This window comes from Lissotriton vulgaris, chromosome 2_1 (genome assembly GCF_964263255.1).
Source record: "Lissotriton vulgaris chromosome 2_1, aLisVul1.2, whole genome shotgun sequence".
Classification (NCBI taxonomy): domain Eukaryota; kingdom Metazoa; phylum Chordata; class Amphibia; order Caudata; family Salamandridae; genus Lissotriton; species Lissotriton vulgaris.
In genome coordinates this window covers 1,114,409,701-1,114,553,879 of record NC_141687.1, presented here as the reverse complement: position 1 = coordinate 1,114,553,879, position 144,179 = coordinate 1,114,409,701, and positions in this window count along the sequence as shown.

The window sequence follows — 144,179 nt, the reverse complement described above, 5'->3', positions numbered from 1 at the left end:
AAAATGTTATTGTAAGTGGCCCTGTCCTATTTTAATTACAAAATGTATGTCCACCGATTCCGCAACTGTTAGACACCTTAGTTCTTGCAACCTAATGGCCCGCTCGTTACGTTCCTCTACAGTGTAAATGTCTCCTCATCATATACGATTTCAGTTTGCTTCCTGGCCGGCCCACGTGGTTATAGGCCCGTATTTGTATACTGACATTTTCACAATAAAGGTTTTTAAAACAAAACACGGTAGTAGTATTTACATTGGTAAAGTTTTTACTTTTAGTCACTGTTTTCGAATCAGTAAAAGGCAAGTGAAATAAAGCAGTCCAATTACATGACGGATAAAAGGTATAATATGTAGGAACGCAGTAAAGATAAATGGTCAAGGGCAGTTGTGTTTTTCATGCCTGCAACATAAAGTGATCGATAAGAATCTGATAATCAGGCGTATCGGCGACTAAGACAGCAGGCCGAATCTCTTTTACTCAACGGTTCCGTCATGGAAGGAAGAAACGCCCTTTTTCTCGAAAAAGGAATATATTTTACTTGCAAGACAGTTGTAAATTTTCCGGGAAAGTACATTAGCCTGGAATATTATAACATATGTTTGAAAAAAAAATATTGTTCGAAAACAATAAAAAGCGTAATTTTTAGGTCATATGACCAAGCTTTTCATCATTAAATTAACAAAAGTAAAATGAACTATTGGCGGTGTGATGGCCATGGACTCGGAGAAGACGCTTGGCTCCGACACCCTCCCCAAGTCTTATAGCACTGGTGTAGCCTGAGATCGCCCCCGACATAGGCGGCCGGCTCCCGGGGTCCGGCGGAACTTTTTGCCTTTTGATGACTCTTCAATTCTGGACCTTGTCCCACAATCCGTTTCACCTGAAGACAAGCTGTAGTGGGGCGCCCCTTTACCGTTTTAGTTGCCATTCCGCCCGCTTTTGCTACACTGTGCCTCTTCCGCCAATCAGCTGTTTACCGCCCGCTCTTGCGACTACAGCGTCGCGCTCACCATGTAGTTGAGTTGCTCCCGCTCTTGCGGTGCAGCGATAGGCGGCTGCCACATGGCTCTCAAAATGGCGGCCGGCTCTTCGGTTTTGGGCCTGGTCCACTAAAATGGCCCTGGGACACATTGGAACTCGGACGCTTCCCTGATAGGGCTTGGGTCCCATTCTCGAAAAGCGTCCCCTCAGCCGTGAAGATTATACAAAAGTCTTGGGGGCCTCCGACTCCCGCAGGCTTCTGGTGGGGAGTGGCTGCCATGATTGCTCGTGGAATGGCCACGACGGAGCTACGAGATGGTAGTGGTCTCATGCTGACGCCAGCTTTAGTCTGAAACATCCAGAAACACTGTAGACTAACAATTCGATCAGTTCCGGTAGCGCCCCAACATGACCCGGAAGAGAAGAACTTGCCCTCCCCTCTTTGACTGATGGTTCTTGTTGCCTGTCCCCTCTGTTGTCATTTAACAGAACTTTTTGGACTGCTGAAAGGGGTTGTGTTCTGAACGCTGGTTGGTGGAGACATTTTGACTATATTCTTGACCTACGTTGTCGCGTAATGCGTTATATGACACGCCGCGTTAGCGCACCCGGAAGTGATCCGAGGCGCAGCGCGCAGCGCGTAACGTAAGCATAACAGGTCATGTGACTTGTTAATAAAACTTTTCATTGGTTCATTTTACTTTTGTTAATTTAATGATGAAAAGCTTGGTCATATGACCTAAAAATTACGCTTTTTATTGTTTTCGAATATTTTTTTTTCAAACATATGTTATAATATTCCAGGCTAATATACTTTCTCGGAAAATTTACAACTGTCTTGCAAGTAAAATATATTCCTTTTTCGAGAAAAAGGGCGTTTCTTCCTTCCATGACGGAACCGTTGAGTAAAAGAGATTCGGCCTGCTGTCTTAGTCGCCGATACGCCGGATTATCAGATTCTTATCGATCACTTTATGTTGCAGACATGAAAAACACAACTGCCCTTGACCATTTATCTTTACTGCGTTCCTACATATTATACCTTTTATCCGTCATGTAATTGGACTGCTTTATTTCACTTGCCTTTTACTGATTCGAAAACAGTGACTAAAAGTAAAAACTTTACCAATGTAAATACTACTACCGTGTTTTGTTTTAAAAACCTTTATTGTGAAAATGTCAGTATACAAATACGGGCCTATAACCACGTGGGCCGGCCACGGAGCAAACTGAAATCGTATATGATGAGGAGACATTTACACTGTAGAGGAACGTAATGAGCGGGCCATTAGGTTGCAAGAACTAAGGTGTCTAACAGTTGCGGAATCGGTGGACATACATTTTGTAATTAAAATAGGACAGGGCCACTTACAATAACATTTTCTAGATATACATTTGCGGGCAAGGAGTTACGAGTCCCATTTAAAATAGGACAGGGCCACTTACAATAACATTTTCTAGATATACATTTGCGGGCAAGGAGTTACGAGTCCCATTTATACCGGCGCCATTTTGGGCGAGGCCGGGCAGGTCCAAGATATAGTCAAAATGTCTCCACCAACCATCGGCCAGACCAGAACCCCTTTCGGCCCTTTATGCTACAAGATGGTGTCTTCCATTCAGAAAATATTGTTGGCAGCATTTTGAAAGGAAACAGAAACAGCCGTTCTCCTAGTGAGATTCACATTGTCACATTTAGGAAGAATGTTGAAGAGTAGTATGTGGAAAATCTGAAGCCATTTTTCTACAAACTCTCAATCAGACTTGGATGGAAAAAAAAAACATGAAGAATGTACAAACTGAAAACCAATTTTTGTCTGTATAGCATCAACAGTAACGCTTGAGTCAGCTTTGTGTCAAGCCGCCATTTTCATTCAATCAATAGCGTCCCCCTGCACACATTCAGGGACCTGGTCGTGTCTTCAGATGAAACGGATTGTAGGAAAAGAAGCAGAAAGGAAAAGGCAAAAAGTTCCGCCGGACCTCGGGAGCCGGCTGCCTATGTCATGTGCGACCTTTGGCCACACAAGGGCAATAGTGAAGCTGCAGCAGATGCAAATAAGCTTCAGACAATCTTACAAGCACTGCTCAGAAATCTCAACTGAGGCACTCAACATCCAGGACTTGCCATTCGAATCTTGGCGCCTTGTGCTGGTTCCGACCTATTCACACATCGGTCCTGGATCTCGGCGCGTTCAACTCACTGTACCGCAACAGTGACCGCAATTCAGCTGGACAAGCCGCCATTTTCATTCACTCAATAGCGTCCCCCTACACACATTCAGGGACCTGGTCGTGTCTTCAGATGAAACGGATTGTAGGAAAAGAAGCAGAAAGGAAAAGGAAAAAGTTCCGCTGAACACCACCTTGGGCAATAGTGAAGCTGCAAAAGGTGCAAATAAGCTTCAGACAGTCTTCAACTTACTCTGATTCTTATAATAAACTTCAGATAGTCTTACAAGCACTGCTCAGAACTCTCAACTGAGGCACTCAACATCCAGGACTTGCCGTTCGGATCTTGGCGCCTTGTGCTGGTTCCGACCTATTCACACATCGGTCCACTACTGACATCACCTCATAAGCCAACGGGGCACCCCACGCCGACTTTCGGCGCAGCATTGTAGGATGGCCACACCAGTGCGGCAACTTGCTGGACACAACATCGGGGCCATCCAGATCTCGGCGCGTTCGACTCACTGTACCGCAACAGTGACCGCAACTCAGCTGGACACGCCGTCTTTCGGCGCAGCATTGTAGGATGGCCACACCAGTGCGGCAATTTGCTGGACACCACCTCGGTGCCATCCGGATCTCGGCGCGTTCGAGTCACTGTACCGCAACAGTGACCGCAACTCAGCTGGACACGCCGTCTTTCGGCGCAGCATTGTAGGATGGCCACACCAGTGCGGCAATTTGCTGGACACCACCTCGGTGCCATCCGGATCTCGGCGCGTTGTGCTGCCTTCGGCCTATTCGCACATCGGTCCGCTACTGACGCCGCCTCACGTGCCAACGGATTTTCTACGCTTTTTGTAGCCCTATGCCACATAACAGGTCATGTGACTTGTTTATAAAACTTTTCATTGGTTCATTTTACTTTTGGTTTCCTAAAGATGGAAGGCTTGGTCATATGACCTAAAAATAACACTTTTCATTGGTTTAGAACATTTTTTTTTCCCAAACGATGAAAGCCCCACCTTGTTTCTGGATCATTCAGACTGAAACTGGCGTCAGCATGAGAGCACCACCATCTCGTGGCTCCGTCGTGGTCATTCCGCGAGCAATCATGGCAGCCGCTCCCCACCGGAAGCCTGCGGGAGTCGGGGGCCCCCAAAACTTTTGTAGAATCTTCACGGCTGAGGGGACGCTTTTCGAGAATGGAGCCCAAGCCCTAGCAGGCAAGCGTCCGAGTTCCAAGGTGTCCCAGGGCCATTTCAGTGGACCAGGCCCAAAACCGAGGAGCCGTCCGCCATTTTAAGAGCCATGTGGCAGCCGCCTATCGCTGCACTGCAAGAGTGGAAGCAACTCAACAACATGGTGAGCGAGACGCTGTAGCCGCAAAAGCGAGCGCAACTCAGCTAGATGGCCGCCACCTGGGGAGGCCCGTTCACGCCGCCTCCCCCACCCCCGGGCCGCCGCTCGCCAATTTTCGGAGCAGCATTGTAGGATACCAAAACCAGTGCGGCAGTTTACTGGACATCACCTGGGTGCCTGTCGTACATGTTGTGTCAGCCATGTGACACTGGACACAGTCCCATCAACATCTCAACGCGTTCTGCTGCCTTGGGACTATTCGCACAACAGACCGCTACTGACGAGGCCTCCCCCCGCACCACCCGGGACGCCCCACGCTGTTTTTCTGTGCTGCATTGTAGGATCCCAAAACCAGTGCGGCACCCAGGCGACATCACCTGGGTGCCGTCCAGAACTCTGCACGTTGTGCTGCCTTGGGACTATTCGCACAAAAGACAGCTTCTAACCATTGTTGCTTTTTGTGTTGAAAAATGTTTAAATGTTTTTAGTTTTTGTTCCGTTCGTTATAGTTAATAGTTAATAAAGTTTTATAATCTTACTTTGTTGGAGTGTTATCTATTTTTTTAAAAACGGGTGAATGGGGCCTTGAATCGGGTTATTGTCATGTGTGGGCTTTGGAACTGTGCTGCTGCAGGATCGGACATTTCAAACTCAAATGCACGTTCTTTTTCTTACCTTTCCGAAGCATGGAGCGCAATAGCAGGCAGAGAAAGGGTGATGCACGTGTTGAACACTACCTGACCTGGCAAGTTGCTGGCAGTGCCCCCCTGCCCGCTCCTGAAAGAGGGCACACACACACCGCCGCCCCGAGTACTTCACAAATCTTTAAAAGACCATGCGCTTGTTCATGAGGCTTAAATGGTTTATCACCTCTTCTAGAACCCCTGCATCGACCCTCTGACGTTTCCTGGAAAAATTACCATGTAACACAATACCAAGCCCTGTCAGCTGAAACCCCCAAGGAATCGTGGGGCATATTATCAAGGGGGTTTATCTCCGCTTTTTTGGCTTTAAAAGCCAAGAAAGCGGAGATAAAAATATCTCCCTATTACCAAGCTGTCGCTAACACCAGTTAGTGACAGCTAAAAGGAGATAGCGACCATCTTGGGCCCCGCTTTGCATGTCAGTGATACTTATCACTAATGACATGCAAAGCGGGCGTGCCAAGATGTTAGCGACTGGAAACAGTCCCTAACATCGCTATCTCCTATTACCAACTTTTGGAGATATTCGCGCTAAGCGCGAATATCTCCAAAATCTAACACCTGCCCTGAGCAGTTCTTAGCCATGTTATCCAATGGGAGGTGGATAACATGGCTAAGAGCATTTGCTCGATAATACATGAATATCGCTGACTTTTCTGCGATAATAGCAAGGTTTATCTGCGATAAAAATCGCCGATGTGCGGCGATAATTTTTGTCTCTAAACAAATAAGAGACAAAAATTATCGCTAGTTGTTGGTAATATGCCCCCGAGTTTTTGCTTGCAGAAATCGGGAGGCGGGAGACTAGCACTGAAATCAGTAGTCACACGCCTGAATCGGGAGGGTTGGCATGTCTGAATTCTCTACAGCTGGGGCCATAAACTACATCCGCAGGGGTAGGTGATAGCCTAGGTCCGGCCTGGACAATCGGACACAGAGGAAGAGGAGTGTCAGAGGGTGCGGTAGTGAATAGGGTGAAAGAGAGGTGTCGGGAGGGCACAGGGTGTGATTCTCAGAGAAGAGCAGCGCAGATGGGGGGAAGTATATGGCCCATGCATGAGAGACAGAGCAGGGATGACCAGTGCGTGGGGGAGATGCTTGCGAGGGTGGGAAGCCATGCTGAGGATCGGCGGCGTGCAGAGAGTGGGCCTGGTCAAGGCATCTAAAATGGCTGCCGTGCACGACAAAATTGTGGCATTGGACAAAAAGGCAAGATGGCGCAGACAATGTTTTTCAATAAGGATTCATTTATAACAAAATATTTACTCGCAGTGACAAAATGGTGTTCAACACTTCCTGATTTCCATCGAATCGAACGTTAACAAACGTCACGCAGCAAAAAAAAAAAAAAAAAAAAAAAAAGCTCACGCACAGAGCAGTTTTTAACCATGTTATCCAATGGAAGGTGGATAACACGGCTAAGAGCATTTGCTGGATAATGCATGAATATCGCTGACTTTTCAACGATACTCATGCATTGTGGCCGATGTGCGGCGATAATTTTTATCTCTAAACAATTAAAACGAAGCACAAAATGGCGAATTCCCGTTTCGCTACCAGTTTGCGGCCCAGTTCGCGGCCCGTGAAGCGCTTCTACCGTGAAAAATCGTTTTTTTTTCTTTTCCCCACGGGACCCTTTAATAACCCCAACAACATTCCTAGGGGGTCAAGAGGGGGATACCTTGCCCCCTTTCATTAAATTCCCCTTTCGTTTTTCACCTCTTCTTCTCTCTCGATCCTACCGAGAGACAAGATGGCGGCCGCTCCGGACTGTTTAGAATGTTGACAGACACCGGAGAGCCAATCAGCTTTCTGCACGCAAAGTTCCGAAACGCGAAAAGTAAGCGGACCGGATCGCTGCCCGGAGCGCTGTTACAGATATATATCTTGATTTAAACGTTAATTTCTCAAAATCCACTGAAGCACATATATTGAGACCTAGCAAAGGCACATCGGGCTAACAGTCCCTACAATTTTGCCAAGTTTCGTGCAAATCCATTCAGCCGTTCGAGCTAAAAGTGAGTCCAACCGCCCTATGGAAAACTCAATGCATAAAACGCGTTTTGGGACCCCCCTTTTTTCTCAGCCCCCCCTTGACGAAACCCCACCAAATTTTCAGGGGCTGCTCAGAAACAAAATGTGCCATTTTCCTGAAAATTTCAGCCGATTCCGTCCACAAACGCCAAAGTTATTAGACATAGAATTTTCAGAAATCCCATAGGGAATTAATCCTAACTATATATACCTACTGGCGATAGCCAGTAGGTAATATATATATATATATATATATATATATATATATATATATATATATAGATATATATATATATATATATATATATATATATATATATATATATATATATATATGTATGTATATATTTCAACGCGTCTCTCCTTGTGCTCATGATTGAGGGCGTCCTGCACTAAGAAATAAATGCCGAATCCAATGCCACTTCGTGTCCGTGCCTGCTTTTCCATGGAATTTCTGTGGGAGTTGAGTGTTTTGGTTTATGTCAATTCAGCGTGAATGGTCGTCACGCTTTCATGGAACACCAGTCGTCTTGTGGCTCTCCTATCAGACCGTGTTTTTGGAGGAGTACTGGAGTGCTACCTGGGGAGCATCCAGCTGTGCATCCAGGATAAAGAACGAGGATGACTGCCGAGAGGATGCGTGTCTCACAGCGGGCGGTTTTCGCGACTGCCAGCATGGATCTGTACCTCACCGACAAAAAATGCCTTGCCTGGATTACTGGCTCATTCTGGTGACTGGGTACCGCAGACGCTACATCGCTGACGTGGTGAGGTGGTGATGGTGTTATCTATTTTGCGAATGGGTCTCTCTCTATCACAGGGTTGTGCCATCTAAATAATCGATGCTTGCCGTTTTTTCCTTAAAGACTATTATACTGCATTGTGGGATTTGCAGTCTTTAAGGGACAGCAAGCAAGTGCCCGTTTTTACGGTGAGGCAGTATTTCTTTAATGATGTAAAGATGTTTTCTCTTGCATGAAGAAAGTTTACCTGTCCGGGGGCTCCACGAAGCAACAACTGCTGAGAACTGCTGATATTGATGTGGCAGAGATTAAGCATGTGCTCAAATTAACTTTGAGGCGAGATATCACTAACGATGTAATGTTGTTACCTCCAGCGCTATGTCTGTTTTATCGATCCCGGGGCTCCACGCAGCAGCAGCTGTTGATTAAGATAAGGCAGCGATTATTTCTCCTTCCTGGACAATGTCGGATGTTGTGTTGTGGTGGGATAGATAACAGCTTGATTAAGCTAAGGGGGCATGGGACAGTCCGTAAGGACTCCTACAAGTATATGCGGCAGCAGTTTTACTTTTATTACTATTTTGTGAATTTTTTTTAAATGTATAGGCAACACTGGATGCGAGTTTGGCAGAACTGTTTAAGTCTTAGAATGGGGGTAGATGATAAAATATCATCACTTAACCAAACGCGCTGCTTTGTATTGGTTTACTGCTATTCGTATTTATTCAAAAGAAACACTAATTCTTTAGTTGCTTAGCAATGATCTCATTTTATTTTTCTATTGAATCATTTAAATGATTCTTTAATTGATTTTTTAGAACTTTTTTGTATTTTTGTTGTTATTAATATTTCTTTTCATAACAACCTTTTCGTTTTGTTACTTCTATCCAATGATTAACATATACATTACATTTCATACATAGTCAATACATAATATGATAAATGGCGATTGCTGTTTGTGATTGCCCCGATGCATTTCGGGACCGGTGTCCCTTCTTCAGGGGCCACTGTAAAAAGTAACAAAAACATTGTGTCATTTATATTATTTGCATGGTTTACGTACATTGTTTTTCACACCATCATCGTATTTGCTGTGCCACTATGGTTTTGAGTCTGCCACCCTATTCTGCAGTCTAAATTCATATGACCACTAATATTCCCCATGCTGACAATTGATATTCTCTATAACTGTTATGTGCATATATCCAAGAATACTCCATATTCATAACAAAGCCTGTGTATGTCAGTTTCTTTTCTAGAGCCTCTTCTTTCAGTTCTTGAGAAGTTGGATTTTTTCTTAGCCGAGAAGTCTAGTTTTTGCAAATCGTTTAGAACTAGTTTTTCGAATAGATCAATGGTTTTGTGTGACGCAGGAGCAGTAACTGTGCTTTTAGGTTTGAACTCGATGTATTCTTGAGATTCAGTTGTTGGTATGTCCGGTAAAATGTTTGTGAAGAAATTCTTTAATCTGATGTTTCTCATAAACTTATAAAAAACTATTTCTGTTTCTGGTAGATTTGAATTGTATGTGGGTACAAACGATATACCTTTGTTGAGGACTTCTATTTCTTGTTTGGAAAGTTGTGCTGAGGAAATGTTGATCACTATGTTCTCTGACTCCGAAGATTCGGTTTGTTCTTTTCTTTTGCCTTTTCCTCGCCTTATTTTGGTACGTTTCCACTTCCTTTCTGAGTGGCTTGATCTGGTGGTTGTGCAGGTTGTTTACCCTGTGATAAAAAAGACTCAGTTGCAGTTGGTACTTGCAAATTTGTGGTTTCAACTATTTCTGATCGGTTACCTGATGGTATTGATGTTGTTTTGGTTTGAATGGGGGCTCTGGATGCTGATACATCACCGTCAGATACTACGCTTTCTTCTGATGATGTAAATTGTTTTTTAGTTGGTTGGCGTTGGGCATACATCTCCGCCCAGGTGTATACTTCGTTCAGGCGATAATCAATAGTATCTCGTTTGAATTTTCTGGGTTTTCTCTCTTGGAGATCATTACCATAACTGTCTAGTTTGTTATTTATTTCTTCCAGATTTTTTGCCCATTCTTCTGGATCCATGCGTTCTGATAAATCCCTTTGAATGTTGAAAATCTCTTCTTCCATTTCTTTTATGGTTTTTGAAAGTTCTTCTACAATTAAAAGAATCAGGTCGAGAGAACATTTATTTAAAACCACATGCTACTTATCCATAAAAATGTTGTTATATTGAAGCTGAAAGAGGAGAGGTTTCATCGCAAGTCTTAGCCCTCTAGGGATACGTTGATTTTTATGGTATTGAATCAAAGTAGAGGCAGGAAGTCTCTGATTAAGTTCTCTGCACATAATAAATTCTAGGTGTCTCAATTGTTGGATTGTAGAACCTAAGTGCCTGCATGCTTCCCACTGAGCTGTGTTTCAATTTGTATACATGCTTCACCATATTATTTTTGTCTGCTTTATTGGTAACATTGCTACTTTGGTATTTGCACTGGGCACTATATATCAGTATGTTGCGTCTTACCTGCAATTATGTTTATGAAGAGCTTCAGACAGCGTGACCATGTTGCATTTTAGCTGTAATGGGAATTCACACGCTATAGTATGCTTTCCATGTTTACCAATTGGGTCAGTGGGATGGGCTATTTAACTCATCAGCTATGCATTGCCAAACTTGATTGACAAAGGCCTCTTGAAGGCTGAAACGCGTCTCTCCTTGTGCTCGTGATTGACGGCGTCCTGCACTAAGAAATAAATGCCGAATCCAATGCCACTTCGTGTCCGTGCCTGCTTTTCCATGGAATTTCTGAGGGAGTTGGGAGTTGGGTGTCATGACTGTGTGCATGAGTGTATTGGTGAGTGAATGGATATCTCAGTGCTACATGTCAAAGTAAGTACATATGTAAAACACAGTACATGTGAGAGTTGACATATATAAATAACTGTGCATAAGAGCCAGTGAATTTGTGAGTGGCTGTATGGATCATTGTGAACTTGTATCAGGGATTGTATAAGAGAGTAAATATGTGTTAGTATATGTTTGAATAAGTAAGGTGTGTATAACTGTATAGTTGAAGAAATGGAAGTGTGATTGATTCTTTGCATGACTGACTAGGTGTGTGAGTAACTCCATGGATGAGTGATAGCCTGTGAGTGTCTATTTACTCTGAGTGTATCTAAGATTATATTAGAGTCTGAAGAGGTTCACCGTATTATCACATGAATGATATAATCAGTGATGTGATCAGTAATATCAAATGAGATGTCATCAGTGATGTCATTTGAGATGTCATCCGTGATGTCATCAGTGATGTCATCAGTGATGTCACTGATCATGTCATGAATGATGTAATATGTGACATGATCAGCAGTGGATTGTGGGTGCCCGATATATAGTTAGTGCAACTAACTATATATGAATTTTCAATGGTTTTGTGTGAGTAAAATAAGGTTTTGTAAATGCTAATTCCTAACTATATATGGTCTATAACCTATGGTTTTTTCAGTGAATTTTCAAGGTTTTGTAAATGCTAATCCCTAACTATATATGGTCTATAACCTATGGTTTTTTCAGTGAATTTCAATGGTTTTTTAAAAGCAAATATCAAAAGCTTTAAAATGTCAAGTACGTGGAAGGTTAAAACATTTTCGTGTTTATGCACGCTGATGTGCTTTGAATACTGCCCCCCCCTCCTCTTTTCTTTTAGGAGTATTCTCTCTTTGCAGATAGTGAAGGGTAGGTAACACAGGCCTTTGCCCCCGTTGTAACCCGTCGTGCCTGCTTCCCTCTCCATTTGATTGATTGTTATCCTAGCATTTATTGTTTTGGAATTGGTTCTTTTTTGTTCATTCTCTATTTACAAACAAGCACAGAGTCGCAATACTCTGTTTAGTCTTTGCAGATAGTGAAAATTCCCTGAGGTAAATTACTTCACAAAGCACATATAAAGTGTTGGAATTGACAACCAATTAAAATGTTACTTTCAATTTCTACTATTATATCATGACATTTGATTGGTTATGTAAATGAATATATATTAAGAAAGAGAGAGAAACACAGCCATTTTGACTACTACTTCCTGAAGTGCATTTCAACTGAGAACTTAAACTTGTTTTTGAAAGGTAAAATGTTATTTTAAAAACTGAAGTATGTTGTGCACTTTAAGTTAATTAGGAAAACATTTTCTGATAGTTATATACTATCCCTCTGTAATAGTTATAGAATAAGATAGACTTCTCTGTTATAGTTATGGATGGAGTTAGGCTTGTCTTGTATAATTATGAATTTACTTAGGCTTTATCACATACACTTTTTTATATTTCTACTTCCAGTCTGATACCATACACTGCCCAAAGATAAAATCACTGTTTAAAAAACAAAACTACCTGTCTGTAATTAAACACAACAGTGCCCTATCTGTACTGATATATTTTTTTTAATTCGTTTTACAGCACAAAAATGGAAGGAGAGAACAAAACTAACTTGGAAATTGTTGCAGGAAGCAACACAGATACAAAAATTGACTGTAAATTCTATGATGAATCACGGGACTTTGATCTTCTGCAATGTGTAGAATCAGTAGATTTCCTAATTGAAAATGAAAAAAATTCTGACAATGATTTATGAGAAGTTCTTTTTAATTTTGAAAGCGAATCAGAAAAATAAATTTATATTTAATAATTCAAAAATAGTTTGAGACATTATTCATTTTTATATGTATTTTGTAAACTACTAGCAAATTGATTATAATGTAAAGTCAGACTTTAAATATACTGTGCAACTTTTTTGTGTTACATAGTAAGTTTGCTCATAGTTACTTCCTTTCTTCCACTATATTATCTCCAATGTGTATTTAACATCTCTTTATCATCTCCTGCCTCCATATTGTTTCGGCTTTCCAGACAGACTATGGTATGAATTCCATATACCACAATAACTTCTGAAACAACTTGCAAGATATCTACAAAGGAGACGGCGTTTATTTATTTTTAGACTCTGCATTGGTACCTACATGTTGCTACGTAAATAAAAATAAACAAAAAAAACAACAAAACGAACAATCAATAAACATACAATATTTAAAAAGTCTATCATTCTTGTTTTCTTATAGTACGCTCCCCGGACCGCTTTCCGGTGCGCGTACCGGGCGCACCCCACGCAAAAAAAACAATTTTTTCTTTTTTTTTTTGCCCCGTGGGGCCCTTTTAAAGCCTCCACATTAAACCTAGGGGGTCAGGGTGGATCTACTATGCCCTCTTATGGTCATTTGCGACTTCGTTTTGGCCTCCTCTTGTCTCTCGATCCTACCGAGAGACAAGATGGCGGCCGCTCCGGACGGTTTAGAATGTTGACAGACACCGGAGAGCCAATCAGCTTTGCTTCGCAAAGTTCCGTAACGCGAAAAGTACGCGAACCGGAGCGCTACCCGGGACGCTGTCACAGATATATCTGTTTTTTAAAACGTTAATTTCTCAAAATCCACTGGAGCACATATATTGAGACCCAGCAAAGGCATATCGGGCTAACAGTCCCTACAATTTTGCCAAGTTTCGTGCAAATCCATTCAGCCGTTCGAGCTAAAAGTGAGGCCAAACGCCCTATGGAAAAATGACCCTTTTTTCTCGGCCCCCCTTGACGAAACCCCCCAAATTTTCAGGGGCTGCTCAGAAACAAAATGTGCCATTTTCCTGAAAATTTCAGCCGATTCCGTCCACAAACGCCAAAGTTATTAGACCTAGAATTTTCAAAAGTCACATAGAGAAAAAATCCTAACTATATATACCTACTGGCGACCGCCAGTAGGTAATATATATATAAATATATATATTTTTTGGCGAAAAGCATCTGTCTAGGGTGAGGGGGGTTTGCAATAGAGGATTTTCTAAATCAGACACCTGCGTGCTTGCCGTTTTATCGAGCGTATTGAGTTGATAAGTGCTGCTATATATATATATATATATATATATATATATATATATATATATGAGAGAAAACAATCCTGCTTCAATGAAGAAGAGGCACGTACACGAGGCATGCATGGATCAGGCTTCTTTATTGATGTTTGGGTCTCCCACGACCCTGCAGTAAAAGAGAGACGCGTTTCGCCTGCACAGCAGGCTTTGTCAATCTAATTGGCGCCATAACATTATAGGTATATATAGAGAGAGAGCCCTCCTCCCTCCTTCAGGCATACATAGACATAAAGGATAGACTGCATGGTTGCCATTATAAACAGAAGTCATACTGGCCTTCAACATATGCATACCTTGCAAAGTGCAAGACATTCAAAATAAGTGCATATTGCACTACAGGCAAATAATGTCCACAATAAAACATGAACGAATTCATAACATATGAGCCAAAAAACAATTACATACAAGAGTCTGTTTAGCCTGAAAGTCATGAGGGCATGCCGAGGAGTTGTCAAAGTGAAACACCATACTGGCGCCAAATGCTCTCAAAATGCGTTGCCTTCCTGATAAAAAATCTACTGTGTACAGAAAGATTTAGAAACTGCGTGAATGCAGGTTGTGCTGCCTGTATTAAAAATGTTTACTCGCTCCCACTTCATTGTCTGTCCAGTACAAAAGACGAAGACATGCTGAATGACTGTTTCTGCAAAGCAATGTTTTACAAATGTGAGCGAAAATACGCACTCTTGATGAAGGCACAAAGAACTTATAGCGCTGCCACAGGGCTCCGAGTATATATATATATATATATCTTCCAATCCTGGATTCTTGTATCTGATATCAGGCGCTGACACCGTGGGATCAAGTTTATCAGAGAAAAGTATTCATTCCATACGAGTGGCTTGACGTGTTTCTTCGGCAAAACCACCTTGTTCACATTATCTAAACACTAAATGAAGCGTGCAATATATACAGGTGAGACGCTTGGTCGTGCAAAGGTTGGTTGCCATGGTGATTTCCCTCTCATAGATGCCATAGAAGAGGTATACTCCATCTACATATAGTGAGTCATGGTTCATACAGTCTTTCTTCTGTTATTTTTAACACACAAAGAAATATTTTTAGTTGCATCGATTTACGGACTTCACAATTAAAGTATAATTTGTAATTGCAACTGTAACGAATTCCATGTTAATAATCGCTGGAGCGCTAATGTTATAGTCACATTAAACAGTAGTTCACATGGATTTGGAGGAGGTACTCGTGATTTGGCATTCATTGGTGTAGAATTTTGACATGCAGACATTCGTGGAGTATATACAAAGCAGTGAATTAAATTGTCGTAAAATAAATTGTCATAACCCATGCAGACTTGTTCTTTTTCCTATTGTGCATCGTCTGTCGCAGATGGTACTACATTCCTTTTGTGTTTGAGAGGAGATGCCCCTGGATTTCGGGCCTGTTGTGATGCATGCCATTGTGGCCCGGCTGCCATTTCCTAGAGTGCATTAAATGTGTGCCTGTCACTGTTGCTAAGTAGCAAACCGGGAAATAAAATATCTATGATAAATTATATCTGTTTCTTACTGACTGGCAAGTCATTGGCATTACTCTGTTCGATGTAGTGCCAGACGCTGTGTACTTCAAGTGTTGCCCAAGTGGGCCTATGTGACACCTTGGTTCCACAATACGGCAGTGTGTATGGGACAATGGTGCAGGTCTGTGTGGGATCATCCATGATAGACCATGGGAATATGGGGCCCGATGTAGGTTGCCATTTACCGGTCGGTAACAGCCGAATTCGGTCGTTACCGACCGGTATTTGGGAATTGACATGCAGGTGGCATTTAATTTACAGAATCGGTATATTTACCGATTATGTAAATTTACCAATTCTGTAAAATACAGAATCGGTAAATTTACCGAATCGGTAAATACAGATGTAGGTGGCACTGGAAACAATGCCACAGGCCATTACCGATTCGTTATTTACCATGTAATACTATTACATGGTAAATAACGAATTCCAGTGTACATGCACATCTGTGCATGTACACCTGTGCCAAGTGGCAAACAGACATGCCCTAAGGGCATGTATGTGTGTCACATGGCACACAAGCCAGTAACAGGGGTGCAATAGGTGACACCCTGTCCCCCTTGTAAAATCGGTAATTTTACCGATTCGGTAATTACCGAATCTGTATTTGCTATTGAATCCTATGGGCTTCAAGGCCTATAGGAATCAATGGCAAATACAGATTCAGTAATTACCGAATTGGTAATTACCGAATCTTACCGATTCGGTATTTTTACTCAATTTCTTACCTACATAGCAATTACCGAATAGTAAATACCGAATCTGTAAAATTTGGTATTTACCATTCGGTAATTTGCTATTACCTACATCTAGGCCATGGAGTTTTCTGGTATGGGAAATGATGTGCCTTAAAATTACGAAAATGAAAGTTAACTAACCCATGTTACTTACTTCCACCAAGCTAAAGTGATTTATCAACAGTGCATTTAGAAAAGAATTAATTAAACAAATATTTCTATATCTGAGTGTTTAAGTGTTCCTAGCACTTGTGTTAGGATGTTCTTAGAGGAGTTGGTCCAGGGATGGGGAGGTGCATTGGGCAGGTTAATGAGTACTAGTTTTGGATATGTAGTGTGTGGTCCTAGAGGTGGACACTCATCGCTTCGTCTGCGTTCAGGCCATTTGGAGTCTTGGAGTCCAGCATGATAATGTATCTCGACTCCAATCTCCTGAGTGCTAGTTAGATAGGTAGATAGATAGATATTTATTTTTGCTTGATTAATTAAAATCTTTGCAAATACATAGCAAAATTCCCATTTGTCAACGGATAAATACAGTTAAAAGCAATTTAAAAACCACATAATGTTAAAACAAGGTCGTCAATTGCATATTCCTAGTTCATACAATTTAGCTGCTTTTCAAGGAAATTCTCATAAACTAATACATCTTAGTTAATACTGACAATAACTGCCACAACTTCTCAAGGGCGACGGCACAGCTTAACCAGGTCCATTGTCCAAGTTAGAGGTTTAGTGAGGAAGCGCAAGTACGACTAAAGCGAGATGGAGAGTTAATATTGCATTTAAAAGCATATTAGCATGTTTCAGATGATGACAGGGTTTTAAGTCTCTTTGTTGCCATCTCAAAAAATGTTGTTTGCCGACAATTGAGTTGGACGTCAGTGGGGTTAAAACAAAGCTTCACTGCCTGCTTACATGTCCGGATACCATAATGCCTAACGAAAGGACGTAACAAGGTGCATCTTATGTCCTTTAAGTTAGGGCAGTTGCAGATGACGTGGACGATGTCTTCCTTCCCACTTCCGCATAGACGACAAGTCTGAGTTCCTCCTTTCCTTTCCGGTGGTGGAAGATGGGGTTTGATTGCAATTACCCCCAAGCGCAACCTTAAAAATGTTTCCTTTCTGCTTATCTTAATACCAGCACTCAAGTAGGCTTGGGGATTTAACTTTACATAGTCACTGAGCACTATCCAGCCATGTGCCTTTTTAGTAAGACTTGCTTTGTCTTCTAAAACTGATAGCATAGATGTTGTTTTTCTTACTGCTTTTTTAAAGGTTAGGTGATCCGTTGGAACGGCCTAGAGTTTGGACCGGCCCAGTAGCTCAATTGATTCAAACAAATAATCCCTTGCTGGACATTGTTCTTGATTGTGCATGGATTTTCAAAGATGGGAGTTTAAAGATCCTGCCTCAGCGTTTCCGATTTTGTGCCAACATTTAACGTAGGTGCTCCTTCTTTCCACCACTTGTTTTTTAATCCTGAATTCTTACCGGATTTGAGCCGGAGAGACATATTTAGGTAGATGGAAAATAGCTCTGTATGAGTTGGCTATTATGACATCTAAAACTGCTGCATCTTTACCTTTTAGGGCCTCACTCCCGTATGACAATGTTGGCAGCAATTTAGCCCTCATGACCTGTAGGAAGGGATCAAGCGTAATGTCAGGTTAGCCGCCTCTTTAGTGACTTCAATGATAGATACGTTGTGGTCCCTTTTCTTCGCATGGCCTCTAACTGAGATTTGAAAAACCATTTGTCATCCATTAATATTCCCAGGTATTTATAGCTTTGTACTTGATTCAGACGCTGGCCGTCGAGAAACCAGCAACTGGTCTTCTTTTTATGGTAATTGACTGCCATAATTTTGGTCTTATTGAGGTTTATTTTAAGAGAATTCCGGTTAGAAAAACTGCTTGTTGTGTTTAGTAGGTGCTGAAGGCCAATTGGTGTCTGGCTAATTAGAACCAAGTCATCAATGTATAACAAGTTTGACATTAAGTTGTTTCCCAGTATTGGTGCGTGGGATGCACAACAGTCCAGCTCTCCAGATAAATCGGCCAAGAATAGATTGAAAAGGATCGGGGCAAGAACACACCCCTTCTTGATGCCTTTCGAGGTGATGATTCATTTGGAGATGTGCGTCCCTGCGCCTAATTTGACCCTGATCCATGTGTCTGTGTGCAGCTGTTTTAGCCGTTCCAAAAGTGTGTTTGGTAGACCCCACTTTTCCAGTTTTTCCAAGAGTTTGGAACGATCAACGTGGTCAATGCAGCTGTGTAATCAATGAAACACAGGAAGAGAGGCTTTTTTGATAATTTGGCTGCATCCATTAATAGAGTGAGAGCCAGTATATTAGTTGTAGTTCCTTGGTCACTGCAGAACCCAGTTTGATTAGTGGGGCTAATGAGGTTATCTGAAGCCCAGAATGATAGCTCCTCCCTGAGTGTTCCGGCGTAGTATTTAGCATCTATGTCAAGAAGGGCAATTAGTCGATAGTTATTTGGGTCATTTCTTTTGCCTTGTTTGAAAATTGGGCTAATAATTGATCCTTTCCATGATTCTGGAAAGGTGACTGTGGTGTTTAAGCCCTTGAATACTGGTATCAGAGCCTTGCTCCAAAAGACGGCGTCATGTTTGTACAATATTCCTTGCGTTCCAGGTAACTGCATCTGGTTAGCTTGTTGGGGAGGAGTTGATTATCCTATTCTTGGCTTTTTGCTAGCATCAGTAACTGAGCTTATAAAGTGCCTGGTTACACCAGCCAGTGTGTCCCCGCGTTGTACCGCTGAGGAACCCATCCTGGCCTGTTCCTGTTTTGCGCCCACTCCTGGGCAGCCCAAGGTGAAGCCAGGCATCCTTCGCGATTAGGGCTGGTGTAGAGATTAAGCAAGCTATTGCCCAGAGTTGCAGAGTGGGACCCATGATTAGAGTAGGCACCGTGGCGAGAATTATCGGGTCCGTGGACATTGAGTCCAAGACCCTGCTGTGACGTGAATTGAACCCTGGTCCCGGGTTAGATCTCTGCATCAGGGTCTGTCGCTCTAACCAGTGAGCCACACTTTTCCACAATCATCTCCATTGATATGAGAGTTTGGCCCAGAGCAAGTGCTGGTGATCCCCATTATTGGGATGCTTTCTGTGATTTTCCACCCTTGGCCCAGTCAACTGGTCTTTATTCGCTTTTAAGCTTCCTTGTTCTCTTTTGGACTTGGGCTTAAGCTTTGACTTTAGGGGAGTCTTCCTCACTCGGCCCAATCTCATATTTGGCTCAGTGGACCGTGACTGGTTTAACACGTGATATGTTATAAGTTTGAATGTGCTGTTTAAAACGACGTTTCTGTATGGAAATGAGGGTGTCTACTGCTATCCAAATTGCTGAAGCTGCTAGACACTGTTGCTTTACACTCCACTCGCTCCACACGCCCTTTGTTCCCCTCACACTCCTTTCTGGGAACCGGGAGATTCCTACCGCAGGAGGACCTTGTGCTCCAAGGTACTACAGCCACCACCCTTTTCTCGCCCTTTTCTCAGCGGACCAGTCCACTGCCTTCAAGGGTCAAAGCAGGTGCCTGGGATAGCAACGGCAATAGGAAAGTGTGGCGGGGAGGCAGCTGAAGCAGTCCGGCAACCCAGCAGTCCAATAAGCTGGCAGGAATTAGGGCCTGCTTATGCACAGTGTGCAATGGCTTTCAGCAGAGTTGATTGCTGCTCCCCCAAAGCTCAGTCTGCGCACTTGCACGGGCCAAAAACCCCCACAATTTAATGGGGAGCCAAGTGGGTCCAGATACAGAGCCAGTGAGAGTCAGTAATGAGGTAATGAAGTAATAAAGATTAAACGGTGGCTTCTCTCTTCCAAACCGCCCTGCAATCAGCGCGTCCCGGCAGTGGGGAGGGGGCGTGAATCTGGAGCCGGGATCCTCGTACAGCCAGCAGCCTCACCAGGTCTCACAGCAGCCTGAGGCCAGGGCTGGCAACTTGCTTCTCTCTCACCGCTCTCACGCCACCCTGCAAACAGCAAGCCGGGCCCGCCAGGGGGGACCGCTGGGAGGTGCCGTGAATTGGGGGCCGGGAGCCTCACACAGCCACACACAGCCAGCTGTAGGTTCACGGCCTGCCGGGAGGGGCCGCAAATCGGTAACCGGGAGCCTCGCATGCCCAGCAGCAGCCTCACATGCAGCTTCACAGGTGAGTCACTTCCAGAGTCTAGTTGTCTGTTTCCAGCTCTGGCGTTTTTCTTGACACTGTCAATTATGCATTTATGTGGCGTGCTACAGGATAGGTCTGGTCATCGTTACTGATCGCTCGTAAGTGCTGTAGTACACTTACATGGACAGGATGTATTGTGCTGCCCATGTACATTTTCTTGCATGTGCATTGTAAGTCAAAGATTGCAAAATCTGTTTTGCATGTGAAATTATCTTGTTTGTCTAGTGGAGTTTTTCTTAGTGGAAGCTGTACTTTGTTTGTGTTTACGCCATACTTGCAAGCTTTGCACTCAGTGCCTTTATGGAAACCATTCACACTCTTGAGCCAGATAGGGTTTTACTCTTTGTTGGGTATGTTGCATACCAATTCCTGTTTCATGGATTTAGCCCTTCTGTAGGTTATCTGAGGTAAATTTGCACATGAGGTACCTATTGTGGGGTCGCTGCGCACTAGGGGCCAATGTCTGTAAAGGATTTTCCGCACCTGTGTGTGATAGACATTATACCCTGTAATTAGTCGTGGTGTATCTGCTGATCTTGGTGGTTTAGGGGGTGCAGGTTGCTTAAAGATAAGACTTTCTCTGCTCTTGGTGTTGCTTTTCTGCTCTGCTTGTTTGAGAGTTTTTCTTTATACCCCCTGGTGCGCAGTCTGTTGAACAACTGCTGTTTCAATTTCTCAAAGCTTTCATGAGTACTGCAATTGCGCTTCATCCTGAGGCACTCTGCATAGGGGATGCTGGAGATGAGACTAGTGGGGTGAAAGCTGTCTGCGTGCAATATGGTATTACCCGACGTGGGTTTACGATAGGTTCTGGATTGTATCTTATTGTTAAAAATGAACAGTTCCAGATCCAAGAATATTATCGATTCTTTACTAGTTGTACATGTAAACTGTAGGTTTAAGGTGTTTTGGTTGAGTTTTTCTGCAAACTCGCCTTTCCATATAAAAAAATGTTGTCTATGTAGCGACTGTAAAGTGCCACATTCTCGGACATTTGTGCGCCATGCTCCACCATGAGTATTTGCTCCTCCCACCAGCCCATATGCAAATTAGCATATCTGGGGGCCAAGAAAGTACCCATGGCTGTCTCCTGTGTCTGTTTATATAGCAGTTTGTCAAACATGAATGTGGTATTGTCTAAACACCACTCTGTCATTTGTAACAACATTTGGGTATGCTGATAGAGTTCAATTTTTCTGGTTTCAAGGAAATGTGTAATGGCATTTAGACCATATCTGTGTCGAATACTTGTGTACAAGCTCTGTACGTCTAGTGTGACAAATACAAAATCATTCTGCCAATTTACATCATAATTTTTTTTCAAAAAGTCACCACTGTCCTTGATATATGAAGGTAGGCTTTGTACATATGGTTGCAGAAAAAAATCTATAAACTTGCTCGTACTTTCAAAGAGTCCACCAATTGCCAATATTATTGGCCTTCCTGGAGGGCATTGTTTGTTCTTGTGAATCTTTTGGATTAGATAGGGGTATGGGGTGACTAGATAATTGTTCTTTAGGTAATCAAACTCCTGTTTGTTGATGAGTCCTGCGACTTTCCAATCGTAGAGGCTTCTGTGATACCTTTCCTGTATGCTAACAATGTTGGTTGCGCTAATCCTTACATAGCAGTCCCTGTCAGATAACTGCATTAGTGCTTCCTTGTTGTACATATCCTGAGGCCAGAGGACCACGTTGCCCCCCTTGTCTGAAAACCGTATCATGTTGCTTCTGTCGTTGATTTTTTTCATCACCTTATCATATTCCATCCTTTCGTTGTGTCTCAATTTGTTAAAATTATTGCTACTTTCCAGCAATAATTGTTTCAAATCCCTGATTACCTTGACTACAAAGTTATCAATGTTATCTTTTGGCATTAATGGGCAAAATGTGTATCTTGGTCTAAAGGGAGTCTTGGAGGTCATTTGTATGGTAATGCCTGCTTGTATTGCTGCGTCATCTGAATCCATGGTTATTGTTTCATCCTCAGTGTCCAATTCTGCCCTTTCCCTAATGAACTCCATGTCTGCTACATTCCAATTACTGTGAGTGTCGCTCAATGTTCATACTTTATTCCACTTAATGCCTTTTTCACGCGTGGTGAAGAAATATTTGCACAGTTTGAGTTTCCTGGTGAATTGGTGTAGGTCTATTGTCTACTGTCCTACTGTGTATATGGTTTTCGTTAAACAGTACGACAGTAGACTTTTTAGACCTTAAAGTACCCATAGAAAACAATAGCCTGGTGACAACTCTGTACAGGAAAGAGACGGCCGGAAACAGCCTTCTCCATGCGCAGAGCTGTCATCCCCAGAATCTAATCAACTCTATTCCTTTTGGTGAACTTCTCAGAGCTATAAGAAATTGCACTAAACTGGATGATTATGAAAAAGAAAGAGCTATCATGTGTGATAGATTTAAAAGCAGGGGATACAGTAAAAAATGTATCGCAGAAGCTGTGCACAAGGTGAGGGACAGAGAAACAATCCAAACCTCAGTAGAAAAAGATGTAACTAAGGAAAATCTAGAAGGGGTGAGATTTATAACAGATTATAACTCCCAATCAAAGGAGGTCAGAGGAGCTATTAACAAATATTGGAGCGCCCTCAGAATGGACAAGGATATCCAACAAGGTATCCAAGATTTTCCACAAATTACGTACAGAACACTAAGGTCCCTTAAGGACAAGGTATGCCAGACCTTGGTAGCTAATAAGAGAAGAAACAATCCGGTTCAGGGATTTTTTGTGTGTGGTCGCTGTAAAGCGTGTAAATTTAGCCACAATACAAAAGAGATAAAACTGTCTCAAGCCAACAAGCCTTTAAGAATCATGAAACATGTTACCTGTCATACAGAGTACGTGGTTTATGCACTAAAATGTCCCTGCAACAAATGTTATGTTGGTAGCACCATTAAACCAGCTAAGGACAGAATTCTACAACACCTGAGAGCCATACAAAACCATGACAAGCAATACCCAGTGGCAAGGCACTTTGCTACTCACCACCAAAGCAACAGCAGCCTCCTCTCATTCGTGGTACTAGACCAGGTACCCCTGAGGGAAAGAGGGGGTAATAGATTGCAAGAGCTTAGATGTTTGGAGTCTAGGTTCATAATTAGATATCATACTTTGCAACCCCAAGGACATAATTGCGATGAGGCACTGGGAATACATCTAGGATGAATTGAGAATATGAAAACAATGCCTATGATGTTGAGCTGATTTCAAACTTTTATTTTAATTGTATAAATGTGTGAATTTCACGGTTGTATGTTAGATAATCACTGTATTTTTATCTTTTATCACAGGTACCGATTTCAATTAATGTTGGGAGAGAAGACAGAAAGTATGTGGCATGGTGTATCAAGTGGCAGAGTTTACTATGGGCAGTTGTGCAATGAGCGGTGCTACCTGGTATGATTCAAGACTTTCTGGATCACGAAAGTGACAGGCAAGAGACTTATAATGATTTCTAGCCCACTGGGGCTTTATTACTTGGAACATATTACGGCAATTATGAAACTTTGATTTGCCTCGTAATGTTCGGCAAAAAATAGGGGCACGGATCACAAATATACATTTAGAAATATCATGCAGTGTCCCAAGAATATCGTTGTATAACAGATAAATGGCACCAATGTTTATATCGAGTGTTTGAAACCTTTTGAAAGCCTACAGGCTAGGTACTATGGTAGCTCAAGCTGTTAGACCTGAAGTAAGGTCTCGTCGTGACTGTAAAGACGGGTGTTCAAGGCCCTAAACTGACTTTTGATTTAACGAACGGTGGAACTAATTTTGGAAAAGGACTAATTTAAAATTCATTTTGATATCTAAAAGAAATATTAATTTAAGAATATCAATGATGTATAGGCCATGCTTTGCCACATATTCCTGAGTAAGTACGATGATTCTGTTTTCTGAGCTCCAAATGAGCAATGAATTGGTAGTCTGTCCATTATGTTTATGGTAACCACGATCACATGATTTATCTTTAAATGCTGGATGTAAACAGACACATGTACTCATGAGCAAGGGAAGCTGTTCCCGAAGCGCGCCGAGTAGGGCTTTGATTAAATACCAGTTTTGAACGCAATTGCTGGCCTAGACATCGTTCTTTTCAAAGGTGAACGAGTGTGGTGGAATACGTTGGGATTTGTGATCCCGTCCGGGCCCGCCGCTGCAAGCGGCCATCAGAGATTCACGCCAAGCTCTTTGTTGGATATATATATATATATATATATATATATATATATATATATATATATATATATATATATATATATATATATATATATATATTCAATGAAAAAACCATAGGTTTTAGCCCATATATAGTTAGGGATTAGCATTTTCAAAACCTTATTTTACTCGCATAAAACCATTGAAATTCGCATATATAGTTAGATGCGCTAACTATATATCGCGTACCCGCAATCCACTGCTGATGATGTCACATATTACATCATTCATGACATGCTCAGTGACATCACTGATGACATCACTGAAGACATCTCAAATGACATCACTGATGACATCACTGATGACAACATCCAGTGACTGTATGTTTCTGTAAAGTTAAAATATGTCTTACATATTGAAGAATGAGTGGATGTATAAGTGTCTGGATGAAGGATTTAGTAGGTGCATGACTGACTGTATGAGTGAGTGATTAAATGTGTCTCACTGAGTGAATGGGTTATTGACTAAACTGTCTTAATTTGTGCATCATTATGTCTGTTGTTCTGTAAACTGCTGCATGTGTTGATCATTAGCTATATGAGTAACTATATGGGTTATTGATTGGTTGCCCAAGTATTTGTATGGGAGACTAAGTGTGTGTGGGTGGCTGGGAGGTGTATGACTTTGTGCATAGATGTGTGAGCTGTTGATTCACTAGATGTATGGGTTCAAAAGTGCATGTGGAAACAGCTGTATGGGCGGTTGACTGTGTGCATGAGTGTATTGGTGAGTGAGTGGATATCTCAGTGCTACATGTCAAAGTAAGTACATATGTAAAACACAGTGCATGTGAGAATTGACATATATAAATAACTGTGCATAAGAGCCAGTGAATGTGTGAGTGGCTGTATGGATCATTGTGAACTTGTATCAGGGATTGTATAAGAGAGAAAATATGTGTTAGTATATGTTTGAATAAGTAAGGTGTGTATAACTGTATAGTAGAGGAAATTGAGGTGTGATTGATTCTTTGCATGACTGACTAGGTGTGTGAGTAACTCCATGGATGAGTGACAGTCTGTGAGTGTCTGTTTACACTGAGTGTATCTAAGGTTATATTAGAGTCTGAAGAGGTTCATCGTATTATCACATGCATGATGTCATTAGTGATGTGCTCAGTAATGTCAAATGAGATGTCAAATGAGATGTCATCAGTGATGTCATTTGAGATGTCTTCAGTGATGTCATCAGTGATGTCATTTGAGATGTCATCAGTGATGTCATCAGTGATGTCACTGAGCATGTCATGAATGATGTAATATGTGACATCATCAGCAGTGGATTGCGGGTGCGCGATATATAGTTAGCGCATCTAACTATATATGCGAATTTCAATGGTTTTATGCGAGTAAAGTAAGGTTTTGAAAATGCTAATCCCTAACTATATATGGGCTAAAACCTATGGTTTTTTCATTGAATTTCAATGGTTTTTTTAATAACAAATATCAAAAGCTGTCAAATGTCAAGTACGTGATAGGTAAAAACATTTTCGTGTTTATGCACGCTGATGTGCTTTAAACGCTGCCCCCCCCTCTTTTCTCTTAGAAGTACTCTCTCTTTGCAGATAGTGAAGGGTAGTTAACGCAGGCCTTTGCCCCCGTTGTAATCCGCTGTGCCTGCTTGTCTCTCCATTTGATTGATTGTTATCCAAGCATTTACTATTTTAGAATTTATTCTCTTTGGTTCATTCTCTATTTACTAACAAGCACAAAGCCACAATACTCTGTTTAGTCTTTGCAGATAGTGAAAAATCGTGATAAAAAAAAAATAATCGAGCAAAATAAGTAGGCCACTAATGGGATCTCTTTTTGACCTCACTAAAATAGAAACATTAGGAACAACCCTTCATGAGAAATACGAAACTAGTGAGATGAACTGAGCTCCACACCATCATGGCTGCAAGACAGCTTGGCTCCGCCACCCACCCCGCCCAAAATAACGATAAACTCTATGCAAAGTTTCAAAGTTTCAAAGTTTATTTATTATGATACGGAACTCATTTTGAGGTCCACATAAAAACAACATATACATACAAAGCACAAATGTTAAAATAGAAGGAAAGCAAAAAGATAATTTCATCATAATCACAAGAAATATCTTAATACAAGTCCAAAAAACATTTAAAAAAGTTGTACAGTCTATAAACAAACATTTCATTAGGAGGTTTAATTAAGGCTGCCTTAAATGAAGACGCTGATAGTATATTAAGTTGTAAGCAGATTGATCTTAACCATCTACGCCTGCATGGCATCAGTGTAGGGCAAACGAACATCACGTGATCTAAATCCTGATCATGTAATTGGCAAAGATCACAGCGTGCCGAACAACCATACCAGCTGGCTTGTAAAACTTTTAGTGGAAGCAAATTATGTCTTAATAAGTACACCAGGCGTCTCACGCCATGGGAGATGTTCCAGTACATATATGGTTGAGCTTTCCGCAGGGCATAAGATTCAATAACAGGCGTACAACCTTTTTTCATTAAACAAAAGTCTCTATCAAGACAAAACCCCAATTCCCAAGAGGCTGACTTCAAAACTGTTTTTAATTGATGAGGGGAGAGAGAAAATAAAGTCTCCTCATCCAGTTTCAATTGCAACACAGCAAATCTGAAATTTTTTACAATTGAAGAGAAGCCATTAAAAGATCCTAGCAATTCCTTTTTTATCAGAGCTCTCAAGGTATTGGGTTCACCTTTAGATAATGCTACTACCCAACGTATGATACTAGCAAGACCTTGAACCCTACTGCTGCGTAAACCCAATTCCTGACGCAAGGAAGCAGTCGAATTTACAGTGCCAACAGACATTAAACTCCGAAGAATTTTTCCCTCTGCCGAGTTTAGAAAACTCCATTTTTTTGGATCAACTAATTCAATGCCATATAACAGGGAGGCTGGTACTTTCGCTCTAAAAACATCTAATAAAATAGAGAAATGCCTTCTACCTGTGGCTTTATATAGGGAGACTAGGCTCTTTCCCTGGGAAATCGCCTTCCGGGAATTATTGTCTATGTGTGATTTGTCACTTAGATTGTGAGTGACAATTTTACCTAAAAAGGTATAAGATTTCACACATTCTAGTTTTTCCCCCCCTACAACCCATGGAAAGGTAAAACATTTAGGTTTCTTTCTACCAGAAAAACAAATTATCTTGCTTTTTGCCGTATTTATTGATAGAAAATGACTTTCGGCGTATTTATGAAGTGCGTGCAATCGGTCATTTAGGCCCTTTGGGGTGAGATCCAAAATTAAGATGTCATCTGCATACATCAAGCATGCAATTTGAACACCCCCCAAAGATGGGGCAATACCGGCGCATGCAGAAAGAGCGATGGGTAAATCAGCAGTGTACAATGAAAATAGCAATGGAGCCAAAAGGCAACCTTGCTTCAACCCATTAGATGTTTGGATTAATTTGGAAGCGCCGCGATCACCTCCAAGTAAGACTCTGCACCAGGTGTCAGAATATAAGGCGCGGACCAAATTAATTAGGGAAGCAGGCATACCAAGATTAACTAACTTTCTCCACAGCAGATTTCTATCTACTTTATCAAAAGCGGTGGTAAAGTCAATAAAGGCGCCATATACCTGACCACCCCGCACTTTCACATATTTTTCATTGATAACTTGCAATGCGGTCAGGTTATCTAAGGTTCCATGATTTCGTCTGAAACCTGTTTGCTCCAGAGGCAGAATATTATGTTCAGATACCCAATCGTTAATTAAAGAAAGCACACACTTTGCAAACACCTTGCCGATGGCATCAAGCAGGGCAATTTGCCGATAATTTTGTGGGAGATCTCTTGCCCCTTTTTTATATAAAGGGACAATAATGCTTCCTTTCCAGGAGGGGGGGACTGTTCCGTTAGAAAAACAGAATTTAAACACGGGAAAGAGTATTTTACTCCAGAGTTCACTCTGCTTTTTTAATACTAGTATTGGAATTTTATCAGGACCCATCGCCCCTGAGGAACGCATATTCTTAATGGCACATTCGATTTCTTTTTCTGTCGGACCGTCAAGTATAGTCGCAGCATCTTTAAATTCAACATTAATACCTTGAGACTTATTATTACTGTACAACTTTTCAATATAGTGAACCCATACCTGTTCCTCGATGGCAATGGGCGTAGGACTGACTCTAGTACCGCATCCTTTGCCAATTAAGGACCAAAAGGTCTTACTTTGATGATTAAAAGAAGCTTCCCTCAATTGAATCCAGAGGGCATCTTCCTTAGAGCGTTTTAAGCGAGCCTTGAGTCTAACTCTCCTTCTTTTCAGGGTAGATAACCTAAACTTAGCTTCTCGAGTAAAACATAAAAATTGCCCCCTTATAATTTTATTTATTTCTCTATTTATAGCCCGCAGAGGGTAAGGAGCTACAAGGGACTGTTTCCCACCTGATTTCTCTTTTGCACAAGCTGTTACAGAGTCTAAAAATTTTACAAAACAATACAACTCTTTCCCCTCCCAAAGAGGAAGATTCTCGACAGTAATACATAAGAGAGGTGCCAGGTTTTCCACCGTGCTGATGTTCCAAAAGCATTTCCCTGTGCTGGAGTCAAAATTCACAGAGTCTATATCCAGCCTCCATGGAACCACTTTCTGAAGACTAATAGAAACAGAAAGCGTCAATACATTATGGTCACTAAGATTCGATTCAATGACCTTCATATCTTTTAATAGGTGAAAACCGGCATAATCTATCATGATAAAATCAATAATAGATTTTCCCTTACTAGATTTATGAGTAAAAGCTGCCGGAATATCAGACGGAAGCCTCCCATTTACAATTAAGCAATCCGCATTATGTAAACCATCTAAAATAAGTTTACCTCTTTTGTCAGTTTTTATATTTGGGGGAAATTGAGCTGGAGGTATATTCAGAGACTCTTCCAACGGAATATTTCTAAACAATTCCAACCCACTGTTAGATACCTTACAATTTAGATCCCCAAACATTAACACATGCGGAGTAGGTGAGGTCTCCAAAACTTTTGTTAAGAAAGTGAATAAAGTTTTTAAACCATTATTGAAACAACAATTGGGAGGAATATAAATATTTAGTACAATCAGCAATCTATTAGGGCAATCTTCAAAAACATCTTTCAAAGTTATTGCTTGAAACATTTTTCCTGGATCCAAATAGTGAGTAAAGTTCCATTGCAATCTATTAGATAATAAACATGCTAATCCTCCCTTAGCATGGCCTCTTCTAGTGCTGGTTGCGCTACAATCCAAAACAAAATAATCTTTATCCAAAATAACACTTCCATCAACCCAAGTTTCTTGCAAGCAGATTATATCTGCCTTTTGAGCATGAAGGAAACTCTATGCAAATATTATAAATATATACAACACACCAGCAAAGTAACAGGGTAAAACATTTTATTAAATAACTATTTATATAACTATTTTATACTTTTTGTTGCCTGATCCGGCTAGCTCAATCGATCGAGCATGAAACTCATGCATTCTGATAGCAAGCGTTCCTGCTGATGCTATGCAAACAAAAACTGGTTTTCAGTTTGTACATTCTTCAAGATTTTTCATCCAAGGCTGGTTGAGAGTTTGTAGAACGATGGCTTCAGATTTTCAACATACGGTGTGGTGGCGCGGACTGGGAGGGTGCGCTTGACTTCTGCCCCCTCCCCAAGTCGTGTTGCCCTGGCGTGGCCTAAGATCGCCCCCGACATAGGCGGCCAGCTCCCGGGGTCCGGCGGAACTTTTTGCCTTTTGATGACTCTTCCATTCTGGACCTTATCCCACAATCCGTTTGACCTGAAGACACGCTGTAGTGGGGCGCCCCTTTACCGTTTCAGTTGCCATTCCGCCCGCTTTTGCTACACTGTGCCTCTTCCGCCATTCAGCTGTTTACTGCCCGCTCTTGCGACTACAGCGTCTCGCTCACCATGTAGTTGAGTTGCTCCCGCTCTTGCGATGCAACTATAGGCGGCAGCCACAGGACTCTCAAAATGGCGGCCGCCTCTTCAGATTTGGGCGTGGTCCACTAAAATGGCCATGGGACACCTTGGAACTCGGACGCTTGTCTGCTAGGGCTTGGGCCCCATTCTCGAAAGCGTCCACTGAGCCTTGAAGATTCTACAAAAGTCTTGGGGGCCCCCGACTCCCGCAGGCTTCTGGTGGGGAGCGGCTGCCATGATTGCTCGTGGAATGGCCACGACTGAGATACGAGATGGTGGTGCTCTCATGCTAACGCCAGCTTCAGTCTGAAACATCCAGAAACACTGTAGCCTACCAATTCGATCAGTTCCGGTAGCGACCCAACGTGACCCGGTAGGGAAGAACTTGCCCTCCCCTCTTTGACTGATGGTTCTTGTTGCCTGTCCCTTCTGTTGTCATTTAACAGAACTTTTTAGACTGCTGAAAGGGGTTGTGTTCCGACCGCTGGTTGGTGGAGACATTTTGACTATATTCTGGACCTACGTTGTCGCGTAATGCGTTATATGACACGCCGCGTTAGCACACCCGGAAGTACTCCAGTGCGTGAAGCGCAGCTTCCCGGAAGGGATCCGGGGCGCGGCGCGCAGCGCGTAACGTAAGTATAACAGGTCATGTGACTTGTTAATAAAACTTTTCATTGGTTCATTTTACTTTTGTTATACTAATGATGAAAGGCTTGGTCATATGACCTAAAAATTACGCTTTTTATTGCTTTCGAACATTATTTTTTCTTAAACATATATGTTATAATATTCCAGGCTAATGTATTTTCCCGGAAAATTTACAACTGTCCTGCAAGTAAAATATATTCCTTTTTCTAGCAAAAGGGCGTTTCTTCGTCCCATGACGGAGCCTTTGAGCAAAAGATGCTCGGCCTGCTGTCTTAGTCGCCGATACGCCTGAATATCAGATTCTTATCGATCACTTTATGTTGCAGGAGTAAAAAACACAACAGCCCTTGACCATTTATCTTTACTGCGTTCCTGCGTATTATACCTTTTAACCGTCATGTAATTGGACTGCTTTATTTCACTTGCCTTTTACTGATTCGAAAACAGAAACTAAAATTAAAAACTTTACCAATGTAAATACTACTACCATGTTTTGTTTTAAAAACCTTTATTGTGAAAATGTCAGTATACAAATACGGGCCTATAACCACGTGGGCCGGCCACGGAGCAAACTGGAATCGTATATGATGAGGAGACATTTACACTGTAGAGGAACGCAACGAGCGGGCCATTAGGTTGCAAGAACTAAGGTGTCTAACAGTTGCGGAATCGGTGGACGTACATTTTGTAAATAAAATACGACAGGGCCACTTACAATAAAATTATCTAGATATACATTTGCGGGCAAGTACCATGGGTGACGTTAATTCGAACTTTCAATAGTACAGTAATCAATAACACATCAGAAATTAATATCAATAGGGATGTCGAAATATTCAATCAATTCTCATTCCTGCCCGCCATGTGCTTCAAAACTGCATACGAATCTCGTGATATCAAGGTTGTGCAACCAGTACACAACAAGGAGCTACGAGTCCCATTTATACCGGCGCCATTTTGGGCGAGGCCGGGCAGGTCCAGGATATAGTCAAAATATCTCCACCAACCAGCGGTCGGACCAGAACCCCTTTCGGCAGTCAAAAAAGGTTCAGTTAAATGACAACAGAAGACATAGGCAACAAGACCAACAGTCAAAAGAGGGGAGGGCAAGATCTAAAGCCATTGTTCTACAAACTCTCAAGCAGACTTGGATGGAAAAATCCTGAAGAATGTACAAACTGAAAACCATTTTTTGTCTGTATAGCATCACCAGCAACGCTTGAGTCAGCTTTGTGTGAAGCCGCCATTTTGATTCAATCAATAGCGTCCCCCTGCACACATTCAGGGACCTGGTCGTGTCTAAAGGTTAAACGGATTGTGGGACAAGATGCAGAAAGGAAAAAGAAAAAGTTCCGCCGGACCATGGGACTTTCGGCGCAGCATTGTAGGATGGCCACACCAGTGCGGCAACTTGCTAGACACCACCTCGGTGCCATCCAGATCTCGGCGCGTTGTGCTTCCTTCGGCCTACTGTAGCCGCAAGTGCGGACGCAACTCAGCTGGATAGCGAGTGAAACACCAAGGGGCGCCCCACTGCAGCCGAGGAGCCTCCATCTTGGGGGCAACGCACAGCATAACATTGCTTTCTCAAACAGCCCCCACTGACTGACGCGACCTCACAGGCCAACGGGGCGCCCCACGCCGAATTTCGGCGCAGCATTGTAGGATGGCCACACCAGTGCGGCAATTTGCTGGACACCACCTCGGTGCCATCCGGATCTTGGCGCGTTGTGCTGCCTTCCGCCTACTGTAGCAGCAAGTGCGGGCGCAACTCTGCTGGACGGCGAGTGAAAAGATAAGGGGCGCCGCACTGCACATCAGGTGCCTCCACCTGGGGAGGCGAGAGAGGCCAGTTTGCGCCACCCCCCCCCCCCCCGGCACCCCACGCCGACTTTTGGCGCAGCATTGTAGGATGGCCACACCAGTGCAACTTGCTGGACACCACCTCGGTGCCATCCGGATCTCGGCGCGTTGTGCTGCCTTCGGCCTATTCGCACATCGGTCCGCTACTGACGCCGCCTCACGTGCCAACGGATTTTCTTCGCTTTTTATAGCAGCGCGTAACGTAAGCATAACAGGTCATGTGACTTCTTTATAAAACTTTTCATTGGTTCATTTTACTTTTGGTTTCCTAAGGATGAAAGGCTTGATCATATGACCTAAAAATATCACTTTTCATTGGATTAAAACATTTTTTTTCCCAAACGATGAAAGCCCCACCTTGTTTCTAGATGTTTCAGACTAAAGCTGGCGTCAGCCTGAGAGCACCACCATCTCGTGGCTCCGTCGTGGTCATTCCGCGAGCAATCATGGCAGCCTCTCCTCACCGGAAGCCTGCAGGAGTCGGGAGCCCCCAAGACTTTTGTAAAATCTTCAAGGCTCAGGGGACGTCCGAGTTCCAAGGTGTCCCAGGGCCATGTTAGTGGACCAGGCCCAAATCCGAAGAGCCGTCCGCCATTTTAAGAGTCCTGTGGCAGCCGCCTATCGCTGCACCGCAAGAGTGGGCGCAACTCAACTACATGGTGAGCGAGACGCTGTAGCCGCAAGAGCGGGCGATAAACAGTTGAATGGCGGATGAGGCACAGTGTAGCAAAAGCCGGCGGAATGGCAACTGAAACGGTAAAGGGGCGCCCCAGTACAGCCGACGAGCCTCCACCTAGGGAGACCCGTTCACGCCGGCTCCCCCCCCCCCCCCCCGGGGCTCCCCACGCCGTTTTTCGGAGCAGCATTGTAGGATGCCAAAACCAGTGCGACAACTTACTGGACATCACTTGGGTGCCATCCACATCTCAGCGCATTCTGCTGCCTTGGGACTATTCGCACAACAGACCGCTACTGACGAGGCCTCCCCGCGCACCCCCCGGGACGCCCCACGCCGTTTTTCGGAGCTGCATTGTAGGATACCAAAAACCAGTGCGGCACCCTGGTAACATCACCTGGGTGCCCTCCAGAACTCAGCACGTTGTGCTGCCTTGGGACTATTCGCACAAAACACAGCTACTGACCATTGTTGCTTCTTTTTTCAAAAAAATGTTTAAATGTATTCACTGTTTTTGTTGCGTTCTATATATTTAAAAGTTATTAAAGTGTTATAATCCTACTTTGTTGGAGTACTATATATTTATAATGTGACACATAATTGTAAAAACTTTGATGTACAAAGAGGCATCCCTGGAATCTTCCGCTTCAGGCTCGGTCCCACACACCCTCACAGTGAGAATCCCCTCCCCAAGCACAATACAGAATGGTTATCAGATAGTAGGAACGCGTGTGGTGTGACAGATCTACTGTAACTCCTGTGAAGAGGGGTGATTCTCTACAGCTGGGGCCATAAACTACATCTGCAGGGCTAGGTGATAGCCTGGGACCGGCCTGAACAATCGGACACAGAGGAAGAAGAGTGTCAGAGGGTGCGGTAGTGAATAGGATGAAGGGTGGTGTTGGGCGGGCACAGGGTGTGATTCTCAGGGAAGAGCAGCGCACATGGGAGGAGGTTTCTGGCCCATGCATGAGAGAGAGAGCGGGGGTGACCAGTGCGTGGGGGAGATGCTTGCGAGGGTGAGGAGCCATGCTGAGGATCGGCGGCGTGCAGAGAGTGGGTCTGGTCAAGGCATCTAAAATGGCTGCCGTGCTCAACAAAAGTGTGGCATTGCAAAAAAGACAAGATTGCGCAGACAATGTTTATCAATAAGGATTAATTTATAACAATTATTTAAAACAAAATATTTACTCGCAGTGACAAAATGGCGGTCAACACTTCCTGATTTCCATTGAATCGAACGTTAACAGATGTCACGCAACAAAAAAAAAAACGCTCACGCACAGCCGCTGGAAGACATGTATCAACGTATATGAACCTCCTCAGCCACCCTCAGAAAACAAAAGGGGTCAGGATACGAATCCTGTACCCCCTTATACCTAGTAATTTAATGAAATCGAAACACAAAATGGCGAATTCACGTTTCGCTACCAGTTTGCGAACCGAGAAGCGCTTCTACCGCAAAAAATCTAATTTTTATTATTTGCCCCACGGGACCCTTTAATAACCCCAACATCATTCCTAGGGGGTCAAGAGAGGTCTACCTAGCCCCCTTTCATTAAATTCCCCCTTCGTTTTTCTCCTCCTCTTGTCTCTCGATCCTACCGACAGACAAGATGGCGGCCGCACCGGACTGTTTAGAATGTTGACAGACACCGGAGAGCCAATCAGCTTCGCTACGCAAAGCTCCGTTACGCGAAAAGTACGCAATCTGGAGCGCTATCTGGGACGCTGTCACAGATATACCTGTTTTTTAAACGTTAATTTCTCAAAATCCACTGGAGCACATATATTGAGACCCAGCAAAGGCACATCGGGCTAACAGTCCCTATAATTTTGCCAAGTTTCGTGCAAATCCATTCAGCCATTAATTTGCGAACCGAGAAGCGCTTCTACCGTGAAAAATCTAATTTTTAAAATTTTCCCCACGGGACCCTTTAATAACCCCAACATCATTCCTAGGGGGTCAAGAGGGGTCTACCTTGCCCCCTTTCATTAAATTCCCCCTTCGTTTTTCACCTCTTCTTGTCTCTCGATTCCACCGAGAGACAAGATGGCGGCCGCTCCGGACTGTTTAGAATGTTGACAGACACCGGTGAGCCAATCAGCTTCGCTTTGCGAAGTTCCGTTATGCGTCAAGTACGCGAACCGGAGCACTACCCGGAGCGCTCTCACAGATATATACATTTTTTAAAACATTAATTTCTCAAAATCCACTGGAGCACATATATTGAGACCCAGCAAAGGCACATCGGGCTAACAGTCCCTACAATTTTGCCAAGTTTCGTGCAAATCCATTCAGCCGTTCGAGCTAAAAGTGAGGCCAAACGCCCTATGGAAATTAACATGGGAAAAACGCGTTTTGGGACCCCCCTTTTTTCTCGGCCCCCCCTTGACGAACCCCCCCCCAAATTTTCAGGGGCTGCTCAGAAACAAAATGTAAGTGTAAGTGTAAGTGTAGTTGAGCTTATATAAAATGTGCCATTTTCCTGAAAATTTCAGCCGAATCCGTCCACAAACGCCAAAGTTATTCGACATAGAATTTTCAAAAGTTCCATAGAGAAATAATCCTAACTATATCTACCTACTGGCTATCGCCAGTATATATATATATATAGATATAGATATATAGAGATATATATATATATATTCACAGAAAAAACCATAGGTTATAGTGGATATATAGTTAGAAATTTGCATTTAGAAAACCTTGAAAATTCAATGAAAAAACCATTGGTTTTAGGCCATATATAGTTAGGAATTAGCATTTACAAAACCTTATTTTACTCGCATAAAACCATTGAAATTCCATATATAGTTAGAAGCGCTAACTATATATCGCGCACCCGCAATCCACTGCTGATGATGTCACATATTACATCATTCATGACATGGTCAGTGACATCACTGATGACATCACTGATGACATCTCAAATGACATCACTGATGACATCACTGATGACAACACCAAATGATTGTATGCATGTGTTGATCAGTAGCTATAAGAGTGGCCATATGGGTTATTGATTGGTTGCCCAAGTATTTGAATGGGAGGCTGAGTGTGTGTGTGGGTGGCTGGGAGGTGCGTGACTCTGTGCATAGATGTGTAAGCAGTTGATTCACTAGGAGTATGAGTTCAAGAGTGCATGTGGAAACAGCTATATGGGCGGTTGACTGTGCATGGGTGTGTTGGTGAGTGAATGGATTTCTCATTGCTACATGAGCAAGTAAGTACGTATGTAAAACACAATACATGTGAGAGTTGAGATATATAAATAACTGAACATAAGAGCCAGTGAATGTGTGAGTGGCTGTATCGATCACTGTGAGCTTGTATCAGGGATTATATAAGAGAATAAATATGTGTTATTATATGTTTGAATAAGTAAGATGTGTATAACTTTATAGTTGAGGAAATGGAGGTGTGATTGATTCTTTGCATGACTGAGTAGGTGTGTGAGTAACTCCATGGATGAGTGACAGTCTGTGAGTGTCTGTTTATACTGAGTGTATGTAAGGTTATATTAGAGTCTGAAGAGGTTCATTGTATTATCACATAAGTGATGTGATCAGTGATGACAAATGAGATGTCATCAGTGATGTCATTTGAGTTGTCATCAGTGATGTCATTTGAGATGTCATCAGTGATGTCATTTGAGTTGTCATCAGTGATGTCATTTGAGATGTCATCAGTGATGTCATCAGTGATGTCACTGACCATGTCATGAATGATGTAATATGTGACATCATCAGCAGTGGATTGCGGGTGCGCGATATATAGTTAGCGCTTCTAACTATATATGGAATTTCAATGGTTTTATGCGAGTAAAATAAGGTTTTGTAAATGCTAATTCCTAACTATATATGGCCTAAAACCAATGGTTTTTTCATTGAATTTTCAAGGTTTTCTAAATGCAAATTTCTAACTATATATCCACTATAACCTATGTTTTTTTCTGTGAATTTCATTGTTTTTTTAATAGCAAATATGAAAAGCTTTAAAATGTCAAGTACGTGATAGATAAAAACATTTTCGTATTTATGCACGCTGATGTGCTTTGAACGCTGCACCCCCCCCCCCTCCCCTCTTTTGTCTTAGTAGTACTCTCTCTTTGCAGATACTGAAGGGTAGTTAACGCAGGCCTTTACCCCCGTTGTAATCCGTCGTGCCTCCTTGTCTCTCCATTTGATTGATTGTTGTCCAAGCATTTACTGTTTTAGAATTGGTTCTCTTTGGATCATTCTCTATTTACAAACAAGCACAAAGTCGCAATACTCTGTTTAGTCTTTGCAGATAGTGAAAAATCGTGTAAAATAATAAAAGTAATCGAGCAAAATCAGTAGGCCACTAATTGGATCTCTTTTTGACCTCGCTAAAATAGAAATATTAGGAACAACCCTTCTTGAGAAATACGAAAATAGTGAGATGAACTGAGCTCCACACCATGAGGGCTGCAAGACAGCTCGGCTCCATCACCCATCCCGCACAAAATAACGACAAACCCTATGCAAATATTAAAAATATAGACAACACACCAGCAAAGAAACAGGGTAAAACATTTTATTAAAAAACTATTTACATAACGTTGGTTTATAAGATGATGTCAGTAGTGGACCGATGTGTGAATAGATCGAAAACAGCACAAGGCTCCAAGATCCAGATAGCAAGCTCCTGGATGTTGGGTGCCATAGTTTAGAGTTCTGAATTTCAGCCTTTTTCAATGCCTGTGCTTTGTTGAATCAAAATGGCGGCTTGACACAAAGCTGACTCAAGCGTTGTTACTGATGCTATGCAGACCAAAACTGGTTTTCAGTTTGTACATTTTTCTAGATTTTTCAATCCAAGTTTGGTTGACTTTGTAGAACGATGGCTTCAGATTTTCAACATACGGTGTGGTGGCGCTGACTGGGAGGGGGCGCTTCGCTCCTGCCCCCTCCCCAAGTAAGATTTTCATACGTGAAAGTACGTTAATGGTTTTGGTCCCTGAGATGCTTCGATGTTACTACCATTCTCAAATAGCATAAGTTCTGGATGTTGGGTGCCATAGTTAAGAGTTCTGAGCAGTGCTTGTAACACTGTCTGAAGCTTATTTCCACCTACTGCAGCTTCACTATTCTCAAAGTAAGTGAGTGTCGTTTGTGGACCTGACTGCATTAGAAAACAATGTGATATGTTACCTTCCTAAACAGCTTGACGGAGGCCCCTGAGGGGCGGTGTGATGGCCATGGACTCGGAGAAGACGCTTGGCTCCGACACCCTCCCCAAGTCTTATAGCACTGGTGTAGCCTGAGATCGCCCCCGACATAGGCGGCCGGCTCCCGGGGTCCGGCGGAACTTTTTGCCTTTTGATGACTCTTCAATTCTGGACCTTGTCCCACAATCCGTTTGACCTGAAGACAAGCTGTAGTGGGGCGCCCCTTTATCGTTTTAGTTGCCATTCCGCCCGCTTTTGCTACACTGTGCCTCTTCCGCCATTCAGCTGTTTACCGCCCGCTCTTGCGACTACAGCGTCTCGCTCACCATGTAGTTGAGATGCGCCCGCTCTTGCGGTGCAGCGATAGGCGGCTGCCACAGGACTCTCAAAATGGCGGCCGGCTCTTCGGTTTTGGGCCTGGTCCACTAAAATGGCCCTGGGACACCTTGGAACTCGGACGCTTGTCTGCTAGGGCTTGGGTCCCATTCTCGAAAAGCGTCCCCTCAGCCGTGAAGATTCTACAAAAGTCTTGGGGGCCTTCGACTCCCGCAGGCTTCTGGTGGGGAGCGGCTGCCATGATTGCTCGTGGAATGGCCACGACGGAGCTACGAGATGGTAGTGGTCTCATGCTGACGCCAGCTTTAGTCTGAAACATCCAGAAACACTGTAGACTACCAATTCGATCAGTTCCGGTAGCGCCCCAACATGACCCGGAAGAGAAGAACTTGCCCTCCCCTCTTTGACTGATGGTTCTTGTTGCCTGTCCCCTCTGTTGTCATTTAACAGAACTTTTTGGACTGCTGAAAGGGGTTGTGTTCTGAACGCTGGTTGGTGGAGACATTTAAACTATATTCTTGACCTACGTTGTCGCGTAATGCGTTTTATGACACGCCGCGTTAGCGCACCCGGAAGTGATCCGAGGCGCGGCGCGCAGCGCGTAACGTAAGCATAACAGGTCATGTGACTTGTTAATAAAACTTTTCATTGGTTCATTTTACTTTTGTTAATTTAATGATGAAAAGCTTGGTCATATGACCTAAAAATTACGCTTTTTATTATTTTCGAACAATATTTTTTTTTCAAACATATGTTATAATATTCCAGGCTAATGTACTTTCCCGGAAAATTTACAACTGTCTTGCAAGTAAAATATATTCCTTTTTCGAGAAAAAGGGCGTTTCTTCCTTCCATGACGGAGCCGTTGAGTAAAAGAGATTCGGCCTGCTGTCTTAGTCGCCGATACGCCTGATTATCAGATTCTTATCGATCACTTTATGTTGCAGACATGAAAAACACAACTGCCCTTGACCATTTATCTTTACTGCGTTCCTACATATTATACCTTTTATCCGTCATATAATTGGACTGCTTTATTTCACTTGCCTTTTACTGATTCGAAAACAGTCACTAAAAGTAAAAACTTTACAAATGAAAATACTACTACCGTGTTTTGTTTTAAAAACCTTTATTGTGAAAATGTCAGTATACAAATACGGGCCTATAACCACGTGGGCCGGCCACGGAGCAAACTGAAATCGTATATGATGAGGAGACATTTACACTGTAGAAGAACGTAACGAGCGGGCCATTAGGTGACAAGAACAAAGGTGTCTAACAGTTGCGGAATCGGTGGACGTACATTTTGTAATTAAAATACGACAGGGCCACTTACAATAACATTTTCTAGATATACATTTGCGGGCAAGGAGTTACGAGTCCCATTTATACCGGCGCCATTTTGGGCGAGGCCGGGCAGGTCCAAGATATAGTCAAAATGTCTCCACCAACCATCGGCCAGACCAGAACCCCTTTCGGCCCTTTATGCTACAAGATGGTGTCTTCCATTCAGAAAATATTGGTGGCAGCATTTTGAAAGGAAACAGAAACAGCCGTTCTCGAGTTTCACATTGTTACATTTAGGAAGAATGTTGAAGAGTAGTATGTGGAAAATCTGAAGCCATTTTTCTACAAACTCTCAATCAGACTTGGATGGAAAAAAAAAACCTGAAGAATGTACAAACTGAAAACCAATTTTTGTCTGTATAGCACCAACAGTAACGCTTGAGTCAGCTTTGTGTCAAGCCGCCATTTTCATTCAATCAATAGCGTCCCCCTGCACACATTCAGGGACCTGGTCGTGTCTTCAGATGAAACGCATTGTAGGAAAAGAAGCAGAAAGGAAAAGGAAAAAAGTTCCGCCGGACCTAGTGAAGCTGCAGCAGGTGCAAATAAGCTTCAGACAGTCTTACAAGCACTGCTCAGAACTCTCAACTGAGGCACTCAACATCCAGGACTTGCCATTCGGATCTTGGCGCCTTGTATTTTTGTTTTGTTTTTGATGGAGGGGAAACAACAAAAAACAGGCATTGAAAAAGGCTCAACAGTGCAGGGCGCCTTGTGCTGGTTCCGACCTATTCACACATCGGTCCACTACTGACATCACCTCATAAACCAACGGGGCACCCCACGCCAACTTTCGGCGCAGCATTGTAGGATGGCCACACCAGTGCGGCAATTTGCTGGACACCACCTCGGTGCCATCCAGATCTCGGCGCGTTCATTCAATCAATAGCGTCCCCCTGCACACATTCAGGGACCTGGTCGTGTCTTCAGATGAAACGCATTGTAGGAAAAGAAGCAGAAAGGAAAAGGCAAAAAGTTCCGCCGGACCTAGTGAAGCTGCAGCAGGTGCAAATAAGCTTCAGACAGTCCTACAAGCACTGCTCAGAAATCTCAACTGAGGCACTCAACATCCAGGACTTGCCATTCGGATCTTGGCGCCTTGTGCTGGTTCCGACCTATTCACACATCAGTCCACTACTGACATCACCTCATAAGCCAACGGGGCACCCCACGCCGACTTTCGGTGCAGCATTGTAGGATGGCCACACCAGTGCAGCCACTTGCTGGACACCACCTCGGTGCCATCCGGATCTCAGCGCGTTCGAGTCACTGTGCCGGAAAAGTGACCGGAACTCAGCTGAACACGCCGTCTTTCGGCGCAGCATTGTAGGATGGCCACACCAGTACGGCAATTTGCTGGACACCACCTCGGCGCCATCCGGATCTCGGCGCGTTCGAGTCACTGTACCGCAACAGTGACCGCAATTCAGCTGGACACGCCGTCTTTCGGCGCAGCATTGTAGGATGGCCACACCAGTGCGGCAATTTGCTGGACACCACCTCGGTGCCATCCGGATCTCGGCGCGTTCGAGTCACTGTACCGCAACAGTGACCGCAATTCAGCTGGACACGCCGTCTTTCGGCGCAGCATTGTAGGATGGCCACACCAGTGCAGCAATTTGCTGGACACCACCTCGGTACCATCCGGATCTCGGCCCGTTGTGCTGCCTTCGGCCTATTCGCACATCGGTCCGCTACTGACGCCGCCTCACGTGCCAACGGATTTTCTACGCTTTTTGTAGCCCTATGTCGCATAACAGGTCATGTGACTTGTTTATAAAACTTTTCATTGGTTCATTTTACTTTTGGTTTCCTAAAGATGGAAGGCTTGGTCATATGACCTAAAAATAACACTTTTCATTGGTTTAGAACATTTTTTTTTCCCAAACGATGAAAGCCCCACCTTGTTTCTGGATCATTCAGACTGAAGCTGGCGTCAGCATGAGAGCACCACCATCTCGTGGCTCCGTCGTGGTCATTCCGCGAGCAATCATGGCAGCCGCTCCCCACCGGAAGCCTGCGGGAGTCGGGGGCCCCCAAGACTTTTATACAATCTTCACGGCTGAGCGGACGCTTTTCGAGAATGGAGCCCAAGCCCTAGCAGGCAAGCGTCCGAGTTCCAAAGTGTCCCAGGGCCATTTCAGTGGACCAGGCCTAAAACCGAGGAGCTGTCCGCCATTTTAAGAGCCATGTGGCAGCCGCCTATCGCTGCACTGCAAGAGTGGGAGCAACTCAACAACATGGTGAGCGAGACGCTGTGGCCGCAAGAGCGAGCGCAACGCAGCTAGATGGCCGCCACCTGGGGAGGCCCGTTCACGCCGGCTCCCCCACGCCCCCCCCCCGAGCCGCCGCACGCCAATTTTCGGAGCAGCATTGTAGGATACCAAAACCAGTGCGGCAGTTTACTGGACATCACCTGGGTGCCTGTCGTAAATGTTGTGTCAGCCATGTGACACTGGACACAGACCGCTACTGACGAGGCCTCCCCCCGCACCACCCGGGACGCCCCACGCTGTTTTTCTGTGCTGCATTGTAGGATCCCTAAACCAGTGCGGCACCCAGGCGACATCACCTGGGTGCCGTCCAGAACTCTGCACGTTGTGCTGCCTTGGGACTATTCGCACAACAGACCGCTACTGACGAGGCCTCCCCCCGCCCCACCCGGGACGCCCCACGCCAATTTTCGGAGCAGCATTGTAGGATCCCTAAACCAGTGCGGCACCCAGGCGACATCACCTGGGTGCCGTCCAGAACTCTGCACGTTGTGCTGCCTTGGGACTATTCGCACAAAAGACCGCTTCTAACCATTGTTGCTTTTTGTGTTGAGAAATGTTTAAATGTTTTTAGTTTTTGTTCCGTTTGTTAAAGTTAGTAGTTAATAAAGTTTTATAACCTTACTTTGTTGGAGTGTTATCTATTTTTTTTAAAACGGGTGAATGGGGCCTTGAATCGGGTTATTGTCATGTGTGGGCTTTGGAAGTGTGCTGCTGCAGGATCGGACATTTCAAACTCAAATGCACGTTCTTTTTCTTACCTTTCCGAAGCATGGAGCGCAATAGCAGGCAGAGAAAGGGTGATGCACGTGTTGAACACTACCTGACCTGGCAAGTTGCTGGCAATGCCCCCCCGCCCGCTCCTGAAAGAGGGCACACACACACCGCCGCCCCGAGTACTTCACAAATCTTTAAAAGACCATGCGCTTGTTCATGAGGCTTAAATGGTTTATCACCTCTTCTAGAACCCCTGCATCGACCCTCTGACGTTTCATGGAAAAATTACCATGTAACACAATACCAAGCCCTGTCGGCTGAAACCCCCAAGGAATCGTGGGGCATATTATCAAGGGGGTTTATCTCCGCTTTTTTTGGCTTTAAAAGCCATGAAAGCGGAGATAAAATTATCTCCCTATTACCAAGCTGTCGCTAACACCAGTTAGTGACAGCTAAAAGGAGATAGCGACCATCTTGGGCCCCGCTTTGCATGTCAGTGATATTTATCACTAATGACATGCAAAGTGGCGTGCCAAGATGTTAGCGACTGGAAACAGTCCCTAACATCGCTACCTTCTATTACCAACTTTTGGAGATATTCGCGCTAAGCGCGAATATCTCCAAAATCTAACACCTGCCCTGAGCAGTTCTTAGCCATGTTATCCAATGGGAGGTGGATAACATGGCTAAGAGCATTAGGTCAATAATACATGAATATCGCTGACTTTTCTGCGATAATAGCAAGGTTTATCTGCGATAAAAATCGCCGATGTGCGGCGATAATTTTTGTCTCTAAACAAGTTAGAGACAAAAATTATCGCTAGTTGTTCGTAATATGCCCCCGGGTTTTTGCTTGCAGAAATCGGGAGGCGGGAGACTAGCACTGAAATCAGTAGTCACACGCCTGAATCAGGAGGATTGGCATGTCTGAATTCTCTACAGCTGGGGCCATAAACTACATCCGCAGGGTTAGGTGATATCCTGGGACCAGCCTGGCATCTAAAATGGCTGCCGTGCACGACAAAATTGTGGCATTCGAAAAAAAGGCAAGATGGCGCAGCCGCTGGAAGAGATGTATCAACATATATCAGCCTCCTCAGCCACCCTCAGGAAACATAGGGGATTAGGATACCTCTCCCGCACCCCCTTATACCTAGTAATTTAATTAACGAAGCACAAAATGGCGAATTCCCGTTTCGCTACCAGTTTGCGGCCCAGTTCGCGGCCCGTGAAGCAAATGGCGAATTCCCGTTTCGCTACCAGTTTGCGGCCCAGTTCGCGGCCCGTGAAGCGCTTCTACCGTGAAAAATCATTTTTTTTTTTATTTTCCCCACGGGACCCTTTAATAACCCCAACAACATTCCTAGGGGGTGAAGAGGGGGATACCTTGCCCCCTTTCATTAAATTCCCCCTTAGTTTTTCACCTTTTCTTCTCTCTCGATCCTACCGAGAGACAAGATGGCGGCCGCTCCGGACTGTCACGCAGCAAAAAAAAAAAAAAAGCTCACGCACAGCCGCTGGAAGAGATGTATCAACATATATCAGCCTCCTCAGCCACCCTCAGGAAACATAGGGGATTAGGATACGTCTCCCGCACCCACTTATAACTAGTAATTTAATTAACGAAGCTCAAAATGGCGAATTCCCGTTTCGCTACCAGTTCGCGGCCGCGCTTCTACCGTGAAAAATCATTTTTTTTTTATTTTCCCCACGGGACCCTTTAATAACCCCAACAACATTCCTAGGGGGTCAAGAGGGGGATACCTTGCCCCCTTTCATTAAATTCCCCTTTCGTTTTCCACCTCTTCTTCTCTCTCGATCCTACCGAGAGACAAGATGGCGTCCGCTCCGGACTGTTTAGAATGTTGACAGACACCGGAGAGCCAATCAGCTTTCTGCGCGCAAAGTTCCGATAAGCGAAAAGTAAGCGGACCGGATCGCTGCCCAGAGCGCTGTTACAGATATATATCTTGGTTTGAACGTTAATTTCTCAAAAACTACTGGAGCACATATATTGAGACCTAGCAAAGGCACATCGGGCTAACAGTCCCTACAATTTTGCCAAGTTTCGTGCAAATCCATTCAGCCGTTCGAGCTAAAAGTGAGTCCAACCGCCCTATGGAAAAATGAATGGGAAAAACGCGTTTTGGGACCCCCCTTTTTTCTCGGCCCCCCCTTGACGAAACCCCCCCAAATTTTCAGGGGCTGCTCAGAATCAAAATGTGCCATTTTCCTGAGAATTTCAGCCGATTCCGTCCACAAACGCCAAAGTTATTAGACATAGAATTTTCAAAAGTCCCATAGAGAAAAAATTCTAACTATATATACCTACTGGCGATAGCCAGTAGGTAATATATATATATATATATATATATATATATATATATATATATATATATATATATATATATATATATGTTCAAATCCTAGTCGTGATTAATTCATACTTGTATGATTCATGAATCTAGGAAAGGTCCCTAACGTTATGGTATAGATTTATGGAGTTATGATTTGTAAATGTGTATATAGGATTGTAAATAGATAGATAGAGTATATATTTATATATATATATTTTTATACTTAAGAAAAGAGTATATATAGATAGTATATTTTTCTACGTGTGTATACTTTATTTTATATTTCGACTCACCGATAATCATACACAGGACTTTATACTATATGTGTACATTATGTTATATCTCAACGTATTTGCATTCATGCAGCTATTTTGTTTCAGTGCCCAACTCACGGTTTTATATTTAAATTTGGTTTAAGTGGTGTGCACGTATATAAAACTACAATAGTGTGTTTTTTATGTCTATACACCATGTGACTCACAGAATAGGGGGAGCATCACGCAAAAAAATGTGTATAAATTTGTTGCTGACCAGGTGCGCGGTTTGTGACCAAGAGCACAAGTTGCTCGAAACGCGTAACCTGAGAGGTTTTAAATAAATCTCCTTTACTGCAGCCTATGGGGTCCGTGTCTTCATTTCTACAGCGGGAGTGTGCTGTTTGAAGATTTTTCCTATATATATATATATATATATATATATATATATATATATATATATATATATATATATATATATATATATATATATATATATATATATATATATATATATATATATATATATATATATATATATATATATATAACCATAATTACTCGAGTTGGTCTTTTAGTGTTCTTTACAATTGCACAGAAATATTGATAATAGCATTCTTCTTCAGGTCCAAAACTTGTCTTCCTGTCTTTATCTGTACTAATACTGCTTAGTACCTATTTAACAGTTCTGAACCGTTGTCCTCTCTTGTGCTCTGAGAGTCAAAATTATGACAACTACTCTCTATGCCCCACGCTCTGCAAAAGTCTCTAGAAGGGGGCCTTCAATCTGGAATGAACAGAACTATGTACAAAAGTCTTACTTGCAGTTCAAAAGTGAAAACTCTGTTACCTCTCTTCACCAAGTCCTTACTCGCGAAACTCTTCTTCTTGTCAGGAAAGCCATCAACCCAATAGAGCTGACTGTCTGCTCACAGAAGCTCAGTGAAGAGGAAGTGCGTTTAAACACTTCCAAAAGTGCCAAAGTAAACTATGAATTTACCCCTATAGCGGGGTCAAAATACTAGAAATACCGAGCGCTAAATTTCCAGTAAACTTCACGAACTTCAACTTCTCTGGAGGCAGCAGCGGGTAAAATCTGCCTACCTCGGTAAGAATGTCAATTGAAGTGTGCAGCGCTATTAGCTAGTGTGCGCTACAACAGCTGAGGAGAGAATCTCATTGGCAAACTAAACCGCCAACCTCTACAATGACAGCGGCGGCCATCTTGCATTTTCCCGAGGGAAACGTCTGAACCACAACACGACCTGCCTTACAGCGATTGCTCTCCTTATCCTGGTGTACAGGCAACAGGGATATCTTAGCCTAACAGACAGTTTATTTGCCCTACACTGGTCACTCCTAACAGTACTTCCCACAAAGGGCCCCTCTCATCTCCTCGAGGCGTATGTGGATAAGTAAGGTGGAACTCCTTCACCAATCTGGGGGCATGAATATTTGTCTCAGGTTCCCATGATCTTTCCTCTGGGCCATAATCTTTCCAATCCACTAGATAGTGTAATATGCCTTTCTTGCTCTTAGAATCTAGGATTTGTTTCACCTCAAACTCCTCTTCAGAGTGAACTCTAATGGAGGGTGGAGGACCCCATAATCTCAAACCTGGTGGACTCCTTCGGAGCAGAGAAACGTGAAACATGGGGTGTATCTTCAACTTAGGAGGAAGTCGAATCTTGAAGCATAACGGGTTCACCATTCTCTCTACCCGAAAAGAACCCGCAATATGAGGCTGAAACTTTCGATTCCCTTTCAGTCGCATATTGCGGGATGAAATCCAAACCATGTCTTCCAGTTCATAGATTGGATTTGGACTCCTCTTCTTGTCTGCCTGCTTCTTGTACGAGACTTTAGACTAACCCTGGGCGGAGTTCGCGGAGTGGGGCTTCACGGAGCTACGCGAAGTGGGCGAGAAACTACGCCCACCTCCGCACTCCGCGTAGCCCCACTCCGCAAAACCACTGGCCGCCAGCCCCGCCACCCGCCTCCCTCCCGCCCTCCCTAAATACTTTAAAATAAAGGAATGCAATAATTTTAAAAGCACTTACCTTGCCGCCGCTGCCCGCCGCGTCCCCGGGGCTCGCTATCTTCCGTCTTCTTCAATAATGCGCATGCGCGGGCGGCCGTGCATGTGCATTTTCTCATGAAAATGCGCATGCCCGGCCGCCCGCGCATGCGCATTACTGAAAAAGCCGGAAGACGGAAGATAACGAGCCCCGGGGAACGCGGCGGCCAGCGGCGGCAAGGTAAGTGCTTTTAAAATTATTGCATTCCTTTATTTTAAAGTATTTAGGGAGGGCGGGAGGGAGGCGGGTGGCGGCCAGCTACGCTCCGTCTGCGGAGCGTGCGTAGTGCCGCCTGGCTCCGCCAGCTCCGCAAAATGCGGAGTAGGCGGCACTACGCACACTCCGCAGACGGAGCGTAGCTGGCCGCCCACCGTTACTTTAGACTTGACTAGATTATGAGTAGCTACCTGATAAGCTTTTTACAAATCCCAAACCACTGACTGATTTTACTGCTGGGGAGTCACTCGCTTGCCTACCAATCAATGTGTTTGGATGTCTACCTGAATTCAAATAGCAAGGAGAAAACCCTGTAGCAGAGTGCTCAACATTATTATAGGCAAACTCAGCTGCCCAAACAAGGTTTGGCCAATCTCCTTCACGATCCATCAAGAACAAACTAGATATTGCTCCAATTCCTGATTTACCCTTTCCGTCTGTCCATCAGTCTCCGGATGGAAGCTACTAGACAGACGAGAGTCAATGTCCAATCTTTTTAAAAATGATCTCCAAAAATGGGACACAAATTGGGACCCCCTATCAGAAATAACTACCTTGGGAATCCCATGAACCTTTACTACATGCTGAGTAAACAGGGTGGATAACTGTGTAGCACTTGGAAGTGATTTCAAGGGTACAAAATGGCTCATCTTGGAAAAATGGTCTACTACTACCCAGATAGTGGTAAATCCTTGACTAGAGGGAAGATCCACAATGAAATCCATTGAAATAGTATGCCATGGATAAGGAGCGGGTGGCAAAGGAAGTAATAACCCCTGTGGAGCTCTCCTCAAAGGTTTACCCTTAATGGACTGCTCACACGATGCCACTCTTTGTCCCACCTGACCTTCCATTCATGGCCACCAAAATTCTTCTCTTTGAATAAGTTCCAGAGTCTTCTTGGTTCCCTTGCGAACTGCCATTATTCCATCATGAAAATGCCGCATTACCAATTGTTGTAGTTCTTCAGTAGGAACAAAAAGATTTCCTTTGAAATAAGGTTTTCCAGCCTTAATCTCTTTTTCACTTCCTCCTTTGACCCAATCACTAAGCTTATCCTTAGTAAAAGACTTCATCAATGTATTCTCAAATTATGGGTATAGAATGGTTCCAATGATCTCATCAAAGGGAATTATCAATCCTTTCTCTTCTACTCCATTTTCTTCTCCTGTGCTGAGTTGAGATAAGGCATCCGCCTTACCGTGAGCAGCACCAGGCATAAAGGTCAAAACAAAATTGTAATCTGCAAAGAATAATGACCACCTTAACTGTCTGGGAGTGAGAGTACGAGCAGACTTAAAGCATTGAAGATTGCGATGATCCGTGAACACAGTCACTTCATGTTTTGCCCCCAGCAAGTATTGCCGCCCTGGAAAGCATCCTTAACTGCCAACAATTCTTTGTCTGCAATGGAATATTTTATCTCTGCCACTGTTAGTTTTCGGGACTGAAATGCTACTGGATGAAGTTGACCTGTGTTCAAATTTCTCTGTGAAAGAATTCCTCCAATCGCCAAATTGGACGCATCTACTTCCTCAAAAAAAGATTCTTCTGGATTGGGATGTTGAAGCACTGGAGCGGAAATAAAGATCCGCTTTAAATCCTGAAAGGCTTTTTCTGTATCATCATTCCACTCGAACTTAACCTTTTTCATTAGCAACTTAGTGAGCGGACTCACCTTTTCAGAGAAATCGGAAATGAAACACCGATAGAAGTTTGCAAAACCAATAAAGCTTTGCACCTACTTAACACTGCCTGGAGACAGTCAATCCAGAATGGCCTTCACTTTGGCTTCATCCATTGAAACTCCTTCTGGGGTTAGTACAAACCCCAAAAATTCCACCTGAGCCGAATGAAAAATACATTTCTCCAATTTCACGAACAACTGGTTTTCCGGCAACTTGCTGAGAATTGTTTGCACATGTTGAACGTGTTCCTTCATGTTGGATGAAAAGATAAGAATGTCATCAATGTAGAACACTGCAACCCAATCCAGAAATTCTCTTAAAACATCATTAACAAAGTGTTGGAACGCTGCTGGAGCGTTGCAGTGTCCGACGGGCATGACGCAGTATTCAAATAACCCCAATCTAGTCCTGAATGCAATTTTCCACTCATCACCCTCCGCCATCCGCACCAGATGGTATGCACCTCTCAGGTCCTATTTCGTATACATTCTCGCTCCCTTACCTTGATCCAACAATTCCGAAATTAAAGGGAGCGGGTAACGGTTCTTCTTATCCACTAAATTTAGAGCTCGATAATCAATACACATTCTCAAATTGCCATCCTTCTTCGGAATAAAGAAAAGTGGCGAGGATACTGGCGACTGAGACGGACGAATGAAACTATTAGCTAAAAATTTCTCCACGTGGTTCTTGAGATGTTGATTCTCCACTTCGGAAAGGGTATAAATCCTACTGCAAGGTAGTGAGGCCCCTGGTTCCAATTCGATTCGGAAATCGTACTCTCTATGCGGAGGTAAATTCAGAGCTTCTCCTTCATCAAAAACTGATGACAAATTCAAATATTCCTTAGGAATCTCTTGCACCCCCACCGTGCAAATGGAACTGACCTGACTAGCCAACAGTGTGGAGGGAGAGAAGTAATTCTTTTTGTATTGTATTGTATTGTATGGCATACTTGTATAGCGCTAAACTGTCACCCAAAGGGTATCCTGACGCTTGACTTGATCATAATAAGTAATCAACTGGTAGGGAGGAGGAAAAAATGTGTCCAGTTATTTCCCCATGATAAGTATTCGGTTTATCAAAAAGAAAAAGGACACTTGTTACAGTTCTAAAACATTGGTTAGAAAAGTGAATGAAACACCCTCAAAAACTCAATGTTGGTCGTAAAAGCGGTATATATTTTTCATCCGCCCCGCATTGATGTTATGGCATTTATCATTAGTTGTTACAATACGTGCTCAATGCCAGCCTCATCCAGAGGCACCTCTGGTATAGAATGCAGTGTCCAGAGAATTGAGGGTTGCCCCCAAAAAAAGGTGTGGAGAAAAACAGGAATTATTAAAAAGAAGAAATATTAAAAAAGAGAACTCACCCAAATGCTTTAATAAGAGGTGAGGTTCTACTTTTGTACAATATATGGGTACTTTAAATAGATCGAGTTACTAGATCCATTAGTATTCTCAGAATAAGCTTGTCGACATGTTTCAGCTCCCCTTGGCCCAGCCGGGTCTGTGGAGCTTTCGTCAGGACTAACATACAGGAATATTTATACTCACACCACTTGTGTAGTACATTTAAGTGTCCACTTTATGGCACCTAGTTCTCGAACGTGCTCTCAGTGATCTGTAATATAAAGAAAGGAGAGACAGACAACAATACAAAAATTTTGGGGGGATTGTCTTGTGATTTTTGGGGGGGGCGAATTATTAGTTTAATAATCTTGTAGATTGTAGCGTTATTTGTGGCTAAAATGCAAGTGAGAAAGGAACCAGTTTGGTAGAGGACCAAGTTTTCTTTTGAGCTATATGTGATGAGAGTTACATCTTAATTTTGTGTTGGAGTAATGTTGAGATGTTAATAAGGGGGGGTTGGTAGGTTCTATAACATCGCGCTATGAACACATTATCACCCTTTGTGCTATATACCATCTTTATTGAGGATTCATTAATGTATGTGTAATGGTATATTTCTAAACTGTGTTTTAACATACAGAGAGGATTTGTGTGGTAATATGAACGGTAGTTACGGTTGAAACAATCAATTGCAATTTTATGCCCTGTTCAATTCGAAAGCCTGTAGCCAATACTGCTCTATTATAGAAATGTCATGCCCAGTGCGTTCTATTTTATTGTTCAACAAGATAAAATAACGAGCTTGATTGGCCGCTATGCTATCTTAATTTAGTGCTTGTTCCCCACATCGTGAGTTGCCCCAGGTCACAAAAAAGAATTAATTTACACCCGTTATCAAGAATTCTTGTGAATGATATGGAGTGAACATCATTCTAAGTTGTTTTGCCTCGGGCTACCGATCATGTCTTAATAGATCCTACCTGCACACGAAGAGCGTATTTCTTCGTCAGGAAGTTGCCGCTTAGCGAGCGCAGAGCTGTAGAGAAGGAGGGCATATTGTTAAGTTCACCCCTCCTGTACCTTACCGGTTGTTAGAAATCGATGTGGAGCCGCCATTACCCGCGTGGTTTGCAATGCTTTGGCTTGTGCTGACTCTGCCCCTGGACGTCAGGCGCGCGTGTTTGGCTCGTATTTAAAGGGCCATGAGCAGTAATGAAGGAATGTTTTTTTTATTTCAAAAACAACTTTATATTCCGCTTACTGAGATGTTGTGGCCAGTGGAAATTTTATTTGCACTTAAATGTACTACACAAGTGGTGTGAGTATAAATATTCCTGTATGTTAGTCCTGACGAAAGCTCCACAGACCCGGCTGGGCCAAGGGGAGCTGAAACATGTTGACAAGCTTACTCTGAGAATACTAATGGATCTAGTAACTCGATCTATTTAAAGTACCCATATATTTTACAAAAGTAGAACCTCACCTCTTATTAAAGCATTTGGGTGAGTTCTCTTTTTTAATATTTCTTCTTTTTAATAATTCCTGTTTTTCTCCACACCTTTTTTTGGGGGCAACCCTCAATTCTCTGCATTCTATACCAGAGGTGCCTCTGGATGAGGCTGGCATTGAGCACGTATTGTAACATCCAATGATAAATGCCATAACATCAATGCGGGGCGGATGAAAAATATATACCACTTTTACGACCAACATTGAGTTTTTGAGGGTGTTTCATTCACTTTTCTAACCAATGGTTTAGAACTGTAACAAGTGTCCTTTTTCTTTGCTTGACTTGATCAGCCATACACAACTTTTGTGCTATTTTAGAACTTTACGGCGACCTGGGAAAAAGGTGTGTTTTTAATCCTTTTTTAAGGGAGGAGAAGTCCTCCTTACTTCTCAATGACAAGGGTAAAGCATTCCACAACTTAGCTGTTTCTTGCCAATCTGACATTGACAGTGCTCTTTACAAAAAACAGAATCCATAATTATCGATCTCTTAGCCCAATCTATCCTCGGATTATGCTCAGTGAGCCAGGGCAATCCCAAAATAAGCTGAAATGAGGAGCGTCGATGAGGCTGAATTTTAACACACTGACATGTTGATCTGGCCCGGTCAATGAAATTTCTTCAGTGTCAAATGCTATGGGACCGGAGGAAAGATTGGTCCCGTCAACTGCTCAAAACCAACTTTGGTCTTTCTTTCTTGAGGAACTCAATACCTAACAATTTTGCAAATCCAATATCACAAACATTTCTAGTTGCCCCTGAATCAATCATCACTGAAATCTGATCAATCTCTGTGTTTCCAAATCTTATTAATCCTGATACTATTAGATGAGGGGCTGAGGATTGCAACGTATTGGCTAGACGTTGTTCTTCTGAAGTTGTCTTGTAAATCACGTCCACCAGGGCAACTCCCTCTACTGGTGGAGCCTGTCTGTTACCCACTAATTATTCGTGAGTTTCTTTGGACATTCTTTTACAAAGTGACCGGAAGCACCACAATATATACAAAGTTTGCCTACTCGCCTCTTCTCTCTCTCTTCTTTAGACAAGGGTCCTCGAATAGAACCTTTTTGCATAGGTTCTTCTTCCGAAACAGCCTCCTTGGACCTTGTATTCTCAGATATCATTCTGTAAAATCTGGGACGAATACTTCTCACTTCTTTTCTATGTTCTCCTCTTCTCTCAGACTGACGTTGATCTATCTGTAGTACTAAATCTATCAACTCCGAGATTTCAGTGGGTCATCGAGGAATTTGAGCTAACTCATCTTTTAATTTGTTCTTCAATCCTCGAAAGAAAATGGCTGCTCTCTTAGCCTCAGGCCAATTGGTTTCAACAATGAGCTCATTAAATTGTGCTAAATAAGCTACCAGTTTATGATTATATTGGGCATTCCACAAATTAAAAAAAAAAAAAAAACATTTTGGGCCTTGGGGGTCCTTGTGGGAATCCCTGAGCAGGCCGAGGGGGCAGGGTGTTTCTACCCTGCCCCCTTTACGTCTTTTGTGCACTTCTTTTACAGTTTTCTTGTGCCTCGGTTCTACCGAATCACAAGATGGCTGCCAACACTTCCTGGTTTGGAGTGTTGACAGTTGACAGCAGCCAATTAGCATGCAGCTCGTAATGGTACGTGCATGATCCTCGGACGATATGCGTACCCTACACGCCCATAGATATATCTATGATTTTACTTTTGATTTTCCCAGGAACTACTGCACGGATTTACACCATTTAACAAAAAGCGTGATCTGTGAACCAAACTCTACTGTGTTGCCAAATTTGGTGTAATTCCATTCAGTAGTTCGGGCTGTAGCCCCACTTATTGGTCCCTATGGAAAATTGCATGGGGAAAACATGTTTTTTGACCCTCCTTTTTTCTCTGTCCCTTTTTCCCCATGTTGATTTCCATAGGCCGATTAGGCACGGCTACAGCCCGAACCGCTGAACGGAATTACACCAAACTTGGCAAAATGGTAGGGACTGGTATGCAGTAGGGCCTTTTGTTTAAATGGTGTAAATCCCTCCTGTAATTGCTGAGAAAATCAAAAGAGAAAAAATATATATGTCTATAGCAGCTTACTTAAGATTACTGTAAGCTTACTGTACTCTGTTCCTTTCCGAGCACGAGCTGAATGCTAATTGGCTGTCAACTGTCTGTCAACACTCCAAACCAGAAAGTGTTGGCAGCCATCTTGGGCCTCGATAGACTGAGGCACTGGAAAACAGAAAAACAAACGTGTAGAACTCAAAAAGGGGCAGGGTAGAAGCACCCTGACCCCCTAGGCCTGCTCAGGGGTCCCACAAGGACCCCCCAGTCCCCAAAAAATGATTTTTTTTTTAAATCACGGTGTACCCGCACCATATGCATACAGTACAGAGTACAGTAAGCTTACAGTAAGCTTACCGTACTCGTACGGTGCGCGTACCCCACAATTAAAAAAAAATAATAATAATTTGGTGCTCTGGAGGGTCCTTGTGGGACCCCCTGAGCAGGCCTAGGGGGTCAGGGTGCTTCTACCCTGCTCCCTTTGCGTGTTTTGCACCTTTGTTTCACTGCTTACTTGTGCCTTGGTTCTACCGAGGCACAAGATGGCTGCCAACACTTCCTGGTTTGGAGTGTTGACAGACAGTGGCAGCTAATTAGCATGCCTTCCCGAGAAAGCTGCATGCTCATTGGCTGTCAACACTTCTAACCAGGACGTGTTGGCATCCATCTTGTGCTAGTGTTGACAGACAGTGGCAGCCAATCAGCATGCCTTCCCGAGAAAGCTGCATGCTCATTGGCTGTCAACACTTCTAACCAGGAAGTGTTGGCATCCATCTTGTGCTCGATAGACAAGGCAAAAGAAAGCAAAAAAACAAATGTGAAGAACACAAAAAAGGGGGCAGGGTAGATACACCCTGACACCCTAGGCCTGCCCAGGTGGCCCCACAAGGACAAAAAAGGACCTTTTTTTTTTTTTCAACCTGGTCTGTTTTTTAAAAAAATTACCCACCAGGGGGACCAAATCGCGGGGGCATAGTGATAAAGAAGTGTGGGGGGTCCACAATCCCCCCCCCCACACTTCCCTGGGGCAAAGCAACGCAGCCCCCTGGCACATACTGCAGGTTCCACGTAGGCTAGTTGGCCCCCAGGGACCCCCAGTATGCAAGGGAAATTAGTTCCCCCTCTGCAAACACGCCCGGGGGCTGTGTTGCAGAGAGGTGTAAAAAAGGGTGTGGCCTCATTACACCTCTCTGCAATGCAGCCCCCCTGGCTTATACTGGAGGCTCCTGGTGGGCTAGTTGCCCCCCAGGGACCCCCAGTATGCAAGGGGAATTAGTTCCTCCTCTGCAAACGCGCCAGGGGTTGCGCTGCAGAGTGTTGTAAAAAGGGGGCGTGCCCTTTGAACACCTGCCTGCAAAAATGTAGTAAATCAGTATAAAAAAAAATTTATACATTTAAAAATTGTCATTTAAAAAAACGTCGAAATCCAATGAATAAACCATAGGTTTCAGTCCTTATATAGTTAGGAATTAGCATTTAAAAAACCTTGCAAATTCAATTAAAAAACCATAGGTTTCAGGCCTTATATAGTTAGGAATTAGCATTTAAAAAACCTTGCAAATTCACTGAAAAAAAACATAGGTTTCAGGCCTTATATAGTTAGGAATTAGCATTTAAAAAACCTTGCAAATTCACTGACAAAACCATAGGTTTCAGGCCTTATATAGTTAGGAATTGGCATTTAAAAAACCTTGCAAATGCACTGAAAAAAAACCATAGGTTCAGGCCTTATATAGTTAGGAATTAGCATTTAACAAACCTTGCAAATTCACTGAAAAAACCATAGGTTTCAGGCCTTATATAGTTAGGAATTGGCATTTAAAAAACCTTGCAAATGCACTGAATAAACTATAGGTTTCATGCCTTATATAGTTAGGAATTAGCTTTTAAAAAAACCTTTGAAATTCACTAAAAAAACTATAGGTTTTAGGGGTATTATAGTTAGCTGGACATTTCACTCATACAAAACCATTGAAATTGATCCTATATAGTTAGTTGTACTAACTATATTTCGCGCACCCGCAATCCACTGCTGATGATGTCATATATTACATCATTCATGACATGGTCAGTGACATCACTGATGACATCTCAAATGACATCAATGATGACATCACTGATGACATCATCCAGTGAATGTGGTTTGCTTCGTTATTTAAATATGCATTATATATATAGCAATTTGCATTGAAGTATGAGTGGATATATAAAAATAAATATTTGGATGGAGGACTTTAACAATGTTTAGTGTCTCACTAAATATAGTGGATAGTGACTAAACTGTGAATATCTGTATCACTGGAGAGATTACGTTGGTGAGACTGTGTTTAATGTAAAGGGGGTGGCTATCCCTGCTGTGTGCCCGCCAAAGAAGAGGCTTGGGGGACAGCTAAAAACTTTGTGTTTACAATATATATATATATAAGAGTCTTCCCAAAAGCCTATGATGACGGACAAGGTGGAGGAACAAGTCCAATGCAGGGCAATAGTGACCTACAGCCAACAGCATGCAGATATCCGTAAGATTTTCACTAAAAACTGGAACTTAGTGCAGGGAGACCCAATCATTGGCAACCTTGTTAAGAGTAGGCCAGATTTAACCTTCCGAAAATCTCCCTCAATGGCTAATGCGTTAGTCAGTAACAACATGGACACCCCCAAAAAATGGTGGGATCGCATTACGGGTTTTAAGAAATGCCAAACATGCAAGGCATGCAAACATGGCATTAATAAAACCCACTATAGTAGCCCATTCCAGGATGGACCCATTGCGATTAGCAAGAAACTGGGATGCAAAACTGAATTTGTGGTCTACGTACTGCAGTGCCCCTGTGGACTACAGTATGTGGGAAGCACTCGGCTTCCCGCCCATAAACGCATCCTGCAGCATTTACGGGCTATCACAGGGAAGGATCAAACGTACCCTGTCGCAAGACATTTTGAGAGCTGCCATAAGAGGGACCCAAGCTTGCTCCAGTACTATCTAGTAGACTCTATCTTACCCCTGAAAAGGGGAGCAGACAGAGACGGAAAACTCCGTCTTTTGGAGACACGCTACATTCTGGAGTTCAATAGTAAGCAGCCTGGGGGACTCAACATCAGTGAGGACCTTTACACCTGCCTCTAACCACCTGAAATGTTCATGAGTGATAGAAGTAACAAAGAAAAAAGAAAAAAGAAAAAAAAGAAAAAATGAATAATAAAGAATAAAAGATAGATATGATGCATTAGAGGCCTGACGGAACAGATTTGGCAGCCTGCGATAATAGGTTTTAATATAATTCTTTTCTATATATTTTCTATCACTTACACTTTAAATTCTGTATTTTATATTTTCCCATAGGGAGGCATTTTTGTAGAGAGCAATCATAATGAGATTGATGGGCTGGTATAGAATTCTTGAATAACCCACTGTGGTATTACTAGAAACCAGAAATCTAACAGGCACTTTTGGGAATTAAATAGGCTATAACAGGATTGTTTTAAACAGAAACAAGAACATTTCTTAGGGAAACTTTTATTCCCTGTATTTATAATGGATTCATGGTGTTTAATGTTGGTTTTAAAGAAATTAGCATGAAGTTGGGAAATATTTTGTATGTGTAAATATATTAATTGTCGTTTTTAAATACCAGAAATGACATTTTGCACTTTATGAGGTTTGTACCTATACATTGGAGCTCCATGGAGTTTTGTATTCCTTTCCCCTTCGTGTTCTTGCACTTTTAGACTAAACATGTTTTTCCCAGTCTATAGGGACACTATGTCCTATATTACTAAACGGTCATCTGTTTCTTTTCCTGTTTAGAAACTATGCCAGTTTGCAATTGGTTGCCTGCACTATAAATGCCGTTTTCTATCTCCTTGACATGACATGTGATCAAGCCTCGGCTGAGGCGAAACGCGTCATGGCGACTTGTGGGCTTATTAATATGCACGAATAAAGGCACTGAAAGATCAGCACGGAGTTGGTGGTTCTATTCAATTTTCATCTCTCCTTGGTTTACCTGGGATTTTCGAACTCTTTGGAATATATATATATATATATATATATATATATATATATATATATATATATATATATATATATATATATATATATATATATATTCACAGAAAAAACCATAGGTTATAGTGGATATATAGTTAGGAATTTGCATTTACAAAACCTTGAAAATTCAATGAAAAAACCATTGGTTTTAGGCCATATATAGTTAGGAATTAACATTTACAAAACCTTATTTTACTCGCATAAAACCATTGAAATTCCATATATAGTTAGAAGCGCTAACTATATATCGCGCACCCGCAATCCACTGCTGATGATGTCACATATTACATCATTCATGACATGGTCAGTGACATCACTGATGACATCACTGATGACATCTCAAATGACATCACTGATGACATCACTGATCACAACATCCAGTGATTGTATGTGTCTGTAAAGTTTAAATATGTTTCACATATTGAAGAATGAGTGGATGTATAAGTGTCTGGATGAAGAATTTAGTAGGTGCATGACTGACTGTATGAGTGAGTGATTAAATGTGTCTCACTGAGTGCATGGGTTAGTGACTAAACTGTCTTAATTTGTGCATCAGTATGTTTGTTGTTGTGTAAGCTACTGCATGTGTTGATCAGTAGCTATAAGAGTGGCCATATGGGTTATTGATTGGTTGCCCAAGTATTTGAATGGGAGGCTGAGTGTGTGTGTGGGTGGCTGGGAGGTGCGTGACTCTGTGCATAGATGTGTAAGCAGTTGATTCACTAGGAGTATGAGTTCAAGAGTGCATGTGGAAACAGCTATATGGGCGGTTGACTATGCATGGGTGTGTTGGTGAGTGAATGGATTTCTCATTGCTACATGTGCAAGTAAGTACGTATGTAAAACACAATACATGTGAGAGTTGAGATATATAAATAACTGAACATAAGAGCCAGTGAATGTGTGAGTGGCTGTATCGATCACTGTGAGCTTGTATCAGGGATTATATAAGAGAATAAATATGTGTTATTATATGTTTGAATAAGAAACATATGTGTATAACTTTATAGTTGAGGAAATGGAGGTGTGATTGATTCTTTGCATGACTGACTAGGTGTGTGAGTAACTCCATGGATGAGTGACAGTCTGTGAGTGTCTGTTTATACTGAGTGTATGTAAGGTTATATTAGAGTCTGAAGAGGTTCATTGTATTATCACTTGAGTGATGTGATCAGTGATGACAAATGAGATGTCATCAGTGATGTCATTTGAGTTGTCATCAGTGATGTCATCAGTGATGTCATTTGAGATGTCATCAGTGATGTCATTTGAGTTGTCATCAGTGATGTCATTTGAGATGTCATCAGTGATGTCATCAGTGATGTCACTGACCATGTCATGAATGATGTAATATGTGACATCATCAGCAGTGGATTGCGGGTGCGCGATATATAGTTAGCGCTTCTAACTATATATGGAATTTCAATGGTTTTATGCGAGTAAAATAAGGTTTTGTAAATGCTAATTCCTAACTATATATGGCCTAAAACCAATGGTTTTTTCATTGAATTTTCAAGGTTTTGTAAATGCAAATTCCTAACTATATATCCACTATAACCTATGGTTTTTTCTGTGAATTTCATTGGTTTTTTAATAGCAAATATGAAAAGCTTTAAAATGTCAAGTACGTGATAGATAAAAACATTTTCGTATTTATGCACGCTGATGTGCTTTGAACGCTGCACCCCCCCCCCTCCCCTCTTTTGTCTTAGTAGTACTCTCTCTTTGCAGATACTGAAGGGTAGTTAACGCAGGCCTTTACCCCCGTTGTAATCCGTCGTGCCTCCTTGTCTCTCCATTTGATTGATTGTTGTCCAAGCATTTACTGTTTTAGAATTGGTTCTCTTTGGATCATTCTCTATTTACAAACAAGCACAAAGTCGCAATACTCTGTTTAGTCTTTGCAGATAGTGAAAAATCGTGTAAAAAAATAAAAGTAATCGAGCAAAATCAGTAGGCCACTAATTGGATCTCTTTTTGACCTCGCTAAAATAGAAATATTAGGAACAACCCTTCATGAGAAATACGAAAATAGTGAGATGAACTGAGCTCCACACCATGAGGGCTACAAGACAGCTCGGCTCCATCACCCATCCCGCACAAAATAACGACAAACCCTATGCAAATATTAAAAATATAGACAACACACCAGCAAAGAAACAGGGTAAAACATTTTATTAAAAAACTATTTACATAACGTTGGTTTATAAGATGATGTCAGTAGTGGACCGATGTGTGAATAGATCGAAAACAGCACAAGGCTCCAAGATCCGGATGGCAAGCTCCTGGATGTTGGGTGCCATAGTTTAGAGTTCTGAATTTCAGCCTTTTTCAATGCCTGTGCTTTGTTGAATCAAAATGGCGGCTTGACACAAAGCTGACTCAAGCGTTGCTACTGATGCTATGCAGACCAAAACTGGTTTTCAGTTTGTACATTTTTCTAGATTTTTCAATCCAAGTTTGGTTGACTTTGTAGAACGATGGCTTCAGATTTTCAACATACGGTGTGGTGGCGCTGACTGGGAGGGGGCGCTTCGCTCCTGCCCCCTCCCCAAGTAAGATTTTCATACGTGAAAGTACGTTAATGGTTTTGGTCCCTGAGATGCTTCGATGTCACTACCATTCTCAAATAGCATAAGTTCTGGATGTTGGGTGCCATAGTTAAGAGTTCTGAGCAGTGCTTGTAACACTGTCTGAAGCTTATTTCCACCTACTGCAGCTTCACTATTCTCAAAGTAAGTGAGTGTCGTTTGTGGACCTGACTTCATTAGAAAACAATGTGATATGTTACCTTCCTAAACAGCTTGACGGAGGCCCCTGAGGGGCGGTGTGATGGCCATGGACTCGGAGAAGACGCTTGGCTCCGACACCCTCCCCAAGTCTTATAGCACTGGTGTAGCCTGAGATCGCCCCCGACATAGGCGGCCGGCTCCCGGGGTCCGGCGGAACTTTTTGCCTTTTGATGACTCTTCAATTCTGGACCTTGTCCCACAATCCGTTTGACCTGAAGACAAGCTGTAGTGGGGCGCCCCTTTATCGTTTTAGTTGCCATTCCGCCCGCTTTTGCTACACTGTGCCTCTTCCGCCATTCAGCTGTTTACCGCCCGCTCTTGCGACTACAGCGTCTCGCTCATCATGTAGTTGAGTTGCTCCCGCTCTTGCGGTGCAGCGATAGGCGGCTGCCACAGGACTCTCAAAATGGCGGCCGGCTCTTCGGTTTTGGGCCTGGTCCACTAAAATGGCCCTGGGACACCTTGGAACTCGGACGCTTGTCTGCTAGGGCTTGGGTCCCATTCTCGAAAAGCGTCCCCTCAGCCGTGAAGATTCTACAAAAGTCTTGGGGGCCTCCGACTCCCGCAGGATTCTGGTGGGGAGCGGCTGCCATGATTGCTCGTGGAATGGCCACGACGGAGCTACGAGATGGTAGTGGTCTCATGCTGACGCCAGCTTTAGTCTGAAACATCCAGAAACACTATAGACTACCAATTCGATCAGTTCCGGTAGCGCCCCAACATGACCCGGAAGAGAAGAACTTGCCCTCCCCTCTTTGACTGATGGTTCTTGTTGCCTGTCCCCTCTGTTGTCATTTAACAGAACTTTTTGGACTGCTGAAAGGGGTTGTGTTCTGAACGCTGGTTGGTGGAGACATTTAGACTATATTCTTGACCTACGTTGTCACGTAAAGCGTTTTATGACACGCCGCGTTAGCGCACCCGGAAGTGATCCGAGGCGCGGCGCGCAGCGCGTAACGTAAGCATAACAGGTCATGTGACTTGTTAATAAAACTTTTCATTGGTTCATTTTACTTTTGTTAATTTAATGATGAAAAGCTTGGTCATATGACCTAAAAATTACGCTTTTTATTATTTTCGAACAATATTTTTTTATCAAACATATGTTATAATATTCCAGGCTAATGTACTTTCCCGGAAAATTTACAACTGTCTTGCAAGTAAAATATATTCCTTTTTCGAGAAAAAGGGCGTTTCTTCCTTCCATGACGGAGCCGTTGAGTAAAAGAGATTCGGCCTGCTGTCTTAGTCGCCGATACGCCTGATTATCAGATTCTTATCGATAACTTTATGTTGCAGACATGAAAAACACAACTGCCCTTGACCATTTATCTTTACTGCGTTCCTACATATTATACCTTTTATCCGTCATGTAATTGGACTGCTTTATTTCACTTGCCTTTTACTGATTCGAAAGCAGTCACTAAAAGTAAAAACTTTACAAATGTAAATACTACTACCGTGTTTTGTTTTAAAAACCTTTATTGTGAAAATGTCAGTATACAAATACGGGCCTATAACCACGTGGGCCGGCCATGGAGCAAACTGAAATTGTATATGATGAGGAGACATTTACACTGTAGAAGAACGTAACGAGCGGGCCATTAGGTGACAAGAACAAAGGTGTCTAACAGTTGCGGAATCGGTGGACGTACATTTTGTAATTAAAATACGACAGGGCCACTTACAATAACATTTTCTAGATATACATTTGCGGGCAAGGAGTTACGAGTCCCATTTATACCGGCGCCATTTTGGGCGAGGCCGGGCAGGTCCAAGATATAGTCAAAATGTCTCCACCAACCATCGGCCAGACCAGAACCCCTTTCGGCCCTTTATGCTACAAGATGGTGTCTTCCATTCAGAAAATATTGGTGGCAGCATTTTGAAAGGAAACAGAAACAGCCGTTCTCCTAGTGAGTTTCACATTGTTACATTTAGGAAGAATGTTGAAGAGTAGTATGTGGAAAATCTGAAGCCATTTTTCTACAAACTCTCAATCAGACTTGGATGGAAAAAAAAAACCTGAAGAATGTACAAACTGAAAACCAATTTTTGTCTGTATAGCACCAACAGTAACGCTTGAGTCAGCTTTGTGTCAAGCCGCCATTTTCATTCAATCAATAGCGTCCCCCTGCACACATTCAGGGACCTGGTCGTGTCTTCAGATGAAACGCATTGTAGGAAAAGAAGCAGAAAGGAAAAGGAAAAAAGTTCCACCGGACCTAGTGAAGCTGCAGCAGGTGCAAATAAGCTTCAGACAGTCTTACAAGCACTGCTCAGAACTCTCAACTGAGGCACTCAACATCCAGGACTTGCCATTCGGATCTTGGTGCCTTGTGCTGGTTCCGACCTATTCACACATCGGTCCACTACTGACATCACCTCATAAGCCAACGGGGCACCCCACGCCGACTTTCGGCGCAGCATTGTAGGATGGCCACACCAGTGCGGCAACTTGCTAGACACAACATCGGGGCCATCCAGATCTCGGCGCGTTCGACTCACTGTACCGCAACAGTGACCGCAACTCAGCTGGACACGCCGTCTTTCGGCGCAGCATTGTAGGATGGCCACACCAGTGCGGCAATTTGCTGGACACCACCTCGGTGCCATCCGGATCTCGGCGCGTTCGAGTCACTGTACCGCAACAGTGACCGCAATTCAGCTGGACACGCCGTCTTTCGGCGCAGCATTGTAGGATGGCCACACCAGTGCGGCAATTTGCTGGACACCACCTCGGTGCCATCCGGATCTCGGCGCGTTCGAGTCACTGTACCGCAACAGTGACCGCAATTCAGCTGGACACGCCGTCTTTCGGCGCAGCATTGTAGGATGGCCACACCAGTGCGGCAATTTGCTGGACACCACCTCGGTGCCATCCGGATCTCGGCGCGTTCGAGTCACTGTACCGCAACAGTGACCGCAACTCAGCTGGACACGCCGTCTTTCGGCGCAGCATTGTAGGATGGCCACACCAGTGCGGCAATTTGCTGGACACCACCTCGGTACCATCCGGATCTCGGCCCGTTGTGCTGCCTTCGGCCTATTCGCACATCGGTCCGCTACTGACGCCGCCTCACGTGCCAACGGATTTTCTACGCTTTTTGTAGCCCTATGCCGCATAACAGGTCATGTGACTTGTTTATAAAACTTTTCATTGGTTCATTTTACTTTTGGTTTCCTAAAGATGGAAGGCTTGGTCATATGACCTAAAAATAACACTTTTCATTGGTTTAGAACATTTTTTTTTCCCAAACGATGAAAGCCCCACCTTGTTTCTGGATCATTCAGACTGAAGCTGGCGTCAGCATGAGAGCACCACCATCTCGTGGCTCCGTCGTGGTCATTCCGCGAGCAATCATGGCAGCCGCTCCCCACCGGAAGCCTGCGGGAGTCGGGGGCCCCCAAGACTTTTATACAATCTTCACGGCTGAGGGGACGCTTTTCGAGAAGGGAGCCCAAGCCCTAGCAGGCAAGCGTCCGAGTTCCAAAGTGTCCCAGGACCATTTCAGTGGACCAGGCCTAAAACCGAGGAGCTGTCCGCCATTTTAAGAGCCATGTGGCAGCCGCCTATCGCTGCACTGCAAGAGTGGGAGCAACTCAACAACATGGTGAGCGAGACGCTGTGGCCGCAAGAGCGAGCGCAACTCAGCTAGATGGCCGCCACCTGGGGAGGCCCGTTCACGCCGGCTCCCCCACGCCCCCCCCCCGGGCCGCCGCACGCCAATTTTCGGAGCAGCATTGCAGGATACCAAAACCAGTGCGGCAGTTTACTGGACATCACCTGGGTGCCTGTCGTACATGTTGTGTCAGCCATGTGACACTGGACACAGACCGCTACTGACGAGGCCTCCCCCCGCACCACCCGGGACGCCCCACGCTGTTTTTCTGTGCTGCATTGTAGGATCCCTAAACCAGTGCGCCACCCAGGCGACATCACCTGGGTGCCGTCCAGAACTCTGCACGTTGTGCTGCCTTGGGACTATTCGCACAACAGACCGCTACTGACGAGGCCTCCCCCCGCCCCACCCGGGACGCCCCACGCCAATTTTCGGAGCAGCATTGTAGGATCCCTAAACCAGTGCGGCACCCAGGCGACATCACCTGGGTGCCGTCCAGAACTCTGCACGTTGTGCTGCCTTGGGACTATTCGCACAAAAGACAGCTTCTAACCATTGTTGCTTTTTGTGTTGAGAAATGTTTAAATGTTTTTAGTTTTTGTTCCGTTTGTTAAAGTTAGTAGTTAATAAAGTTTTATAACCTTACTTTGTTGGAGTGTTATCTATTTTTTTAAAAACGGGTGAATGGGGCCTTGAATCGGGTTATTGTCATGTGTGGGCTTTGGAAGTGTGCTGCTGCAGGATCGGACATTTCAAACTCAAATGCACGTTCTTTTTCTTACCTTTCCGAAGCATGGAGCGCAATAGCAGGCAGAGAAAGGGTGATGCACGTGTTGAACACTACCTGACCTGGCAAGTTGCTGGCAGTGCCCCCCCGCCCGCTCCTGAAAGAGGGCACACACACACCGCCGCCCCGAGTACTTCACAAATCTTTAAAAGACCATGCGCTTGTTCATGAGGCTTAAATGGTTTATCACCTCTTCTAGAACCCCTGCATCGACCCTCTGACGTTTCATGGAAAAATTACCATGTAACACAATACCAAGCCCTGTCAGCTGAAACCCCCAAGGAATCGTGGGGCATATTATCAAGGGGGTTTATCTCCGCTTTTTTGGCTTTAAAAGCCATGAAAGCGGAGATAAAATTATTTCCCTATTACCAAGCTGTCGCTAACACCAGTTAGTGACAGCTAAAAGGAGATAGCGACCATCTTGGGCCCCGCTTTGCATGTCAGTGATACTTATCACTAATGACATGCAAAGTGGCGTGCCAAGATGTTAGCGACTGGAAACAGTCCCTAACATCGCTACCTTCTATTACCAACTTTTGGAGATATTCGCGCTAAGCGCGAATATCTCCAAAATCTAACACCTGCCCTGAGCAGTTCTTAGCCATGTTATCCAATGGGAGGTGGATAACATGGCTAAGAGCATTAGATTGATAATACATGAATATCGCTGACTTTTCTGCGATAATAGCAAGGTTTATCTGCGATAAAAATCGCCGATGTGCGGCAATAATTTTTGTCTCTAAACAAGTTAGAGACAAAAATTATCGCTAGTTGTTCGTAATATGCCCCCGGGTTTTTGCTTGCAGAAATCGGGAGGCGGGAGACTAGCACTGAAATCAGTACTCACACGCCTGAATCAGGAGGATTGGCATGTCTGAATTCTCTACAGCTGGGGCCATAAACTACATCCGCAGGGTTAGGTGATAGCCTGGGACCAGCCTGGCATCTAAAATGGCTGCCGTGCACGACAAAATTGTGGCATTCGAAAAAAGGCAAGATGGCGCAGCCGCTGGAAGAGATGTATCAACATATATCAGCCTCCTCAGCCACCCTCAGGAAACATAGGGGATTAGGATACGTCTCCCGCACCCCCTTATACCTAGTACTTTAATTAACGAAGCACAAAATGGCGAATTCCCGTTTCGCTACCACTTTGCGGCCCAGTTCGCGGCCCGTGAAGCGCTTCTACCGTGAAAAATCATTTTTTTTTTATTTTCCCCACGGGACCCTTTAATAACCCCAACAACATTCCTAGGGGGTCAAGAGGGGGATACCTTGCCCCCTTTCATTAAATTCCCCCTTAGTTTTTCACCTTTTCTTCTCTCTCGATCCTACCGAGAGACAAGATGGCGGCCGCTCCGGACTGTCACGCAGCAAAAAAAAAAAAAAAGCTCACGCACAGCCGCTGGAAGAGATTTATCAACATATATCAGCCTCCTCAGCCACCCTCTGGAAACATAGGGGATTAGGATACGTCTCCCGCACCCACTTATAACTAGTAATTTAATTAACGAAGCACAAAATGGCGAATTCCCGTTTCGCTACCAGTTCGCGGCCGCGCTTCTACCGTGAAAAATCATTTTTTTTTTATTTTCCCCACGGGACCCTTTAATAACCCCAACAACATTCCTAGGGGGTCAAGAGGGGGATACCTTGCCCCCTTTCATTAAATTCCCCTTTCGTTTTCCACCTCTTCTTCTCTCTCGATCCTACCGAGAGACAAGATGGCGTCCGCTCCGGACTGTTTAGAATGTTGACAGACACCGGAGAGCCAATCAGCTTTCTGCGCGCAAAGTTCCGATAAGCGAAAAGTAAGCGGACCGGATCGCTGCCCAGAGCGCTGTTACAGATATATATCTTGGTTTGAACGTTAATTTCTCAAAAACTACTGGAGCACATATATTAAGACCTAGCAAAGGCACATCGGGCTAACAGTCCCTACAATTTTGCCAAGTTTCGTGCAAATCCATTCAGCCGTTCGAGCTAAAAGTGAGTCCAACCGCCCTATGGAAAAATGAATGGAAAAAACGCGTTTTGGGACCCCCCTTTTTTCTCAGCCCCCCCTTGACGAAACCCCCCTAAATTTTCAGGGGCTGCTCAGAATCAAAATGTGCCATTTTCCTGAAAATTTCAGCCGATTCCGTCCACAAACGCCAAAGTTATTAGACATAGAATTTTCAAAAGTCCCATAGAGAAAAAATTCTAACTATATATACCTACTGGCTATCGCCAGTAGGTTATATATATATATATATATATATATATATATATATATATATATATATATATATATATATATATATATATATATATATATATATATATATATATTACCTACTGGCGGTCGCCAGTAGGTAGTTATAGTTAGGATTTTTTTCAATGTTAAATCTCAAAATTCTATTTGGAATAACTTTGGCACCGGTTGACGAATCTGCCTGAAAATTTCCTGAAAATGGCCTCGTCGAGCTCCGGTTCTCCCTTGAAAGTTTGGGGGGGATACGTCAAGCGGGGGCCGAGATAAAAGGGGGGTCCCAAAACACGGTTTCCCCATGTTAATTTCCATAGGGCGGTCGATTTCACTTTTAGCCCGAACGGCTAAATGGATTTCCACCAAACTTGGCAAAATTGTAGGGACTGGTAGCCCGATGTGCCTTTGCTATGTCTCAAGATATGTGCTCCAGTGGATTTAGAGTAATTTAGGTTCAAAAAAATATATATATCTATAGGCGCTCTCCGGTGCGCGCACCGGAGAGCGCTCCAGGCGCGACACGCGACTTGCGCGCAGAAAGCTGATTGGCTCTCAGTTGTCTGTAAACATTCTAAACAGTCCGGAGCGGCCGCCATCTTGTGTCTCGGTAGGATCGAGACACGAGAGGTGGGCAAAACAAAGAGGGAAATGACCATAAGGGGGCAGGGTAGACCCCCCCTTGACCCCATAGGTTTGATGTGGGGGCTATAAAAGGGCCCCGCGGGGCATTTAAAATATTTATTTTTTTCATTTTGCGCGGGGAAAGCGCCCGGTACGCGCACCGGGGAGCGGCCCGGGGAGCGTAATATGAGGAAAAAAGATGACAGAGTTTTTAAAAAATGAAGTTTTTATTTAGAAATTGGAGGTAGTTCTAAAAAGAACTTTTTTTTTCTTCTTTTTGTTGTTTTATATTTTTTTTGTGTTTTTTGAACTTTTTGAACTTTTTTTGGCTTTTCAAAACAGTTTTATATTTTTTTTGTATTTTTTTAGGGGGAGAAACAAAAAAAGGGAATTGAAACTGGCTCAACTGGAGCAAAAAAATAAAAAACCCAAAAAATTACTTCTTTTTGGGGCACTTGTGATTATCACCTGCAAGGACGATGAGCTTAACGCTTTTTTCACCATAGGCGATAAGCTTGCCACATGCAGAACAAGTGATTTTAAAATCAGCAAATCTTGGCTGAATGCAAGGCATCATCTCGGATGTTTCTGGTCCCGATGAAGTCGGTTGGTTTGTTTGGGAGGTGGTCCTTGACGACTTGGGGAGGTTACTGGCCAGTTCCCTGAACTCAGCACGAGAGTAGTTGTTTGAGTGCTTTCTGGTCATATGACGAATCATGGTATAGTTACCAAATGAATATTTTTTGTTTGGGTTGCCCCGTGAAAGTTCATCATTGCAGATTAGGCAAGTTACCTTGGGTGCATTAACTTTTTTCTTGCCCTCTGGGATTGAAAAAAACTCCCATATAATGTGTGGCTTGGGTTTGTATGGAGTATTTTCTTCAGGCAGCCATCTTCTCCTCCCCTCCTCCTCTTCCTCTTCCTCCTCCTCCTGTTCTTGACCACCAATATAATCTTGAGGTGGTCCTCTTGGTGGTTGTGGTGGTGGGGCAGATGCACCAGCTGCTGCTGCTACTGAAGCCATTATTAATATCAAAAAGGTACAGAGATGTACAAACAGGTCTTCCTCAGTCAAAGGACAAAGTCAGAATAAGGAAAAAAGGTGGGGTCTTTCATCATTTAGAAAAAAAACTGTCCTGAACCAATGAGAAGTGTTATTTTCAGGTCACAAGACCAGGGGCTTCATCATTATGAAACTAAAACTGTTATGAACCAATGAAAAGTGTTATTTTCAGGTCACATGACCCGACGCGCTTACGCTACGCGCCCCGGGGCACGCCCGGGGGCGCTTCGGGTCGCGTAGCGTAAGCGCGTCGGATGTTTACGTTGCGCGATCGTATTCGCTCGAGTACTTCCGGGTGCGCTTACGCCGTGCGTATCACGCGGACGCGGCTACGCGATACGTCATGATCATGTTTTCGTTCGCGATATTGGCGCTTACGGGACGCTCCTCGGAGCGCGCCCGGGGGCGCTTTATGGAAAGGGGCGACCAACTCGGTCCCCCCGAATGTATGGCCGAGTGCCTCGATCCCCCCGGGAAGCCATTTTGGGCGGGAGGCGCGTCTCAGCTGGTATGCCCGAAGCGGCGTAGCTGGGGCGCGCTCGTTCCCGCCCTAGAGTGGGCTGGCCTAGACACTGACGCAGCCAGCCACGCCCTCGGGGCAGGCAGGGGCGGGTATACGCCCGCCCTGAAGACGGATAAAAAGGGACGCAAGACCAGAAGACATCCTCTTGTTCTTGTGCTCTGAAGCTGCACCTCCTCGCTGCACGTGAGCTCGGGACAGAACGAAGAGCCAATTTTGAGCGTTTTAATCTCTCTTTTTGTCTTCTAGATACTTCGTCTGAAAAGATGCCCAAGAAAGGCGCGAAGAGAATGTCGACTGACCAGTTGGTTCGGGCCCTCATGAAGGACATGTCCGAAATTAAGAAGCGGTTGGCGGAGCGAGACGGTGAGGAGGGATCGGGGCGTCCACCGGCCGGAGGGAAGCCAAAGAGGCCGAGAAGGGGGCCGGTCGGGGGAGACGTCCCGGTTCCCTGTTCCCCGCTCGAGGCGCCAGCCCCGGTACCGGCCCCGGTACCGAAGGAGGGGAATCCGATTCCCGTAGTAGTCACCCCGACATCCACTGAAGATATGCCTCCCGAGTTGGCGGCACAGTTAGCGGCGTGGTTGGGGGACAGTAGCGAGGGCGCCACGGCTGCCGAAGCGCAAGCACTCATTAAACAGTTGCGCGAGAAACGTGATACAGCCAAGGTGCCCGCGTCGGATGCGGTGATAGACAAGCCACGAGTGGCGGAGGCAGCGTCCGGTGCAGGTAAGCGGCCATTGCCGATCGCAAGGGATGAGTCAACACCCTCTCGTAGAGAAAAGTTGGGGCAACATGTTCCTTTGGCAATAAAGGAAAAGATTTGCGCGGGGGAATACGTAAACATTTTCTCCTTGCTCGTTGATCATTATGAGGTTGAAACTGTTAAGGGCCAAAAGGATCTGATGCATCCAAGTGTTTGGCGCGCAAAAATGGCCGCCTTTAAAGTGAATGAGAATATTGGTAACTGGGGTAATGCTTGGGGAATTTTTACGTCAATTTTGGGGGAACGTAGGCCTGAATTGCTCCCTGAATTTCCAGTATATCAGTCACGAATTATGGGGTACTCGACATCGCACCAAGGTAACCAATGGTTCTGTTATGACAACCTTTTCAGGAAAGCGATGGAGCAGAACAAAAGTTTAACCTGGGACTGTTACGATTCTTTGACATGGAATAAAATGAAAGAGTCGGGGATGTTGAAAGTGCCGTTGGTGGGGAGTACTGTTGGTGAGTCCTCCCGCCAAAATGGGGGGACGCCCTTTCGGTCGGGTACGGGTACAGACGATTACCCGAGACCCGCCGGCAATACAGGGAAGAGGGGTTTCTGTTTCAATTTCAACAGAAGTAAATGTACTAGGCCCCCGGGATCTTGTAAATTCAAACACGAATGTAGTGGTTGTGGGGCATCCCACCCTGAGTCCTCGTGCAGAGCCAAATCGGGATGAAAATGGGGGTAGAGGGGGCGCCAAACAGGTCTAATATAGTCCGAGGGGCGCCTTTACCAACCCCGATTGATACCCTGGCGATGATTCCCTGGCTCAGCGAATACCCAGATCGTACTTCAGCTGGGGTGCTACGAAACGGTTTTTCATATGGTTTCCGCATCCCGGTGGGGAACTTTCAGGGTGTCGGGTCGTGCAAAAACCAACTTTCCGTCTTGCAGCATACGACTGTAGTACAGGATAAGATCCGGAAAGAGGTTACCCGAGGTCGGGGTGCCGGCCCGTTTAGTGTTCCCCCGGTACAGAATTTTGTTTGTTCCCCTTTAGGGGTGGTCCCCAAGAAGGACCCAGGTGAGTTTCGATTGATTCACAATTTATCAGCGCCTCATGGCCTTTCTGTAAACGACGCAATTGATCCAGAGATATGTTCGGTGCGGTACGCATCATTCGATGAGGCCGTAGCCATTTTGAATCGCCTGGGGCCCGGGACGCTGATGGCGAAGTCAGATATCGAGTCAGCGTTCCGTTTGCTCCCGGTATACCCGGAAGACCAACGGCTTTTGGGATTCATGTTTCAAGGTTCGTATTACATGGATAGGTGTATGCCGATGGGGTGCTCTATATCTTGTGCATATTTCGAGAAATTCAGTAGTTTTCTACAATGGGTTTACACGAAGAAAACGGGTTTTCGAAATGTGATGCATTACCTCGATGACTTTCTGTTCCTTGGGGCCGCTGGGGATGATGAATGTGCCCGGGCCTTGACTGAATTTTGTGTTCTAATGAATCGATTTGGCGTGCCATTGGCACCAGGTAAAACTGTGGGTCCCACGACTTGCCTCGAGTTTCTCGGGATCGAGTTGGACTCTAGTGAGGGTTGTTTTCGTTTACCAGCTGCCAAAGTGTCGAAATTCAGGGCAGCCCTGCAAATGTGTATTATTGCATCTAAAGTTACGCTGCATCAATTGCAGCAATTGGTGGGGAAGTTGAATTTTGCCCTGAGGGTGATCCCGATGGCCCGCCCCTTCTCCCGTTCAATTGCCCAGGCGATGGTCGGCCTAAAAGAGGGTCATCATCGCACGAGATTATCGGCCGAGGTCCGCCAAGACATGCGTATTTGGTTAGCATTTTTGGCGGATTTCAATGGTCGAGTCGTCTGGAACAAACCGGCCTTGTCCTCTGAAGAACTTGGTCTATGGACGGATTCAGCGGGAAGCATGGGTTTCGGCGCCATCTTCGGCACAAAATGGTCGGCACAAAGGTGGCCAACATGGTGGCATGAAGAGGGGCTGACGAGTAATATTGCTTTCCTTGAACTGTTTCCCATTTTGGTGGCCCTCAGAACCTGGCCCGATGGATTCAAAAATCACTCTGTCATATTTTGGTCTGACAATATGACCGTTGTAGAATGCATCAATAGTCAGGCAGCACGTTGTAAAATGGTTTTAAGGCTGCTTAAAGAAATTGTCTTACTGTGTATGCAACTGAACGTGGTATTCAGAGCAAAACATGTCCCAGGGGTGATGAATCAGGCTGCTGATGCACTGTCTCGTTTTCAAATGCAGGCTTTCTCGGGTTTCCTTCCCTCAGCGGACCCAGAGCCAGCACCCTTTCCCGAAGCTCTCTGGTCTCTCGGTGCCCCGAACTTCGTTACCTCGTGGGAGAGAGTCTAGCACCAAGGACGAGGAAGGCATACGAAGGGGCGTTTCGGGCTTATTTAGCCTTTTTGGGGACTGAGAGAGGGGGGCTTTGGGGGCATGAGGATTGGGTAGTACATTTTCTGATGTCCTTGCGTAAGGCTGGGAAGTCGGTGGCTACAGCCCAGAGGCATCGTGCTGCCATTTCCTTTGTTGCCAGGGCTCATAATATCCAGGACCCGACAGCGTCTTTTGTGGTACAGAAAGCGCTGCGTGGGTGGCAACGCCTTGAGGGTCGCAAAGTAGATGAGAGGCGCCCGATAGGTCTGGATAGGTTGTCCCAGTTGCTGGCCACACTCCCCGCCACATGCTCGTCTCAGTTCGAGGCCTGTTTGTTCCGAGCTGCTTTTACGCTTGCATTTCACGGGGCAATGAGGATAAGTGAGCTGGTAGCAAGGAACAAGCGGGATGTGGTGGGGGGTTTGTGCCGGGAACACGTTCAGATCAGGGGTGAGACGATGACAGTATCCTTTGTCAAGTCAAAAACCGATCAAAGTGGGGTGGGAGACTGCATAGTCATTCGCAGGATTCCAGGGTCTTCCATGTGTCCGGTGAAGTGTTTAGAAGATTACCTAGCACGAAGGATGGCATCATGGGGGGGGACATTGTTGAGACACGCGGACGCCACCCCACTGACGAAGTTTCAGTTTCAGCAGGTGCTCGCGATGTCAATTACCGCAGCGGGCTTGGACCCGGGTGAGTTTGGGACCCATTCCTTTCGGATAGGGGCTGCCACTGAGGCGACAGCCAGGGGTCTTAATGTGGAACAAGTAAAACGAGTGGGGCGTTGGTCCTCCAATTGTTATAAGAGGTATGTGCGGTTGCACATGTTGTGAAGCTGTAATAATGTACTCACGCTTCTTGTTTTTTGTTTGGTTTTCAGTTACGCAAGCCTTCGAGGCGGGGCGGACTATGCAGTCGACCCAACACCAGGCCAGCGGTCAGACATCACCGGCTGTGAGAAAGGAGGTGTGGGTCGTGGGCCACTCATACGTGAGGCGTGCCGCAGACGTATTCGAAGCAGGTGACATGATTCACGTAGCTGGGGAATACGGGTACAGAATGTCCTTCTACGGAAGGAGCGGTCTCTGTATTGACCAGTTTCAGGCATTCTTTGAGGGTTTATTAGGGCGGACAAGGTCACCGCCGTCTATAGTCATAGTACATTTAGGGGGCAATGATTTGGTCACCACCGGTAGACGACTTCTCCTGGAGGCAATGCTTTCCACTGTAAGTTGGTTGGCGAGGAAAGTTCCGGGGTGCATAATTGCGTGGTCTCATATGATACCACGAAAAATGTGGCGGGGTGCTGTTTCGATCCCTGCTTTGAACCATTCTGTTAGAAAACTTAATAACAAAGTGAGTAGGTTGTTTCGTTCCAGGACATTGCATTCTATCTCGCACGGTTGTATTAATGATGACAGTATGTATCTAGGGGATGGTGTGCATTTGTCTCGGGTGGGAAATGAGTTACTCATAGGAGACTTCTTAGCATGGTTAAAAACGTTGGAACATGACCTTTAGCTAGGAGTTTTGTGGGGGGCCCGGATAGCCGGTCAACTATCCGGGCCTGTGGCGGTAAGGTCATGATCGGTGAGCACTAATTAGTAGATCCCTATGAGTGGGCGTCACCCAACACGGATGGGAGCGCTCGGGAGAGGTGGCCATTGGCCCCTCAATGGGGAGGCGGTCCCTTCTAAGGATGGGTCGCCGGAAGTAAAAGGAAAGGCGGTCAAGGCCCCTTCCTTTGTAGGAGGGGTTACAGCCCCCTCCTGGGGAATTTCCCGGGGCCAGTGACATCTGCGACGGCAGATGCGGTAAGTTGTGTGGGGTTGGGATAAGGTCTACGGTACCTTCTAGATACCTCACACGAGTATTCGAACGACCTTTAACTGGCGTCGAGTCTTTAGGTGCCCCCGTCAAGTCAAGGGAAATTGGTAATAGTTGCACTTGAGGTATGCCTCCGTGCTGTCGCCCAGCCCAAGTGGGAGGGGTAAGTCTGGTTAGGGATCTTGACACCGGTTATGACCTTGCCGTTGGCCCTTAAACGTTAGGTTGTACAATTTCAATATGTCAAGAAATGTTTTGTAGGATGCTAGTTCGGCTAGGAGAACCTCTGTATTAGAGAATCTGTTAAAGTTAGCCAAACATCGCAATATGGTAATGAAATTGTACATAACATGAAACGTTTAATGTTTTAATTTTGTTTTAATAAATACGGCCGGGATGGTCACTCCATCCCACTTCCAAAAACTTCAAGAACTGTTTCCGGTTTCCCTCCTTTTGGGGATTGTGTTGAGAGGGGGTGGCGGGTATCTCGGCCATATGGAAAGGGGCGACCAACTCGGTCCCCCCGAACGTATGGCCGAGTGCCTCGATCCCCCCGGGAAGCCATTTTGGGCGGGAGGCACGTCTCAGCTGGTATGCCCGAAGCGACGTAGCTGGGGCGCGCTCGTTCCCGCCCTAGAGTGGGCTGGCCTAGACACCGACGCAGCCAGCCACGCCCTCGGGGCAGGCAGGGGCGGGTATACGCCCGCCCTGAAGACGGATAAAAAGGGACGCAAGACCAGAAGACATCCTCTTGTTCTTGTGCTCTGAAGCTGCACCTCCTCGCTGCACGTGAGCTCGGGACAGAACGAAGAGCCAATTTTGACCCACCCACCAGCCCCTGAAGACAGCCAGTAGTGTATAATAAAGTTGATTAATTTTGCTTCGGTTTTCGTACACAGGTTGTAGTACCATGTTGATGCTGAGTTAATAAAGAATGGTCGTTTTGAGTATGTTTGCCATTAAAGATATTCAGTTTAGTGTTGAATTTTAATGCATGCTCTTTCGGTCATAGTGGCCAATGTATTCGTAGGTTAATTTGCACTGTCGTATTTATTTTGGTAGGCGGTAAGGTCATGATCGGTGAGCACTAATTAGTAGATCCCTATGAGTGGGCGTCACCCAACACGGATGGGAGCGCTCGGGAGAGGTGGCCATTGGCCCCTCAATGGGGAGGCGGTCCCTTCTAAGGATGGGTCGCCGGAAGTAAAAGGAAAGGCGGTCAAGGCCCCTTCCTTTGTAGGAGGGGTTACAGCCCCCTCCTGGGGAATTTCCCGGGGCCAGTGACATCTGCGACGGCAGATGCGGTAAGTTGTGTGGGGTTGGGATAAGGTCTACGGTACCTTCTAGATACCTCACACGAGTATTCGAACGACCTTTAACTGGCGTCGAGTCTTTAGGTGCCCCCGTCAAGTCAAGGGAAATTGGTAATAGTTGCACTTGAGGTATGCCTCCGTGCTGTCGCCCAGCCCAAGTGGGAGGGGTAAGTCTGGTTAGGGATCTTGACACCGGTTATGACCTTGCCGTTGGCCCTTAAACGTTAGGTTGTACAATTTCAATATGTCAAGAAATGTTTTGTAGGATGCTAGTTCGGCTAGGAGAACCTCTGTATTAGAGAATCTGTTAAAGTTAGCCAAACATCGCAATATGGTAATGAAATTGTACATAACATGAAACGTTTAATGTTTTAATTTTGTTTTAATAAATACGGCCGGGATGGTCACTCCATCCCACTTCCAAAAACTTCAAGAACTGTTTCCGGTTTCCCTCCTTTTGGGGATTGTGTTGAGAGGGGGTGGCGGGTATCTCGGCCATATAAAAGTACGCTTTTCGGGGCGCTCCCCGGGAAGCGCACCGGGTAGCCCTATTCTTAAGTGGTTTTTACGAAAATTAACTTTGATAAAATATATATTGTGCTACATTGGGCTATATATATATGCCAAAATGCCAAAATGTAACCCAAATGTAGTCCAATGTAGCCCAATGTAGCCCAAAGATGGCCACCAGAGACCAAAAAATGTAAATGTAGCCCAAATTTCAACTAGATGTAGCCCAACTGTAGCCCAATGACAGAATGTACCAGAGTGTTCTAAAGAACAACTAGAGTGCTAACAGTCTTATTTATAAAGTGAGACTTATAGTTAGGAATTAGCATTAAAAAAACCTATGAAATTCACTGAAAAAACCATAGGTTTCACACCAGTTATAGTTAGGAATTAGCATTTAAAAAACCTATGAAATTCACTGAAAAAACCATAGGTTTCACACCGGTTATAGTTAGGAATTAGCATTTAAAAAACCTATTAAATTCACTGAAAAAACCATAGGTTTCACACCAGTTATAGTTAGCTGGAAATTTTACTGATATAAAACCATTGAAATTCCCACGTTATAGTTAGTCGGACTCACTATAACTTGCGCGTGCAATGCACTGCTGATGACATCACATATTACATCACTCATGACATGGTCAGTGACATCACTCATGACATCACTGATGACACCATCCAATGAATGTGTGTCTTTCTGAAAAATAAATATGTTTTATATGTTATATGTATATGTAAAGGTCGATGGGAGAATAAATGTTTAAATAAGTGTCTAAATGGATGGTTTTAAAAAAAAATATATATTGAATAACTGGCTTATTAAGTGTATCTTAGTGAATACATATATTAGTGAGTAATGTTTAAATATTTAAATATATGTATCAGTGTTTCACTTTGTGTATAAGTGGCTGCATGGGTTGGTGAGTAGCTACATATGTGTGTATATGGGTTATTAGATGTTTTTTTTAGTATCAGTATAAGTGTCTGTATGATTTGGTGGGAGTGTTACTTAGCACATAGATGCATAAATGACTGACTCACTGTTTGTATGTGTTTTGAAGACAGCATATGTGCCGGACTGTATGGGTGAATGAGTGTGTATATGTATGTGTTAGTAAGTGAATGACTGTCTTACTAGTGTCTTTATCAGTAACTACATATGTTTTAATCTAGTATATGTGAGTATTGATGTATATAAGTGAGTATATATGAGAGTGAGAGATTGAAAGAATTCTTGTTTTAATAAGTATGTGTTTCTATAAGTGATTTTTTAAGAGAGTAAGTATGTGTAAGTTTCTTTAGAAGTAAGGTGGTAGTGTGTGTATAGCTGTATATGCAAAAAAATGGATGTTCAATAGTTTATTTGCATGTGTGAGTATGTGTGTGAGCAACTTTTGGAAGACTGTCGGTGTGTTAACGGATGTATAGGTGTCTCACTACATATGATGAGGGAGTATATGTATGACTGACTATATAGAACTGTTGATGAATGAGTGGATGTGTATATAAATGGTGGAATTACTAAATTGGTTGTTGTAACTGGTATAGGTATCTCCACTTTTTTGAAAATGTTAGTTTCTATTTTTGAATATGTGTTTCAAGGGTTACTTTACAGTGAAAGGAGGTCTGTCACTCTGTCACAAGGACGGTGTCATCAGTGATGTCATGAGTGATGTCACTGACCATGTCATGAGTGATGTAATATGTGATGTCATCAGCAGTGCATTGCACGCGCAAGTTATAGTGAGTCCGACTAACTATAACGTGGGAATTTCAATGGTTTTATATCAGTAAAATTTCCAGCTAACTATAACTGGTGTGAAACCTATGGTTTTTTCAGTGAATATATATATATATATATATAAATATATATATATATATATTCACTGAAAAAACCATAGGTTTAACACCAGTTATAGTTAGGAATTAGCATTTAAAAAAACTATTAAATTCACTGAAAAAAGCCAAAGGTTTGACACCAGTTATAGTTAGCTGGAAATTTTACCGACATAAAACCATTGAAATTCCCACGTTATAGTTAGTTGGACTCACTATAACTTGCGTTTATTTTTATAAAATAGATATTGAGGTTTTGCACATGATTAAACATGGATTTATCCAGTTATAGATCATTGTACAGAAAGGACTACATGTAACAGGCGCGGTTGGATTTATCCAACATGAAATGTTAAGTTACAAAACAAATATAAAATAGCGTTTTTGCACATAACATGTTTTTATTTATATTTACATGTATATAAAATATTAATGTGCAGAATCATTTAAACATGCCTGTATAATGCGTTTGTTGGTTATAGAGTAACAAACGTTGAACATCTAGTCTTTTGTTTATGCAGACTATCTTGTGACATGTGATGTCAATCAATGGGTGTGGCTACTTTTAACTTTAAAAGTAAGATGGCGTATGCACTAATTTGCACGTGAACAAGGGCTTCAGGGCTTGAAACGCGTTGTGTGTTTGGGTCGCTAAATAAAAAGAAGATTTCTTGCCCAGAAACTGTCCGGTCTGTGTCTCTTTCCTCGCCAAACCGCCATCGGGGGGATTTTGGAAGTGGTTCGAGTGTCCAGGAGAGATATATATATATATATATATATATATATATATATATATATATATATACATATGTATATTATATATATATATATACAACAGGAATCCCCTCAACAAGAATGGCCGAGGCCACAACAGGGGAGTACTCTGGAGTCCTTTATTCTCAAGTCAGGCCAAAAAGGGGCGAATGCAGCATTTCGGCTGTGTAGCCTTGTCAGCGCCCAGAAGTAAAACAGGAAGTGAGTGAGTTGCCACGAAATCCATAGTCCAGACCCACTTAAGCAACTATGGTTTGCTCCGCTCAAAGTGATGATCAATGTCACCTGCAGCCGTTCCTGGATGGTCACTGGACTGCAATTCCCAGCATGCATTGTTTTGCCGGTAAAGGGCCGCCGAGTGTTGGCGCAAGCAGCGGGGAGTCGTGTAACCCACCACTAGTGTCCTGCAGTGCCCATTGAAATGTCAAGGCTCCTTGGGTCCCCCAATTGCACCACCTCCGCTAACAGGTATTTGATCCGCCGGGGCAAGTACGGGATTCCGCCTCGCCCAGTGCAGAGTACAGTGACTCTGACACCGCTTCCATTCCTCCCGTATATATATTCACATCCACTCTGGTCCCCCAAGTTCTTCCGGCAAATCAAACCTGGTAAGAATTCTTGCCTTCTTGACTTGATCTAAGACATTTGAGAGGAGTGGCAAAGAATACCATTTATTTCACCAAAATAGTAACTACTGAATATTGTGAGGTCAAAATATAATAGTTCAGAATGGAATACACGTTTATATAGGTAAGCATTGGTTTACAAATGCTAACTATACTTAAGACCGCAAATTTATGTACTTTGACGATAGATATATCTTAAAGGGTACGTAGATGTGGAATTAGGAAGAGTAAATCTAAACGTATCTATAAGCACTTATCTTCTCGATATTGTGGCCATGATATTTTGGCCTCACAATATTTTCATCCTTTACAGTTTGTCATTAAACTGGATACCAATCCTCTATTGTAAACATAGTCAGTGCAAGATTCCCAATGCACGTCCTCATTTCCCCTCTTATGGATTTTTATTCCCTTTTTCTGTGATAGCATCGACTCTGATACAAGCAATCTGTGCTCTTAACTGTAAGTCACTCATGCAATCGTAGGGTCAATTTTGAGACAGTTGGGCAGCTTTTACTTTCTCAAAAAAAGTTGCTGTATGGGTGCTGAATGTCATCTGCAGTAGTTTGTTTCACCTGAATAATAACACATTGAATGAGTTTCTTCAAACTGCAAGTGCTTACCTAACAAGTTGAAGTACATAAAGATGAATGAATCCTGATTTGTTTAGCTGTTCACTCTATATGGGCTTTATACTTTTAAACCATGGTAGTCCCATAAATCGTATCAAAGTGTGTTTCATTAATTAAATAAAAACATGTTTTCCTGTAGCAAAATGTGTCTCTTTAATGCTAACCAGCAAGTGCTCTCACTGGACTCTTAATCTGTGAGCAAATGGAATATTAATGAAAATTTCCTGTTGCCCAAAGTCCAAAAGCACACGTACAAGAACTGGAGATCAAGATGGCAAAGTTAACACAGTTGGCACTTGAACTTGAACGTAAGCATTTGATTGGTTAACATTAGCCAATCTATGGACAACTTAGTTAGAAAACCTACCCAGCACAGCTTCTTCATATGTATTCAATTCCTATTTACTTCCACAATCAACTTGTACTGCTACTTTGACCTTTATCTCAACCTTAGGTTTTTGGTATAATTGTTCAACAAATGTCTGTTTTTGCACAGTAGAAGCAGAGTTTTTGCTTACTTTACCTCTGACATTCCTCCTTGTGTCGGAGTCTTCTGACTGGACCAATCTACATCGGCTCACAATCATCCATTTTTTTCACAGGTTTTGTTTTGTTCTCATTTGCAATCATTACCTTATGATAACTTTTTCCTTTTTCTGAACGTCGTTCATTCAACCAATGATCACATTTCAACACGAGCTCTCTTAACTCTTCACAGTTCTCTGGTGAATCAATCACTTGCATCAATAAATCATTTGATTCATCCTTCGAATCCTTTAAAATAGGGATGGATATTTAGTGTACAGCCAATTATCCTCTACTATCAAGTGATTGATGGCAGTCAGATAAGTTATCAAGTCCTTATTTCTCTGATTAAGGTTTAACAACTTTGTGTCAGTCACTTGGAGAATGGAGTACTTGTCAAATATTTTCATCATCACAAATTTAAAAGCTTGAAAGTCATAAAGCAATGGGTCATCCCTCACTACAAACTGCATGTTCCAGGAAGCATCTGAACCCTCTAAATAAGAGAGGACAAAGCCTACTCTTGGAACTTGGACTACTCATAAAACGGTGGTGATATGTTTTTCTTTTGTTTCAGAGTTTTATATAGTGAAAATTCGACCCAAAGAAATCAGGTATCAGAGGGTTTTACATGAGCACCAATTTCGTTACAGAGGGACACATTCAGTTTTTGTTAGGCACGGGGAGATTAAGTGATTTGCCAAGAATTACAGGATGTTGAGAATCCGGTTCCAAAGCTTCGAGGTCGACTGCTCAAGCCATAAGGCTACATTCTCTCCCCATATAAAACACCTGCAAAACTTCCCAAAAATGCTAAAGGCACTGCTGATGGAGTGACCACATACCCTACTGAAGATATGACCATGGCTGATGCTTAAGAGTCTGTACTACAAAGGAAGAAGCAAGGAATGCAATTGTTCACGTATATATGTATTTAACTCACATTTCAGAAATAGGGAGTTGAGTCTCCATAAAACAAAAATGGGGGACGGTAGAGAGATCTGTTTCCTAACTTGGAACATAAATGGCTGTAGATCTAGAGTGAGGCTCAGATTGATATTCCGGTATCAAGAAGAGTGTAGGCCCCATGTAATGGTTTTACAGGAGACCCACCTTACAACAAGAGAGAGTAAAGCACTGTCTCCGAATGTAGGTGGATTGGGAGCTCCACAGTCCCTGATCAGCTAGAGCTTTGTAAGGGAGTAGCTATCCTTTTGCGGAAAGGCTTGAAGATGGATATGTTATCATCTAAAACTGATAGTACAGGTAGCTGGGTATTGGTAGTTGTGAGATGTTCCAACTATAGATTCGTCTGTGGGGGCTTTTACGGCCTGAATGCTGATGATACCTTCATTTTCTCCACCTTGGAGTGGAACTTATTGGAGGCATTATCACCAATTTTCTTTTGGGGGGATTTTAACACTCTCTTGGATCCTATTCTCGATATATCCATTAGGAGGGATTATACCTATACAACTAAAACCAGACAGGCATTGAGGAGTATGAATGAATTAATAAAGCATTTTCATAGCGCACAACTAATCAAAGGAGAGGCCTGGTGCTTTTCGGCATGCCTAAGGTGAATAGACAGGAGATCATTGCCCATACTACCCCTTAAGGTCTGAATAAAAATGTTTACAGCTTCTTTTTAAATCTAGCTTCTTCGGGGAGCTGTCTAAGGTAATCCAGCAGCTTTTTCCACAGATTAGCTGCTTTAACAGGGAACGAGGAACCTACCCTCTGCTGTTTATGAAAATGAGGAGTCACAATGCAACCCGCAGAGCTAGAGCGCAACAGCCTCCCGGACAGTAAGCATCGACATGTTCATTCAGGTACCTAGGTCTCCTATTGTGGTGGGCTTGGTGTGCTAGGGTCAGAGCTTTATACAAAATAGGATGATATATTAGCAGCCATCGAAGTTTGCCTCAAAAAGAGGACACCGAAGTGTATTTCGGAATTTTGTATAATAAGTGAACTGCCATATTCAGCATGACCTGTAAACGTTGACTCAGATAATCTGGGAGACCAAGGTACAGTACATAAGCAGAGACCAATCAGATAAAATAAGTGATCTGACCACTGTTATTTGGGCCTCATGAGGAAGCAAGTGAAGAAACCTCCTCAACATGTGAAAAATACAAAACCAGGATTTCATCACTGCTGACACCTGTGCTCCGAATAAAAGCTGGGTATCAAACATCATACCCAATTTCTGGCCACCACAGTTGTGGGGGGCGGTGCAGGAACACTGTTGGGTCAGGCCCCAGCCCAGCCGGTACTGGGATCCCACCCAAATAATAAGACTTCCATTTTATCAGGTTTGCACTGCAATCTATTGGTTTTCAGGCAATCTAGAAGTGCCACCAGACAATTGGTGAAGGCTGCCCTCACCCTCTCATGGTCCCCATCATACTTAAACAGGGGTTGATCTTGATTTAATATGATTCCATCAAATATGCCAAAGGAGACATGTAAATGTTAATTAGTGTGGTACTAGGAGAGAAACCTTGCAGGACATCCCATTTCAACTCTTTACCTCTCGAAGCATATGTTTCAAGACATGGGAACAGCAGATGTGTGCATCATCAAATGGGTCAGACAAAGGGATACATAGAAAGAAATACAGCAATTTTTCTAGGCTTGATTATTTCTTTGTTGACAACACAATATCAGATAAGGTCAAATATCTCTCACCATTCAGTGGTCACCATGGTATTCCAGTGCACCTCTTGTAGACAGAATCCATGGTGGACGGTCAACCATGCCCTCCTCTCTGATGAAGATGCCATCTTGGCCCTGGAAAAAGCTAGTAGTGAATATTTTGCTGGTATTATAGGGTCTGCCTCCGCCACCATAGTGGGATACATTTAAGGCTTATATTCGAGGGGTCTTACAAAACCTGGTGTATGGTAAAAGTAGAGCAGAGAAAGTGAAGTGAAATGCTATAGAACAGGTAATAGGAGTACTGGAGCCACCCTTCAAGTGAAAAGTTAATCTTAAGGCAAGGGCCAAATACGGAAGAAATTAGAAGAAGCCCAGTTAAATTTCATGCTTGGGCTACAAATGAAGTCTAGGGATAGGTGACAGACCAAAAGCATGCATCTATTTGAGTATGGGGAGAGATCAGGAGCTCATAATCAACAACCAGGGAGCTACCTCTAGGAACACTGGGAAGATTTAGGGCAATTCAGTCTTCCTTTTTGCTGCACAACATACACAGGAGATAACTTCAGACCTTGATGGTCTTATGGAGTGGTTGCGGGACAGGGTTCTTTCGAGGCTTTCAGAAACAGGAAAGGAGTCCCTTGAAGCACAAATCATGGTGGTTGAAGTCTGGGAGCATTTGAGGCAGGCCAAGAAAGGGAAGGCTTCGGGGCCCGATTATATTACCTCGAAGTTGTATAAAAAACTAAAAAAGGTGGTAGTACAATTTTGGGCAAAGTTGTTTAGATCCATCTATCTTGAGAATGCTGAGATCCAGCAATAATGGTTGGAAGCTATAATTGTGCTGATTTGGAAACTTGCTAAAGATCCCCCACAAAAAGTTCACTCTTAAATGCTGACTAAGATTTTTGCCAGCATTTTTGCCAGAAAACATGCAAAGCTGGCTCCCTATGTAATTCACCCTGATAAGAAAGGATTTTTTCGTAAGCACCAGATACATGATCTCACCCAATAATAATTGGATTTATAAGTTTGGCTACAACCCATAAGATCCTATTGGCTGTTGTCACAGGAGACGCTGCTAAGGCCTTCAACAGGTCTGTTGAGTGTATTTGTGAGAGGTCTTAGCAGGAATATGGTTTATCCCATGCTTCATCTTGACCCTTCAGAGAATTTATGCAAATTCATCTGCCCGTATCTTGTTCAATGGAGTTTTGATGAGGAGTTTTGGGACTCCCCATCCCAATTGTCTCCTCAGATCTGGGACCTCTTGTCTCACCACAGTGCCGCGAATCAAAAGAGCCAGGTGTGGAGGCCGGTCGCTCTCCTACAACCTAGCCAAAATCGGGAACACTCTCCCCCTCTCAATCAGATCAGAGCCTAAACTACTTACCTTCCGAAAGCTCCTTAAAACCTGGCTTTTTAATAAATCACCTGTTCAATAAATCATCTTAAAAAATCCGTTTTAGTCTAGCGTACTCCGCTTAGCCCTACCTCTGCAGCGCTGGGACGCCCCTGGGTAGCCATCGCGCTTTATAAATTTTCTTTTCATTTCATCACCAGGGGCACGAGGCAGGGGTGCCCTCTTTCTCCTCTCTTGTTTGATAATTTGATATTGACCCATCTGCTCAGCTACGTAGTGGAGACTCCCGGGGGGGTTTGTTTCCCTTCGTGTCAATTCAGGAACAAGATAGGATTATACGCAGATGATATTATTATATATACATCTGATCCCTTTCAAACAATTCCTTGGGCGGAAAAACTAGCCGAAGAGTTTTGGGCACTAATGGGTTATATTCTGTGAATACGTCCTAGTCGGAGTTTATATGTTGGAATATCACTAACAGGGATCGGGTGGTGGAAGAGTTTAAGTATCTGGACATCTTAATAGTACATTTGTTGGAGATATTCCAGTGCATAATTTAAGGCAGGTGGCAAAGGAGATCGATTTACTTCTCATTAGGTGGAGGAACCTACCATTGTCAATCCATTGTCAGTTGAATTTGACTAAAATGTAAATTTTACCTAAGCTAACCTATCTCTTTAATTCTATTCCTTTTACATTTCCTAAAAAGGATCTGGGAAAGTTACAGGGGAAAATTATTAGTAGTATCTGGGCTTGCAAGGGGAGACAGCCTTTCTTGGAAAAAAATTAGGAGGGGCTGATGAAAGGGGGACTGTCATTACAGGATTTAAATCTTTACTGTATGGCTTATCCTCTTTAAGAACTATAGGGCTTTGCTTGGGACACTGGATATCTCAACCTGGAGTTAGATTTTACAAGAAATAGTGACAGGACTGGGACCCATGAACTTTCTTTGGGTATCCGGTATTACTCCGATTTCTCTCTGGGTACTCCAGAGTGTCTTATGGATGGGTTTAGTACCCCTGTGAGGGAGATTGGAATTGTTTGTTGGAGGATCTCCATACAGTGCAAGGGCTCCCACCTTAAAGGCAAGTAAGGCAAAGACAGGGGGTTTCCTCACTAGAGTCAAATATATGCAGCTTATGTTGTGGTATGTGAGTGCTAATTTGGAGGTTGGAGGCGCTTGGGAGATTGAAGCACTTTTGCAAAATATGCAGCCTATAAGTAAGGAGGTCTCCTTATGGTATAGGAAGCTCTTGGAGGCAGGGAAAGAAATTCTGGGAACCCTATAGGGCTTGGAAGGGAATGACCCCAGATTCTACACTCCCTCAGGTATGGCACCACTCTTTAACACTGCTGTATTCTACAGTCAAGCCAACCAATCTAAAAAAGCTGTGGTCTCCCCAAATCAAATGATGAGTATATGTTTGCTACCTTCCCCACTGTCTGCGGGGTCTAGAATAAAGTGAGCTACATTATTGCCAGTATTTTTGGTCTCTGAATTGTGTTAAGTGTGTAAATGTATGTGTAAATGTATAGGCATTTATATAGCGCACTACTTACCCGTAGGGTCCCAAGGCGCTTTGACCGCTGCGAAACCCTTCCTGGCTTCCCTGAGAGATGGTCCCTTTATGGGTATCTCCAGGGTGAGACCAGGCATCCCCGACGGTCTGGTGGGGCCGTTAGTGAAGATGAGGCAAGCTAATGCCCAGAGTTGCCGAGTGTGATCGCTATTCAGAGTGGGCACCGAGGCGAGAGAATTATCGAGTCCGCTGACCCTGGTCTAGAAACCTGCCGCGCCGGGAATCGAACCCTGGTCCCGGGCCGTCCTCTGCTCTCGGGTCTGCCGCCTCTAACCGGTGAGCCACACTACTTCACCTATATTGGTGTTGATGGGAAATGATATGGAGTTACACAGCCTTCTGGATAGGACGCAGAGGTTTCTAGTTTTTACTTTATGCTTCTAGCGAGAAGGGAGAACGGTAAACACTGGTTAGATTCTGCAACCTCTCGTCTGAAAGATTGGCTTAGAGCCTTGCACTGAACTTGTGGGATGGACGTGGCCTGTATCTCAGGGGGAGCAGATAATATCTGGACTGATTTTCTTTTAGATGGAGAGATGACCGGATTCGGAAAAATTTGCAGTTTCATGATTACACCAAAGCACCGATATGATACGGGTATAAACACACTGGTTGGTGTGGGGGGGCTACTGCTCGTGCATCAGGCGTGAGGGTGGTTCCATGTGTTTCACCTGGGATTGCAGTAACTTTTAGTGATATGAGGATAAAAAAAAGAAATGTAGCAAGATTTATTATGGGGCAGGGTCTAGGTTTGTGTTGTGACAGTGGTGTAGCTAGGCCTTTGGGTGCCCATGGCGATCCCTGTGTTTGCCACCCCGCAGCAGCATTGAAGAGCAAAGGGGGGTGCTGGCAAGATTCAGCCGACGATTGCCGACTCGCGACAGCCGCTTTGTAAGGGGGGGTTGCCCCCCCTGAGATGGCAAGTAAGTGCCAGAGAAGGCCACCACCCCCACAACTTGTGCTGGATGGGGTGGACCACTCTCCATCCCCCTTGCCATGCCACTGCTCCAGGATCCTGGGGGTTACCGGCACCTGCTTCGGCCTGCTAAAAATGTTGCGGAAGTTTCTGCCTCTCTTGTCTGAAGAGCACAAGAGGCTGACGGTGCAGGCCCTGATAGGCTCCAGGTTGGATTACGCCAACAGTCTGTACCTGGGCCTGCCAGAGTATTTGCTGCAGAGGCTTCAAGTTGCACAGAACGCGGCGGCCAGGGCCATCTTTGGCCTAAGTAGGCGCACCAGCGCCTCTGGGTTGCTGGTGACGCTGCACTGGCTACCCATCCGCAAACGGATTGCCTTTAAGGCTCTGACCTTGGCCTATAAAGCTCTCCATGCTGTGGGAGCTAAACATCTTCAAAAGAGACTTACTTTCTATCATCCTACTCGCTCGTTAAGGTCGGAATCTCTACTTCTTGCGGCTGTTCCGCGCGTGAAGAGGGCTCGCCTAGGGGGCCGCTCCTTTAGTCTGCTGGCTCCACAGATGTGGAATTCATTACCGCTCCCTCTGCGGGGGGCGACTACTCTTCTTGATTTTAGAAGAGGCCTTAAAACCTGGCTGTTTTCTCAATAGGTCTGCCAGTAGCTCCGTTTTTTCTGTCGACTTCTTAACTGTTTTTATCTGTGTTGTGTTACTCTGAATGTGTTATTCTTGAAACCTGTTCACCTTACCTAAAGCGCCGGGACACTCTTTTTGAGTAACCGTTGTGCTATACAAGAAAATAAATAACATAACATAACATTTTTTTTTTTTAAACTCTTTATTCGTGACTGTTACAGGATGTCTTACATTTCTGTACATTTTCTTATCGTAACATACATCAGTCTTTTCCATTTTCAAACCCAGAAGCTTGTGGGATCAGTGCATTTCAGTTTCAAATTGCTTATCAGAGCATCCCCAGGATGGTTCCCATATGTACTCCGTACCCTCCAGGATTGTGTCCGTCGTAAGTAGCATACCCCAACTGTCCCCTCCTCCCCAACCGCCCGCCCACCCCCTGTCTCCTGGTCGTCCTCACTCGTACACTCCACATCCCGGGTCAAGGTGGCACTATGTGTGTCTGAAGTGGTAAAAGCCGTAGGTCTGGTCTAGCCGATGTGAGTCACATTGGTGCCCTGTAGGCCTCGTCCCCCTCCCGCCATCTTTGCGAGTTCATCCCACCGGGCCTCCCGAGCAGTCCAGGTCTATCTCCTCCAGGTCTACCATCATTAAGTCCCAATCCTGAGCTATAGGATATTTGCGCAGGCCCTTGCTCTCCTCGTCTCGCAGCGCCGCGGATTCTGCCTTGCCCCACTTCAGCAAGTCGCTGCGCCACGTTTCTATCTGCGGGGCCCTGGGTGACTTCCATCTCATGGTGAGCACCCTGATCGCCAGCACCAGTGCCAGGTCCGTAAACCTCAGCTGTGCCTTGCATGTCTTGGGCCGCTTTCTATTCCCCAACAGGCATGGTAACGCTCCCTCAGGGATTCGGAGTGTTGTTATGGAGTGTAGTGTATGTTTGATCGTTCCCCAGTAAGAGTGTAACTTCGGGCATGTCCACAGCATGTGGAGAATATGTGCCTCATCCTGGTAACATCTCGGGCAGCAATGTGCGGTGGCAGGGAACATCCGATGCAGCCTCTGGGGTGTAAGGTAAGCTCTGTGGAGAACCATGGCCTGTATGAACTGAAACTTAACATTCCTAGACACCCGTCTATGATGGCCTAAAATAATTTTCCACTCCCCGTCTGTAATGTCTTCCCCTGAGTCTGCAGTCCAGGACTCCCTAAGTGTAGCAATCGGTGAAGGTACATGTTCCCTGATGCCAGTGTATAGCCATTTCACTAGGTGTCTCCCCGCTCCCATGTAGTGTAAGAGATGTACTAATTCATGCTGTTCCGGTTTCGTCCTTTGCGGGGCCCAAGCCCGTCTGACATAGTGCGTCACCGAGGCGTGTAGTAGGTAGAAGCGTGAAGGTGCTCCCGTGGCCTGCACAAATGAGTCATGTTCCAGCAAGGTGTCATCGCCGAACAGGTCTCCCACCCTGTCCACTCCTGTCTCCGCCCAGGGTCGCAATCTGCGCCGTGTTAAGGTCCCCTGCGGTGTCGGGAGTCCCAGTAGTGGTATGTTGTCTGCATATGGGGGGGTCCCATTCGAGTACGACAGCGCTTTCTTCCAGCAGGTCAAGGCCACGTGCAGGAGGGGGTGGCAGTCCCCAGGAATTCTAGCATTGGGCAAGAGGAGGGAGTGCAGGTCTCCCCGCGCCAGTTTGTCCTCCGTGTAAGCGATCTCATGCCAGTCCCTGCCCCCCACCCATCGGGTCAGCCATTGGAGTTGGCTGGCGTAGTAGTAACTGCGCAGGTCCGGCACTCCCAGTCCGCCCTGCCTAGTATGTAGTTGCAGTTTTTTAAGGCTGATCCGCCTCCTCCCCGAGCCCCAGATAAGGGTGATCAATAATGTATCCAGTGAGGTAAATATCTGACGCGGCAGCAGAACCGGTAGGTTCACAAAATAATACAGAATGCGGGGAAGGAGGACCATCTTCGAGACCGCCACTCGTCCCATTACCGATAGGGGCAAGGATGTCCAGAATCCCACGCTACCTCGTATGCCAGTAATGGCCTTACGGATATTACCGTCAATCTGGGCCTCCGGGTCCCGGTAGACCTGTATTCCAAGATACTTGAACGTGGTCGGTGCCACTTGTATGTCGTAGGCCCCGAACTGTATGAGGGGAGGTCGTTGGCCATCTCGAAAGAAGAAGCCCAGGGATTTCCCTGGATTTATAGCCAGCCCAGATATGTCCTCAAATCGCCTGAAGATATCCGCCAGAGACGAGTGGTCTCCCCGCAGGTTTCGGAGGAACACCAGGATGTCGTCGGCATATATTGAAGTCATGTGGTCGGTGCCCCCCACCGGTATGCCGTCCTCCGCAGCTCTGTTGCGAAGCGCAATAGCCAGGGGCTCCAGCGTCAACACAAACAGTAGTGGCGACAATGGGCAGCCCTGACGGGTGCCCCTGTGGACTCCATAACTGTCCGAAGTGTGCCTTCCTGTGCGCGCCCTGGCCGTCGGACCCGTATATAATAAACGGATCCATTTGATCAGGGCTTCCGGGAAACCAAAGCGGTGTAAGACTTCGAACATGAAATTCCACGTCAAAGAGTCAAACGCCTGACGGAGGTCTAGGGCTATGCAGCCCGCGTGTGGCAGATTGTGGGGTGTAGTTGTCATGAGGGCGTGGAGTCGCCTCGAGTTTTGGGAGGTACTCCTCTCCGGGAGGAAGCCGCATTGATCGGTATGGATCAGGCCAGGGAGGTGATGTTGGATCCTCAAGGCAATAGCTTTACTGAGAATCTTATACTCCGTGGAGAGCATAGAGAGGGGCCTGTAGTTACCTACATCCTGAGGGTCCCTACCGGGTTTCGGGATCGAAATCACCAAGGCCTGCATGGTGGTAGCCGGGAGATGGCCAGCCTCGTACGCAGTGAGGTATATTTTCTCCAGAACAGGGGCCAACACATCAGTATATGATTGATAAAATTCCCCTGGTAGGCCATCCATACCCGGGGTTTTACCCCGGTTAAGTGAGTGGATCGCTACCTTTATTTCCTGCTGTGTTATAGGCCCGGCTAGAGCCGCCTGGACTCCCGGGGCCAGCACTGGGAGCGTCAAGTCATCCAGGAATACCGTCATTTCGTCCCTGTCCTCGACAGAGGGGGGAGCATAGAGGGTCTCCAGGTGTGTCTTAAACACAGTATTAATACCCATTTGAGTGTGTATCAGATCACCTGCCGCGTTCCGGATAGACGTTATTGTAGGGCTCTCAGGGGCATCCCGGACCAGCCGGGCGAGCAGAGCACCGGACCTATCTGCCTCTGACTGTTGCCGTTTCAAATAGGCTCCGTAGTCCATCACCCTCAGGGTCTCCAGTAGTTCAGCATGTTCGATATTACACTGCTGCAGATCCGGTCGGCGGTCAGGGTCCTGCCCCACCGCGTTTTCCAGGTCACTTAACCGCGTCTCTACCTCGCACAGTTTACTATGAATCTCCTGTCTGGCTCCCACCAGGCGGCCTATAGCAGCCCCCCGAATTACGGTTTTCATTGCGTCCCACACCACTAAGTTCGAGGACGCAGAGTCCCAGTTTGTATCGAAGTAGCCAGTTAAGGCCTCAGCTATATATGAGTGAAACGGGCCATCCGCAAGCAACGCAGGGTTAAGCCTCCAGGTAGGGACAGGCGAGGGTATTCTACCCCAGTGTAGGTCGAGTGTCAACGGCCGGTGGTCCGAGAACGTTTTAGCCAGATAATCTGCTGCGTCGCATCTGGCCGCGAGGGAGCTGGAGCATACAAATCTGTCCAGTCTGGTGTGCAGGTGGTGTACAGGGGAGTAGTATGAATATTCTTTATGTGTCGGGTGCAATGTGCGCCAGGTGTCAACCAATCCCCAGCCCCGAAGCCATGTTCCAAACAATTCAGATAGTTTATGTGTTCCCGCTGCCTGAAGGGGGGGGTGTGACCTATCAAGGGTCACGTCTAAGACCATGTTCCAGTCACCTCCCAGGATCCAGGGGACGTCCGCCCAGTCCGCCAGAGCCCGGCCCATCTTAGCTAAAAACTTATCTTGGTCGAAATTCGGGGCGTAGATGCTGCCCAGCACTACCACTTCCCCGTCTAGGGTACCTCTCACTAGTACGTAGCGTCCTTGGTCGTCAGTCCGCCTCTCCAGTTCCACAAAAGGAGTACCATGACGTACCCATATCGTGGCCCCTCTGGAGAATGCAGAGTACGTGGTAGAGAATACAGTGCCTCTCCATTTCTTCCGCAGCAGGAGTGCTTCGGAGTGTGTCAAGTGTGACTCCTGCAAGAACACTATATGTGCCTTTTGTCGCAGCAGGAAAGCATGCACCCTGTGTCTCTTCTGCACTGCCCCCAGCCCTCTCACATTCCAGGTGACCAGCCTATACCTACCCTGTACGTCAGCCATAACCCCGTGTAGGTGTCGCAATGAGTGTTCCCATATGTCCCAGTGAGTGACTCGCCCGTGTCAACCAGGAGACAGTACCCACCCTATCCCAAACCCCAACTGTGGAGGCGCAGCCTCTGAACTCCGCTGTGCCGAACAATAAACTGTATAACATAATAAAACAGATAACGTTGCATACGCTAGTGGGGGGTCGGTCAAGCTCTGGCCGTGTCCTTAGTGCCATGTCCGATCAAGCCGCCGGCTCAACGGCGCCGCTGGGAGAGTTCCATCAGCATTATTCGACAAGTGTAGCCACATCTCGTGGTAGGGGGGGGGGAAGAGGAAGGGGGCAGGGGGGGGGGGGGGGGAAATACAGGGGTGGCCCCATACTGGTGCAGCCAGTGAACAGCTGCCAAGCGCCACAGGATCATAGGAGATACAGGGTTCATATCTCGCAGTCTTCACACCCGAGGCTCCCACCCCACCCAAGGGTGGGGCACGTAGTGTCCGCCATCAGAGAAGGGCCACCCATATTGCCAGAGCAAACACAGTCCATCTCTCTCCCCCTCCCCCCACCGCCCCCCCCAATCTGCACATAAAAGGATATTGTGGTGTACTCAAGCTTTTTAGGTCCAGTCCACAGGAGATATTACTCTTGGGCATTGTCCATGAGATCGTCCGCGGTTCCAGGTGTCACCGTCGGGAACAGGACCATACTATTGTCCGAGTCCGAGTGGACTGTGCTATCTTCGGTATCCGTATGAATTGTCTCCCGGTCCTCCCTGAAGGTGCCCACCGCTGCCACTGCCTCCATCTGTCCCTGCTTTTGCTGATGGGCAGTCGGTTTACGCTGTCTTGGGTGAGTGCGTCGGGCGCCGTCCCCGTTGTCTTCCTGATTCTGGCCAACTTTGGACTCAGCATCCGTAGAATCCTGTGTTGGGTCCAGCCGTTCCTCAATGTCCATCACCTCCATCCACTCTTCCACATCTGTGGGACTTTCGAAAAAGTGAGTTTTCTTGTCATGGATCACCTTCAGGCGCGCAGGGAACAGTAAGGCATACCGTAACTTCGCCTTTTGGAGTTTCTGTTTCACCTCATAGTATGATGACCGTTGTTTTTGCACTTGAGTGGTGTAGTCTGGGTATAATGATATTCTTTTATTCTCCCACGGTATGACCGATTTTATTCTGGCCTGGTTCAACAGCATGTCTCTGTCCCGGTAATTCAGGATCCGGACAATGAGCGGTCTTGGCGGTTGGCCCGGTTTAGGTTGTCCTGTTGGGATCCTATGGGCTCTCTCGACACAAAAGAACGGTGAAAGGCCTTCAGGGGCGACGTTATCTTGGAACCACTGTTCCATGAACTCCGCCGGACGGGATCCCTCGCTTCGTTCCGGCAGGCCAATAACGCGGATGTTATTGCGTCGATTACGCCCTTCCGCATCCTCCACGCGGTCCATCAGGGTCTTGACTTGACGCTGAATCAGCTGGATAGAGTCCGTGTGCTCCGCCACCGCCGGGGCAATTTCAGCCAGCGACAGACCATGATCCTCAACTTTGTCCGCTAATTTCTCATGGTCCGCCTTAAGCAAGGAGAGATTAGTGGTGAGGGTACCCATCTGCGTCTCCATCACAGCTCTGGAGTCCCTGATCTCTTTAAGTATAAGGTCCAGCTTATCACCTTGCTGACTCTCTGAAAGGGTGGAAGCCAGCGTCAGTGGCGCAGAGCCCCCGGGGTTCACACCTGGAGCAGGGCCCACGCCTGGCCCCTCCTTGCCCTCCGCGTTCTTCAAGCCTTTGCGCCCCATGTTAAGCGCCCGGTGTCCAGACGGCGGTAGGGTCGCGTCCGCAGGCGATCTCCAGCCGTCCGAGGTTCGTCTGTTGCCCCCCTGCAGGTCGCCCCCAGCATCCACTACCTGGGGTAGCCGGCGAAGGCCGCCTTGGCTCTGTTAAGGGGGGGGGGGGGGGGGGCTCAGCTAATAGGGGCGTCGGGGCCCACCGCAGCGCCGCTCACCCTGAGGCGCTATCTCCTTCTCTCTCCTGCCAGCTCACAGCAAGGGCCCAAGAACAGCAGCAGGATCTAGTGGGTGCCACCCCGTCCGGATCAGCCACACCGGTCCGGTGCCTCGTGATTGGGGCCCAGCCGGCAATGGAGTAGTTATGTCGCTCCGGGGGTAGGATCAGCTCCCCTCCAGGCGTCCCAGTCTCCAGCTCGCCCCAGGGGGAGGCCCAGACACCACCTCGCTGCAGCCGGGCTATCAGGGCGTCCCGGCCGGACCCGTTCCTCAGTCCAGGGGTCCCTGCCGAATGTAGTCCGCCCTCAGCTGGATGTGGGGCAGCAGCGCCACACCTGGCCCCTCCGCACCTCCCCGGACCTCTCACCTTCGGCCCTCGCGGGCAGGGGGTAGCTCAGCCGGCGGGAACACACGGGTCACAGCACTCCGGCGCCTCAGTCCGCCGCTCAAGGCCGTCCGCAGTCTCCGTCCTTTCCCCCGGCACCCGGGGTCGCAGGGTGTCGCCTGCCTTTCTCGGCTGTCGCGGGGTCGGGGTTCCCGATCCAGGGGTGCACTTCTGGTCACGGGGCCCCCGGCGCGCCGCCACCTTCCAGCCCTCGTCCTCCGGGCACCGCTGCTACTCGAGTCCCCCGGTCCGCAGCGTGACACCAGGCCTCACCCCCGACCACGGCGTAACTCCGAGGCACCAGCCGCCAGAGCCCCAGGATTTGCAGCGAGGCAGGCGGGGTGCAGGATCTGTAGGACACAGCTGCACTCAGACTGGATCGGCCCCTCGGCGTGGGCGACAGGATCGTTTCTCCCCCAGCGGCATCGGAGCACTAGCAAACTCCGTCCGCCATGTTGGCCAGCTAGCCACGCCCCCAACATAACATAACATAACATAACATCTGTCCTCTGATCTGACAACTAACCTAGCAACTTATATATCCTCTAACTTAATGCATGGTTAAGTTCTTGAGATGGCATAACTACCTGTTATAACTCACTGTTGTCATTTCAAAACTCTGCCAGCATTCTAACTAGGCCACTCATTGAGTCCATGTCACCCAGCAGGGGCTGACAATTGGGCTTATGATCCAAAGTATTAAACTGTTGCCTGTTCTGAGAGAGTGACACATCATCAAACAAAATAGAGTGACATGACTGAGTTGCAGACCGTGTATCCTGGAGTCACCCTGCATGTGGACCCTTTTTTTAAGAAGAACATGAGAGAGACAACAACATCAGACAGTGACATCAGACAGAGAAATGTCACTATTATTTGGCGGATTGCCTGCTTTCATATCTTCTACTGTCTTTAACATGGTTTACTCGAGGTTTGGGACAACCCTGTCCACTTTTTGTAATGTGGAATTATATACCGGATATTTGTAATCTTAATTTGATAAAGAAATGTGGAATGCTGCTGGATAATGTACTAATGGTTTTCACATCAACCAATTAATTTGACAGCTAGCAAGAATTAGGGCTAGATTTAGTTTGGAGGTTTGGTTAAGAATTCTGAGGCCCACTGATTCTCCCAGCCTAACTTCAGAGGTTAAGCAGATACTACAGGCTATACTGTTGGAACAAGGTTAGGGGTCATTATACTCACAGCTCAGCACAATCAAAATATAAAAGGATTAATGGACATGTTTGTCTAAAAAAATGAAGAAAAAACATGAAAGCACCAGCACATCTGTTCTCTAAACAAGTAGTCATGAGATAAGAGACAATAAGAAGTCTAAAGAAATCTCACTCACAAACCAAAGGGAATCAGATATCTGTAATGCATCTCCTAAAATCTAAGATTACCTAGTCGTCCTTCAGAGAATTACCCAAACAGAGCTGCTTAATAACATTGTTAGAACTAAACACCCTTCTTATTTCTCTGAGACCATTTCTACCACATTTGCCAAGTATATTATTGCCTCTATCAATTATTTCCTACTGGATCAAACAGATTGATACTTGTTCCAAGAAATAGCCTGTTTCACATAAAATAGACCAGGTATTATCTGGGTGATCCTATGCAGATCTAAAAAAACCTTCATCTGATAATCACTTTTACCTTCTTGGCAAAAATCCTAGAGAGATTATGATGCACCCTGTGGCACCAGAACGTCACTTTTTAAAAATTCCTGTGGTGCCTACTCCATATTTACCTGGCAACACTAAGTCACTTTTTTGGGCTTAAGGCTGCCTTGTAAATATTGTTCCCTTTAACGCAGTTTTCTGCGTTAATAGGGGGTGCAATGGGTGTTGTTGGGGACGTTTCCAGCAACATCCATGGCTTTTTTACACTGCCCCAGATTTATGAGAAATTGTACCTCTGAGGCAGCGCCAAAACCTTATGCTGTTTTTGAATTTTCCCTAGTGTGCGGCAAAAAGAAGAAAAAGCCTCTTGTGATTTTTTTGGTGCAGCAAGATTTCCCTTCCTGCACAAAAATAATAATCCCAGCAGCACAAGCACCCTTGCACCTTATTGCAAAGGGGCCTGCATTGGCGCTCGGCAATCCATTGTGCAACAGCACTGGGGATAAAGACAGGAATGCACCATATCTGATAGATAAGGAGCATTCCTTTTCTTTTGCCATAGGAGAGCGATGCAGGAAGGTGTGCAGTGCCTCCCTGTGGCAAAAACGCATAAATGAGGCCCCTAGTGTTATGCATATGGAGGTACCTGTAATGTATAATTTTGTGCTTAATATTATTAAACTGTCATTATAGCTCATAATTCTTTATTAAGGCTGCATTCTTTGAACTTCTTTTTTACGGACACAAATAGTGTAAAATACAACATTCTAGAAGTATTAAAATAAGCACATTCAATTTATGAAATAATTTTCTAGGCATGGCAAGTGGATTCTCATTCTAATTGATCGCTGATTTTCACTGACTTCACAAAACAAATGTTATTTCCATGGTGAAATGATAGAAATATTAATCAAGCCATGCTGTTAATGCATCTCTGCTAATTGCTTGTCTCGAGGGTTATTTAAATAAGTGAAAATAATCCCATTTGGGATTAATTATTAAGTCCAAGAGCTGAGCACAGATAAATTGTTAGATCTCCATCCCCTCAGCATGTTACTTTCAACGTCTTAATCATATTCTGTAACAGAAGTGAAATCCATGGTCTTACAATGGTTCATGGAAGTGGATTCAACAAAGAGCCGTTGAAGGTGGACACCCACATGGCATTGAAAGGAAGAATCCTTGTTCCACCATCCATCCCTCAGCAGCCTTTTAGGGCGCTAAGGAAAGGTACAGACTGAAAACAACTTATGCCAAACATGGCTCTAATGGTCCTGTTCACTTTCTGCTCCTGGTACAATCTTTATGAAATATGATACCAGGGGTAGAAAGGGTTGCAACAGGGCTAAAATGTGCTACCACTAATGGCTTCTACACAATGGTTAGGGGCAGATTTAGTAACATTTTCATGCAACGCAGCAAGGCATGTTGCTGTGATGCATTGCGTGGATACGGGAGATTTGAACAGCACTCTATTTACAGAGATATGGCACTGATCAGCTTTCTCCTTGCGCTCGCACACTTGGGACTTCCTGCACAAAAACAACCCTCGGAGGCCTGTTCCTCTTTTATTTGTGCTGAATGGAGCATACATTGAAAGAAGATAAATTAACATATTTCTCCTTGTTATGCCTCTCTCTGATGGCAAACCATTTTGGCACAAACCTAGGTTTACTGCCTTTGGTAAATTTGGTTTTGCATCACAATACATAGGTTGATGCATGGAAATGCCTATGCTCCATATGTGTAGCATCCACCTGACATAGGGTAAATTTAACAGAGCACAGCACAAGAGGCTGCATTACTTGTTTTTTTAAATGCATGGCGACGGAAATTGGCCCTTGCGTGGCTTTGGAAATCTTGTCTAGCAATTCACGTCGTGGCTGAGCCAAAAAAGTTGCACAAACCACAGCGGCAAATTTGAGTGAATCTGGGCTTTGGTACTTTATTTTCTCATGGATTGTTTAGAGTGGAGAGTTTTGCACATTTTCTCTGCATAATGCTGTACATTGTTCATTTTAATTTTCCATAAAACACAAATGAAATGAAACAGATGAAACTTTTGGATAACTGTGCAAATAAAGTTATAAGATGAACAAGAAAAAGTAAATCTGCATAATGCTGTTCAAGTGAACATTTTATTGCTCTCGAAGGCCAAACAAAAGGATTTGACACACAGTCCTTGAAAACATAAGAATTTCTGGAAACATCTATAACAAGTCATTTGCCTCCAGAAGGTATGTCAACAGTTGCCACGGCGATGGGGTTTTTAAAAATAGACGTTTTTGTTGCAGCCATTAAAGTCTGATGTTGATCTTTTTGTCAGTACTTCAAAATACACTGCATACTTGTGCTGATGCTCAGGAAACACAATGGAGGAAGTGGGACATGATGTATTAGAAGTGATTTCTCCTGTCATAACAAGTGTAGGCTTTGACACTATACCGCAGGTCGTCCATCATAGATGAGAAATGTGTTACAAAATCAGGTACTATTCAGGTTGACACAAGCTTTTCTCCTCCCTTGCTACGAGTAAGTTGGCCAAGCTGGCTGCCTAACTACTTAGCCTTTATCACACGCTGATTAGATCGTGTGACTCTACATGCCCGCATTGTGCGCTTATTGACATTGTGTGATTCTACACGCATTGCCTTCAAGGCTTGCTTAAATTATTCAGGCATGTGATACATGCAGTCCTGATGATGATCCCATTATCTGTTCATAGGGATCGAAACGTCGTCGACCACTTATATAGTTACACACAGTTTACCATTGTGTTCTATTAGTGTGTTAACTATTTTGGATAGCTCAGTTATGTATTACAATTGACCTAAAGCATCCTTTCCTCCATTGCCTGGAAACCCCTTTTGTTCATTGGTTTTTGTTTGTTATGTTTTCTTGTACTGGATACAGGAGTGTATCCCACTGTATTTTTTGTTCTTGAGGAATTCCTTTATATATCACATTGATAAAAATTCTGTGTCCGGCTGAACATCTTTTTGAATATAGCACTTATTGTGGGCTATACTTTATAGAATTGTTTTTACAAAATGTGTTAAGTACCACTGTTGTTACATAGATTTACAGACACTCATAATTCTTTTCACTTTTTTGCATTGCAATATTTTGAATGGATAATGTTGCATGGGTGCATGTGAATGGCCATTTTAAGAATAGTTGATTCACGTCTATGGCCTATTGAACTGTGGCCAATGTGAGCTGTGTTTGCATCAGACATTTTCTACCTAATAATGGGGTAATTTGACTGTTGGGATGGAAATCGGCGTGTCGCCTACATATTCATTGGTGGGGTGAATTTCGAGGGCTCGGAGGACTCTTGATGATGTATTTGTATGGGCTGATAATGTTGATAACTTTTTTGTTGATTTAAGGGTATTTTTGCTTTGCATTGTTGTTCACACTTATGTGAGCCTCGGCACGCATGCCAATCAATAATTAGTATTATTTGGAGGTTGTGCCTTTTTTCTTGATGTGGCTGCCGCGCTTGATTCATACTGTAAATTGACCCTCAATCAGTTTTTCTTGCACATGGCACAGTTTCAACTCATCTTGTATGTGTCACTTTGATAATACATGGACCTATGCCATATATGAGCTGGCAATCATTCTCCCCATGCCTGTATCTGTCTCTTGACCTCCCTTTGCATGAAACTTTTCTCTTTATGCATAGCATTCTGTTTTTTCTTCTTGTATATGTTCCTAGCAATTTCCACGTGTGTATGATTGAATCAGTCAGTGTTCTATATGTTGCAGTAAGTAGGAACATGTATGTATGTGTTCTTTTAAAAGAACCTTGTTTAAGTTCAAGATAAAGGTCTCTTCCTAACATATTTTACTCTCATGGTTCATCCTGTGAATTCTGCTTGTGAATTTAAAACTGATACGAGAATTTACTGGCACAAAGATAATTTGACAATTATCTATAACTAATTTGAAAAAAATTGACCAGAACACTTAGAGGTAGATTTAATATAAGAACATTGGAATGTTAGGAGCTCCATTGAAAATAATGCAGTGCTCCGGGCTTCTAATGGCCGAAAGAATCTTGCAGCTCCAACATTCTAATGTTTGTTCACAGCTGTTTCTGTGAACAAAGCCCTCACTGGGCCCAAGGACAATTCAATCCTCTCTGGCTCAGTGAAGCCATTGTTTTACAAATTAGAACATTCTGCCCTCTAGGCGCCGAATGTTCTAATAGCTTTAGAGGCCTGTGTAGCAGACTCTACCAACCTTTAACCATATGGTTGCTGCCCCGATTTCCCTCCCGTGCTGAACATTCCTTAACTGGGTGTGGTCGTGACGGAACCATTCCGTCATCAGCACAGCTCAACCGTGACTGATGGCGGAATGGTTCCGTCACAAGCATCGAAGGGGTTAATGGCCAGTAGAGCCCACTACGGCGGGCTCTAAGGCTATAGCATTTCACACCATGTAGCATACCAACCAAAACTGCTGCGCTGTGTGAAAAGGGAGCTAGGAGGCTAGCACCATATCTCTTAAGAAATTACACTGTTGCTCTCTTTTCTAGAGCTTCTGTACAATCAGACTGCCTAGCATCGTGTGCACACATGTGCACCACATTGCAAAAATGTCTTTGGGATGTCTAGCATTATTTTTGCACTTGAATGGTGTTGTTGCAGTACTATATACTATGTCTAGACAAATGTTAAGGCTTGTATGATTTTGAATATATGTTGTACAGTGCAGAACACATGCAAAGTCAGAAAGGCTGGAAAAATAGAAATGCCTGCCTCGGAGAGAGGTTACTTTTTTGTCACAAACTCCTGTCTACCATTTTTAGTAGGTAGAGCTTTGTGTCAATACACATGGATGTTTGCATGGGAACACATGCTGGAAGCAGAGCAACTGAAAGCAGTTCTAGGGAACCTTGTGTTAGTTTAGTTCTACTCTCCTGCACAAATTAAGTTTTGCTCTCGAAAATAATTCACAAATCAACACTTTTTGCTGGTTTTGTGAGACAAACCCAGTACAAAGTGTTATGAAATTGCTCCTTAAACTGTTTTGATGGGGCACTATCATTCCACTTGTGGTCTGCAAAATAAATGTTTTGACTTTTCCATGAATATGCAAAAGTATGCCAAAATTACATGTAATAATAAGAATGCATATTTACACCCGATCTGTGATTTCGTGCTATATGTTAGCGTGAAATGCATCCTTGTGTCAATTTTTGGTGTGCGCAAACATTTAAACCAAAGCTCTGAGAAACAACAGCTGCTCACATTCTGTTGTTGCTGTTGCTCATGGTAACTTTTTATCATGAATTGAACAATCGCAACAGTGAATGGTGCGTAATCACACAAAGATGCGTTTTCGAGAATTTCGCATAACAAGCATAATGCAAAATACCCTAAATTATGTGAATTAGGCTGCCATAATTTAAATTTTGCCCAGAACTACATTCCATCCTTTATTGCCCACTATTTTAAGATTGCACTCAATCTGCTTCTTGCTGCTCCTTTAATTCTAACTGCCAAATTTGTTTATGTTCTTACTCTGCCTCCTACAATTATGCTTTCAATATGTTCTTTTTAAAAGCCTAATTAAAATAAGCTGCTGATTAGCATGGTTCCGTTTTTTCCACTTCCCCTCTGACTATTTTGAGCTCTGTGTGGCAGAACACGTGGAGGAGTTGCTCCGCTGCCAAATTACTAATATAATTTGGTCTAAAGTTAGCCAGGTGTTTTAATGTTTCTTGCCTTTTTAACTGGATTGTCATTTTTGTTGTCGAGTCTATCTGACAGCGCAAGCCTGCTGGTTGCAAAAACCCTATTGTCAGCTCACCAAGATCTTACGGTGGGCTTAAAGCCCACTCATTCATTACCATTTGTTTGCTTTTTTATTACACACATTGGCTTCCTTCTTTTTTGATGACCTCGTTTGTCCATCTTGTGTTTTTCCCGCCCCTGGAGCTAAGCCTGTTTACCTTCACAGTTAAAGCACTGCCATACTAGAGTTGCTAGATGATGCTTCAGGCACTCCATTACTGAAAGGGCAGAAATGGAGACGTGGGTATTATGTTGGTAAGCGATATGTGCAGTGGGAATTGTAGTTGTAAAATATAAATATTGCCTCCTCCGGAGAATGTATTGGTTTTGAAATGTGAGTTTTTTGTTTCCTATGAGCAGTGTTTTCAGAGTGGATTAGCTAAAGCTGTTTTTGCCACCTTTGAATTAAAACCAGTTAATTAAATGTTCAAAAGCAAAAGGCAGGACAAAGTTCTCTGTTGTGGTTTACGAATATGCCTGGGAGCTGAGCTGCTTCAGGTGACTATGTACATTGACGTCAGCCACTGGATTCAAGCTAGCCGGGCTGATGTGTCCCAGGATGTTTGTTTCCGGTCAACAAAAGACATGGCTTCGCAGTTCGGGGTAGAGTGTTTCCATAAGGCACAGGGTCAAACCTGATTTGCATATAGCTGTGTCTAAACAGGGGTGGCGATGTGAGATAAAGAACGATGATGGATTCAACCCAGATCGGTGACTGGGGGGTGAGTGTCTGAAAAGTTTCAGCCTCCTTCCATCTCCTTGTGTTTGCTTTGTTCGCCCTAAGTTGTCAGGGTATGCCCAGACATGGGTCCCTTGTCACTTTGCCACTGGATCCAAACTAGCCTGGCTGGTGAGGGCTAGCAGCCCGAAACCAGACCCAGGATGCTTGTTTTCAGTCTAGGGAAGACATGGGTTGTCAGTTTGGGCTGGACTGTTCCCATGAGGCACAGGGTCAAGACTGATTTGCATAAAGCTGTGTCTGAACTGGGTTTGCTTTGTTCGCCTTAAGTTGGCAAGGTATGCCCAGACATTGGTTCCTTGCTCACTTTGTCACTGGATTCAAGCTACCCTGGCGGATGAGGGCTATTGGCCCAAAACCGGTCCCAGGATGCCTGTTTCCTGTCCAGTGAAGACATGGCTTGGCAGTACGGGCTGGACTATTCCCATGAGACATTGGGTCAAGACTTATTTGCATATAGCTGTGTCTGAAGTAGGTGGAGAAGTGAGCTACAGAATGATGATGGATTCCACCTAGATCTGTGAATTGGGGTGAGTGTCTGAAATGTTTCAGCGCTCCGTCCATCATCTCCTTGTGTTTGCTGTGTTCACCCTAAGTTGGCAGGGTATGCCCAGACATGGGTCCCTTGCTCACAGCCACTGGATTTAAGCTAGCCTGGCTGGTGAGGGCTATTAGCCCAAAACTGGTGCCAGGATGCTTGTTTCCTGTCCAGGGAAGACATGGCTTGGCAGGTTGGGTTAGTCCCTTCCCATGATGTACAGGGTCAAGACTGATTTGCTTATAGCGAAGTGAGCTAAAGAACGATCATCGATTCAACCCAGATCTCTGACTGAGTGGGAGTGTCTGAAAAGTTTCTGTGCTCCGTCCATCTTCTCCTTTTGTTTGCTTTGTTCACCCTAAGTTGGCAGGGTATGCCCACACGTTGGTCCCTTGCTCACTTTGCCACTGGATTCAAGCTAGCCTGGCTGATGAGGTCTATTACCATGAACATGGGCCCTGGATGCTTGTTTGCAGTCCAGGGAAAACATGGCTTGGCAGTTCGGGCTGCACTTTTTCCATGAGGCACAGGGTCAAAACTGATTTGCATGAAGCTGTGTCTGACCTGGGGTTGCGAAGTGACCTAAAGAACGATGATGGATTCAACCCAGATCTATGACTGTGGGTGAGTGTCTGAAAGGTTTCAGCGTCCGTATATCATCTACTTGTGTTTGCTTTCTTTTCCTAAGTTGGCAGGGTATGTGCAGATGTTGGTCCCTTGCTCACTTTTTCACTGGATTCAAGAAAGCCTGGATGATGAGGACTCATAGCCCAAAACTGGTCCCAGGATGCTTGTTTGGGGTTCAGGGAAGACATGGCTTGGCAGTTTGGGCTGGACTGTTACCATGAGGTACAGGGTGAAGACTGATTTGCTTATAGCTCTGTCTGAACTGGGTGGCTAAAGGAGCGAAAGAACGATGATGGATTCAACCCAGGTCTGTGACTGGGTGTGAGTGTCTGAAAACTTTTAGCGCTCTGTCCATCTTCTCTTTTTGTTTGCTTTGTTCACCCCAAGTTGGCAGGGTATGCCCACACGTTGGTCCCTTGCTCACTTTGCCACTGGATTCAAGCTAGCCTGGCTGATGAGTTTTATTAGCACGAAAATGGGCCCTGGATGCTTGTTTACAGTCCAGGGAAGACATGGCTTGGCAGTTCGGGCGGGGCTGTTCCCATGAGGCACAGGGTAAAGACTAATTTGCATATAGCTTGTCTGACCTGGGGTGGTGAAGTGAGCTAAAGAACGATGATGGATTCTATCCAGATCTGTAACTGGGGGTGAGTGTCTGAAAAGTTTCAGTGCTCCGTCCATGATCTCCTTGGGTTTGCTTTGTTCACCCTAAGTTGGCAGGGTATGCCCAGACCTGAGTCTCTTGCTCACTTTGCCACTGGATTCAAGCTAGCCTGGCTAATAAGGGCTGTTAGCCCGAATCTGGTCTCAGGATGCTTGTTTCTGGTCCAGGGAAAACATGGCTTGGCAGTTTGGGCTGGACTGTTCCCATGAGGCACAGGGTCAAGACTGATTTTCATATAGCTGTGTCTGAACTGGGGTGGCAAAGTGAGCTAAAGAACGATGATGGGTTCAACCCAGATCTATGACTGGGGGTGAGTGTCTAGAAAGTTTCAGCGCTAAAGCTAGCCTGGCTAATGAGGGTTATTAGCCCAAAACTGGTCCCAGGATGCTTATTTCGGGTCCAGGGAAGACATGGCTTGGCAGTTCGGGCTGGACTGGTCCCATGAGGCACAGGATCAAGACTGATTTGCATATAGCTGTGTCTGAACTAGAGTGGTGAAGTGAGCCAAAGAACGATGATGGATTCAACCCAGATCTGTGACCGGGGGTGAGTGTCTGGAAAGTTTCAGCACTCCGTCCATCATCTCCTTGGTTTGAATTTTTCTGCATAAACATAACAGATCTCCATTGAATTTCCAATACAAATCAATCAGAAATTATAGTAACTCAGGGGCCTATTTATTAAAAATGCATGCAGCGCAGCAAGTCACCTTGCAGCGCTGTACTGCTAATAAAGGGCCGAAATGCGCCATAGTTACTACAGTATGGTGCATTCCTGCCTTTTTTTTGCCCAGTACTGGCACACAATGGGTTTCTTAGCTCCAAAGCAGGCATCTTTTCACCATGGTGCAAGGGTGTCTGTGTTGCATGCAGGATTGTTTTTGCGCTCAAAGGGGCCCCTTCCTGAAAAAATGCAATCTCCTGAGGCATGTTCCTCTTTCTACGTGTGCTGCAGAATCCAGCACACACAGAAAGAGGAAGTAACGAGGTGAAACAAGTATATTTCGTCTTGTTACACCTACCCTAGGAAGGCATAGCGTTTTGGCACATTTATAGGTCTACCTGCAAAGGTAAATCTGGGAACGCATTAAAATCCAAGACAGTTGCATAGGAACACCCATGCAATGGCCATGGAATGACTCAGTCGGGCAGAGTAACACAAAACAGTGATTTGTGCAGCACTGCATTACTACTGATTTATCAAGCCACTCAGGGCCACACAAAGTGGCCTTGCATGGATTGTTAAATCACATTGTAGGGTTTGCATCGTGCATGCACGATGTTGCATGGTGCAAACGTGAGCAAACCCCTTGATAGATATGCTCTCAAATATTCCTGTTGATTCACACTAAAATTCTTTACACTAAAATGTTTCACATTCTTTCTAAGCATGGCTAAGGTTGTTCACATTATGCACAAATCAAGAGAAGTTGGTTTCTCTTTTGTCTCTTCTTTTTTACTTTGCTGCAGATAGTTCAGACACAATTTAGATTTTTCCTATTTAAATGTACTATCTTAAGAGGCTAGTCACATGATAACGCCCTCGAATCTGTTTTAGCTGATATTCAAGAGTTTGGGGATCAGGTTGGATCAAATAAGCTAAAAAACTAGCTGGGTGTTTGTTGTTATATTCTAATGGGTTATTATTGTTTTCTCTCTGAACTGTGAACTTTTTTATGGTGTTTTGTGTCCTGTTTGCTGTGAAATTTTATATTAGGATTTTATTTATTATCTGTAATGAAAAATTATTGTCCCTGTCCAAGAGAATGAAAAGATTATATAAAGTCACAAAACTTGTATAGGCCTTTTGCGTTCTATGAAGAATAAAACGATCATTACTTTTATAAAAATAACTAGTCTCAAGTTGTTTTGAACACTGTATTTAATGTTATGATAAGAAGAAGATCCTTAAGCGGTTGCTTTCCTCATAAAATAATACTAAGACTGTACAATTAGACATCAAACATGGTCCTTGTATGTCTGATTCAATAATGCTTGGAAGGAAATCGCCATAATTATTTTTGAGGTTCTTATATTCTGTCTAGAAGAGCTCTATACTACCCCATCTGTTCTTTTTTACTATAAAATGATATAGCCTCATCATTTTGTAAGCATGGCCACAGCATTTGTATTCAGTTCATGCTGTATAACATCGGTATTTCTGACGATGCTGTACAGCATTAATGAAATGCAATGCAGTCTAAAAGTTGAGACCTATTGGTTTTGGCAGTGCTTGTTACTTGTTCAGTCATCACAAAGATGATTCAAGCTGTTGCCTTTCTAAAAAGACTTGATTAGATGAAGTTGTCCATCATGTCATCGGACACTTAATTTATATGTTCATATAGAGGAATGGGGAGTTTTCTCAGGCCACTGTCTGGAAAGCCCACAAGTCCTGCTGAGGGGTCAGTTACCTGTCAAAATAACCATTTTCAAGGACATGTGTACATAATATGAGGATGACTTTGTTTGTGCCATAGCATCCTTTATTAGGATTTGACTACCTTAATCATTATGCACCAGTGAACTGGTAACATTTCACAAAATACTAGGGACTAGATTTACTTTGAGCCATGCAAGCACCTATTGTAAACATTTGTGAACAACCCCCTGATGTATCGACAGATGAGAGTGCAAGAGGCATTGTTAGTACCAAAAGTGAAAAGTTGTCAGGGGACCAATAACAATGAACTGACTACAGTGCCATATTCCCCCAATGAGACACTAGCTGACGTGATGTCCCTTCGCATACAGGCATGGGACAGGCCCTTTAAAGAACACCTTGATTGCCAGGAGGAGGAGCCCTAAAAGGAGTGGCCTGGGAAACTTCCTTTAACGGGCCTATCACAACCCGGCCCAGAAAAAAGGAGAACCCCGGAAGCTGTGACGAGTGCGGAGAGATGCTGGAGATGGGAGTACCATCGACTCACGCCGATTCCTGGGTGGAGAAGAGGAACGACTGCGGAGATGCCAACCCCGATGAGAAGGAGACGCCAATGGGACCACGCGCTGCCCAGCCGCTCTCCGTGGGGGGGGGTGGCTAAGCAAGGTACGAGCCAGGATCTGCAGGTTTGCTGGGCAAGGGAAGGGGATGGGGACCATTTAGCGGGAGGTCACTCTGTAACACAAGTGGTGGAGGAATTCGGGTGACACTTCCTTTCCACTCCCTTTCCTAAAACAGGAAGTGTTGTCTTCCCCAAAGCTGATATTGGTCTTCTTTTGTTTTTTTCTTTCTTCTCTGTTATGAGCCAAGCAAGAGGCAGTACGAGGCTAAGGGGTGATCTCCAAGGAACCAGGACGACCTACAAGAGCAGAGGACCTCTGTTATAGTCCTCATTTTTGTTTAAAGAAAACAAATAAAGAAACAAACGAAGCATCTAACCTGTATACTTAGCGTTATTCCCTGTTAGGTGCACTATTACGTTCCGCTGCCTGACTAAGTGGTGGAGAATGTGGGCATAGCCAACCAACCGAAACAGGATGGAGACTCTCATGCATCAGTTGAAGGAGGGCCAGGCGAAATTAGAATGGGCCATTGAGAAAAAGGCGAACCAGACGGAAATGGACTGAGACATGTATTCTTCAGCCATACAGACCCAGGCCGATAATCTGGTCAAGCTGGCTGAGGGTCAGTCACAGCTACTTCTGGACTTAGGACAAGGGAGGACACCCACCCCTCCTGGAACAGTACGCCCCTTACAGAACTATGTGTCGGGGGAAGATCCTCTGTCCTTCTTTTTGAACTTTGAGAGAGTAGCCCGAGCCAGTAGCTGGCCAAAGGATCGATGGCCCTTTTATCTCACTCCGTTGCTCACCGGAGAGGCACAGGCTGCCTATCAGATAATCAACAAAGACGGCACTACTGTATATGGCCTGATAAAACAGTATATACTGGACCGGTTAGGGGTTGATGATGAGGCACACCGTCTCAAAGTCAGACAAGAGAGAAGGGCCCCTGGGGGCACTCCGAAAACCATCTATTTCAAAATGAAGGATGCCCCTGACTGCTGGCTGAAGCCGTTGGATTCTACAATGGACGAAGTAAGGAGCAAAATCTATTTAGAACAGTACCTCGAGGCACTGTCCTATGGCGATCGCACTGTGACTTTGTGTTTTAAACTGACATCTTTTACTTGCACTAAATGTTTGTTGGCAGAGCTTTTTAAAAATCAGTAAATTTTAAATATCGGCACAAGCTTTGGTTCTCTGTACTTTCTGCCGATACCCGCCTTGGTCCCCGCAGCTGTGGCTGTTTGAGTGGAGGGCAAGGTTGTCGGCTCGCAGACCACTCACTGAGCTTTTCCGGGAGAGAGGGGGTGGAGTAGCTCTCCGCTTGGCATCCTACATAGCTGGATGCTTCAGTGTCCACGTAAGGGATTTCGGTGAGTAGGCGGATGCCTGACCTCATACACAATCGCACCGTGACTTTGTGTTTTAAACTGACATCTTTTACTTGCACTAAATGTTTGTTGGCAGCGCTTTTTAAAAATCAGTAACTTTTAATTACCTGCACAAGCTTTGGTTCTCTGCACTTTCTGCCGATACCCGCCTTGGTCCCCGCAGCTGTGGCTGTTTGAGTGGAGGGCGTGGTTGTCGGCTCGTAGACCACTCACGGAGCTTTTCCTGGAGAGAGGGAGCGGATTAGCTTTCCGCTTTCCACCCTACATAACTGAATGCCTCAATGTGCGTGCAGACGAACGCGCCGCTGGCGCGTCAAAGGCGCGCCAAAGGCAAGCCCGCCTGCGCCTGTCCGCGCACAACTGGGCCCAGGGGCAAGGAACCCTGGTCAACGGTGGTCATACACAGCAATAGAACTATAATCCCTATACTCAGACAACTTCACCATAAGTAGTAAAACACTAACTAAGCTTAGGCTGGAAAACATCCTAAAAAAGAAAAGTGGAGATAGCATTCTCATCTAACGGCCAGCAAAATGAGTGCCCCAAATAAACTCAACGGCCATAAATCAGACAAAACTGAAGGTAGCTACTCTCAATACTCAATCCCTGCAAAAACACCACCTCAAAGTCTTCACCCTCCTTCAGGATGGAGACATTGACATCCTGGCACTTACGGAAACGTGGTTAGGGGACACTTCAATCCCTGACATTATTTCGGCCCTACCTGGAGACTATGATGTCCTATGGCATAACTGTAGTGAAAACACAAGAGGTGGAGGAGTAGCCATTTTCTTTAAAAAACAGCTAACAGTCACTAAAATACTAGCAGAAAATATCGACAACGCAGACCTCCTCGGGGTAAAAATCTCCTCTAATAACTACTGTCTCTCACTTTTGGTAGTATATCGTCCCCGAGGCCAACCCCGCACTTCAATGACCTCTTTCTTGAAATAATCTCCGACCTTCGCACATGGTACAATAACTTACTTGTAGCCGGAGTCTTCAAATACCACTGGGACAAAACATCTAAAGACCCTGTGGCCCACCAACTGGAGACATTTATGAACACGCTGGGTCTCCATCAAATGGTTGAGGGTCCCACACATAATAAAGGGCAAACTCTGGACCTTCTCTGGTCCTCCCAACCCCAGTCCAGTCTCATAGACATTAGACCGTGTGTGTGTAGTCTGATCACTATCTAATCAGTTGCTGGGTTCCGATAGAGACCCATCTGCCCAAAACCCCTCACAAATGGAAAATGGTATGGAAAAGGAAATCTATTGAGCCTACAGCTTTTGTTGATACCCTCCTCAGGAACCCCCTCCCACAGTTGAAAAGGGAAATTTGGATCAGGAATGCGAAGCCCTTACTAACCACCTATGGGCAGCCATTGACCACGTAGCACCAGAGGGAAGGGAAAGGGTCAAAGATAAGGGGAAAGGTGCACCCTGGTTCAATCAATCACTAAGGGAAACAAAGAAAAAGCTCCGCCACGCAGAGAGACGATGGCCTAAAACCAAGGACCCAGCTGAGAAAGAAATTTATAAGATCCAACTCAATCTATACGTGCATTACCACCACCAAAGCTGAATACTATGAGATCAGAATCATTACAGCAGCCAATAGACAGGAAGAGACCATCAGAATCCTGAAGGAACTCAGCCAGAAATCAGAGCAGAAATCAGACGATGACTGCATTGACTGCAACACATTCCAAGCTTTCTTCCTGCAGAATGTGGGGGACATTCTCTCTGACATTGACAATATATCGACCAGTCATAGCTTCGCTCTCCCTGCCTCAGGAACCCCCCCAGAGCAAATACTTACCAGCTTCCCTAAACTAGATCCTGTATCCCTTCCTCTACTTATGAGGCAGATTAAAACAAGCTCCCTCGCAGACCCCTGCCCCCCCCCAGATTTTTCCAAATGGTGCTTCCGGGTTTTGAAAGCCAAATCATCACCATGCTTAGTCACTCTCTGGAGTCCGGGTACAGGCCATCTAACGTAAAGGAAGCTAGAGTCACACCCCTTCTACAGAAGTCAGGGGAGGACTCGGCCAACCCTAAGAACTATAGGCCCATTTCCCAACTACCTTCCTCGCAAAGTCCTGGAGAAACATGTCCTTAAAACACTCTCATCCCTGCTGGAGGATCACCAACTTCTCCATGCTCGCCAAGCAGGCTTCAGATCACACCACAGTACCGCACTGGTCATGATATCAGTACTAGACAAACTCAGAACCATGGCTGACAGTAAAAGACCCAGTACCCTGATCTTATTGGACTTATCAGCGGCATTCGACACTGTCAGCCATGCGAAACTGCTGACCAGACTTACAACCTTGGGCATCAGGGGTCGAGCTCCCCAATGGCTCGAATCCTTTTTATCAGGCCGGTCCCAAAGAATTCAGTTGGGTGAGCGGGTATCAAACAAGGGGAAGCTTAGCTGTGGAGTCCCTCAGGGCTCCGCCTTGTCTCCACTCCTTTTCAATATATACCTACAACCACTGATGGCAGCCCTAGCTAGCATGGACTGCAAAATATTCAACTGCGCAGAAGATACACAACTTCTCCTCAGCATCGACAACACCCCCCATACACAGGCCCACATACAAAACATCCTCAGATTCACAGTGAGTTAGATGTCAGCTAACTCACTGAAAATCAATCCAGACAAGACAGAGGTCATGGTCATCCCCACAATGAACTTCACCTGGGATGATCACTTCTGGCCCCACGAGCTAGGCCCGGCTCCCACCCCCGTGCCAGTTGTGAAGAGCCTCAGTATAAAAATTGGCTCAGAGCTCTCCATGGCCAATCATGTCTCTTCGGTGGTTGGCACATGCACCAGCCTCATCAGACAGATGCGGAAACTTGCCCCCCTTCTGTCTACCACTTCTCTTCAAATGATAGTCTCAGCTACTATCGTCTCAAGGTTAGATTATGGCAACTCCCTATACATTGGCCTCACACAGAAACTATCAAATAGACTTCAGGTGGTCATAAATAACGCAGCGATGTTGGTCTTCCGGCTCCCTAGAAGATCTCATGCCACCCCTGTGTTGCTCAAACTACATTGACTCTTTATTAGGCAAAGACCTAAGTTTAAGGGCCTCTGCATTGCCTATAAATCAATCTATGGCTGAGCCCAAACTTACATAAAGGAACACCTTGAGACCTATGTTCCTGGCCGCACACTGCGCTCATCCAAGGCCTGGCACCTATTCTGCCCTCGGTATAAGACTGCATCAAAAGGAGATAGAGCCTTCTCTGTCCTAGTCCCCCAGCTCTGAAACCAGCTGCCTGAACACCTCCGAAAGGAATCCTCCCTGTTTCAGTTCAGGAAACAGCTCAAAACGATCTTGCTGAGGGAATCACTAAGCACAGCCTAACTCACACTCGACCCTGTGGTAGTCTAGCTGCTTCTCCCACTCCCTCCCTAGCGCTAAGAGACTTTACGGTGATTTAGCGCTATACAAATATTAATTAACAATAACAATACCAACCCAGAGGTGGCTCCGGCAACACACCGGTCTGACGATTGAACATGCTGTAGAGATTGCCACCTCTTTCACTCGAGCACAAGTACGTCATGTGGGTAAAGAACCCAAGAGAGTGCAAAAGAGGCTTCCCCAAAGCCGTACCGACAGGAAGCTAGCAAAATCCTTCAGTGTCTCTTTCAAACTCCGAGACGGAAGAACCGAATCCCTTCCCTCCACAGGTCCCCAGTGTTTTGAATGTGGCAAGTGGGGCCATATTGCCAGGTTCTGTCGGAAAAGAAAGGAGAACCCTGAAGAGCAACCTATGGATGTTAGCTATGCTCCCTGATCCATTCTCTATGTTCAAGAAATGGGGCCAGTATACTACGTAAGTCTAACAGTAAACCAACAAACGGTGACATCCCTCCTTGACTCGGGGTGTATACACTCAATAGACAGGGCAGACATAGTACCCATGTCCCAAATCATTCCACAGAGGACTGTTAATATACGTTGTGTTCATGGAAACATTAAGGAATATCCAGTAGCCCGATTAACACTCCGCATGAAAACAGGCCTTGAAACGACTGCTGACGTAGGGGTTCTCCACTTGCTTCCAGAACAGCTCATCCTAAGTATAGACAACCCTTGTTTTCCCAGTCTTTTGGAAAATAACCTGAAGGGATATGCAACCGCACAAACGTCTCACAACACCCTCCTGACTGGGCTATAGACAACCACTTCAGTGTAGCCCAGATAAACGACACCTCCCTTATTAATGCCTGGCAAAGCGCCTGTGATACTCAAGATGCTTTCAGAAAAACCTATCATTGTTTTGAGGAGCAAAATGGTCTCCTTTATCGGATCGCTAAGGAAGGAGCAGGGTAATGCGGACTTCCTATTGTGCTTTCCTCTTTCCCCGGATCGGGGAAATCCTAGGGGGTATGGGTCAGGGGACCGATAACGACGAACTGACTACAGTGCCATATTCCCCTAATGAGACATAAGCTGACGTGATGTCGCTAAGCATACATGCATAGGACAGGCTCTTTAAAGAACACCTCGATTGCCAGGAGGAGGAGCCCCGAGAGGAGTGGCCTGTGACGCTTCCTTTAATGGGCCTATCACAACCCAGCCTGGAAAAAAGAAGAACCCTGAAAGATGTGACGAGCACAGAAGCCGGTGCCAAGACAGCCGGAGAGACATGGGAGATGGGAGTACCGTTGTCTCATGCCGATTCCTGGGTGGAGAAGAGGAACGACTGCGGAGATGCCAACCCCGACGAGCCAGGAGGCCAACGGGACTATGTACCGCCCAGCCACTCTCCAGGAGGGGGGGGGGTGGCTAAGCAAGGTACGGGCCAGGATCCACAGGTTTGATGAGCACGGGAAGGGGACGGGGATGATTTAGCGGGAGGTCACTGTGTAACATAAGTGGTGGAGGTATTCCGGTGACACTTCCCTTCCACTCCCTTTCCTAAAACAGGTAGTGTTGTCTTCCTCAAAGCTGATATTGGTCTTCTACAACACCAACTCAAACAACTACATTTGTACAATATGGAGAATGGACTAACTGTCAATCTGTCCAAAACAAAAATTATGACCTGGGTAAGCATGGGCGGAAAATCCGTTCTGCTCGCGGATTTTGCGGATTTTCGGTAACGCTCACGAATTTACCGAAAATCCGCAAATTCGCACGCAGCAGATTTTTTTTTCTTGGTGATACAATTTTGCGGCGTGCGGTGTAAGTTCGCAATTGCGAACATGTAGGTGCGACGGGCAGCAACAATCTCGCACTCGCGAAATTACAAAATTTGCAATTCTGCACAAGAAATCCACTAGCAAGCAGCATAGACCTTCTGAAAATGATGATTTTTATCAGAATAACTCCTCAGGTTGACATTTGCCTGCCCTTTTTTGGATTTGAGGCCTTTTGACTTTCTTTGGATCACTTTTGGATTAGAAATAAACTTTCACAAGTAAGTTTGTTTGGGGCATTACATTTGCTGTTCTGCAGAAAAACGAGTTTTGCTAAGCTGAAAGCACTCAGCAGGTGCAAAAGTTCAAATTTATCATTAGTAACCATTCCCTGTAGTGCTTCCTGACTGGGGCCCCTCCAGAGTTCAGTTGCTAGTTGCAACAATTGTATGACCCTGCCCTGACCCTCACAGCCGGATCATAGAATAGCTACAAGTAGGCCACAAAGGTCCTGGAAAAAAAAATTGCACTGCAACAGAAAGCAAATTACAGATAAGGAAGCAGGTGCCAGACTGGAATTTTAAAACAGTGCCTTATTAATAAATCAACCCCAAATTAATTCATGTCAGTTGAAGCAGGGCAGGTGTGCTTGCTTTTTCCCCCCATAATCTACAGTGATGATGATGAACCAGAGGGTGGCATTGATGTACCAGAGGGTGGCATGGGTGAAACAGAGGGTGGCAGTGTTGAAACAGAGGGTGCTGTGAACCTGTGATGATGAACCAGACGTAGAAACAACATAGTTGCGACCGTTGCGTGCCGACAAGTAAGTTCGCAATCGCGAACTGGTACAAAATCCTCCCGAACTGGCAGAAACCCTTGCGAACACTATAAAAACAAAAAAATCCGCAAATTCGCGAGAATTTGCGGATTTTGCGGATTGCGAGTTTGCAAATACACAAATTCGCGAACGCCAGATTCGCAAAATTCGCCCATGCTTAGACCTGGGGACATCACACAAAAGCTAGGGAGTGATTACTATGAGAATCATCAATTGAAGTAGAAAACCACTAAGACTAACTTGGAGTGACCTTCGATAATAAGTTATCTTGGGCAAGTCACCAGGCCAATAGGAAATTGAAGGCACCAGTGATTAGTAGGTTGGTGCTAAGATTCATGAATATGTTTGGAGGAAAAGCGATTAATCCATCACTCAAAGCCCTACACATGAAACTGGTTTCATATCTATTGTACGCATACCCGGTAATGAGCAACGAGGTCATCTACAATTTTGCATAAAAAAATTTAAATGTGTATGCAATTTATTGCACCTACGGTCAGTAACTTCTCACTGTATTATGAGACTGGAATTAGGCCTAAAATTTTTGGTAAAACTGCATTACAGAAGTACTGTGAACTATATTGTCGAGTGTGCCGAGGCCAATCCAACTTCATTAAAATTTCTAATATATTAAGAATTAGGGAGAGCTATTTCTGAAGACTTAGAATTGCACAAGTTATCAAGAAGACTAGAAGCCTATGACCTGCCTGATGCACAGACACTGGGCCAAATGAGCCACTATGCTTGGAAAGTCCAAATTCGCAGCACATTTACTATCAAGCAGTGGGCCAAAGATCTGACAGAAGCCACAAAATATAAACATACAAACTTAGTAACTGACACTGATAGTGCACAAAGCCAAGATTATCTAGGGTTGAACTTGTTGTGCCATGTAAAAAATAAATTCTTAAGATTTAGATTGTCATATATTCAGATTTGGGAGTTCGAAGGGAGATGGAACCCACTTTTGAAAGGAAACAGTGCGTGTCGTCTGTGTGGTGCCACAGAAGAAACTCTTATACATATTATATGCATTTGTCCCAAACTGTTGATTATAAGGAAGAAATGTATTTGCCCCTTGTTTACAAATGCAAAAATACAAACAACTGTTGACGCTATTAGATATTGTTTTTGACTCAGAGGCGATAGCCCAATAATAACGATGATAACATTTTTAGATCAGGTCTATAAAGTACTATCTGCATAATTGTTCAAGATATCTACACATAGATAGGGTAAAGATAAAACTATTCGAAAGAGTATTGGGCCTTCTCTTTGAGGCAATTGTTGGTTGCATAAAATTAAGGATTAAGGATTTGTAGGTGTTTTTCACATTTAGAAACACTTGCGCTTTATTATTAGTGAACGGTAAGATATTGACGTAAAGATGGTAAAAAATACAGCTGTTGTACGCTGAACAATGGAAAGATTTTATGAATTGGCTAAATGTAAATAACCGTTGATGTCGGAATACAAGCAGATGTTTTTTATAGATGTATCGCTGTAAGTCAGATTTTAAATTTTTTATTTGTAGAATATTTTGTTAAAGATATTTATATGCTATATGCAATGATGCATATTTTATTGTAATCATTGATTAATACAATAAACTACTTCACTACTATTAAACAAGGGGTATTGTTATTTGACCTTGTCTAAGGTGTTCAAACTAAATCCCAGGAAAAGAACAGAACGCAAAAACATATACAGGTTCTGTGTGAAAGAACAGTGTGGCACAAAGCAAGTATAATTATATAGTAACATGTGCAAATGAAAGGCAACCTACAACTTGCGCTATTAGGCTAACCTAGGGAGAACTACAATGGGTGATGCAGGATTCACATGACACCCTCCCTTTAGTCAAGATAATATCACTAAAGAGAATGCTGAATATAATAAATGTACTTAGAAGTTAAACATACTCAAAGCATAGTTTAAAATTGGCTGTTACTGAAAGTGAAAAGAAGACATGTCAGTTTGGAAAAATAGTAAAATCATTGTGCGTCAGAGGAATCCATTGTGTCACTCACCATCTGAAAGGTTAGAGACTCCTTAAGGGTCTGCACATGATGATTGGTCAACTGCCCAAGTCACGCGCTCCAAAGAACAGACATGACCTCCGGTCTCAGCCAAGATAGTTACTGGGCAACATGCATTTGTGCCAGCAAAGCCTGTATCCAGTGAGACATGTGTCGATGCAGAGGTTTCCTTGTAGGCTACTGGCTCAAAATTTTCATTGTGAAGAAGTCGCAAACCCAGGTAACAGTTCTGAAAATGGGTCCAAGGTAGCAGGTGTCTGTGAAGCCAGGCAAATGTCCAGTGCCCATTCGAATGGAGCATCAGATAGAGTGGAACAAGGGTCACGTGCAGCAAAAAACCAGGCAGGTCGAAATGTTAGGGACCAATCAATATCCAGTTCCTGCAGAACTACCAGTCCAAAGATCTAAAGTATACACTCACTGTAGTGTTGGAGCGTTGCTAGCTCCACAGTGCCCACAAAGCGAGCATCCATTGCGCAAAACCAGGAACTGGATAGGAATGCTACAAATGAGGAACAACAGAAACCAAAATTCTTTGAACACACTAGAAAAAATGGAGTAGATAAAAGTTGGTATTACTCCAAAGATGGTTTGAAAAGAATTAACAAGGCAGAGCCTGCAACCTTAAAAAAGTGGGCACGGCTGCTGTACTAGAGGCATTAAAGATTTGATGTACCAATTCTCGGAAATGCAGGGGAAGATTTGCATTTAACAATGACTGTATTTCACTAGAACTTCTTGCCATCTGCAATTCGAAGGTTTCGCGAGCAGTTGTTAGAACCACTTCTTGTTGAAACAAAAATGTTTTCAGTCTAGTCAGCCTTCAAAGTTGGAATGGAAAGCCATATTGAGCTATCTACTATCCCTTGCGACGGGATAAACAAGACATTGTTGCAACAAATGACTACCTGGGAAACTGATATTATGTACGGGACACCAGCCTGCTGCAGGGATTCTGCGCAAACACAGAAGTATGCATAGGATTATGGAACCTTAGTATATAGGGAATGAGTCATCCTACCACCTGAGTACCCATGATCCCAGTAGCAATTAGCAATAGTGTCTCACTTGCCCTCCTCCTCACTCACAAATGAATAAGTGATTAGACACCCCAGAACACAACACTAAAGACTCTCTCAGGAATCGCAGTTGCAGGACACACCTTTTCGCTCACGCTCTGGTACTTGCCCACAATAAGTTCTGACAAAGAAACAAACAAGCTTTAAATATTTATTTTAACTAATGTGCCCAAATATGCAGTATAAGTGCCACAATAAGCAGAAAAATGGATAACACAAACACAGCCAGCATAAAGGAAGCTGTCATTGTAAAAGACAGCGTAGCCTAACCTCCCTACCCTTGTATAGAAGCAGGAAGATTATATATCATCAGATCTCTGGCCGTTCTCTGCAGACCCTATAGCTCAGTCTATACATGGTAGATCTGCATCATATGTGCTTTCATGCTCTTCTCCCTGGAAAGGTCCCTATCCAAGTGTGTGCAAACTACCCATTTATTCCAATAAGACCAAAGTGCGTATTCCCAAACAACAGCTGCATGTGTATGTTTTGTCTAGGTGCTAGTGCCTGACCAGAACAGAATAACAAGGGATATTGTTGTTCAAACTTGTTCACAGTGTTCAGACTAAATCCCAGGAACCTGCAGAGCATGAAAACAGCGGTAGGTTCTTGTGTGAAAAAGTCAAAGAGTAATTTGCTAATTAACCTTGTGCAGTAACGTGCGCAAAGTAGCGGACAGTCTGCAGCGTGCTCATGCTAACTTTAAGAAGACAATATTGTCCCCATGGGCCATTAGAGAGTACTGTAATGAAAGGGTGAATTGCAAGAACCAGAATCACTTTCAGAAAACAAGCTAAATTAGGTACTGAAGTATTACAGGCACCGTGAATTATTTACCTGTTTACAAACAAGTGAATGTCCAACAGGAGAGCCGCATTCTTCTCCGTAATAAAATCTTCTTTATTAGAACGTTCATATTGATATGCAAAAGGAAGTGACCATAACTCATGATTGAAGCTACTTCCAAGGGGTTCTATCTACCTATAGGAAAATGTTTCATGAAAGCTCTAAATTGAAATGTTGAAATAGCCAAAGAATTACCACTGTGTATTAACCACACTGTCAAAGGAGTTTCAGCTATGGTAAATGGAAGTTGATCTAATTATAACCTGAAAGGGGAGGCAAAATCACAGTGAGTGTACCCTGGACACCACGGACTGAAACAGGAGCATGGTACTTAGGGCCAAATTCTTTCTTAATTGCCACCTTTTCTCGAACCATATCTTCAATTTTTGGAAGCCATCAGGAAACAGGAAGTATATCGCCAGCACATGAAGAACATGAGGCAGGCAAGTGGTGGTCTGATTATTTGATCCTGTAAGACCGCACAATGGTTATCTATGTTAAAAGATGCGGCCGCTGCGACAACATCGGGATGGTCAAGGTCTGAAACATACATGTTGATTCCAAAAAGCATTTTGTTTGGGGTCCACCCACCCAGAGATGTTTTGGGGATGGTATTTAATGCTCATTCAACCCCAAATAAATGGTTGAACCAGCCAAGCCCTGTACCTAATACTCTTGCTGTTAAGGACTGCTTTAAGTCACGGTTCATTCTTTCCCACAACAGAATGGCCCTCTGGCCTATATGGTGAAGAATGAAGCACTTGCAAACCCATGGACTTCATTGAATCACAGTATGCCCTATAAGCAAAAGAGGGACCATGGGCCAAATAGAATGCACATCAGGCATATGTACTGATGAAGACCTGCAAGTCCTTAATAACTGTTCGAGCATCCGTTGAGCGCTGTGGCCAAACCCAGAGGAATCTAGAGTAAGAATTAACTGCAATCAAAATAAATCTGAACGCAGTAACCAAAATCAGTGGACCACAGTGATAAACATATATACAGCCAAAAGACTTGTTGGAAATATAAAAGGTGTGTCTATGGGGCAGAGACCCAGTAGAACTTTTGACGCTGCTGACATATATCACAAAAGAGGACATACTTTCTAATTTTGAGGTATAAACCCTGCCACCAATATTGTTGCTGTAAGAGCGAGATAGTGGCAGCTACTCCCAGGTTAGCCGAACCTAACACCTTCATGTGCGGCTACAATTAGATAATGTCTGACATCTGTGTTGGGAATCACACGATCACCTACTCTAGGAATAGTTGCTAAAGGAACACGTTGGTAATTTAAATAATAGGAATATTTTGAAGGAAAACCCTTCGGAAGAGGGTTGCAGTTCCAACAAGCATTCACGGCTGCCAAGATATCATTGTCAATACGAGTTTTAGCTGTGGCTACTGCCGATTTGGCTGCCTCATCAGCCAGAGGATTCCCTAGAGCGTGTGCACCAACAAGTTGGCTCAGTGTATGTATAACATGAGTTTGTGGCAACCTATCCCTAAGACCTCCCACTTTAACACAAAACTTTTTTTTTTCTTGATTGTGCTACCCTTAGAATTGCAAAATGTATTTTGTTTCTAAAAATGTAAATTATAATTGAAATATTGCACACAACAATACCAATCACACACAATAAGTGTGGAAAATTCAGGATCCGTATTTGCAAGTGCAAGAAGCAAGGCCTTCAGTTCAGCCAACTGCGCAGTGCAGTCTCCTAGAGACTGTGTGCGAGTTGTTTTTGGGTGAAAAACGCCATCCAACATAGTACCAATACCTATGGTGCATGCAGCAGAATACTGCTGCTTAGAACCTATAGCAGGTTGTGCAGAACCATCAGTATGAATAATAGTTCCATATTGATCAAGAGGCATAACTGAAGGAGGTAAAGGATAAACATGCTCATATTGCAAAAATTCTTGCGTTTGCAAGGAAGGGTCAAAGACGAAGTCTACATCTACGGCTGTTGAGGACATGGCCCATTGTATCCATTGTGGATGGAGGGCTTTTGCTTTAGGTACGCTAGCTTTTGTGACAGCCTTTAAGGCTGGCATAGGAGAAATGATAATGATGCGCTTACTTTGACAAGTGGTCGCTCATTAAGGATGGCCATCTGTACAGCAGTCAGTATTTTCTCAGAAGCAGCAAAAAACATTTCACCTTCATTAAAGGAGACATATGTAAATCCAATTGCACCAAGTAAAATGCGTTTGATCATATTTGTGGGATTGACACGTGTATGTAAGTGATGTGTTTCAAGTATGTCAGATTGTAAAGATCTAACAGTGTCAGTGTGTTCTGGCGTCCAATAGAAAGTGGTAAAATCCAGGCATATTAAGGCAAAGAGTTGTTTAACACACTGTGCATAATCAGGTATGCATGTTCTGCCAATATTAAAAAATCTTAGCAGGGATTGTAACTTTTTAAGCATACCTGGAGGCTGCATTTGCACACACTTATCCAGAAAGTGAAGGGCAAGACGTTTCCCTGCATTTGTAAGTTCATATCCCCCAAAAAAGGACACTCAAAAAAGCAATATTCGATTTTTTTAAAGTTAAACTTGTAGCCCAGTTCTTCAAACTGCAGTATTATGCGATCATCTCTCGCTAGATGGGGGTTTAATTCATCATCCATCAGGTATATGTCATCTATGTAGGACAGAGCATCACAGTCAATGTCATGAAGAATTGACACAATTTATGCTGCAAAACCCACCAAGCTGATCCTATAGACCATAGGAAGTCAGGCGTGGCTCATTTGAAATCCCAATGCGCTAAAGGTGGACCAGTGACGGCTCTCAGGAGCCAAATTGTGACTGAAAAAAAACACTGGAAATATCCAATGTGATGTTACAGTTTTATGGACTACATTACTAATGACCACCATACTATGGGTATTTTGTACCACAAATGTGTGTGTATGACTATTTAAATGGCTATAATCAATGACAATGCTATCTAAATGATCTGGTTTCAGAACGGGAAACATAGAATCATTAATTTGAGATATACAGGGTTCAACTACTCTAGGGTATTCCAGCTGGAAAACAATTTCTTTTACAAGTGCCTTTGCATCCTGTTTAATAGGATACGGTGGTTGAACCTGAGGTGTAGACTGTATAGGAATAACATGGTAAGGGGAACCCTTTTTCCCTCCAGTATGAATATGATAAGTAGTAGGGTCGACAGCAAGGGCCCATTCAGATGCATAAACCTGCTTAACTTTATATGGGACTGTAACAGATTAAACTGAAACATATTATTTTAAGATCTTTAATCCAGAAATTGCGGCACAGCAACAAACAGCATGTTGCTGGCAGACAGGAACAGTGCAACTGACCTGGTGCCTAGCAGCAGTGGAGGTTCTAAGTAGAACCACAGCACTACTGAAAAATGCACAGTGTTTAAAGGAACATTACTATAGTAAATATATACAAGACAGAATATAACAGGGACGACATGTGAGAAAGAAGGAAGAATAACATCCTCATCCTGTGGGTGTCACAATCACCCAAGTTCTTTCTCATGCTAAACCCTCTTAAGCTCTGAGGCTTTCACCAACTTGGTAAAATCTTATCTTTGTTGTTTCATTTTAAAATGCTGCAGTCAAATGTAATGTGCCTTAGGTGTACTTTAATTATAGATAAATTTAGTATATTTTGTATAACGCTAAATGCCAGTTTTACATTTAACATGCTTTTCCCTAACAAGACATTGACTCTCTAAAACAAACAACTTGCACGTGAAAGCTAATTGTTTTGTTTCACGTGCCACGCTTTACGAGCATTGCAGCATTTCCCATTTGCCATTTTTCAAGTGGCAATCATTGAAGGAACAAGGATACGAATTGCACGTGAAAACGCCAGGGTGGGCGTAGTTCGCGTAGCCGCACTCCGCGAAGCTACTGAAGGACTGGGTTATTCTAAGACCCAGCGGTGCCAGGGATAACACCTAAAACCTTCGTGGGTTACCTGTTCCTGCGTACAAATAACAGAGACACGGGACACTTCCTTCGGCGTCAAAGATTCGAGCGTTTATTACTGCAGGGAACACAGAAGTCACAAGAAGTACAACACGTGTAAGTTCTGGGAGACTGCTTCAAATTGTATCTGTGGATCGCTCTTTTTATGCAGTTTCTCGTCATAGGTTAACACGATAAACAAAATGTTACAACCTGGTTCCCACAGTAAATATCATAGGGGGTCGCTTTCATGTATTCAGGGCCCGGAACATAATTACAGTAGCATTTGGCAGTTCCCAACTGTAAAAGTACATCTTCCCACCATTAGTGCATTCCGTTTGGCTGTAAACGAATCAAGGAAGAGACAGAAACAGGTGCAGAGGAAGACGAGGATAGCGAACAGATCGAAGAGAGTGTAAAAGGGGAGGTATCAGGAAACACGATTTGCAGGGACCAAAGGAGACGTGCCTAATGAATGCGCAACTAAGACAATAGACCAACACGGCATGATGAGCCTCCAGCGGGGCCATCTGCCTTACAGTGTCATCCCCCTCATCATAAAGACATCCTCAAAGGAACACGTGTCTTCTGCAAGAGTTTGGGAATCCCAGGGTCGCGAAGCGGACAGCGTCCGTTCGCTGGCTACTTGAGGGCAAGAAACAAAATGGATGCCATATCTAAAATGGAACCCGTGGGCTCAGGTGGAGAAACCCACGAAACAGACGAACGGTTTAGGTTAGCACAGCGAAAACGCGTACACCCACTAAACTCGTCATTTGCGGTTCATAGATACCAGACTCGACCATATTCGTGCGAGTCGAAAACACCACTTACGATTGTCACGGAACCTCACTATGCGAAGCCGTTCTTGCACTACGCGAGCTTCGCGAGCTTGCGTAGTAGCTTGCTGGTTCCATTCGCGAGCCGTTTTTCTTGCTCGGGAGCGCGTAGTGCGTGTTCGGGGCGCTGTCTGCGTTTTCGGGGGATTGTAGCGTGCGACCTTAAACCATGTGGTGGGCTATGGGCGTGGCCATCTTGTTTTTTCAATTGTCCCGCCCGCCCGCGTCCCCTACTTCCTCTTCCGGGTCGCGAATAACGCGTTCGCGCGGTGCATGTCTTGTTCGGGAACACAACTACTTGTTCACACTGACAAAGTGCGTGTTCGCGTGAAATCTCGCGCGAACTTACCCACGTGGTCGCGATGAGCGTGACCATCTTGTTTTTCACACTCTATGCTATGGTTCTGGGCCTAGTTTTCAATCCACCTTATATCTCTTCAATCCTTTCCTCTTTTCACAGTTTTTCTTAATTTTTTTACTTCTCGTCTATCTCTCTCTGTCCCTAAGTTTATATTTTGAATTTTATTTCTACTTTTCCACCTTTTTTTAGCTTTTTTACTGTTTTATTTTACTTCTTTATTTAAGCTCATACTTCTTCCCCCTAACTTTTTTTCCTTTTGTTCTAACATTTCTTTTCCACCTCCACCTCCACCCCAGAACCATGGCAAAGGGGAGCAGCAGAACCGGCTCGAAGGGCAAGGCGCCTGCGCCCAAGAGCCGGCTGCCTTGCGGCAGAATGCGACCTGCAGGGGTGCAGGCCCGGAATTTTTTCGGGGAGGCGGAGGTTGCCGCCCTGGTTTTTTTCATCCAGCGCCACCTCCCCTTGACCTTGGCAGCAGGCGGCAGGCCAGGGTCCAGTTACCTGCCAGAGGAGCATCACCGCCGGTGGGCGAAGGTGCGCCGGGCAGTCTACCGTCGCTCAGAAATCCAGCGCACCCACCAGTAGCTGGCCCACCGGTGGGCAGACATTCTGGACAGGGAGCAGGACCTGTTGGACCTGATAGGTGTTGAAGTCGTGGGGCTTGGTGAGTAGCTAGTAATATTAATAATGTAATATATATTATAGTAGTATAAGTATTGTGTATAATTCTTGGGTGAATAAGTAACACGGTTACTGGTGCGTTTAGTTACATTGCATATCAATTCCGTCTCAAATTCTTCTGTTATTGTATGACACAGGTGCTTCTCGCCACTTCTCTTACTGGTTTGTAACTTAGCGCTAGCTTGGGCTGCTGATTATTGATGTTAGAGTTTTTAGAGAACTGAAGTTAGTTGATGCTATTGCTAGAGTCTAGTCCCATTGTCCTTTAGTGAAATAGTGGTGGATGGATAACATTACATCATATTTTTTAACGGTCTGCATGATGCCTCCTCTGTCACTGAATGCTTAGTTAGTTATTATTTACCCCACCCCTCCATAGAACCGGTTTGAGTTTGTTTACTGAGTGGTAGGCTTAGCACGGCAATAGCATGGTCAGGTGAGTCAGTAGCAGTTCTGACTCAAGCAGCCAACAATTATATGTATGTACAAATGTATGCATGTGTCCTCCATCTCATCATCTATGCATGTTTGCGGGCAAAAATACAATTGAAATGCCAACTTACTGAACAATTGGCTCATCTGGATTCTTGAATAGGTGGTGTAGGTCAGGTGGTACTGGCTTAGTTAGTATTCTGCAATCAGAATGTTTATGGCACATTTGATAAGTGTGTTCTATAAGTAGATGGTCTGTGGATCTTGCAAGCCAGTAGTCATTTATACTTCGAAGTAAATTTTATTGGAATTGTTGTTCCCTAAAATGTTTTAGAGGATTTTTGAATGAGGTCTTTGTTTCACAGCACTTAATGTTTCTCTTTCTTTATTATTTCTTACATGATCAGCACCACCCAAGGGCAAGAAGACGGGGTCCGAGTTGGCGGGACAACCACAGGAGGAGCGCTCCTCTACCGCGGATCCTGCTCCTTGCCCCAGTAAGTCCTACAGTGCTTATATTATTTTCAATTATATTTCCCGAACTTTTTAACGCACCTTATTATTTCCAACCTATTAATCCTCCTTCGTAATTCAATGTTAGCAAAACCTTCTTTGGTCTTAAATTTGTTTTCCAAATTTTGCGTAACTATCCAATGCCTTCCCTGACTTTCAGTTCCTTCAAACTGCCTCTGCCCCTAGACTCTCTGTGCTACTACTATTAGACTGTGTGTAGCTAAGCTTGCCCTGTTGGCCACTCTTTAGTTAAGGTATTCTTTTGAATACAGCCACTGGGTCCACTCCTGTCTTTTGCGTTGTCCTCTGTAATCTCCAGTCTTTGTCAATTCCCACCAACAAAAATGCACAACCAGATGTTTGCTTACTAATTTTTGTTCAGTTAGTATACTTCTACTACTGTTGTGGTTATTATTCTCTCTCTGCACATACACATACAGAACTATGCACAAGAAAATAGGATGTTGTTGATGTTGGTGATAGGGAGGTTGGACCTTACACCTTGGTCACAGAACTCAGTCAGAAGAACCCATAATCCAATGACCGTCTAGTCTACCTACCTAAGTGTCTCGGTCATAGTCAATTGTCCCACTCCCGACCCCCACACGAAGACAGCTAGATATATACCCAATGATTTTAATACACAACCCACGCCAGAACAGAAGAAGAAGAAGACCCTTTCGCTCACTCACTCGTTTCAGTCCACAGCACCCCAGACACTGAAAATATACCACAGAGTCTACGTGCAAGTTCAAAAACGTTATTTTTTTAATAACAAGCTTTGTATTATTGTAACTTGTAAGTATTTCGATGAAAAACATCCTGCTCCACCATGCAAAATGAAGAAAATTAAATACTGTACATTTTGTACATCTAGTGCACGATAGAGAAATGTGTGAATTGTGGGAGATCTCTCACCGTTGAACGTATACTGTTAGTGGTTACACATGCATCTTTCGAAAGCTCTGCAAATCCCTTGTTTCGTAGAAGGAAATCTTCTCTTCTCATCTGCCTATGAGAAAAATGTTGCACGTTAGACAGTGAATACAACTATGCCAGTTTTTAGCAGTCATCACATGGCAACAAGTGCAACATTATGGATAAGCAAAAGGGACTAACAATACTGGTTTGTCAATTGTATGCGACACTCAATTGGCCTCAATGGTGTCTTTCTTACTGTGCAACAAGCTGCGAGGTAACATGGGCAAAGCAGTAGACACGGATCTAAAAATGGCTATATGGCTCAGGCTAACTTTCCAAAGACTAGAGTAGGAGTAGATTAGATGACCCTAGGGACCATCTAATAAATTAAAACTAAACTCTGTCTAATGTGACTGCTGTACATTGGACGCAATTTGGACTAGTTACACTGTCACAACGATTCATGTTGTACGTAACTGTTTTTTCAATCTTCCTTCCTGGTGAACTGTAAAATAGGGGGAGGTGTGCAGGCATCTAAAAAGGTGTAATTGCTTTTATAGTTGCACAATCACTATGAACCACCAGTGCAGACGGGGCCAGCGGCGATGCTAATGCCATCCAGAAGGGGACAGTGGCTGCGGCACCTGCAGGAGCACCAGTGGGGGAGGAAACATCAGCGGTGGGCGGTGGTAAGTTATATTCATTACTTATTTTCATTACTAGGTGGAAGGGGAACATTTCCCTCACTGTGCTATGAGACTTACTAAGAAAGTATGAATTTGAAGTTGTACTGGACAATATACAATGGTTGAAGAAGACACCCTTTGTAGCATTACCAGATTGAGTTGAGTAAACAAGGCCTCTTCTATCAGACTCCAACTCAGCTATGAAACTTTTGGAGAAGACTAAAAGTCAGATCAGATGACCTTGAGGGATGTGTTGAACAAAAAGGGAAAGAAGTGAACTAGGGTGGAAGGAGGAAGGACTAAAGAGATGTAATAATAAGACTAACTACCATAGAAGGATACTTTGGAAGGTTCATTCACATGGCTGATATGAATCGGATGCATGGGTTGTTAAAGGATGGGTAAAACTGTAAGGTCAAAGAAAATGCAGGCCTGGTTGGGCAAAAGAATATGGGTGCATGGATACAGTGGATAGCCAGAATCATGAGCGGAGTTTGTGTCAATGAAACTCAAGGCAAGGAAGGAGTGGACGCATGGGTGGTTGCTGGTGAAAGTGAAACCAGCTAAGCCGATAATAAAGAATCATAGACATTTACTTTTAATGGGTGGATGCCCCCTAAATGTATTTGTATATTCATCATAGGTGAAGACTGTCACTGGAAGCAGTGTCTTACTTTGAAAAAATAAAAGGATAAAAAAAAGACTTTTGTTCTTCGTATGTGTACTCAAGGCCACCCAGTACTAGGCCAAGTATAATGCAGGAAAAAACTTCAACAAATGCTACAGGCAGGGGAAGCAGCAGAACAGATTAGATAGATACTAAAAGTTGACACCAATTGTATGTACTGCACTTGGTAGTGCTACTATGCCACAATGTACTATTGAATTAATTATGAAGAGTTTCAGTTACAATTCTGTTTCTGTTTTTATAGATACTCATACTCCTTCCTCAAAACCATTGCGGAAGGAGTTGGCAGCAAGGGCCCGGCAAAGGAAACTGCAGGCCATTGTGGAGGAGTACCGCAAGCTGGTGGCTGAGGCTGAGGAGGAGGAGGAAGAGGCGGCGGCAGCAGCTGCTGCCTTTTCCAATGCGTCTGGCCCCAGCAAGGCTCCACCTGCAGGAGTACGGCGCCACGGCCAGGCAGCAGCTCACCGCCAGCATTTAACATCTGCCACCCCCACACACAATGGATGCAAATGTAGGTGCCGTGCATTTCGGCAAAAACTTCTCCTCCGGATGGACAAGCTGGAGGACCAATTAGAGGAGCGCGTAAAGATCATTGTGGATAAACACCTTAAAGCCCGCCAACTGTAATGGACCGGGACCCTGTTGATTTACCCCTTTTTTAATACTTTTGTTGGTGGGTGGGAATTGGGTGTTGGGGTTATTTTTGTGGGACATTCTTTGGACTTGGACATTGGTTGGGGTTAGGGTGGGGATAGGGGTGGGATAGGAGGATATTTTTATACTTGAATAAATGTTATTTATTTTCAACTTACACATATATGATGTTGTTTTGTGGTGGGGTTACTGTTGTACGTCACAAGGTTTACTCTAGATGCAGGGCAGTGGCCAGTGTTTGATTGAAATACTTTATTAACTGACCACATGTGTAACATGCAAACAGATAGATGCTGTGCCCCTCACTCAGTTATATTTGTCCTATTAGTACTACCAGCCTCTCCTCCATTATACCTCCCAGCAAACTTCTCTTCTTACCTGTGATTGATGATGATTACGTTTGGCACCGTAAGGGCTGCATGGTTTCCCAAGACAACGGAGAATATGCCGTGGTTGTGTGATAGTAGTAGACTACACTCCTAGACACTGGCACTAGCATTGGAAAACAAAAACAAAGAGACAGTCATTTGCCTGAGAAAGAATGTGAGAGAAGTAGTACATAATACGGACAAAAAATACAAACAATATTGCATCGGCTAAACGAACTCAAAGAAATCAATGGTGTCGGGGACTGAAAAAGTAGAAGAAGATAACTGTAGTTGCGTTGGAGTCATTAAAACACAATACAAATCGTAAACGTAAATGCTCTAAAATTAAATTCAAACAATGCCAGCAATGATTTACATTTATTCGTTGGGTCACTTTGGGAAATGAATTGCCTTGTACACTATTGCATAAAGTGAGCTTGGGTGGGTAAGCAGAAGAAGATCCTCGCCTGCCTAGTTGACATTTGATTCCATTAGAGTTGGTTTCACCACATATGCCCCAGCAAGGGTGTGATCAATTGTTGGGGTATATTTAATGTAGTAACATCACACCTCAATATAAAACCACACAGACCGGGGGAAGAGGGTTAGGGTTTGATGAATGGATGGGAACGGGGGTTTTGGGAAAGGTTTGACAAAGAAAAACGGTATGCAACCTTTACAACGCAACTTTCACCACTCAGTGCTGTTACAACGCATGTATTACAACGAAAACCATTACAACGCATTACACGGGGGTGCTCTAGGATAAGGAATAGTTTTAATTTACTATCCAACACCTTCCCTAGTGTCCACAGGGACTGGAGTTGGAATAGTAAATTAAACTATTCACTATCCAGCACCCCCAAGTGTAATGCGTTGTAAAGGTTTTCGTTGTAATACCTACGTTGTAACAGCATGCGTGGTAACAGCATGCGTTGTAACGTCATACATCCAAGAAAAACTGTACGCATGGAGACAACAAAAGCAAAAAAATCAAGACTGGTGATCCACAATTCCCCAATAAATGTAAAGTCAATTAAGAACAACAAAATGGATGCTCGATGAAGGTTTATTATTAACTGGATGGTTAATAATAAGTGGTAATTACTTAACTACTACTACACAATTCAAAGGAAGTACTTCTTATGATATGATATGACTTTTGCCTAGGCTGCATGCCCTCTGAGAAACCGTAATACCTGTTGTAGCGGGCTGAAATCAGCCAACAAAATTGAGATACTTTAAGTGAACAATCAATTACCAAACACAAGCGTGAAATAAATGAAGAGGAAAAAGGAATCAAAGAAAAATATGAAAATTATACTAAAGTTAATGTATTATCCAGGGCCAAATGTGTAGTTGTATCTCGTCATTCATTTTTTCCTCCCTTCCATGGACACTGTTGTGACTGATTGATTGATTATATCATTCTTGGGCGCCTCTGGCAGAATGATGATGATGAGGAGGATTGGTAAGGTAAGTGTGAGTTGTTGCTCCACGTATAATAGTAGCGCTGGGTGAAAGGCCGGCCTGTAAGTGTTGATGAAAGAAGAAATGGGGTATTACAAAATAAGTTAACAGAATGAAAACATAAAAATCAATTACGATGTAGTGCGAAAAAGGCAAGACTCGTGAGCGAGAAGATTTTCAGACTGAGGCTGCTTGGATACATTGATTAACTCTACTCTTCTAGTTGCAAAACAGTCATCGAAAAGAACAACAAGATAGGAGCCAGCACAGAACAGTTACAGGGCCACACCACAACACCGGGACGTGAGTCTGTGGCCCAAACTCCATTTACCTACATTTTTTAGATTTCCAGACAAAAGGCATATACAATACATCAACCTAGTATTTCCAAAACAAGTGATTGAGGTAAATCAATGCGCCAATGTCAATCATACCACTATTCAATTCCACCACTGCACACACATGTAGCCTAGGTCTGCTGTGCTTCTTGTTGATTGGGTGTGTGTTTACCTTGTATTCCACTTCCTGAACATATTCCATCAATCATCTCTGATCAAACTGACTGACAGCGTGCAAAGATGGTATGGTGGTCATCATCATCATCATCCGGGGTGGCACGTGTACGTGTTCTCCAACTGACCAAAAACAGCAACTAAGGATGTAGTGAGTGACTACGATTAAGTCCCGATTGCACCTGCAGTAGTAGGAGTACAATTGGATACATATTATTAAACAACATGGAAACATTGACCATCACTTGAGACACAAGCACTTTGAAACTACTAGTATACTTCTACTTCTTGCACATTTGCTCTGAGTCAGCAAGCAGCCAATGCAATGTATGGCATCATTTATTTCATATACCTGTCTGTCTCTTCTTTGTGACTGTCAGATCACAGATGCAGCAGAGCCTTCTGAAAGTGATGACGAGTTTACTTTAATTTTGGAGCCCGGCTCAAGTTCTGACATTAAAGAGTTGTGTATGCCTGCAGACAGAGGTGTAGCCTTAAGACAGTGATGCATTTCAGATTGGAAACAAAACAGAAGATGGCTGTAGTCACGTAGGTTTCACTTGTTATGGTGGGACTGTTAGAGGCTACATTATTGCCCTATTGTCCATCTCCATCCAAAGTATGGCAAGATGGAAATGTATTTAGGGTGAGTCAGGAAGATGGAGCAGGACTCTGATGAGTGGAGTGCACAGTAAATGCTCAGATGTACAACTCCAATAGGTAATTAAAAGAGAAAGGAAGATGGTGTTGGTTTTCAAGTTTGAGTCAGAAAGACAGATACACACAAATAACTAAGGAAGGGAGAAATAAAGGAAGGGAGAATGTAACAATTTCCAAGCCTAGTTGTCAGGGAAGAGGAGCTCGTCCTCAAACCCTAGTGGTTCTATTGATAGAAGAAGGTCCTGTAACCCAATACTTATTTCTTCCGACTCGCTCTCCTCTTCCAGCTCTGATTCACGGACTTTGTAGTCTGGTAGTATCAAGTGCTGGTTCATTTTTATCATGGTTGACCTCTCCACGCTTTTGGGCGAGAGACTGGTCCTTCTCACAGTCACAATGGCACCAGCAGCACTGAACACACGCTCAGAATAGAGACATGCAACAGGGCAAGCTAGATACTTTATCGCCAGCCTGCTGAGCAGTGGCCATTGGCTTCTTGTCCTATACCAATACACCAATGGGCTTTGCTCCATGAACACCTCTGTTGTGTCATCCAGATAGGCCTGGACCATCCACTCAATGTTCATTGGTGCTCTGGTTTGCGCGTCCTCTTTTTGCTTTGCGACAGCAACTCACTTCCCCATCCCTTTATGTAGAAACCAAGCAGCTATTTTTTTGCTTGTGTCTGATGAATCAGATCCTGTTGGTGCGGTTGCTGTTATTGTTTGTGTTGGTGACTGCTGGGAAGCAAACGCACTGCTCGCATGCTGTGAAGAAGAACTTGACTCTGTAGGATGCTCAGTAGTACTTGCACTGTCCTGGGCTGGCACTGGCAGGCCTCTAATTGAGAGCCGTTCGTTTTCTAAATCAGTGGCTTCCTTGGCTATTACAGTTTTGTACTTGGCAACATCCTCTTCTGAAAAAGGAATTACTGCATTACTGTTCACAAATAATTTGTACCGGGGATCCAAAATTGTGGCAGTAATGTAATGTTGATGTGACTAAATCTTATTTTGAATCCTTGTATTCTCAGATAAGCAGCTTGCTAAGGACTTCGCAAAATTACATGCTTCACGTTTTCCTTCCACACCTTCTTACGTTTCAGACATCTCCTTCAGCTCTTGCTCAAACATGTACAACAATGGGATTGCCTGGCTCATAGTACAGTCCTACCTGCTGACTGCACGTGTGAAGACCTCAAAAGGAAGTAGCATCTCAGTCAGGCATTTAATGAGGTCCCATTGCCACATCTCAACGGTCATGGCTTTAACAGCATTATCCCCTGATCTTCTTGTCATGACACAAGCATTAAGTGGTATGTACTGCTCAAACAGCCATTCGAGCATGTAATACGTAGAGTTCCAACGTGTTGGTACCTCCTGGATGAGAGCTTTGACTGGCATGTTACACTCACGTTGAATGACCCGTAGGTGCTTCCGGGCTTTAAAAGAATGATTGAAATGCGTGCAGATTCTTCTGCAAATGGTCAGTAAGTTGCTGACTTTGCTTTCACTTTTCAGAAAGTCTTGAACCACAATGTTAATGCAGTGTGCCAAACACGGGACCCTGAAATAGCGGCCATCTTCCATGGCCTTAACTACATTACTGCCATTGTCGGTGGCAACAAAACCAATATTGAGGCCTCTTGGTTGCAGCCATTCAAAGACCTTGCTGTTGAACTCATCCAAAATGTTTGCAGCAGTATGCGATTGCTCCATAGCAAACATGGCTACAGTAGCATGTTTGCGAGCATCATTAAAAATCTCAGTAGTGTCAATGCCTGTAGATACCTTGTCTCTAACACCTGAAAAAGAGATCCAGTGTGCAGTGATGCACATGTAATCTGTGGCTTGGCTACTGCTCCACATGTCTGTTGTCAGGTGGATACTATGCACAGCACTCTGCTGCAAGGCTTTTCCAAGCAATTCCAGCACGTCGTGGTGTAGTGCTGGAACAGCAACTCTGCAAAATAGTAGCAGCTGGGAACATTCTATTTTGGGCAGAGAGTTGACACAAATTCCAGGAAACCCATCCCTTCAACGAAAGAAAAAGGGAGAAGGTCCAGAGCTAACATTTTAGCAAGCTTAGCATTGTACAAATGTGCTATTGGGTGGTTGCGCTCATACTTTCCCTCCTGCCTAAACATGCTAGAATGGTACGCTGCTTGGTATTTCTTTCAGATATGCCCGATGCAGTACTTTGTGTCTCCGGGTTACTCTTACTCTGGTGCCACAGAGATGTTGCTGATCCGGAGGATCTGGGTTCTACCACTGCAGGGCTGGGGAGTGGGACAGGGGTACTTAGTGTACCACTAGCAGATAGAATGTCTCCCTCTTCATCCTGTCCGGTTACCCATGGACCTTCTACTGCTTCCCCACCAACATTAATGGTTCCTGCTTTTATGATACGTAGGTGGTCCTCCCATTGGATTGCGTGGTGTTTTTTCATATGGGTCATTTGGCCTCCGGTACCATAGTTTGTGCCAAGCTTACCACGACTAACAGAGGAATGACAAATGGAGCATATAGCAATGTTGTCCTCATTTGCGCTAACTGTAAAGAAGTCCCACACTGGGGAGCTTAACTTTTGTCTCCTGCTAGAAGTGCCACTTCCAATGCCGGATGAACTGGAGGTTGTGTGGTGAACTTCACTATGTGGCTGCGCAGTAGTACCACTACCTCCTTCTGCTGAGGTGGAACTTGTGCTGGATGTAGGACCCTGCCAGCTTTGTGCAAATGTAAAAATGGAAGCTGGAGGAAGTTTTGGTGTGGCCTGTGTTGGTGGTATGCATGCTACTACATCCCTAGTCGCAGCCATTCTTGATAGGGTTAAAATGTTGGTCTCCATGTCCTCAGGGCCAGGAGTAATGCTTGTGATGACTGGGTCTGACTCATTATCACCATCATTATCCGGCTGCTGAACATTGCACTCCATAAGTGGTAGGCTTCCTGGAACCTTCCTTTTCCCTAGCCTGGTCTTCTTGGGATGTCTCTCCCTCTCATGCTCAGATCGTTCTGGAGCCCAATTGAAGTCAAGATGATCAGAAGGGATTCTTGGCGAAGAACTTAATGGACGAACCCTCCGTTTCCTTGGTGGGGATTTGGAAACCTATAGATCTCCTGCATGAGGTGCTTCCTCTTCTTGCTCTGCATCAGGCTCAATTTCCTGAACTGCCCGACTTCGGGAGGAACAACAACTACTATTGCCAGTGGTGGTTCTTGAACAACTATTGCAGGCGGTGGTTGTGGTAGTTGTTTTTGTTGAACATCTACTATTGCGGGCGGTGGTTGTGGAATAACTAATATTACAGGTGGTGGTTGTGGTTGTTCTTTTCGTTGAGCATCTACTATTGCGGGCTGTGGTTGTTGAACATCTACTATTGCGGGCGCTGGTTGTTGTTCACCACTTTTCTGCTGTGTTCCCTCTTGCGTGGAATGTGTACTACTTTGAGATTGAGATAAGTTCAGGTCAGGCTCAGTATCACTGCTTTCCACCATTGGGCTGGCTACCTCTTCCCCACTTATCTGCTTGGGCCTGTGGTGGTGGCTTGGGCCCACTGATGCGGAGGTGCTGGCCCCAGCTTGGACCCCGGTCACTGCTTCTGCAGGAGTACTTTTTTTTCTCCCAAAAAAGGTTTTCGGGTCAACACCAGACTTAAGTGTCACTTCCTTCTTCGGTTCTTCCTTCTTCTCAGCAACTTTCTTGGTCTTGGAGGACCTGGTACCTGCTTTCTTTGGGCCCATCTTCTTCAGATGTCAGCAGCAGCACTCAGTTGCACAAGTTGCTGAGAATGATGTCTGGTCAGGTTAGTCACTCACACCACACGTGACGTAGTACAGAAGGACGTCCGTCTGGCAGTAGAACAGGCGATGAATGATGAGACATCTCCTCTTCAGTCTTTTGTGCACCTACAAGCAAAGAAAGCAGAACATGATCAGTCGAATATGGATTTTTTTAGCTTTAATTACTACTAGAAGTATTAGTACATCCAGTAAGAGTAAGAATAGCAAATAATTAAAATGCAAATGTAGTGGAAGTGGAACTTGTTTATCCATAATTTGTGCATCATTTTGGATGGATGCAGCATCAGTGACCTGCAGCAGATAGCAATGGGGATGTGAACAGTAGTAAGCCAACAGGAACAATGGCAAGACACAGGCCAATTTGTCAAAAACAAAACAGCACACTACTACTACCACCACAGCTCCACACGGGCACTCATCACAGGTACATGGGTAAAGGCCAGAAAAAAACAAACTCAACCAGGCCTATATCCCTCTCTATATGGCCAGAAAAAGGAGGATGCCTACATCACAGCTTAATGCAAAAAAGAATGTCCCCATGGCTACAAGGTTTGAAAGTTACACAACAACACAAACAACAAAGGCATTTGGAGTTTTCCCCCAAACAGTTAACTACACCCCAAACACCACATTTGAAAATTCAATGCATTGCCACCCATGCCCTAAATGATGTTAATTTCAACAGACAAAATGGAAACAGCTACATCAAGCATCCCCGCTGACTATCTCTGGGACTCTAGACCTACTGGCAGAAAAAAATCACACAACTTTGAAGGACTCTGGCAAAAAAACTAAACCAGGATGGAAGGTCACACAAAATGCCCGCCCCCACATGGCCTGGCCAGTGCCACACCCAAAAACATGAAAAGAAAGAGAAGACAGACGATACATTCCTATGGCAAAAGGACAATGCTTGGCTTGACAAAATGGCCGCCACCAAGCCGCCCACATGGTCAGGCCACCGTCTAACAACAAGGTACATAGAGGACAGAAACAGTAAGTGGTCCATGCTCCAAAAACTACAAGCAAATGACAACCTGAGGAGTTTGTGTTACAAAAATAAACAGCATCTACATTTTCCGGAACGTTTTAGGCAACTCGAGAGATATTGCTCGCGAGAATGCAAATTCGGCGTGTTCGGCGGCGCTAACTGAACAAAACGTCGTGATCACGCGCCCGAGCATGCACATTGAGCGCGCGAAGATGACAAAAACTGTAAGGTCGCGTTGTAGCACTGTGCAAACTTACCGAAACTACGCGAGCTGAATTCTAGGGTTACCTAGTGCGCAGTAAAAAACCATATTGTTCAACACACAACCAAAACCTGCAATTCAACACCATTTTGCTAATTAATCCAAAGCCATCCATGACCCACATGATGTTACACTTACAACTTAAACACCCCCATAGTCATTGAACAACTTTCATGCACCCATGATGAGGAGGACTCTAGTAGCTTGGAGGCCTATGGCAAAAACACAGAGGCTGCTACTAGTACCAGGAATTAAAATGGCCGCCCCCACATGGAAAATGGCCGCCCCCACATTGCCTGGCCACCCCCAAAAACATGAAAAGAAAGAGAAGACAGACAAATAGACAATACATTCCTATGGCAAAAGGACAATGCTTGGCTTGACAAAATGGCCTCCAAGCCACCCACATGGTCAGGCCACCCTCAAACAGCAAGGTACATAGAGGACAGAAACAGTAAGTGGTCCATGCTCCGAAAAACTACAAGCAAATGACAACCTGAGGAGTTTCTTTTAGCAAAATGAACAGCATCTACATTTTCGGGAACGTTATAGGCAACTCGAGAGATATTGCTCGCGAGAATGCAAATTCGGCGTGTTCGGCGGTGCGAACTGTACAAAACGTCGTGATCGCGCGCCCGAGCACGCACATTGAGCGCGCAAAGAAGACAAAAACTGTAAGGTCGCGTTGTAGCACTGTGCAAACATACCAAAACCGTACAGGCCTCCCCCAATAATAATTTTTAAGAAAGATTGAGAAGCACAGAAAACTGTAGTTAAAAAAAAAACATTTACAGTACACCAATTCTCAATTCTCAAACTTACTTGTGAAAGAAAAGTTCAAATCCAAAATTCCTCAATAAATCCAATTAAATGCTATGATGCAGCAGACAAACACAAAGAGTGATCCTTCCAGCTCCAATTCCAAATGAAAGTGAACATCACATGGACAAAGCACTGGGAGGAGCCTGGTGGACAGGAACAGGAAGTTGGAGACTCAGGGACACTTCCTTTCTCTTGAAAAAAAGAGTAGAAAAAAAGAGGACTCCTAGCCCAAAAAAATACAGCCAAATCACAATCTGAGGGGTTAAATGAACATATTTGAGAAAATTTTAACATGCTCGAGAGATATTCTGTGCCACATTGCAGTTTCTGTGTGTTCGGAAACGCGATCTTACCTACATAGCGCTGTAAGGAAGATCGCGTATCCTAATGACGTGTTCGCGTGTCCGAATGACGTTATCGCGTTCTCACAGTCGGGTTGGATTGTGCGGCTGGATTCCAAACATCGTAGCGAACGCGACCGGGAGAGAAAAGCGTGAAAGCGAACGCAGAACCACGGTAAGTCATTACCGCGCACGCGAGAATGCTATTGAGCGTGCGAGGAAGAAAAACTACTATGCTACGCTGTAGATTGCGAAGTAGGCGACAGCTTCGCGCTCTATGCGAAGTGCCAAGTTGCCAAAACTTCGCAAACTCCGCGAACGGAGCGTAGTTCTCCGCCCAGGCTTAGAAAACGGCAAGAAACCTGTTAGGCATTAATATTCCACGTGTTAACGGAAACACGTGGAACACGAGATGACTGGCGGGAGTGCGAGCGGTAAAAGGTATTTAAACCACTCACACTTATCAAAGAGTGCTTGGTCTCGTCATCGGCAGCTCCAGTGGCAGAGTCAGCACTTACCGGAATCTCCAGCCTCTTTCAGATCGCGCTAATCTTTCTCTGCATCCTCCGGTTCAGTTTCAGCCTCTCCAGTCATCTTGTGACGGCACTCTCAGCCTTCTCCAGCAACCTCCTTGCCCTTTTCCGGAAGCTTCCCATCTCCCGCACCTAAATCATTTCTTCCTGACTCTTTTCTCATTGGCTTCCAGTCTCAAGAATCTGCACAGAGGAAAGACAAACAAAAGAGATAAGTTAAAATGCTCATGCTTGTTGAAACCAGCTACCCTTGAGTTTCTTTCTGGAGTTCTTTCAAGTTAAGGTTTATTTCTAAAACAAAGACGCTAAAAAGGTACTTGTATTAGTTGTTCTTGAAGAAGTTAATACAAGGAAGACAACTATAAAAGGATCCTTCAATCAACAAATGAACCAGTGATTCAGGACATTGAAAAATACTTTTGAATAAATAATGTGGAACATTTAATAATTGTTTTAAAAATTATACAAAACAAGTCAACTGAAAGACTTCAAACAGTTACCTATGCTATAAACATTTACAAGAGAGAGTACGCAACAGTCTAGAAATTTATTTAGAATGTCTCGAGAAATCTTCCTGTATCCTGGAGAACAAACACTCCTGATCAAAAAATTGCATCAAGAAGACGGTCCTGAAATCATAGAGAAATGATACACGCTAGGAAGACTCGACGTCTACGTCTCTGGTCTCTCTCACTCCCATTCCCTATATTCCCCTGGGGTCTCTCTGAGCACAGGAGTACTTGCCATCACTGGTGCTCTGGAAGTTCCTGGGGAGACTGGGGTTTGGTCGTCGCCATCAAGAGCACAGAGATCAGGTGAGTGCCTTCCTTAACAGTGGGCATGCAACAAAAGGTGGAGGGCAATCAACCTTCGCCAAGAGATTATCATAAGGAGCTGCTAAATTTTCTCAGAATATTGCTTTAATGGTGCGTTTTATGTCACCTTCAATTTGAATATCCAAATGATTTAGTCTGTCTGTAGGGGCTCCGCTTCCTGGCAGCAAACAAATGTCAAACTTTTGGATGTATGCCACCCAGTCTTCATTGTTGAGGTTGTCCTGGGCCCCAAAAATGTTCAACGATAGAAGCTGTATACCCTGCCTACAGTCAACATTATTTTTTACCATGTTTAGATTACACTATGACTGAACTAGAAGGAGGGTGAGGGTGGAAGCCTCCGGTGCATCAGTTATACTATCATTTTCTGTGCACCCTGATAATGTTTCAAATTGGTTGGAATGGACAAAGGATGCTGGAGATGGTGATATTTACAGGATTCTCTGTATTTAGCTGTGCTGAGCATTGAAGATGTGACCTGGGGGGTGGGCAAAAATATCTTAGTGGATGTGCCATTATTTTACAAGAGTTAGAGCTGACGATACTCAAGCAAGAAAGTAGAAAGAATGTGTAAAACTATGCAATCCCTCTACATAGATTTCACTGTGGGTGAACCCGGCTTACTCTAAGGGCCATGAATAATGTACCAGTAACTGCTGGAAAATAATCTGCATTCCTCCTGCACCAATGAGCAGCTTCATTTATAAGGCTTTGACAGTTCTCATATGTTACTTCTGCCAAAAGTGGAACTCCCACTAAAACCATCATGTATATGGTACTGTTCGAAGGTAAATGCAGGCTTTCAGGAGTCTTAGATTGAGAAAAAGGAGTGGTCTGAGGTCCATTAGGTGTATTCTTAATCCAGTGGTGGCTTTTGACATTTGAAAGTGATGAGGCGTAAAATTATTGTCATTCCCTACCGTAGCAAGCGAGTGTAGCGAGTGAGCTGAACAACCTAAAGGGGGTTTGGGGGGGTTCTCCCCCTGAGAAAATTTGGAAAATGAGTGGACAAATGGTGCTTTTTCTAGCAAATTTGAAAAAACAGGAAGGTTAATAAGGCAATTGTCAAAGTTCAGTTATTACATTAATAAAGAGATGTTATATAACATAAGTAGCTGCTTATTCACTATAACTAGGAATGTTAATCTGAAAATGTGCAAGTAGAAAAAACACATACAAATATAAAATACTTGACATGAACTGCTTCTAAAACTGAACTCTCCAGGTTCCTCCGAACAGGAGTGTGACATGTTAATTACTGATGATGCAATTTAAGTCAGATGAACATTCTGCCTTTAAGAAATGAATATGCTTCCCGATGGTTTTACGTTAGAATGCATTGACTGTACACACGCCGGGCTGGTTATCATATTTACAGCTTAAACATTACATTACCATCCTCAAGCATTAAACTGGGAAATCAGTACTGGGAATAAAAATGAAGTCCCCTTCTAAACATAATGCAAATATAATCTAAAAATATATCTCAATAATTATATGATTTGTTCATCAAATGGAATAAAGGTATTATATAATTAAAAAAGTTATAAAAGCAAATGTACAGCGAGTGTGTTTACCTTTTTAACACGTGTGTCGTTGGCATTAGCTGCCTCTAACTTAAATCCTTCCGGTCCACTGCCATTTTCTCTATTTAACATAGCAGTACCCCCAAAAAATCTGGGTTCTTTTAAGGGGCCATGCTGTTCTCTATTCTCTGTGCAATGTCTGCTGAATGTAAAAGTAGACTGTGTGGTGGAAGTGAGGGGGATGTACGTCTGATCTCTCAAAACCTTCAGAATCTACCCTTGATCTCGGCAAACAGAGCAGAGCACAATGTTGTTTATGCATTCATTTATCTTTTCATCAAGGGTGGCTTATGTGGTCTTTACTGACTTAAAAGATTCGTTCTAGCCCCAGTCTTGATGAATAAAAATGAAGATCTTGCCAAATAATAAAGTGACAGGTTAATCAATTAGTCTACCTCCAAGTCAAGGACAGCATATTACAAAATCAAAACCCTATGATGATGCTGAAACGTTACACCTAGGCGGAGAATCTAGATATACCGCCAACGGTCTGTGTACGGTTTATGAGGGTTTTTATATGATCTCAATAAAGACTCTGATTTAACAGAACAAGTGATCCATTCTCCTTTGATTATTGTTGTAACCTCAGGAAGCTGAATGGATAAAAGCTTTTTCTTCCCTCCCCCTTGATAACTACTAATTTATTTACAGCCTGGAATGGTGTGGACAGTGAAAACACTTCTTTTCCAATCGGTGCTATAGTATGCATCGGGCGAGGCCGGGGTTCAGGCGGGACATGAGGGGCTTCTGTCTGACACAGCTCTGTTTGAATGATGGGCACTATGGCCGAGCCTACGCGCACCATGACATCCAATAGCCAAATCACTTCTGGTCACGACAGCGCCTTGTACTTCCCTGTCCACCCCAATTTTCAAATGTGTGCCAGCATGTAGCAACTTGCACCGGCCCAGATTTGCTTCCCCTTCGGCACCTATTGATCAAGCAAAACTACAGTGCAGAGGCAGCTCTCTGAAGATTAGCAGAAGGCCTCTCATACACCAATTCCGAAACCGGAGGAACACAGTGGGATGCTGCTCAGTTGTATTAATATCAGAGAAATGGTTTTGATGATACAGAGCAAAACGTGAGATTAAGGTTGTCCCAGGCCAGGCTGCTAACAAGTCCCTGGTGCAGGCCTTGGTGGCTGCTTGCGCATTCTGGGCCAGGAAAGCGCTGAGAAAAACAACAATAAACCTACAAGGTTTAAGGTTAGCCGTTCTTACTTTTTCTATATCTATCTGATGATCTGACTCAATTCAATTCAATAAAAAAATTCTTTATTCGAATTTTAAAAATTCATAAAAGTCATAACGTGACAGAGTATCATAAAATCCCATTTAAAAAACTTTATACCAATTCTTTAAAGTTTACAACAGATTATTATGACAATTAAGACAAACTAACAATTCATGGGTTTTCCATCATTTTACGCGTGCGGATAAGAAGTCTCAGGAAAGTGCTAGTGCGGAAGACTAGTTCTTCAGTATCCAAAGAGAGCAACAACAAATATGATTCTCCCAAGGAAAGGGCTCTGTGTTTTCTAAAGTATGGAGTTTAAAACCATTTAACAAATTTTAAGTAAAATTTACAGAACAAGAAAAAGTGCAAGTCATTTTGTGTGCTCACTCCATCACAGGAACAGGGTTTACAATGCGTGTTTGGGCAATAACACAAGGGAAAACTTAACAAAACTCATACGTTTCCAGCCCTTAGGCGAAACAAACGCGATCTTTCCCAATTAGTCATTGGTAGAGTGAGGTAAAGAGGTAAGGGATACCTATGCATTTCCTTATTCATATATGCTGCCACAGTTGATTTACTAAGTGCCTAATTTGTCCTCTCTAA